The sequence below is a fragment of the Pteropus medius genome, unplaced genomic scaffold (assembly GCF_902729225.1).
Source record: "Pteropus medius unplaced genomic scaffold, Ma_sr-lr_union100, whole genome shotgun sequence".
Classification (NCBI taxonomy): domain Eukaryota; kingdom Metazoa; phylum Chordata; class Mammalia; order Chiroptera; family Pteropodidae; genus Pteropus; species Pteropus medius.
The window spans coordinates 271,695-381,854 of NW_024351729.1; the positions used below are offsets into that span (position 1 = coordinate 271,695).

Genomic DNA, 110,160 nt, shown 5'->3' on the forward strand with positions numbered 1-110,160 from the left:
GAGAATTTCATGGGTTCCACTTGGCCCTTTACCATAATGACTTAGGCTACAGTTTAGGGAATCAATGTGCTAATCATCCACCCTTCTGCTGAGTATCTCCATTCTAATGATCATTTCAGAAACAGAACCATAAGATGTGTCTCTGGGCCCACTGAGATGAATTTGGGTCAGGACTCAATTTATTAGCTGGCATCTATCTGGATGGCAATGATGGAAGTTTCAGATTCTCTAGATCTGTGTCACCTCTGACACTGTATCCAATAGCCTCAAAGGTCTGGGCATTCCTTTTCCCTAGTATCCTACCCTAGTAAACAGCCACAAGACCCTGTGAAGGAATATTTATTGCATATAGTTGTAGTGGAATTGTAAGTTTCTTCCCCAAAGAAACCCATATCTTCCCCTTTAATTGATGATTCTGGATCAGAGAACTAGCTCAGATCTGGAAAGTTGGTGAGGGATTACAGTTTCCCATAGCAACACTGATAACCTTCTCACCAGCTCTTGATCTTTTGTTTGTTTATACAAGTCAAGCATTACCCTGTTGGCCCTCAGTCCTTCCTAGGAACACCAAAAGTTAGCCACTGTCACAGGTTCCTGTGGGTCAAGACAACCCAGTGGCCATTCCAGCCTTGTCGCTCATCATAGTAGCTACTCTAGAAAACAGTCAACCCCATTTACACTAAGGAACTCAGTTCGGTGACAGCATCTCCTATTAATCCTAGCCTACAGAGACAGTCACCACTGAAATTCTCAGCAATACCTGTGTTCTCTGCATTGGTAACCTTACTGTCATAGTGAATGGGGAGTTCTTTGGGTTCTCTCAGTAACATAGTTATTGCGTTCTCTGGTCTCATGTAATAAGTTCACTTTAACATTCATGAGCCTGCTCACCTTTTTCTCGGTGCTCTGCTAATTAGGTCTAGCATCTCTACATCATTTATGTTCAAGTTTTAATGAGCCACCCTAGAGTGTATTGATTGTATTAGTTTACTGTTGTTGCCATAACAAATTACCACAAACTTAGTGGCTTAAAACAACACAACTTAATTATCTGTAGCTTAGAGTTCCAACATGGTTCTCACTGGGCTGCAATCAAGCTCCCCTTTTGGGAGCTCCTGGGAAGAGTTGATTCCTTGCCTTTTCCAGGCTCTAGAGGCTGCCCACCTTCCTTGACTCATAGCCTCCCTTCCTTCGTCTTCAAAGTTAGCAATACTATTCTTACGTAGTCACATTTCCCTCTGACTCTTCTACTTGCCTCTTATACTTCTAAGAACGCTTTTGATTATACTAGGGCCATCTGGATAATTAAGGATAATCTCTCAAGTAGTAAATAAAATAAGCCATAAAGATCTAATGTGCAGATTGAATATAGTCAGTAATAATGTACTATAATGATGTAATCTGATAAATATTGCTTTAATGTAAATCACATTACAATATATAAATGTATCAAAGTAACATGCTGTAAACCTTAAATTTATAAATTGCTACATGTCAAATAAAAAAAAAGGATTATCTCCCCATTTTAAGCTCAGCTGATTAGCAACCTTAATTCCATCTGCAACCTTAGGCACAGAGTCCAGGGCTTAGGATGTAGACATCTTTGGGGACCATTATTCTGCCTATCACAGGCTGTCCCTGGGTGTCTGCCAGGACATTGAAACCTGAGGCATGGGAGAATGCACCTATGTCAATATTCTCTCCCTATCCCAGCTTTATATTCAGCACACCACCACCACTATCCCAAGTTCACTACCTCAAGATCCACTTTCACACATGCTCCTCTGGTTCCTGCAGGTAATTTCATCCAGGTTCTGCAACACTCCCAGCAAGCGAGACATTTTCTCTTGCAGCAGTGACTGTGCTTTTCCACTTGGCTATGCCGAAGCCTGACCACAGCTATTTTGTCTGTATGTATTGGGGGGATAGATTTTGAGGAGGACAAGCATCTCGGAAGGCCCTTGCCTCAGGTGAGATCTTTGCATGGTCTCCAAACAAAAAGAGGTTGCTCTCCTATAGCAAGTGCGAGAGAGATGCTTTTGTTAGGTCGGAGAGTTCAAGAGAATTTCGGTTTTGAGGTACTCAAATACACATACCCAAATGTCCTATATATCAGGATCCTAATCTTTCCCAATTAGGGCCCAGAATTTTAGAATAAATGACTTGGCAAGGCTTTGTACTACCTTTGCAGTCCTGCCACCCTTACAATTCAATACTGTGCCTGATTTTCAGGCCAGGCTGCTTGCTGCAGAAGATGAGGATCCCTTTCACAGCATGCTCTGAATTGGAAGTTGGCTGACCTGCACCTATCATTTTGTTTCTTTAAAAAGAGAGAGAGAAAGTCTACAGTCCTTATTATTGCCACTATCCCAATAATGTTCAAGTTACAGAACTATTGCATAAGCTAATGCTTCCCTTTCTACCTATGCCTCATTGTTTCCACAACTAGTGAGAATCTTAGTAATCACCATACTATAGCATGTCAGAGGTTATCACCACCACGCTTATTACCAGGCTCCTTTTTTTACCATCTGACCAGTGAATGATCTGTTCCAGTATCCCATCCTGAAGATTTGATTTCTAGGGCCACTTCCAGTACCAACTGTCATAGTTTGGATTTCCCCTAAAACAGAGCCTGGGACAAGGGCTAGGGGGCAGATAGTTTATTTAGGAAGGTGACTCGAGGAAGCAGGAGTGAGGGAGCAGGGAGACAGGGCGGGGGGAGGAGGAAAAGGCAATACTGCTGCTTCTGTAGGCAACTATTTCTCCATTCTGCTGGAAACCTTCAGAGACATCATGTAACAAATGGGAGAAACTGGTATATCTTAGCACTGCTCCTTTCATAGTGCCCACCTCCCATGGTTAGGAGGCCAGTGCCCGCTTTGCTCTAAGAGAGTAAGTGAGAACCCCTGGTAGACTGGGAAGGAAACTGTCCCTAGGAACTCTGAGGCTGGCTTCATCTGAAGATGTTTGTAAGCATCCCCCCATATCACACACAGACACACATGCTGATATTCATACATGCACAATGGACCCCTGGGTAGGCTGCCAAAGTTAGCAAATAAAAGCACAAGACTTATAGTTACATTTGGATCCAGATAAACAATATTTGAGAAATACTTATACTAAAAAAAATTATTCCATGTTAATCTGAAATTCTAATTTAACTGGACATCCTGTATCTTATCTGGCAATCCTACCCCCAACATGAGTGGGCAGCAATGCCTCCACGCCTTTGTCTACCCAAACATGATGATTTAATGAAGTGAGGAAACTCAGTTAAGTGACTCCAGTAAAATGTATATTTGCTGATGAAGTGGCACCTTTGTGCATCTCAGGAAATACACTGTGACTTTATGAGTTCTTCTAGAATACCTCAACATGCTAGCCCAGAAATATGAGGATTACAGAGGGCAGCAGCTCTTTCCTTGCAGCCCGCCTCCAGAATTTTCTTCTGTGGGATTGTCAGCTACCAGGAGACAGAAGGGTCTGATCTATCTTGAGATGACAGGAAAGAATGAGAACAGTTGTCTCCACAAGCTGCCTGTATAATGGCTTAATTTCATCCCATCTCATCTATCCACAATGACTTAAAATATAGCTCAAATATACAATTCATCCACGTGATTCTAGATGAATAAACCAATTATGGTCCTATTGTTACTTTTAATAGTATCAGAACAAATATATTTTTACATTTCAATTATTTTTTTCAACTTTTTAAACTGTAAAATACAAATGACATAAAAAATTACCATATCCCTATTTTTTATATCCCTATTTTACACATGTGGAAATGGACTTAGGATATCCAAGCAATTAAGTGGTGGAGCTAGAATTCTCACCGAAGCTTTGTCTGCCTCCAATGCCCAGGCCACCTGCCCATTTACCTGAGAGTCGTATAGATCATTCTAGACATTTTATAGAATGTTCCTTTTCCTAACCACAGAGATTAGTGATATTTGCCTTTCCTATTTATTGTCTTAGACCAAAAGTGGACAACCAAGAATGAGCTGAATACTCCACAATGGGGTGATTGTGAAGCAGCAGGTATGAATAGAAGACTTCATGAGTCTTATAAATCTATGAGCTATTTAGAAACAGAGCAGCAAAATACCACAAGAGATTTCACAGTGTTGAAATTCCTGCAGGTTATGGTCTGGCAGAGCAACAGTCATCCCCAGAAAACTCCATTGCAGAAAAAGCCTATAACCATAAAAGAGTTGACAGAAATGTCAACATTCCACAAGAAGAAAGATCTATAAGAAATGTCGCTTGGGTTGCTCAGCCATTGCTAATTATCGGAAAATCCCCAGAGTAAAGAAATCCTATGTATGTAGCAACTGTAGGAAAATCCAGCCTTATATGTCCCACTTTGTAATGCATATAAGGAAAACATACTGGGGAGAAGCTGTTTAAGTGCAGTGATTGTGGAAAACTCTTCAGGCAGAACTCTCGCCTAACCATACATCAGAGAATTCATTCTAGAGAAAAAATATAAATGTTCTGAGTATAGAAAAGCTTTCAGGACTTGCTCACGGCTTTCTCAACTTATATAAGAGGATGCATACTGGAGAGAAACCTCATCAATGTGACAACTGAGGGGAAACCTATCAGAAATCAAGTCTGATCACACATCAGAGAGTGCACTCAGGGGAGAAACCTCACACATGCATTCATTGTGGGAAAACTTTCTGTCAATGATCAGAGAACCCACACTGGAGAGAAACCTTATTAATGCAATAACTGGGAAAGCTTTCTGCCAAAGTTCAAACCTTATCACACACCAAAACATTCACATCAGAGAGAGGTCCTATGCATATGACTGGTGTGAGAAAACTTTTACCTGAGTAGAGATCTCACCAAACATCAGGCTGTTTACTCTGGAGAGAAGCCTTATTAATGCAAACAGTGTGAGAGAAGTTTTTGTCAAAGCTCAAATCATCTCACCCATTAGTATCCACACTAAAGAGAGACTTTATGACTGTGTCCTTATGACCTTATGAAAGTGTTAGAAGGCATTCTGCCTTAGCAGGAATCTCAGCAGATACCAGAGAGTCCACACCTCAGAGAAACCTTATCAGTGCCATATATGTGAGAAAGCTTTCAGCCAGAGCTGTAGCCTTATCAATCATCAGACTGTCCACACTGGAGAGAGGCCCTATGTACATGGTTAGTGTGAAAGAAACTTCTGTCTCAGGACGGATCTTACCAAGCACTCAAGAGTTCACCTAAAGGGAAACCTTGAAAGCCTTCAAGCACAATTAGGATTTTATCTCATATATAGTATATATGTCATGTCAGGTTATTATAATTCAGGATCTCCACTCCAGAGAGGGGCTCTATAATTGTTATAAAATGGGAGATATCCTACATCAGGCATATACAGTCGCCCACTCATACTTCAGGACAACTTTGTGAGTCTGATGTATCAAAAAGATTCCAACATCATGAATATCCTTAATGCCACTGGATTATATACTTAAAATGTTCAAAAATGGTAAAAATTTATATATATTTTACCATAATTTTAAAAATTAAAAAAGTATATTACACTTAGTGTGTACAATAAAGCCCATTTTTTACACCCACCCCTTAGAAAAGGCTTAAACAGAGTCCATCTTTTGAAGAAATTTAGAGTATGTTAAAGACAAGATGTTTTATGGCAGTTCAAAAGTATATTTAAACTTGATATTACTCTTGTAACAAACATGAGATTAGTCTAAGCTTGTAGATGCTCTTTAAAAATTATTTGAGAGTTATCAATTCAGTCTAGAAAGACACATGGGACCTATATGGCATCTCCCTAAACTGTGAATTGCTCCTGATAGGTCCTACTGATATGAGTGATCAGTAATGTTTCCTGAGCACATACTGTGTGCAGCCTCTATGTAAGCAAAATATTGGCATGCTCTCATTTAAGCCTCACAAAACTGCGAAGTAAATACTGTTCATAGAAGTGAAAAAACAAGGCTTACAGAAGGTAATTTGTCAAAGGGAGGGTCACAGCGAGTCAAGGGGCAAAGCTAAGAACATCTGACTCCAAATCCCACCACATTGGCTCCATACAGATATGGATCATCTCTTCAAAAAAACAAGTTTCAATGACAGTTTAGCCAACCATCAGAGAATCTATTTAGGTTTGTGGTAAGATTGTGTGTTGAAAACAGATTGTGAAATCAAGAGAAGAAGGAAATGACTTGGTAGGTAATGTCCATGAGGTCAAGGATCTGATAGGATCAACCCAACCAGGACTTGATCACATTTAGAGTTCATTATGCTATTCACTGACTCAAAATAATCAAAAACACTGAGTCCCCATTGCCTTTCTAGCCACAGTTAAGTAACAGCCCTTCTTTAGGGCACAGTAATTTCATTCCTGATCTAGACTATTTCTTACTGCTCTCCAATAATGACCCCTTGGCACCAGGGTGGTGAGCCCTTGTCAATAGAAGTCAGACCATGGTCACTAAGCATGGCTCCCAGAACAGATCAAACCCCCAACCATGACTATATTACCTTACGTGACATGTCTCTTAAATCAGTCAGAGCAAAGATATAGACTAAATAATTTATTACAAGAAAGTGGCTCAGCTGATTGTGGAGACAGGCCTTCAGGAAGGGCAGGCTGGATTTCTCTGGCTCATGCCGATTCTGCTGCAAACAGGTGGACTTTCTTCTGAGAAAGTAGCTCTGCTCTTAAGGCCTTTCAACTGATGGACTCAATCCCACCCAGATTACCTAAAATAATCTCACTTACTTAAAGTCAAGTGATCATCACATCGACTAAATACACATTGCAGCTACACCTAGATTAGTGTTTGATTGAATGTCAGGGGACTATAGCCTCAAGACATGAAACCATTACATCCCCTTACCTCTTTGACCTTCTACTGCTTCACCTCTTCCTCTTTGCTTACCTATTATGTTTATCCCCACTTGAACAGAGGCTCCATGGGCTGTTTTGTTCCCTGCCCTGCTGTACCTGCAAGCCTAGAAAAGTACCTAGGCAGCTGCTCAATAAACAGTAATCGAATAAATGAATATGCAGCCTTTCATACGATGCTTGAACACCTGCCCTAACATGCAGCCTCCTAGACTCCTGAGCTCCAGGGCTCGAGATGTGATGGGGATGACCTCTCTGAAGTCATCCCTTTAATTCCAGAGAACCTAATCACTGGACCAAACCACTCTCACCGCAGCTTCCCCTCCCTGGTCCCTAACCCTGTGCAGCCCTCATCATCTCTCTTCTAGTATAGCCTTTCCCAATTTTTCACGAGCACTCTCATTCCTCCGCTGACTCCCAACTCTAGCGCCCTCTGAGTGTGCTGGTCAAACCAAGCATGATTCTCCATATATGTCCCTCCCACATTCTATCTACATAGCCTCAGACCCCAGTTGCTTTGTTGTTAGGCATATTGTATGGTGGGGATCAGCTACAACTATATACCCTCACATTTTTCACTGAATCAACATGCTTGCAAACCTAATTTGACTTCCTGGTACTGTAGGAAAGAGATCAGTCCTTAGCTTGCCATGTAAAGCCTTTCCCAACCTGACCCTAGCCAGGATCTCCCATCTCATCTCCTGGGGACTCTCTCTCCTCTCCTACCTGCCCTCCTTCCCAGACCTGTGCCAGCCACCCTTCTCCAAACTGGGATAAGTGTACCTGATGTTTCTTCACCATGAAACAGACCCTCCCCCACTCTTACCCCTTCAACCCTATATCCTCTGGGGGTTCTCCAGCTTGGTGGGGAGAGTCATTCTTCCTGCTTTGGTAAATTTACTGCAGTGGTTGGAGGTACTAGAAGTCCTGCTACTCTACTAAACAGTGCCCCTATCTGGGGCTGTGCTTCCACACCTGGTCCAGTGCATATGCTTAAGTCAGCTTGTCTAGTGATGAAGTGATAGATTGAAAGAGGGAGCTCCAGGTCGGTGGCCACTGGGGTTCAAGAGGTTCAGGTATGTTTTTAAAAGGCTGCATGTTATAGCCAGCATTGAAACATGACACAAAACGAATGGATCTGTAGACCAAGAAAGTAGAGATTTTCCTACTTCCAACCAGGCACTCACCTTGAGGTTTGCCACCTAACCAGAAAGAGGATTTAAGTCTCAGGTTTCTAAACTTGATTGTGCATCAAAATAGCTGAGAAGCTCACATCACAGGCCCCACTCCCAACTGCTGGACTCTCCCTCGGGCAGTGTTGTGGTCCTTGGTCTCTGGAAACTGGGTCAAGCACCTAGGGAGCGGGTGCCACAGTCTGCAGCACTGCAGGGTTTGGCCGTGGCCAGAGGTGTAGACACTGCAGCTTCCCCCAGCGAATTCCACACTGCCCAGCTCCACAGGGCACCCAGATACAGGATCCCTCCTAAGGGGTCCATCATGGGGTCCTCAGATCGGGTGCAGCAGAGAAATGGGTGCCACAGCACTCACAGGCTCCCCATGAGTCCAGACTCCCACCTGGCAACTCAAGAACTCTGAGCCAGGGTCCCACTATGGGGCCCTCCCAGACCTGCAGTCTCCACGCAGATCTCAAGTCGCACCCTCGCAGGGACAGGAGGGTATTTGTGTGGGTTCCTAGGACCCGTCACCCGCTCCTGCCCTTCTGATCTGCTGCTGCGAGGAGTCCCCAAACCATCTTCCCTGCAGATTCACCAACCCTACCTTTAACATACAATGTTCTCTGAGCCATTGGTCTCCAAACTTTTTGGCATCAGGGACCGGTGCTCCTATGAGAATCTAATGCCTGATGATCTGAGGCGGAGCTGAGGCAGTGATGCTAGTGCTGGGGAACAGGTGCAAATACAGATGAAGCTTTCGTTTGCTCCTTGCTCACCTCCTGCTGTGCGGCCTGGTTCCTAACAGGCCACTGGACCCAAACAGGTCTGCAGCCCAGGAGTTGGGGACCCCTGTTTGAGCCATCATCCACAGTTTCTTCCTGTCTAACCAAATCAACTACTCCAATTAATATCAAATGCTCATCAATTGCACTGTTTCCTGCACTGGACATAGATTATTTTGTCTACTCAACAATCTATGAAGTAGGTATTTAAATTTTTTTTAATTATCATGAAAAGTGAGCTTTCCTTTTGTTTTCCAGTTCTATGAATTTTTAACACATGTATAGATTTGTGGAACCCTCACCCAATCATTATACAAAGTGAGTCCATCAAAAACTCTATCCTGTTAGCCTTTTATCGTCACAGCCTCCCTCCACTCCTTACCCCAGCAACCACTGAACCATCACTATAGTTTTGTCTTTTTTTAATGTCATGAAATAGGATAATATAGTATATAACTTTCTAAGACTGGCTTTTTTCACTCAGCATAATGCTTTTTCAATTTATCCAAGCCGTCGTGAATAACCATAGCATTCCATTTTATTGCCTAATACTATTCTATTGTGCAATGTACCACAATTTGGTAATTCACTCACCACTTGGTCAATTGACTTGTGTCCAGTTTTTGGAGATTATGAATCTTTTTTATGAAAAGCTACTATAATATCAGTGTACAGGTTTTTATGTGATCATAACTTATTTCTCTAGGGTAGATATCTAGGATTGGGACTGATGGGCCACATTGTTTGTGTATGTTCTACTTTATAAGAAACTGCCAAATTGTTTTTCCAGAGTGGCTGTACCATTTTACATTCCTGGCAGCAAAGATTTCTTAGATATGACACTGTGATAGTTAATTTTATGTGTCAATTTGGCTGGATGAAGGGATGACCAGATAGCTGGTGAAACATTATTTCTCGGTGTGTCTGTGAGGGTGTTTCCAGAAGAGATTAGCATTCAAATAGGTAGACCAGGTAAAGAAAATCACCCTCATCAAGGTGGATGGGCATTCCCAATCATTTGAGGGCCCCAAAAGAAAAAGCAGAAAAGGGGGGAAATTCTCTTTCTTCTTCAGCTAATTCATGATCTTCTGCCCTCAGACATCAAAGCTGTCCTCAGTTCTGAGGCTCCAGGAATTACACCCAGTGGTTCTCAGGCCTTTGGTCTCGGACAGAATTATACCAACCACTTTCTTAGTTTTGTAGTTTGCAAGTGGAATATCCTGGCATAGCTCAGCCTCCAAAATCACATGAACCAATTCCCGTAATAAATCTCCTCATATATCTATATATATCCTATTATTCGTTTCTCTGGAGAACCTTAGCTAATACAGATACCAAGAGCACAAGGAACCAAAAGAAAAACAGATAAACTGGACATCATCAAAATTAAAAACTTGTGCATCAAAGGTCACCATCAAGGTAGTAAAAGGACAACTCACGAAATGGTAGAAAATTTTTACAAATCATATATATATAAGGCATTTATACCTAGAATATATCTTACAACTCAATAATAAAAAGTATATAAATAACCAATTAAAAGATGGACAAAGGATCTGAATAGACATGTCTCCAAAAAAGATAAACATATGGACAATAAGCACATGGAAAGATGCTCAACACTATTAGTCATCAGGGAAATGCAAATCAAAACCACAATGAAACCACTTCAAACTCACTAAATGGCTATAATAAAAAAGATAAGAACAAGTGTTATTGAGGATGTAGAAAAATCAGAAGCCTATACACTGCTGATGAGAATGTAAAATAGAACAACCGCTTTGGAAGACAGTCTGGCATTTCTTCAAACAGTTAAAGCATTTGACCCAGAAATTCCTATCCTAGGTATATACCCAAGGTAAATGAAAACATATATCCACACAAAAACTTGTACACTAATGTTCATAGCAATATTATTTAGAATAGCCTGAAGTAAAAACAACCCAAATGTTCATCAGTGGATGAAAAACAAAATGTGGTATATGCATAAAATGGAATCTTATTCAGTCATAAAAAAGGATGAAGTACAGATTTATACTACAAAATATACAGATGAACCTTGACATCACTATGCTAAGTAAAAGAAGCCAGACACAAAAGACCACATATTGCATGATTACGATTCCATTTATGCGAAATGTCCAGAATAGGCAAATCCATAGAGACAGAAAGTATACAGGTAGCTGCCTAGGGCAGTTGGGAGAAAATAGTGAGTGACTACTAAAGGATGAGCATTTCTTCTTAGGGTGATGATAATGTTCTAAAATTGTGCTGGTTGCACAACTCTGTGAATGTTAAAAAACACTGAACTGTACACTTTAAATGGGTGAATCGTATTAGGTATGTCAATGAAATTATTTTAAAAAACGCACACATAAAGAAACTCAAACTCAAGCAAACACAAACAAATACCTTGGGAGCATAAGGCACGCAGAGCCTTTGCCAAGGAGAGCCAGCCTTGGTGGGCAGGATTCATGCTGAGGAGAACCTGGATGTCCACACATGCTGCTTCTTAGTAGGAGAAGCTGGGGGTCAGACATGGCTTGACATGAAGATTTATACTAACAGTTACCCTTACATGTAATAACTGTAGGGAAATTTTCTATCAGAATTTCAACTGGATTAAGGATCACAAATTCCATAGGAGAAAATCTCCTCACATTTGATGATAGGACTTTGAGAATGCAACCCTTCCTAGATGTCAATGCCCCTCGCTATTCCTGGAATGTGGCAAGCACATTCCTCTCCAGAGGCCCTTTGAAGCTTTTGTTCCTTCTGCCTGGAATGCTCCCCACTCTTAATATTAACATACTAGGATTTTAGTATCAGGAAAAGGAGAAAAGGACATTGCAGACAGACATTGCGAGCAGAGGGAACAGCAGGGTGGCAAGCTCAAGAGATGTGGAGGCTGGTGAGCTGACAGGACTTTAACGCCAGGTTGTGGAGTAGCTGATGGAAATCCATGACAGGGCGCCATGACAGTTCCTGAATAGACAGGAGACATGAAGAAGATGGGGCAATAAGATACCCCAGGAAATCAGGTACAGCTACTGTGGTAAGGTTTTTTTTAATGGTATAATCAGAGCAGATAAGTATTACTAAGAAATTACATGTTCAAATCAGGGTTTAAGACAGATAATATAAGTAGCTTTAAAAAGCGATTTTTTTGGTTTTTGTTACTCTTTATAATTCTGATGGTGTATAGCTTCTTCCTACAGAAGAGATATTCTAAACTTTTCTTTCACTGGAACTTTTCATCCTGGCAGCCATACTATGATGATACAGACAGGAACGGGAGGGAGGGCTGACAGTGGTAGTTCATATTTCTGACTAAATAGTTTTGTCTTAAAGATTCTTGCCTGCCCATGGTCTTAAGTATGTGCAGAATGATATGCAGCACATAAAATCCTGTATGTGGGTGTGAAGGTGGCAACAACTGTGTAATGATTGAGATAGTAGTCTGTGGAAGTATCTAGATTAATATAATGGAATCTTGAGGGAAAGAGAAGTCACATGTTTGTGACTATCAGAGAAATGGTTGTCTGTGTTTTGCCTATCCATGTTCTCAGCTTAGCTCTAATGCCATTTCCTCAGTGAAGACTTTTGTGACCTCCATGTGCTGGACCCCTTCCCGAGCAGAACACAAGCAAGCTTTCTTTGAACTCCCCCATTTCATTCATAGGGACAGTACAGTGATATAATTAAGAGTCTAAGCTCTGGAGTTAAGACTGCCTGGATTTGAATCCCTGCTCCACTTACTAGCTCTGTTAACATTGGGCAAGTTACTTAACCACTCTATGCCTCAGTTTTCTCATCTGTAAAATGGAGATAATAGGACTAATTTTACATTTGATTGTTGTTAAGACAATACATCCTGGCACTTAGGTAAGCAGTCAGTAAAGATTAGCTATGAATATTGTACCTCTCCTGGCATCTCATTCTGTCCTGTATTATCAATACAGGCATTATGTCTCCCATTAGACTGGCACCTCCTTCAGTGCAGGAACCATGGTTCATTTATCTTTACTAAGTGAACTGCTGTTGAAGAGCTTCAAGGATCAGTGAATAGGGGCAGGTCTCAGAGGAGGAGGTTGGAGGAGGTCGTCGTCGGAGGGTGTGATAAGGTAGATGAAGACAGGCTTTGAGTCCCAAATGCCTTTGAAACTCACTACACATTTACTGTGTGCCTCCCACCTTTCCTTCCTTCTTTCTTTCCTGAAAGGAACGAAAATGAGGGCAATAATAGAACCTACCTCACAGGAATTGAGAAGATTAAATGAATGAACATATAAAGATCTTAGAAGGATGCCTGACATATACTAAGTGCTCAATGGATGTTACTTCTATTTTTCTTTTTCTTAATTTTTTTTCTAATTATGAAAGCAATACATATTTGTGGTAGAAAAGAGTGAAAATGTAGGAAAACTGCCACCATAGTGAAATGTATGAACAAATAAGAAGTAACAGATGGGGGGATAACTGCAATAATAAAAGTATTACGAGATGCAGAGGCGGCTTGGAGGAAATAATGAAAGCACGGCTGGAAGGTGGCATGCACGATGCCCTGGACAGGCTTCACAGAAAAGGTGAAGCTTATAATGAGGTTTTCAAAGATGAATAGGAGTTTGTTAGGTGGACAAGGAGGGCATTCAGGAAAAACGAACAGCGTGTGCAAACAGCATTAAACAGCATTTGTGCACCTGTAATTGTGGTTCTTCATCACTCCAGTGTATGTGGGAGGGAAGAAAGGTGGGAGTCAGGATGAGGGGTGTTAGGAGGTAGGATGGGAAAGTACGCAAGACTAGGAAATCAAAAGCCCTGCAACATGATAAAGATTTTGGACTTTGACCTAGGGGATGAGGAGGGGCCGCTGAAAGGGTTTGAGGTGCTGTCATCAATTAGCATTTAGAGGGATAACTCATGCATAGGTATAAAGAATGGATTGAAGAAAGACTTTGGAAACAAAAAGACCTGCTGTATGGCTGGTGCCAAAGTCCCAGAACAAGTTAAGAACAGCCTAGGCCCATGCAGGAGTCGCAAGAATGGTTAAGAAAGGATGGGCTAGGATATAGACAGACCAGCTGTAGGGGTAAGGAGATGGAAACGATTCATCCAGAACAATTCCCAGGTTTCTGGCTTGGCTAACTGGGAAGTTGATGATGTCAGCAACCAAAGTAGGGAATACAGAAGGAAAAATATGCTTGTGGAAGAAGAAAAGAAATTATCATTACTGGAGAAACCACTCTGGTGACCATATTTATCTTTGTATATAGAAAATAGTCCATGTAATTTTTGATTCATTTAAAAATCTTCAGTTCATTACTGACATATTTAAATTGGGCTTTCTTTTCTTTTTGAAGTAGAAAAAATTTCAACTGTACAAATAATTTATGAAAAAAAATATTTAGGGGCTTACAAAACTAATCTTTTAATTAAAAAGAAACATTTTGTTAAGATGTCTCCATCATCACTCCATGGTTCACATTCTGTCAGCTGACACATTTAAGTAAAACCAGGTTTTTCCCTTACGTGGACACTTAACACATAATATCCCTTTCCAGAATTATTCGAATTGGATTTCAAAGAACAGGCATGACATGGGATGTGTGAGGGAGGGGGAGTACTAGGAATGAAACTGCTTTTACTATGACTGATAATGTCCTTGAAAATCTTGCCCATCCCTCTCATTTTACAGATGAGAAGGCAAAACTAGAAGCCAACAGTGGAAGGCAGAAGCTAACAAGAAGGCAGAATTCAGGTCAACTTAATTTCTAGCAATCAGAATGCTCCATGTAGAATTGCCTGCTTTTGTCCAGTGCAAAGACCCTCTTGTCCTTGAAGATATTACAATAAAGAATGGATAGTCACCTGTCAGAGGTACCATTGAAAGTTTCTGCACTGAGTGGGAGGCCGAAGGTGGTTTTTAAGGCCTTCTTGGACTGATTTTTATTGATTGGATGTGAGGAGCTGGAGCAGGACACTGGAACACTGTGAGCGAACAAACTCTTAAGTGTGAATGTAGGGTGTGTAGGGGGCTTTGTTATCATCTTGCTATTTGATGTGATAAAGATTCTTTGCTTGACCAAACCTTGCTCAGGTTCCAGAACCTTCTCCTAGGTCCAACTGTGTGATTCCTTATAAAATCTAGTTTTTAGCAAGAACCTTGCTGAGTCACTTTAACAAGAGCCCCCCACCCTCCATGTCTGATCCTCCTCAATACCTAAACTAGTTCATGCTCCACCATCACCCCAGGGTGATGCCTGATCACCCTGGCTTGTCTTCAGCAAGAATCCTGTCAGGTCAGCTTAGCCAAAAACCCTTATCCCTGATGTTTCCTCTTTCAACTTTCCCATCCACTGACCCCATTCTGTTCCTTGCTACAAATTCCCATTAACCATACTGTATTCAGAACTGAGCCCAGCTTTACACTGAGGTCTTTTCCCCTATTGCGGTAGTTCTCAATGTTTTTACCACTCTACTGTTCAGCTCTGGCTTTTCACACACCTGGTTTTCAGATGTGTGAAGAGGAGCAATAAGAGATAAGGCCATACAGATATGTATAGACCAGTTCAAGGAAAACCTTGACTACACAGCTAAGAAGTCTGAATTTTATTCTGTAAGAAGGGAGAAGCCACTGGAACTTTCTGATAACGAAGTGACAAGATAGGTATAGTGCTTTGGGGAGATTAACTTGAAAGAAAATAAAGATATTAATCCATTAGACTATATAATTCAGGGGAGAATAAAGACCTAAATGAACTCTATTTTAGGAGCAAAGGAAATGAAGAGGAACTAGAACTATGAAAGAGATTGTAGAATCAGATTGACAGAACAAGACAATCAAGATAATTGCCTAAAGTTTACTCTTCACATGTGCCTCCCCATTTCACATCCAAGCCACCTAGGCCTCCCACCAAGAGCAACCCAGGGGAGGTCTTCTATTCTCTGATATCGTCATATCTCACTGGGCAAGTTCAATCACATTTCCTCATCTGCAATATGGGATTATACTAACATTTGCCTCACACAGGTTGTGAGAATTAAATGATGTAATATATGAAAAGCACCCAGGCAGAGTAATAGTTGAGGCTATAGAAGTAAATGAGTTCTAAGGATAATGGCACAGAGACAAACTGATACCATGACCGAACATTAAGAAATTTTGTTAGAGATTGATGAGAATAATCAAGAGAATTGGGTGAATGAAATATTATGGAAATAGTTTCAAAGATATTTAAAAAACATTTTTCATGCAATGGTCCCTATCAGTCACATGTCCCACTGAGAAGCCCTAAGTCATGATCTTTTTGGGGCGCAGCTCAGCACCTGGGCAGAGAAGTTGGTCATTCACATGCAATGATTATTCATCACTTAGTAGTTTTACCTGTTCAGGGGTCTTCCCCAGAGCTCCACATAAGTGGCCATGCTCAGGCCTACGGTAACTGTCCTGCCTGGAATCTCCTCTCACTTACTACATATTATGTCTTGTAAGACTTAGCTCATTTACCTCCTAGAAATTTTCTCTATTCCATTACTATTTCTTTCTTCTGTTAAATTTTTAGGCTCTGTCCTCATTAATCATCTTATAAATCTGCTTTTGGGGCTCAGAAAGCTGCATTACATTACTTGAGCAGCCTAGTGATTCTAATATAACTCCATGATCTACACTTTGAGGAACAAAGTCAATCTGCATGTACATGGTGAATGTCAGAGAAGAGCCAAAAAGATGTTTCATTATAACTTTGAAAAATTAAAAACTATTAGGTGGTCAATCACGTGATCCAAAATTTTTCAGAGGCCAGAGTTGCAGACATTTCCTGATATTCTCAGTAACTGTAACATCCTCCCACCAACAGCCAATCTAAGAAATCCAAATATGCCCATTGCTACCCAATATCCAAGTATGTTCTTGTCAGGGATCCCATGCCCAATAACACCTTTCTAGTTTGGGGTATTGATTTTAAGCATCATATCACACAGAATATGCAGCACATAAAATCCTACATGTGAGTATAAACATGAACTGTGTAAATGATTGGTCTATGCAATAGCTAGTAAAATATGAGAGTCTTGACAGAAAGGTCACGTTTGTGACTAAAAGAGAAATCATCTGTAAAATTTTAAAGATTCTACTTACAATCACTGTTTCCTGTACAAAATGAAATAAGTTTAAACAAATTTGGCCCCTGCACAAAAACACACTCAATCTCTCCTTCTGAAAAACTATTCTCTTTAATAGTGCACTTCATTTATGCTACAAGATGAGCAGAATTGAGAAAACATAATGAAAGGTTATCCCTTTAGCAGGGAAAACTCAGGAGCTCCATCCTAACCCTGCCATCAGGCTCAGGCCAAAGCCTTCCTTCCCTGGGATTTGCTCTTTATTTGCATCACACTTTGCTACTGAAGTCAGAGGGGAGGTCAGGCGAGGTCTGGCTGCTAGGGCCAGATGTCACAGGTCACAGGTGACAGAGGGCAGGGCAAGCAGGCTGAATGAGCTTCTTAAAAGTATCCTTAGTAACTAGGGGTTTAGATTAAATCACATATCACAGGAGCAGTGAGAGGCAGAATGTGGTGAGAGGAAATGAAGAGGCCAATGATAAAAACTTTTGATCCATTCCCCACTCCCTCATGTTAGACACACTGATTAGATAGATTTCCCAGTTAGTCTTATCACAAAAGGGAGTGAGGGGGGTTCTCCAACAAAACTGCCAGTCTGCTCTTGGAAACTTGGTCTTGCTACTCCAAGGGCCCCAGAGGATACAGTTACCACAGAAAACCTCCCTCAGTAAAATAACAAATCCCTCAGCATCCAATTTCCATAATTAATGAAGTCATGAAGTAAAATAATACATTCCCTATCAAAACTTAAAGGTGGATTAGAAACAGTGGCTTTCAAATATAGCCTTTTCCCACTCTTAGGAAATAACAGGACCCAGAACATTCCATTGCCTTCTGTGCTGACTATACTGACTCTAACTAGAAGAATCCTTAGAATTTTATTCCCACTGTGCTTCCATCCCCACCTTGGAAAGGCTCCCTTGGTGTGAGAAACAGTCTAGTGCAAACTGCCTTCCAAAATAGAAGGTGATTGGTCCCAGAGATTCCCTCTATTCCCAGTACTTAATCTGCTGCTTGCCTCATAATCTTTCAAAGCTGGTCTATCATTCCTGGGGAAATAGACTAGGTTGCTAATCACTGTGCCAGGATGATTTGCCTAATTTGCCCCATTAAGTGAAAGGTTCGCATCACAAGGGGTGTATCCTAAGTTGTTCATACTTTTATAGTAAGGCAGGAGCTCTTTAGACTCAGAAAAAGTGAGAAAAACGGGGGTACGGCTCTCTTTCATGTCGACTCTCTAATATTTAATTCAGCAGTAACTCTGAGAGAACTTTTGTTCATCCCTGTTACATTCAAAGGCTTCTCTCCAGTGTGAATTCTCTGATGGCGAACAAGAGCTGAACTATACCTAAAGGCTTTCCCACACTCACTACATTCATAGGGATTCTCCCCTGTGTGGATTCTTTGATGCTGAATAAGGCCTGAACTATAAGTAAACTTCCCTCCACATTCCATACATTCATAGGCTTCTCCAGTGTGCTTGGAAAGCTGATAGGGGAAGAGTGTGTGAGTTTCTCTGGGCTTGTGCTGGGCCTTCCACACTCACACATTTATGGGGCTTTCTCCAGTGTGTGGATTCTCTGGTGATGGACACAAGGGTGAGCTCCCAATGGAAGGCCTTCCCACATTCATTACAAGCATATGGTTTCTCTCCAGTGTGGATTCTCTGATGATGAGTAAGGGTGGAGCTCCAACTAAAGGTTTTCCCACACTCGTTACATTCATAAGGTTTCTCCCCGGTATGGATCCTTCGATGCAGAATGAGAGCAGAGCTACAACTGAAGGTCTTCCCGCAATCATTACATTCATAAGGTTTCTCTCCAGTGTGGATTCTCTGATGCTGAATTAGATGTGAGCTCTGGCTGAAGGCTTTCCCACATTCACTACATTCATAGGGTTTTTCCCCAGTGTGGATTCTCTGATGTTGGATAAGGTCTGAAGTTCGATTAAAGCTCTTGCTACATTCATCACACTTATGAGGTCTGTCTCCCACAGGAAGTCTCTGGTGAGAAATAAGGTTAGAACTTACAGTGAAGCTGTTCCCAAAATCATCATATTTCTCACTTCTCTCTCTCATGGGGGTTAGCTTTTCCTCAACTGTCACTTGATCAAAATCTTGTATCTTCCTATTCAGTCTTTCTCCAGAAGAGTTCCCCAGCTGCCTCTTTAGACTGACTTCTTGTTCATAGGCTTCTTCAAATTTAAGATCCTGAGAAATATCCTTCTGGAATCTTCCCAACAGCATCCCATGTGATCCTGTTTCTTCAGAAATGTCTTGATCATGCCCAGTTCTTGTCTCACCATCTGGCACAATACAAAATACAAAAATCACTTGTTCCTTGTGGAAGAAAAAATCAAAACTAGAGGACCAGATAACCACGTGCAGGCCTCTTATCTGCCCAGGCTGTGTGTAGCTAAGGCAGAATAAAAGAACTGGGTCAAAGAAACAGGGAAGGAGAAAGGCAGGAATAAAACTGGGAAAAGAGCTGGAAGTATAAAGAAAATTAGATATTTAAGGAGAGGATGGATCAGGCGAGCCAGAGAACCAAAAACAGAAGGAGGACATTTAATGAAGTGACAAAGTCCTCAGAGAGGTTAGAGACTATAGATAGAATTAGGGAGATGATGACTCTCAAAACTCTCAAAACAGTTTTCCTAAGAAAAGTAGGGAAGGTAAGAAACAGTAGCAGAACAAGAAAGAGCAACAAAGGTGAGGTCACTAGTGACTGCTACAGCCCCAGATTAAAAGAACACTCATGTCTACAGTTGGGCCACATATGCCAAATCTATGGCAGTAGGCAAAAGACAGAGTTAGTCTATCTCTGGGCCTTAGGCCTAGGGGGCTATGCTGATGTGAGGCTATGTAAACAATTTCCATATTTGACTTCTCTATGTTCACTGCCTTGGGGTTTCTAAAAGAAACTTCAGGCACAGAGAATAAGCGTAAAGAGTTAGCATTTTTAGTTTGTCAACATTTTAAAAAGTAAATACAAGGCAATGAGTGTTAGGGACAAAAATGGCCAAACATGTCTACTCCTACATGTCTACTCAAAAATGGCCAAACATGTCTCACCCAAACATGTCTACTCAAGACCTTTATGTTCTCAGTTCCCTTCAAACCCAGGACCCTCAGCTCTTCCTCTTACTCCAGCCCAAAGAGCATGTCGAAATTCTTAACTGGGAATCCTGCTCATGGGACAAGGTTTATCCTGCTCATACCAAGCAGTCCCAGAGCTCAATTCCAGACTCAGAATCTGCAGGAGACAGAAAAAAATCTCAGGGAGGTCTCAAATATGAGTTAGGAAGATCTCCTGGCACTACTCAGGAAAATGTTCTCATTGAAAATAGGTGAGAGATGAGGAATTAACTAAAGTTTAAGAAGCAAACTGTTCCTTATTACAAATTAGAATTTCTATGAGAGCAGCAGTTGAACAAGGTCCTGAACAGAGCAACAAGTCCCTATAGTAGTCCAAAAGAGAAGGGGAAGAGACAGAGTTCCATATTATTCACTTGGGCACAGAGCAGTACCTCACACGTTCAGGGATCCCAATATGTTAAGCTTTTGGAAAAATCTTTGGAATCTTTGTTAAATCCTAAGACTAACATGGAAAAAAAGTACCATATTTGGACTTAAAAAGACCAAGGCTAAAGTTCTGCCACTCACCAGCTATAGAAGTATATGTAAAGCAGTTAAGACCTCTGACCACTCTTTCCTCACCTATAAAATGAGGCTAATTTTAGCTACTTCAATTGCTGTTACTGCAACGATTAAATGAGAGACTACACGAAACCTCTTTATCAACTACAAATTGTATACCAACAAATGGAAGTCATTATTATTGTTAGAATTTTCTGAGACTAAATCTATCCTTAGCTAATTATTTTCAGTGACTCAACTAGTACTAGCAAACGAGAAAGCAAAGAAATGCCAAGGGAATTTTACTGAGAAAGAATAACTCCTTACCCAGTGAGAATACATTTCCATAATTCTCCAGCATCACATCTCTATAGAGGTCCCTCTGAGCAGGTTCCAAACGCTTCCACTCCTTCCGAATGAAGTACACAGCTACATCCTCAAATGTCACCAACTCCTGAAACAACATGTTCCTGCATGCAATTTCAGGGTGAGGGGTGGGGCTGGCAACACCAAAAGAAAAATCTGGGATGGGGTTTAAGAGTGCATATTTGGGAAGTAGGGGAAAGGAGATTAAGCTAGAGAGAGACTAGAGACCAAAAAAGAAAAGTCAATCATTCAGCAGGAAGTGACCACAGTCCTGATGGAGAGAATCAAAGTAAGGGCACTGAATAGGATGCTGCTGCACCAACAACGTCCACGTCCCCAAAATGGTAAAGAAAAAGAGGATAAGGGGAACCACAGCTTACCTGGGACTTGGCCTTTAGGAGTGCAGCTGCTAACATCTCATCCCCTAGACCTCCCTTGTCGGAAAATGCAGGAACTTTTGAGGAAGGAAGAGCTAAAGACAACAATGGGGTCCATGAGAGTCTATCTGTATTCTGGCCTCCTGACCTATAGAAACCTCTTGGGTCCTGTGACAACCTAGGATCCACTCCCTCTGACATTTATAAATTCACTTCCTCTGCAGCTACTAAAGGTGCTTACCATAGGCACATACAGTGTGGGCCTACCCCTGAGGAGAGATGTCTAAAATCCTGTTGATTCTTGCTCTCCAATCTATCCCTGGTCCCTTCTTTTCTCTCTGATCACTCTATTCTCAATGAAATTTACCGAGTCCTACTGTTAGTGATGAGTGTGTTCTTGTCCATTCTCCGAAGCCTGGCCAAAAACACAGGCTGTTTCCTCATGTCCCTCCCATTATTCTCCACATCTCTGAACTCAAACTCTTGCGTGATATTCTCTTAGACCTAAGGAAAACTAGTAACTTCACCCAATCCTGACTGAAAACATAACACCCGTAGTTCTTCTCCATCCAATCTACAAGTCTCAAAACACTACAAATGTTTCCTATTTCTGTGTTTGATTGCTTTTTTCCTAGGTTAACATAGTTATCCTTAAGCGACTCTAAATCCCTAGATCCTAGATTCCACAGAATCACCCAGACAAAAAGGTCTTTAAATGCTTTTCCCAGTAAGTATGGACTGAAACTGGATCCAAAGTCATGAAAGCAATCTATGAAAGCAAAATACAAATACTCTTGTGGCATCTTATCCATTTCACCCTCCTCTAAGCACATGGTCTTAAAGAGCACAAATCAGGACTATGAAGTTGGCTGTTACAAAGAGCCTGGAAAATGGATTTCAGTGACTGCCAGTTTTCTTAATCCTCGACAATGAGCCACAGCCCTTAAAAATGCCTCAGCTGTACATTAATTATTGGCTTCAGTCAGCCTTCTCTACTCAGGTGTGAGTTACTGAATAGCAAAAACTGTGGCTTACCCATTTTGGATTCTAGTGATTAGCCTAGTACCTGGTGAATAAGAGATTTCAATAAACAATTGCTGAATGACTTAATAAAAAAAAAAAATGAATGAATCCTTATTCCTTACCACTCTCAAGCAGGGCTTGAGGTTCCTGAGATACATGATCAGCCTGAGTTTCCATGGATAGGGCCAGAAGCTTCTGTCTCTGGTCTCTATTTGCAGACTTGGCAGGAAGCTGGTTTTGAATGAGAATAAGGAAGTACTGCAGAAGGAAAAGTTCAAGGTTCAAAGATAATAAAAAAAATAAAAATAAAAAAAATTCCCAGATACAGAAAGAGGGGAACTAGCATTTCAGCTAATACCCAGGAACAGCAAGAGGAAATGCAGCAGCTGCGACTAGTCTTCAAGACCCTGGTGAATATATCCATCCCCTCCATGTAATGAGATTACATGAGAATCTGTAAAAAGGTCCACGTTCCTTAACAGTATCCCACCTTTGGCTCCCCTCACACATTGAGGGATATTTGTAACAACAAAAAATGGGGAACACTGGTGTCAAATAATATTAACAGAACTAAATACTAAGTAATCATCAAAAACATGAAAAATATCAGAGTAAAGATAAAAAGAGAGTGTAAATACAGACTGTAAAATGTATATGCACCATACCAACTTTTAAGAATAACTGGGATAACGGATAGAGCTATTTGTTTATAGAAGAGGAAAAAAAAAAAAAACCTCATATACATTAGAATTGCCAGGAGAAAAAGCCTGCTTTATTAGATTTCTAGCTGTTATATTAAATTAAAGTGTTATTCTTAGAGGAAAAGGGGCCATAAGGTAGAACCCAAATAACAAAGGTCAGAGAAACTTTCCATGAGTTCTCTGTCTCATCTTAAAAAACCTAGGGAAACATCACCTGTCTCACAGAACGAGGGCAAATAGCTCAAATCTATTAAATTAAAGAAGATAAATTCTTTCTCCTCTTTCTTTCTAAAACGGTTTTCTGCTTCAAGTCCCAGTCAAAGGTGGAATATTATTAAGGGATTTGGGCCCTTTTTAAGATCCTTGTGAGTCTCATTACATGGAGTGGGTACATATATCTACATGTATCTAAAAGACTAGTCCCAGTTGCTGTGTTTCCTCTAACAGAGAAAACAGCAGCCAACTTTCTTTATTTCCTCTCTTCCTTCCTAATGCATGTCCCTGGGTAATAACATAAGTCCCTAAGCAAACACCAGTAATTTCAAAAACGCAAGATTACTTATTACTCTGTTTTTATCCCTATTAAGAGAACTCTAGTCTTTCGTCAACAAGAGGGTATAAAATGCCCTCCACCAATTCCATTACAGTGAAAAGCACTGAATTAGGCATGAGCCAGGCCTACCAGCTTGAGGTGGGTGACACACCTTCTTGCCACCATCACTCTTCCAGCTGGGTGCCTTTAACTTTTAGAGCCAGCCATCATTTTGTTCTTATCAATCAACTTTACAATTTCCAGGACTGTTTACAAGCAGACACTCTCAACAAATCAGTTCTTAGTCTAAACTCTCCCTAGAAAGGAAAATCAGAGGCTGTGACTTCAGAGAAAAATAGCAATGCTCCCTCCTCACAGCTGGGTTAACCTAAGCTGGAGCTCAAAGGCACATTGTTGAGAACAAGTCCCCAGTGTCTGGATCAGTAAACAATGTTTCTCATAGAAAGAAAAATCTCCATTGTGCTCTCACAGCTTCAGGTGCAGGTAGAGCCCTTCCCCTGCTCCACTGTCAACCCGTCTCCCTGCAGCTGTTTTGGGGGACTGAGAAAGATAAGCTGGTAGTGAAAATGAGACACGGAAAGCTTTACCCGTTAGATTCTTTCCTACCTTCTTTGGAGATATCCCTATAAGGACAGAGTAGCAATTATTGAGAGCCTCTGTTCAAGTTCCTAGGAATTATGACTTTAGTTGGTGCAAATGGCTGTATTAAGGACAAAAGAAGAAAAAAGAATTAAAAATATTCATGTAAACTTCACTTTTACTCTAAATGTTTACAGATAAGGAAAGAAAGATATATGCTAATAAATACCAATTAAGACCACAACTGGTATTTGCGTTGCACTCCTGGAGACAGAAAAGGAAATGAAGGTGCTTTAGGTTAACCTCCCATCCAGTGTTAAGACACACCTCCTAATGTTCTGTCTGCTAACTTATTAGGTACTCTCAATACTTCAGCAAAGAGTCTGTTCCACTGTTGCACGGCTTAGCCATCGAAGAGGTCTTCAGGTGGTAAACTGAAAATCTATCCTCTCGGACCTTCATATCACAGATGCCTAGTGCCCAGAGCTTTAATGGTACAACCTTCTTCCACACAACTGTCCAAAACCAAATGATGCCCACTCTCCACAAACTTCTCTTCTTGGGGGGTAATTTCTCTAATTAACCACAGATTTGAGGTTTATCATTCTGCTTATTCTCCAGTAAACACATGCCCTTTCGACGTAAACACCAATTTGTGTTCAATCTCATTTCAAGAGCGGATCAAATCAGTATTCTAGTACAATTGAAATTGTGAGCCAGACAGTTGTACCACTTCCTGTACAAGACTCGATTTACAAGGTGCCAGCGGATTATTCCCGGAATCTTAGTTTGCACGCCCTCCTGGACCTAGTTCTAACTGCGCACACTTCGGAGAACTCATTCAGTACCCTCAAACCCAGCTAAGTAAACAAACCTCTTCTTCCGCCGCGGGCGCGAATAACTGTGTGAACCTCAAAAGCATCTCGAAGAGCTATCAAGATAGGGTCGCTGACATCAGCTGTTCTGAAGAGAGGGGCTCTTCTACAGTCACAGTGGAACTTTTCAGTGCTCGAGCTAGGAGCTAAGTCACAAAACCTGAACCGGAGGCCCCTTCCTCCCTCCCACGCAGGGTTCCGCTCAGGGGAGGGAGGGTCCCTGGGGAAACAGAGTCGGGGACTCGCAGCAGGTGAGGGAGTAGCGCCTCTCGACACTGTGGCTCTGGGCGGGCCCGGGTACTCCGCGGGCCGCAGCGGCACGGACACCACCCCCTTCCCTAGCGACCACAGCCTCCGTCTCACCGTGAGCCCCGGAGGCGGCCGGACTCACCCTGGGGGCAGGGACAGGAGACTTTTGAGGCGCCGGACAAGCACCAGGCCCCGTTGGACACTGTCACAGACCCACACACCGGGGACAGAACAAAGAACGGAAGCTCCCTCCGTTTCGCTTCCGGGTCGTGGGGGTTTTTTTTGTTTGGTTTTTTTGTTTTTTTTTTGCCATCCATTTCACTCCCCCCAACCTCCCCTCGTGCCTTCACACCCACCTGTTCTTTCTAGGAAAATGGGAGGTCTTCACCTCTCGGTGGTTTGCAACCTCCCGACTTCTATCCAGGATGAGGGCGCAGGACCAAAGCACCGACTGGAATTCAGGCCTTACGCCCCTGCCCGTGGCCCAGCCCCGCCCCTGGTGGCTGGGCCCCAGGGGAGACCGCACACCTCCGCCTCTGGGCGCATGCTCCGCTGCTGGCTGGGGAGAGTGCGGAGCGGGTTTGAAGGGGGCATGATGAGGCGTGATGGGACCTGGGGAAACGGGGTACCCCAGCTCCGACTGCGCACGAGGTCTCCAGAGGGGGAGGCAATGGCCGAGGAGAGTTCCCGGTGCCCAAGCGACGGGAGTCCCCAACGAAGGTACCAACTGGGAGCTCTAAGCTGAAGAATAGCAAACTTTGGAAGGATTCATCATTTTTTAAAAATCACCGTTATTTGAAATTTTCAAATAAACCAACCTTATGCTTCCAAAGTTTTCTGTTTGTATTATACCGGCCCAGGGCACGCTCCCTGCCCCTGATGCAGGACTGGGCAGATTTCCCTGAGTGGGGGGAGGGAGGAACTCAAGCCTTGTACCAAAAGAGAAAAGGGGTCTTGGGGAGCATAAGAAAGAATTCAAACACATAGCAAAGTTAGAGTCAAAAGGAAAGTTTATTACAGAAGTGGTAACACTCCATAGACAGTGTGGTCTCCCCACCAAGGAAGAGAGAGAGCCTGAGAGGGATAGAGACAATAGAGGACAAAGAGAGTAAAGGGACTGAGAAGGACCCCTTTTATTTTGTGTAGAGCATTACTTAAAGACTGTTTTTCCTGTTTTGCATTCATGGTGTAAGGAAATAGGTTGTTAGCAATCCCAGCAGAAATTTTCCTTTGTTCTGTGAGTTTCCTTTTGATTTGGCTGCAGCGCTGATCAGCATATTGTAATCTCTGAATATAGCTTGATTTAACAAATTAACAAAGTTCTCTTGCCTACTTCCTACATTACTGAAGTCAGGTGACATGTACCTTGTTTTAACCTACGAGTCCTATTTTCATCTTATTCTTCCTTCTTGTAATTTATTCATTTAAGAAAAAGGCTGATTTATCTTGCAATTTTCCTACTCCCTGGAGTTTCCTCTCCTGTCTCCCTGCATTGTCCTTAGATCTAGACCAGAGGCTAGAAAAATTTTACTAATTAAATAATTTTGCGAATTTTGAATAATAAGTTTTTAACTTTTGTTTCAGTCAATATTGTCATCTGTAAAGAGAGGTATTACTATCTAGAGAAGACTATCTCAGCATACATGAGTTATATATACTTGGGTTTACGCATTTTGCTGTTGGTATATTATACCTCAAAAAATAATAAAAATTGAGTGTCACCTATAAAGCCTCTCCAATCTTCCCATATAAAATAAAATTTTCTAACCAATTAAAAAATATTTTCCCTTTCAGCCAGAACCACCATCTTCCACTAATTCACCTAAATGACCAACACAAAGAGAAAGAGGAGAGGCACCTGCTATATGTTCTCTAGGCCTTTTAGAAAACATGGAGTTGTCCTCTTGCCACATACATGCAAACCTGTAAGAAAAGTGATATAGTAGACATCGAGGGAATGGGCGCTGTTCAAAGAGAAATGCCCCACAAATGTTACCATGGCAACATTGGAAGAGTCTCCAAGGTTACCCAGCATGCGTTAGCATTCTTGTAAACAAGTTAAGAGCAGGATTCTTGCCAAAACAATTAATGTACATATTTGATATGGGACATCACTTGTAAAATGCTTAATCTTTTAGCAGGAAATGGTACAGACCATCACTTGCAAAATCTTAATCATTTTAGTAAACCTAGTTAAGTCTTTCTTTTCCTCCTTTCTTTGGAGAAAGATCTGCTCCCTGAAACTTAGGTAATTACATTGTAACTAGTGATTCGGGTCCTCTAGCTATTGATAAGGATCATTGAAACTCAGCCTTCTCCTTGGCCCATGATAAGGCAGGAATGGCTTTAGACCAAAACAGGGCCCATAGAGTCCAAGAAGGGAGGGGACATTTAACCCAAGTTTTTTTTCTTTCGTTTGTGAAATATATTAAGCCTGTTTCCCTTTACTCGCTTAATAGGCAAATCAATAATAGAAATTAACAAATATATGATTTAAATAATAAGTTCGTATATTCTTTTCCTTGTCTAGGGATCGAGGTGGCACTTCAGCAGGAAACCCAAGACCCCACCCTAACTAAGGCAGAAAGGGAAAGAACTCCATGAAACCCCAGTAGGCAGGGACAATGACCCTTCTCAGCAAGAAGCAGATACAGAAGAGACCTCGAGTCCCTCAACATCCATACTAATAATAAGGGAGTTCATGGCTCTTAGAAAAGAGATAGGCAAGAAAGGTAGTTAGGGGGCTTCGGGTCTGCCTGCAAAGACACTGAGGTCATCCTATCCTAGAAGGGATCCGTCTTAATCCGCCCACAATTAAGCAAGCCAGAAGGCATTTTTAGGCTAAAAGTAACTAATAGAAACAAGTGAGCAGAGAATTAGGTACCAGTTTAAGCCTGTCACTTGCCCCTGCACAATGAAGACCCAATGACCTTCAATTCACCTGAGCCTCATTATATCATCATTATAATATGATGCACATGCCTGAAGTTCATTAATATCATTATAACAGACTGAATTCTGGGAACAAACATGCACAGAAAGCAAATGATGAATCACTGAGTCCTGTCGATCTTAGTTCTGTCAATCAAGGAAGCCCACCGTGATTGATTGATTACTTGATTACTTGATTGATTGATTGATTGATTACTTAACAAAAGTAACCACCCACAGCAAATAGGGATAAAAACCCCAAAGGCTTTGTTACCAGGCCTTTTGAGCTACGCTTCTCTTGCTCAGGCCCGCTCCCACGTCTGGAAGTGTACTGTTGTTTTACTTGCCCTTCCAATAAAGCTATTCTTTTCTGCTGTACTTCAGTGTCTTACTCAATTCTTTGTTCGAGACATCAAGAACCTGGACAACATGCCAGAAGAGGATCCCCACTCTCCAATAACATATCGAGCATATTAAGCACTCTGAGAGCCAAGATAACTTCCTGAAATGTGTGATGGAAATTGATCAAAAAAAGAAGGAAGCCAAAGAGAAAGGTACCTGGGTTCAACTGAAGCGCCAGCCTGCTCCGCCCAGAGAAGCAAACTTTGTGAGAACCAATGGAAAGAGCCTGAGCTGCTGGAACCCATTTCCTATAAATTCATGGCATGATAAGTGTAAAAAAATAAAAGACCTGTGTATTGTTAAAAAAAATTACAATCTAAGTGCCTGAAATTATTTTGTGTATCCATCTACTTTTTCATTACCAGTATTTTCCCTCCCCCAACAACCACTAGAGTCCCTGAGAGCAGGGGCGTTGTCTTATTTACCACTGTAATCCTCCGGAATCTAGAACACTACCTGACACTTAGCAGGGATTCAATAACAACTGTTCAATGACTGACAAATGAGCAAGTGAATCTTCATGGAATTCTTTATGTCCAATACACCATCATGTGTGTGTATATATGTATGATCTCCTGCCAAACTGGCCCTAAAAGAGATTAAGAAAAAAAAATTTGTCATAGTTTAATTGAGAAAACTTCATAAGGATCACAAAAAAGTAAACATTTACCAAGGTCATGAAAGAAAGACATGGAAATGTTGAGGAAATATGAAAGGTTGGAAGTAACAGGAGATGCCACTCCATACTGCAATGAGGATTCTAGATCAGACATGGAACATAAGTGAAAAACTGGTTAATTTCCAATAAAGTCTGTAGCCCTAACGATCTACTAGACCCACTGATGGTCCACAGCCTATCCACAGCACTGGACCAACGTCCACAGCCTGCTCCTGTGCATGCCTAAGAGAGATTTTTTAAATAATTTTTTATTGAAGTAAAATAGACATAACAAAATTTCCCACTTTATCCATTTTTAAGTGCACAGTCCAGTGGCATTAAGTACATTCACATGGTTATGCAACCATGAGGACCTTCATCTCCAGAACTTTTTCATCTTCCCAACCAGAAACTATTCAAGAAACAATTCCTCATTCATTCCTCCCCACAGCCTCTAACAACCACCATTCTGCTTTCTGTCTCAATTTGACTACTCTTAAATATCTCACAAAAGTAGAATCATATAGTATCTGTCCTTTTGTGACTGGCTTATTTCATTTAGCATAATGTCCTCAAGATTTATCTATGCAGCATATGTCAGAATTTCCTCCTTTTTTAAGGCTGAATAAGATTCCTTTGTATGGATATACCACCTTTTGTTTGTCCATTCATCCTTCAATGGACATTTGAGTTGTCGTTTCTACGTTTTGACTAATGCTAATAATGCTGCTGTGAGCACTGGTGTACAAGTCCCTGCTTTCAATTCTTCAGGGATATTTCCAAAGAAAAAATTTAAAAACTTTGTTATCACTTATTTTTAGCAAGAGAAAATTCTCATGAATTATTGGTCTTTGTTCTATTAAAGGCCCTGGAGTGCTCTCCCTGAGTTGTGTCAATGTGGGCTCCCTTTGTCTGTGGTTTAGCAAAAGCTCCATTGTCCTATGGAGCTAGTCACAGGAGGAAAAAGTGGGTCAGTTTGCATAAGAAGCCCTGAACCCCTATCCTTCCCTGCTTCCTGAGATGGTCCCAAGTTAGGGAGACCTATCAAGGTCTCAGTGGCAAGAAAGGGCACTGGGCCTCTGAAATGAACCTAGAAGGACTGAAGAAAGATAGGACCACTGGAGAAAGGAGGAAGAGGGAACAGGATACTATGAGGTGGCAAACACTAGTCTGATCCTCTCCAGGCCTCCTAACCTCCTAAGCCAGCTTGCCCCTGCGTGTGTGTGTGTGTGTGTGTGTGTGTGTGTGTGTGTGTGTGAAGGGCTGATGCTGAGATTTGGGGCTGGATAATTCTTTGTTATGGAGTGCTGTCCTGTGCATAGTACGTTCTCTGACACCCACATTTTTGTGACAACCAAAAATGTCTTCAGACAGTACTGAATAATCTCTAAAGGATAATTCACCCCCAGATGAGAACCACTGGGTTAGGGCGAAAAGCTCCCTACCTGAACTTAGTTTAGGTTGGCCATCTTCCCTCAAACTGTTGAAGATGGGGAAGGGCACCTTGGCCCCACAGGTAACTGCCGAAGCTAATCACCAGCTTCAACAAACACACTCCACACTGCATGGCTTTGGGAGTAATGTCGTTGTTCATGCAGTTTGCGCCTCCTGTGAAAATGATTCAAACATGTTCCTTAGCCACCCTAGGCCAAGCTGCAGGCCCATGTCTAAGAGACAACTGACATGGAAGCTACCCCATCTCTACCACCCCAGGGCAGTCTAGCACCCTGGATGTAGGGGAAAAAAGAGCTGTCCATTTAAACCCATTTGATTGGGAGCTGCCTTCACTGAATGACACATTGCAGCTGGCCTTAAGAGCTGTAGCCCTGAGGGTGAGACTCTGTGTAGCCCCAAGGCCAGCTCAGAGGCAAGCCTTGTGCTCTGGAACCCCCACCACTAGGCAAGTTTCTTCCCATCACCTGGCCTCTCCTGTCTGACATCCCAATATAGGACCCAAGAGGACATTCATCTAAGTACTCAGAAATCTCCGACTTGTAGAGAGGGAGCAGGCTAAAGTACAGAGAGAGATAGATGGGACATCCAGATGTCCTTCTATTTCAGCTCTGTGTGCGTGAGCATTGCGATCTGGGACACACCTGGATCCAAAACTGAATTAGAGGAACACTCCAGCTTGCTTTAGTTGTTATTGGAAATGGTTGTGTGATTCTATGGTTCTCTTTCATATTCAAACCAAGTGCCCTAAGATTCTGTATGGGGATGGCATTCTCTGAGTGATGTGAATAAAAGGGGCCACTTAATCCTTATCTTTCCGTCAAACCTGCTGTGCTAATTTCTTTGGATCTTCACTTTACAACACACATCCCCATGGTAACAGCTGCTTTGGGGCATCACAGCATAAGTGCTTCTTGCTCAGTAATCTGAGGTTGATGTTTCTGGTGCCCTGGTGTCAAGGAATTAGCTCAGCAATCCAGTGCCTCTCAAGTGCATATAATTTAGTTCCTCCAGACTAAATGGTAGAAAGTGGGGGTGGGGGAGGTGTAGGGCCACAGAGAGCTCATGACTCCAAAGGCTTGATATAAATCAGAGTTTGGGCTCATGGAACTGCAAGGGAAGCAGCTACTCTATAAGTGATCGGACCCAGCTTTCTCTGTGATTCTGATCTGTTCTCCTTACTGTGTACAAGCACCCTCTGCTTACTCAGGAGCATGCACACAGGACCCAGGATACATCTGGAGGTACTGGTAGGGTCTCAGCCACACATTCTAGTCTGAAATGAAGGCTTCCCTGAGGCTAGAAGAAAGGAGAGAATGCACTTTTATATCCAGTAGTTCCCATTGGTGACCACAGGGCAGGAAGGCCTCAGCTGGGATGTGAGTGCTGTGCTCTGGGTGGGCTGGCAGGTGATGGCAACTCACTTGTCAGACAGTTATTTTCAGCTGTAGCCCAAACTCATATGAATATTATGCAAATGAAATTTTCAATTTTGGATAAATAGCTAAAGCCCCTGTGATGGCACGTCCTGTGTATGTGCAGCTGTGGCTGGGCTGAAGCCCAGTCTCTCTCCCACTGCACCTGCACCTGGCAGGTCATCTCCCAGTGGCTACCACTTGGCTTTTGTCCCATCCATATGTCTCCACTGCTACTGCTCATTCTATAGGCATGCCTGTAGCCATTGAGTCATGACTGGCTCCTATAAGCTGTTCCAATGAGACTACAGGTAAGTTTCATCCTCTACTACAGCAAGGTGATAGATATAGATATATATACCTTCCAGGTTAGATTAGGGACAGGAAGTTGAGGTAAATCATACCAGAGAGCCTGGATTTTCTGTTAAAGAGGAAGCAGGGTGAGAGTTAGGGGTCAAGGTTGTGAAGAATGGGGATCCTACCAGGTGCCCCAGCCTGGCTGCTCGATGAGTTACAGGTGAGCAGAGACCTCTGTGGCATTCATGATGGCCTAGCAGTTTTTAGGGTATTGTCAGAAATAGAGAGGGAGAGAATGGTATGGGAGATTTCGTAGAGCTAAACACAAGAGCATTTGGCAACTGATTAAATGCCCAGGATGAGGGACATGGAAGACAAGAAGAGATATTAATTTTTTTACCCTCAGTGAGCTGTAATTGGCTCAGGGTCTACTAGTTCCTACAACAGCCAAACACAACTCTCTTTTTCTAGATTGTAGCTCCTAGGGGAGAGACACATGGACCAATTTACCTTTGTTCCCCGCCTCCCCCCCAGCCTTAATCAATTAGAAAATTAATATTAATTTATGTACAGGTTAAACTCTTCTGGCCACCTCCAGGCCTAAGTGAAGAATGAACACCTTATGACTCTTAGTGCTGTCTCATATGTGCATGCATGCTTATGTACGGGTGGCATGTGTGTGTGCGTGTGCATGAGAGAGAGAGAAGGGAGAGGGGAGATGGTGGTTATGGTGGTGGTTTAGATGGAGAAAGTGCCCACACAAGATGTGGACTGCCCCTAGATGACTAGCCCATTGTGGGTTAGAGGAACTGCGGGAAGCCAGCACCTGGAACAGGGATTCTGTGAGCTGCCTCTGGCCAATACATCCACTCCTCTCACCACATGGGGCACTGCGAAAAGCAACTGACTCAGGAGGCCTATCCAGCCCCACCCCAATAACAAAGCCACTAGTTTTCATTTAGCTGGGTTTGGAAGGAGTAGTCATAGGTGGCTTTATGGGACATCCACCCTCTGTGTAAGGCAAGTGTGTGTCTATACAGTCAGCTTTGGCCAGTGTTGCATAAGCCAGTGGCCTGTGTGTCCTCTGGACTGGGCTGACAACCCAGGGGCTGGGCACGCGGGTGGCCGAGGTGCTAAAAATTGCAGGATTAAATGCAGCAATATGTATCGGTGCAGAAAGAAAGGGTTCCCTGGTCTGGGGCAACTATAAGACATCAAAGGAGGGAGGCGGCAGTACTAAATTGTGGGTGCTAATTCTGGAGTGTGAAGCCAACGAAGGAAAAAGCCTGACAATTAAGTTTTCCCTCTGCTGCCTCCACCAAACCCTGCAGGCTAATTCTCCTTTTTCCCTGTGCTTTCAGGCAGCAGGATGAGGGTGGTCTCCTGATGCTTGTCGTAGCCCCTGACAAACATTTGTTACATTTCTTGGTCTTTGCTCCTATAAGGGAAGACGTGCCCAAATTCAACTGATGCGGTTTGGACAAGGTTTGCACTGGAAAAGTGAAGCTAAAGTGATTTTGTGTGGGGCCCAATGTCTTTGCTGCTTCTACACTTGAAAATGTAGTAGGAATTGATGGGCTATGCGCCTGCACTTTTCCAGTCCTTTAAATATTAGAGGAATTTTCCCATTCAGGGGCTGCTATATGTAGAGGATGAGTGAGACACGCAGATCATTTCCCAACCCCCCTCCCCTTTCCCTCCAGAACAGGCCAGCAGAAACAATAAAGAATGGGGAACGGAAAACAGGAAATCACAGCTTTACTTAAAAACTCAAGCTGCCGGTATTTGCAGAGAAGCCATTTCTCAGTTCAACATTGTCACCTGCCAGACGTAGCCGGCAGGTACACCTGCTGCTGGAGAACTCTAGACCCAGGAGGCTTTGTAATTCTCAGCCCGATAGCCTCCTTTTAAGGGGAATCAAGTTGAACCTCATGATTAACAACATGGTAAGAGCCTAAAAGGCCTCTCTAGTCAAATAGAAATGGCGTTTTAAAGAGTGCAGTCAGCCTGGCCCTAGAGAAGTTTTACATGAAAAGGTGGCAGCTACTACTTTGAGAGAAACTACTTGAAGCAAGGATGTGAATCAGTGGGGTCCTCAAGTCTCAGAGGTTCCTCTAAATGCCTGGGATTGTTTCATTGGTGGCTTAGCTAAGGTGAAACCTGATTGGGTCCATTGGGTGGCTGCTACTGTCATGTTTTAGGCTTTGCAGACCATCAACAATCTGACACTGGTGTGCCCTTTGTCACAAAAGCCACCCAATAATGGACCAAGAGTCAAGGTATTGGATGGATATTTGGTACTCCCTACCACGGGCATCATATGGTTGCCAAGCACTGAAATGGCCTCCTCCCAAATCAGCTCTGCCTCCTTCACTTCCTTCTGATCTATACACATAAGAAGGGCTGCCTGGTTACTGAGTGTGGCCATCCCCCAAAAGCATTCGTCTCCTCTTGGTCAGCCATCTTTTGGGTACTGACAAGGATGAAAGGAGTAGGGAGTTCTCTAGACTTATTTGAAAATGAAAGATTCTGCCCTCACTATTTCTTGGAATGACACTTCTTCGACCCTTACCCCCAATGGCTACCCTAGGCCATCCTTGTTGGTAGACCTTCTGGTTACAGCCAAGTCACAAGGGGGCCTAGGGAATGCCAACTTAATTCTGGTCCAGCCATCAGGATTCTCTTGATAGATTGGTTCTAGATTATTTGATTGAGGACATTGCTCTCCAACTCCCTTACAGTGGCCCACAGATGCTGTGGCAGGCTGAACAATAGCCCCAAAGGTATCTGGGTCTTAATCCTTGAAACTTGTGACTGTTACTTTATATGGCAAAAGGAGTTTTGCAGATATGATTAAGTTAAGAATCTTCAGATGGGAAAATTATCCTGGATTATCACAGTGGGCACTGAATGTAATCTCAAGTGTCTTTGTAAGAGGGTAGCAAGGAGAGTTTTTACTGCAGAAGGCAATGTGATGATGGGAACAGAGGAACAAAGAGAGATATATGAAGATGCTGCTAAAAAGACTGAATTTGAAGATGAAGAAGAGCCTATGAGCCAAGCAATGCAAGAAATATAGCTCCAAAAGCTAGAAATGACAGTAGGAAATGAATACGTGCATCAAGGTGGAGGGTATAATGGGTCTTTGCAAATTTTGTAAAAATGCCCTATTTCACTCCCATCTGACCCTTCCCAAGAAAAGGTCTGGATGCAAATTAGGGAATAATTGGAGAAAAAGAGAAGTTATAGCTACTGGGATGTGACACACCAATTTTGTGGCCATGGAAGGAAAGCAATAACCCAGCACCTGGAGAGAAAACACCTTAGACCAGGAGGTGCAGAGAGGCGGGAGGATCACTTAATGCTCTCTTTGTCATCTAGATCTAGCACCACCCCAGACTGGCAAGCCCATTCCACGGTCTGTCTGAGTTAGACAGCAACTATGGCTGGCAACCTGACCCTCACTGGGTTTGCCAGTCCTGAAACTCCTCAATGTGAAAACCTCTCTCAATTCCATATGCATTCCAACATATAGACCAGCACAACCTTGTTTCAAACTAATATAAATGCATGTGCTTCTCCTGAGGCCCGGATATCCTTGAGTCAGTATATCCTACTGACTCTACTTTCGAAATGTATCCGGGATTCAAACAGGACTTGCAGGTTGTGCCCTGTCCAGGGCAGCTGGGTGAAGGGGCAAGTGGGGACTGAAACCCAGCCTGAGCTCCAGAAGGGACTTTCTTTCCTTTTCTTTTTTTGAGAACTTCTAAAACTTACTCTCTTAGCAACTTTAAAATATGTAATACAGTATTATTTACTATAGTCGCCATGCTAAGGACTCTTTTTCTAATGTGCTATAGGACATATAGATAGCTGTAAGTCTGAGTCCACTCCCACCTCTACCTCTACTGCCCAGATCCAAGCTGTGGTCATCTCTCTTCTGGATTAAGACAGTAGCTCCAGTTTTCCATGATTCTATGCTCCCTATTGCCTAACCTTCATGCATCAGTCTGGGTAACCCTTTACAGCCTTGAGTCAAACCATGCCGTGCCTCTGTTCAGACTGAAAGTCAAAGTCTTTATAATGGCTCATGAAGCCTCACATGGTCTGACCCTGTTACCTCTCTGATTTCATTTCCCTCACTCACTCAGCTCCAGTTATTGACTTTCTCATTATTCCCGGAACACACAAAGCAGTCTCCTGCCCAAAGACCTTTGCACTTGTTCCTTCTGCTTGGAATACTCTTCTTCCAGGTATCCTCATGCTTTGCTTCCTTACTCAATTCAAGCCTTCTCTTCCATGTAAAATACCACCCCTCCAATCTCTCTTAATATCCTGATGTGTGCTTATTGTGTTTCTTATGAGTAGAGTGTAAGCTTCAAGAAATCAGAACTTGGTTTTGTTCAGTGCTGTATCCTCAACATTTGGAAGTGTGCCTGCTGTACAGTAGGCATGCCTAAATATCTGTTAAGTAAATGAATGATGGATAGCTAGCTAACCATTAACCCAAAAGAGTAGAATTTCTTGACAATACCACAGACTCACAGCAATCGGTGACCCAGTCTGGGTTCTTTCTTGGAGTGCTTCACTTCAGTCCTCAATATTTCTTTTTTACACTCTCTGAGCAGATATTCCCCACCAGCCCAGTCACCTCCACCCTGTGGAAGAAAAAGTTAACAAAACAACAAACTGATGCATCATGTTTAGTTTTGTTAGAAGGTAGGAAGAGAATGGTGGGATGGTTGTCTTAACATAATTTCAACTTGAGTTTTTCTTGGTAGTTTTTTCTTTTTTAAAAAAAAATACAATATACTTCAAGGGACTTCTCAGTGAGGAATCATTTGAGATCTCGCTCTTCGGTACATGTCGTCACTTTAGATCAAATAAACTATAAAAAAAAAATCTCAAGAAAAAAAAATGCTCCATGAGTTTATTTCCAAAGCATGTATAATCAACTGATTCAATTTCAAAATTATCCTTGAATTTCACAATAACCACTGCTTTATGAGTTGTATAATTACCTGAGCAGTGTTTCAAAGGCATTTGAAACAACAAAAAGACAAAGGAATACTTTAGTGTGTGAAACAGCAACATGAATTGTCAACTTTATTAACCCCAGAATAATTTTTATCTTGTCTTTATTTTAGCCTTCAATCTGAGAAGCATTATACTCTTTTGAAGCCTCCTATCATGTAAAAGAGATACATTTTTCTCACCTAATTTTTCCTTAAATGGCATACATGCTTTTCTTCCATAACTGTCTCCAGTTAGCTGGGAGGTTTTTTCCACTGGGGATTAGAATGAAATAAACTCTTTCTTTACTTTCCCTTGGCCAGAAGACCTCTCTCCCTACAAGATTTCTCAGGCCCTTTCTTTGAGCTTTGCTGGCCCTTCAATTTCCCTTTATCCAGGTTATTAAATGGAGAAATCACTTAATTCACATAAGTCACCATTATCACTAGAAAACACATCCTGGTACCTGCTAATTCTGGGCATCAGAGTAGGCTCCTCAGGGTCAATAAACAGGTCTCTCTACCTGCTTTCTAGTGCTTACACTAGAAAGTGGTTGGGGTACAGACACATATTCAAAGAGCCAGCTAGACATGCTAGGGCAGCAGGAGAGGGAGTAAAGGCAGTGTACACAACTTGCTTGCGTGTAAAAGTGGGGAGAAGGTTGGAGTGGTTTCTTTGCCAGAGGTGAGACTCATGGAACTCATGGAGTTGGAGAGTACAAGGAGGGTGAAAGGGGTTAGAAAACGCTAGGGATGTTCCTAGAACTGTTGGTAATACCATTATTTGTAAGGAGGAAAGATAGAACGTGCAGACAGAGCCCCTCAAGGCCAAGCTCCACACCAAACTATGCATCCATTTAATCGAAAATTACCTAGTTGCCCAAGTGTCAGATACCGTGTTGGTCAAAGGGGTTACAATGATGAACACAACAGAAAGCCCTTATGTGGAAGTGAGTGAGGCCTGTGAAAGAAAGAGATGAGGACTAGTGTCGCTGAAATATGGGGACAAAGGGGTTTAACAGTAAAAGCCAGGGCCGGCTGATAGGCAGCGGCCAAATCATGCAGGGCCTTGTAGGCCGCAGTCAGCAGCTTGGATTTTATTCTGAGGGTAGTAACATGGCATTTGATTCAGTCTGCAAGACTTGGGAACTAGGCAGTCTTAATCCAATTTTACTGACGAAGATGAAAGGTTGGGGCGGGGCGGAGGTAAGTAATTTCTTCAAGACCAGCCGCAGGCGAGAGACAGGGTCAGGGTCTACGCAAACTTGTCGGCTTCAGGGCCGTGCGGGACTCGGGCTGCCTTCGTCCCGAGGACTGCTAGCCAAAGCCAGGAGGAAAAGGCCGCCGCGGCCCAGCGCCTGCGAGCGCCAGTGAGACACTGCTCATGCGCCGCTGCCGGACGGAAGCCGAGAGGGGGGGCGGGGCCGAGGCCGGCGGGCGCGGGGAAAATGGCGGCGGCGGCGGTTGCGGCGAACGGGACAGGGGGAAGCAGTGGGATGGAGGTGGATGCAGCAGGTAACGGGCCTCGCGGGGGCAGCTTCCACAGGCAGCCTTCGGGGTGTATCAAGGCCGCCTTTCTGAATACTGGGCGAAGTCAGGAGGGCGGCTGCAACGTCGCTCCCTGGGATAACGTGCGGGAGGGATGCATGGCCCAGGCTCTGCCATCTCCCACTCTCATCTCCTGGGAAGGACATGGGGCCCGGACTCTCACCCACTCTCCTTTTCTCCCACATATAGTAGTCCCCAGCGTGATGGCCTCTGGAGTGACTGGGAGTGTTTCAGTTGCTCTTCATCCCCTTGTCATTCTCAACATCTCAGACCATTGGATTCGCATGCGCTCCCAGGAGGGGAGGCCTATGCAGGGTAAGTGTTCGGCCTAATTCTGCAACCTCCTCTTCTTGGTCACTTCCACCAAACAGCGGTCTTTCCTTTCCTGAAGCCAGTTCCCCCTCGGCCCAATCACCGTTTTCCCAGTACCTGGTTCACACTGACCTCAGACCGTCGTGCTGTAATTAGGGAGGTTTCGGGATTCCTTACCCTCACCTCTTGTATGTCTATCTCTTCTCCCAGTGATTGGGGCTCTGATCGGGAAGCAGGAGGGCCGAAATATCGAGGTGATGAACTCCTTTGAGCTGCTGTCACACACCGTGGAAGAGAAGATTATCATTGACAAGGAATATTATTACACCAAGGAGGAGCAGTGTGAGAGGGGAATAGAAGTGGGCGAGAGGAGTGGGAGAAAAAAAGCAAGAGTGGGGGAAGATGGAGAGGGTTAGAAAGAAACAGGCCATGGGATGAGAATGGTGGAAATGTGAAGAGAGAGTTTAGAGATCTCAGAAAAAGAACACATTTAGGTAATCCACCCAAAGAAAGTAAAAGCTGAGAGAGGCAAGAACGATTAATTATTGTAAATTGAGCTGAGATTTGAGGGAGTTAGGGAGAAGCTGGTGAAAATAAACACCAGGTGCTTCAAATTAAGGAAGGATGCTTTAAATAAATACTTTGTGCTCTGGCCTTCTCCTCTCCAGTTAAACAGGTATTCAAGGAGCTCGAGTTTCTGGGTTGGTATACCACAGGGGGGCCGCCTGACCCCTCCGACATCCACGTCCATAAGCAGGTATACATGCTCACACATGCGCATACTGGGACAGAGAATTGAGGATGAGGGGAAGAATATGGGCTTTGACACTCGTGTCCATTGTCCCCCTCTTCCAGGTGTGTGAGATAATTGAGAGCCCCCTCTTTCTTAAGTTGAACCCTATGACCAAGCACACAGATGTGAGTAACACTGACCCCATGCCCATTTGTTATGCTTCTCTATCATGCTTACCTCTCATCCTCATCCCCTGCTTTTACTGTATGACATCTCTACTGAATTGAATCTTCTTTCTGCCACTTACCAGCTATGTGACTTTGAGTTAATCATTTAACCCCTAACCTTCATTTTCCTCATGTGTAAAATGGGGATAATTCCTCCTTCATTGGGTTTATTAGATGAGAAAAGTCTAATGTGATAGGGCCAAGCCCAGTTTCTGGCACATAGTATAGGTTTATGTATTCTTGAAGTTTATAAGAGCTGTTCTCCATCTTTTCTTTACAGCTTCCTGTAAGCGTTTTCGAATCTGTTATCGATATAATCAATGGAGAGGTAATGTCCTACTCTTTAACCCTCAGATCCTGCCCCTGGTATTACCTGCTTTTGACTCTCCCTATGTGCCCCATAGGCCACAATGCTGTTTGCTGAGCTGACCTACACTCTGGCCACAGAGGAAGCGGAACGTATTGGTGTGGACCATGTGGCCCGAATGACAGCAACAGGCAGTGGAGAGAACTCCACTGGTAATGGAAGCTGGAAGAGTGTCCTTGGAAGGGGGCGGGGGTGTGGTGGAAGGTATGGCTACAAGCCTTCTCAACCGTGGCCTGTCCCTGTTCCCCTGCAGTGGCTGAACACCTGATAGCACAGCACAGTGCCATCAAGATGCTGCACAGCCGCGTCAAGCTCATCTTGGAGTATGTCAAAGCCTCTGAAGCAGGTAGGATGGGGTCTCCCTGGCACTTGTATCACTTTTCCTCTCCTTACTGGGGAAGTGACAGCATCTTCATTAATGCAGCCTATTTTTGTGCTTTTAGGAGAGGTTCCCTTTAACCATGAGATCCTGCGGGAGGCCTATGCTCTGTGTCACTGTCTCCCAGTACTCAGTACAGACAAGTTCAAGACAGACTTTTATGATGTGAGTATAAAGCCCAGGATGGGGAGGTGGGGCTTATGCTGTCATTTCTGCATGCAGGAGTGGGACTCAGCTGTTCCCTGGGCATGCTATGAGGTACCCAGATCCCTTGGGGAACTTTTCTTTCTGTTCCCTCCCAGCAATGCAATGATGTGGGGCTCATGGCCTACCTTGGCACCATCACCAAAACGTGCAACACCATGAACCAGTTTGTGAACAAGTTCAACGTCCTCTATGATCGACAAGGCATCGGCAGGCGGATGCGGGGTCTCTTCTTCTGAGAGGGTACTTGAAGAGATGATGCATAGGGGTCAGAACTGTCCCAGATGGGAGGGGTGTTACACTCCCCTTAGAGAAGCCTGTCATTAATAAAAGGGGAGCAGCCCCTCAGCACCCCTTCCAGTGGCTCTGTCCTCTGTTAGGCACCACAGGTTTTTCAGCTTAGATCTTAAAGGAGACCCTTGGTTCCAGCCTTGCTCAGAGGCATGAGTCTCATTGTATCAGCTCTTATGGACACCTTTCAGTGATTTGAAACTCATTGCAGCCTGAAGCAACCCCATTGTCTGGTCAGGCGGACTGTGTATATCGAGCTGGAGACTGTCTGCTTCCACCTAAGCAATCTCTGTTCTGCTCTTCAGTTTTTAAACAGAGAAATGACTACTTTCAACTGTTTTTTACACAAAACCAATGGGAGTTAGAGGGATATTAAGCACAGTTCTGTGAGACAACTGAAAGCCTTGATCATAGGGGTACCGAGATGTTTCTGTTATTGCTAATGTTTAGGTAGTGGTTGCTACACTAACCCATCAGGCACCTCAGTTCTAGGAACTAGTGTCCAGTTTAGCGGCCAGGTGGTGTAAACATGGGGATAATCCTACACAATTTCTTGTACTGGGCGTTACGTTTCCGTGCCTCTCTCCAGGACCTTGATTTTCAAATGGTACCTGGGGACTAGGGAGGTAAGAGTAAGGAGATGTCTGCATGGAGTGTTTTGTACTGGTGACTATCTGCAGAACCTGAGAGGTACACAGTTGTAAACCCAGTATGCGTTTAACTCCAAAGGAAAGTAAAAACAGGCAGAGAATGAGAACGGAGATCCAGTGTAGTCTCTGCATAGTGGAATTCTCATTCCTCACTGCTGTCTGTTTTGGTACTTAACAGGTAAAGTGGATTATTTTATCAGCATGTTTACTGAGTGGATGAAAAAAGATAAGCATAAAGAAAACAAGATATGCATCTAGAAAATGGACAATACCCTGTTTTAATAGAAGGCAGCAATCTACAAACACTTTATTAGCAAAAGGAATAAAACAAGGGCAGATCAGGAAAAAGGGGGCGGTCTTGAAAGATCTTTAAGGGAAGGAAGGGAAGTTTAGCAGTTGACCCCAGTGTCTCAAGTTGGTTGAAATTAGACAAAAGTGATCCGTGTCCGGGCAGTATTGACCTGCCAGACGTTTAATTCCTCATACTCATCTAGAGCTGCCTGGAATTGGGCAGGTGTGAAGCCACGAGATATGCAGCGCTCCTCTGCCTCGGAAAACCGGACACTTCGGCTCTCTGAGACCAACTCACGGACAGTGGCGAATATGACATCTGCTGGTCTCTGGGTCCTGAAGGAAATAAGTGTAGGTGTGTAAAGTCAGAGTACAGACGAAAGTACCTGACACGTCAGAGAACAGTGATCAGTATTAGAATTCTAAGGCCGTTGTCATACATGTGGTTGCAGAAGCCACAAGAATAAGTAGTCTGCTTAAAAAAGTTAGGGTAACTCCTTATTTCTTCTTCCATTAAACCACTCACCTAGTTGTTTGTCCTTTGTCACCCAGAAGTGAGTCCTTTGACATTTCCATTAACCTTATGGCTTCATTCACATCTTCCTTCTCCACTGTGTCTACCATTCGCAGACGTGCCTAAGGGGAAGGTAGGGAGAGATGGGAACGGGAGGAGGGGAGTGGGAGTCAGAGAACCCCTTTTGTTCCAGCTTTAAGGTTGGGCAACCCATGTGTTGTCTACTCTCAAAACCCCCCTACCCTCCCTTGCAAACATCCGCAGTGTGGGGCCGGCACTGTCAGACCGAGACAAGTGCAATGCCCAGGGCAGCGTCCAGCAATTGCCCAAGTCTCCGCCTCTCAACACTGGCCAGTCCCGGTGTTCAGCTGTCCTGTGAGGGAGACCAGAACCTTCTGAACTCCACTGGGCTCCCCACCATGACAGATGGAGCTTGGGGAGCTCAGCCTAGAAGGCAATTGGCAGAGAGGTTGTGTCCCTGGGGCTCGGGAAGTGCTAGCTCAGCAGTAGGTCAGGTAATCACACTACCTGCACGAACAGCACTTTGGAGCCCCCAGGACTAAAGTCCAAGATGTGAGGACAGAAATGAAGGTTTCTAGCACAGGATCTAGGACTTAGGGAGTGAAATTCACCACACCCACCCACCTACCCACGCAGTGAAGTTTGAGAAGCAAGAAGGCCTTTCCCTCCATGGATGCTGTGTGTGCCCTGCTGGAGCAGCAAGTACCCACAGTGCGGTAGCACGGAGAGGATCACTATCTGCACTGTCAGCACTTTAGCCCCAGCAGGGCCTGAGTGGGAGGGAGGAGGCAAGAGAGAATATTTAAGCAGGCTGCCCACTAAGCCAAAACAGACCACCCTCCAGCAGAATAGTCACTGGCCACTCACCAGGGCTGTGGACAGTCGTAGGATAGCCAGCAGCGTCCGGGCAGAAGTATAGGTGGCATCCTTACTAGCCCAAGCCTCTCGCCTCATCTCCACATATGCTGCTGTGATATAGTCGGCCAGAGACTCTGGCACTGTGGGTTGCTTCTCTCGGCACACAGCTATGTAACGTCTGTGAGACGTTAGTGGAAAAGCAAAAAAAAAAAAGGGACATGAGGAGAGTATGTTTTTTCTGCCTGTTTCCCATTTGAGAAAATTCTTGGGGGAGGGGGGAAGCAGGAGGACAATTTTAAGTAAAAAAAAGTGATTAATTACTTGTGTGGCTTGACTATCACTGATAGAATGGTACTTTTCAAATTATTTCCAACTATGTGGAAGATAAATCTGTCACTAGAAATGGTCAAGTCCCCTCCTCTGAATGTTATGAGATGGCTAAAGAGAGCAGAAATGTATTGTTTCCATTGAGATAATTGTTTAAAGAGGACAAATAACAGAAGAAAAACTGGAGGGATCACTGGGAGCCCTCACACAGACTTCTGGAGAAAATGACAAGTACCCACGGAGCAGGACCTAGCTTTGCCTAAAATCTGAACCTGCCTCACCAGACAGGCTGGTGGTATGAAAGGTTGGTTCTGATGCTTGTTACATGGTCAGCCTGGCGGGTATCTAGACCCAAGACATAGAAAGGGGCAGGGCAGTGGTAAAATATACACACCCTAAGACTGAAAGCTTTTCAAGACACACACATGGGCCAAGATGCTGCCCCCATATGGGGACTGGTAGAGCACACCTGTCCTTACCCAGCTCTCTCCTACCTCATAAGCTTCATGTCCAAAGGTTCAAACTGGGCGGGAGGCTGCCGGCTGTGCTGGTGCACGTAGGTGATGTGCTGGGCCAACCTGGGAATAGTGGAGGCAAAGAGGAACACTCTTTTTGGTGCTACGTACCCTGTGCCCCAACTCTATACCTTCTTCCCTCAGCTTCACCATCTCCTCAGCCTGGCAGGGACAAAGTTTTCCAGGAAATCCTCAGTGTTTCAGCCCTGACCCACCATTTCCCTAAGAACTGTGGACCAGTATCCACGAGCAGAGAATCTGAGGGCTTTCCAATTTCTCCTCCCTCCCTCCAGATCATTCCTAAGGGATGTCTCCTTGAGTGTTGAGCTTCATTCACCGTAGGTCATTGTCTCGGTCGGGCCGGTCCTGGATCAGCCAGAGGAGATCAAATCGGGAGAGGAGTGCAGCAGGAAGCTGTATGTTCTGCTCCAGGCTGCGGCGAGGGTTGTAGCGCCCATATGCAGGGTTGGCGGCAGCCAGGATGGAGCAGCGGGCATTAAGTGTAGTTAGAATGCCTGCCTTAGCAATGGAGATGGTCTGCTGCTCCATGACCTCGTGGATGGCTGTGCGGTCGGCCTCAGCCATCTTGTCAAACTCATCAATGCAGCATACACCCTGGTCAGCCAGTACGAGGGCCCCACCCTCTAAGGTCAGTTCTCCAGTCACAGAGTCTCTCAACACAGCTGCTGTAAGCCCCACTCCAGAGGAGCCTCGGCCTGTTGTGTACTGGCCTAAATGGCAGAGTCAGGAAGAGAGAAAATAAGCAGACATATTTAGAAAGAGAAAAGGGAACAAGAAGGAAGAATAAGTCAAAGAATACCAGTAAGGGGTACAGTGAGGTGAGGCTTGCACTGAACTATACCTACCACCCAGGCCTTCCTGTGGGGTGCTGGCACTGGCAACATCTCCCTTCTCCAACCCTTCCCCACCTTCCAAATCTTCAAGAAAGAATAAACATGGTGATCCTATCCCTAGTCTTCTACATTTACCTCTCCCAGGGTCCAAAAATTACTCACTGCGGGGGGCCAGGCGATCAATGTAAGACAGGAGCTGAGACTTAGCCACACCAGGATCCCCCATCAGGCAGATGTTGATGTTGCCTAGAAGGGAAGGAAGCCCGTTTGTGACAGAATATTCTTTCAATGGAAGTTGTTCACAACAAAAAAATATTTTTGAGGTCTGCCCCTGCCCCAATACCCAGCATTATTTCCTCTGATTCCTCCCTGTGCCCATAAATTTAAGATACCAACTCATCTAGTTTGTCACCTAAAGAGACACTAATTCTTGTCATCCCTCTCCCCAAAGGCCTGCCTTTATCCTGAGCCTCTCCTTCCTCTTACCCCTGATTTTCATGCCTCGAGGAGACTGGTCCACACCTCCCACCAACAGGAGCAGCAGTGCCTTCTTTACATCTTCATGCCCATATATCTCTGGGGCGATGGAGGCTGCCAGCTTTTCATAGAAATCCTCCTCTACAGAAAAAGTAAAAATTAGGGAAAAAAGTGCTAGGAAGAAATTCACATTCCTGATCTCCCCCTGGTCCCTTCACCTGCAATATGCCTCAGCTCCTCTCTGCTCAGCTCTCCAGTCCCAGATTCATCATCTTCACTCTTATTCATCTTCACAATCCGATGAGCTTCCAGGTAAGTTTCCGAGAGTAAACCCTTGAACAGGAAAAGACCAAAATGTGAACAAAGTGCCTTTAACTTGCTCATCTATGTAATTCCCTCAGGAGTTTCCAGCAACACCCTTTGTTCTGTTTTGCTTTGCTGCTGATAAGTTTTGTGGGCACAGTGAGAGTGGGCCAACAAGGAGGGAAAGGAAACATTCCTTCCTCATTTCGAACTCCCTTTCTTACCTGTACCACCTGTCGGAACCCAGAGCGCAAGATTGGCAAGAAGATACCAGTGACACTGACATGGTCCCCAGGCTGGGCAATCCGTGTGTTCTCTCCTTCTACCAACACTGTGATGCTACGAGGGATATTTCCCACTGGTACTTGGTCACTCTATAGGGGATAAGAATGCACAGACAAGGAGAAAAGAACATGAGATCCCCTCCCCCCGCCCCAAGGAACTAGGTATCCCACTCTTCTACTTCTCAACCTGCTCAGTCTCAGACAAGCCAACAGGAGAAGGGAAGTGGAGATCTCCTTTACCTCTTCCTAGCTCAATCAGAAAGTTCCAATCAAATCTCCCTCCTGTTCTAAGTGACTTCTCTGCTTCAGTTCTTTCATTTTTTTCCTAATCCATGAGTGACTACAGTATTCAAATAGATTGCCCAAGCTCCAGCTTCCCTGGGCAACATACCCCGAACTTACATGTTCTTGCATCTTCATCTCCTGAAACTTAATGAATTTAGAGCCACGAGTCTGCAGATATAGTCGCCCTCCTGAGCGGTTGGTTTGGCACTCCTGGCTTGGGCACATGATCAGAGGCATGAAAGTGGGAGACTGGATCTAGAATGTGAGAAAGCACCAAAGAAAATCAGAAGGAAATAAGCCCCTTAGAGTCAGTCATTTGAATCACATTTCCTCTCCATTAAGATAGACACCATGGAACTGTCAAGAACATCTTGAGCTATTCTGGGTCAACACTGGTAAGCACCAGCAACACAGATGGATAGAAAGACTACTATGTACCAGAAAAAGGATGAAAAATGAACACATAGATGTATTTTACAACAGACAGAAAACGGCAGATAAACATCAGCAGGAAAAAACCTTACATAAACCACTAAGAGAAGGAAGTGTGTTCCTGTTCCTTGCTCCATACATACCGGCTGGTAGGTCTCTGCCCCACACTGGTCACAAGTGTAAGTGGCCACCACCATTCTGGGTTTGACTTCAGAGACACGAGTGACGATTCCACGCACAGTTACCAACTTCCCCACAGAATCAGCCCGTACTTCCCGGATCACACGAGGCTTGTTACTACTTGGACCTTGAAAGTACAGCTCACTAAGGGAGAAAACAGTCATTAGTAAGGTCCTGGAAAACAAATTCCCATACCTTTCTCCACTGAGACCACTCACAATCTACGCATGAGTTCAGGAGGATACTGGTTCTGGGGGCTTCGGGCTGCACCAGGGTCCCGGCTCCGCTGCTCCATCATCAGCCGGTGCTCAATGTAAACATCCAGAACATCTTTATTTACCACCTAACAGGCAGAGGGAGAAAGATGGAAAAAATGAGTAGCAGGATGGAGCTTAAAGGACATCAGGCAGAAATCATTGCCCTGCTTCCTGCCAGCTCAGAAAACATCGGCATCTGAAAAGCTTCCTGACAGAAATCTAAGTTTCTTGTCCTGCGTTTTCCTGCAAACACTCACCTCTCTCTCCTTGTACTGAGGCAACAGCTCTTGTACAGTATCAGCAAAGAGCTTTGCATAGCGCTTGGTGTTCTCACAAATTGAGTCCACCAACTCAGGGTCCTCCTCGGCCACATCATCTAGGTCTATGTACACTGCCACTTGCTCCCGATGAGCCAGTTGAACCTAGGGTAGGGAAGAGTTAGCAACACCTCAGAGACAAGTTTACTATGCTCACTAGTGTTCACATGTAAGGACCCATTTCTGTGAGCTCAGCATACAGGCTTCCACAGGGGACAAAAAGCAGTGTGAGAGAGAGCAATACTCACTTCTCAGCTCCCAAAAGAAGGCCTCTCAACTCTTAAAAATACCTTAATTATCATAAATGTAAAGTTATATTCACGTAGCAAGTACAACACTAAACATATCACAGATAAATGTACTTGCTGAAATAAGCAAATCCATCTCTTACAGTTCCTTAAGTAACCATCCTATTCCCTCTATCTAATCTTAGACTTACCAATTGGTTCCCATACTTGAACTGCTTCTTGCCAAACTCATCATCCTGATAATACTCTTGTAGGAACTTCTTCACCTTTTCTATAAAATAAATGTAAAACCATGAGAATCAACTTTCTTTTCTTTCAGACACTTTCCTGCAAATTCCTTTGATAAAAAGCTAAGAAAGGCACTTTCATTTAAAACACTTCATTAACTACTTGTGACTATTTAAATAACCCCGCATAATACTATCCAGAATGGGCGAAACTCCTCTTCACAAATCTGTTTTTACCTAGAGAAGAATTAGGAGCTCCTACCAGTTCAGTGTTCCCCACGACCTCCACCCCCGGGGGAATTCCAGACTCTGCTTTAGGTAGAAATCTCAATTCCCTTTCCCAAAGGCCTCCCCCACTCCCAGCATCACACTCAGGTCTCAAAGTTCTCAGCTTTTCTTCCAGGCGTATGATTCCCCTTTTCTTTCGGTCCCCTAAATCTCTGCCACCAGGCCCATCCTTTACCCCACCCCCTCTCCCGCCACTGCTTCCGCTTTTAGTAAACAAAGAAGCACATGGGCCCAGATGCGACCGCCTCACTGCCCAGGATTCCTCCGCCTAGGGCTGGAGCCCGTCCGGCGATTGGCCGGCTCATCTAGAGCCACTTCGTCCCACCCCGCTACCTCGTCTCTCTGCCTCCCACTAAAACCTGCAATTCCCAGGTACACCCCCACCCTCAGTAGCTCTCTCCAAGGCCACCGCGCGGAAGGACACTGTTTACACACGACACTCCCTCCGAAGGCATCGCGCAACTTCCGTCCGCCTTCACTTCCGCTTGAAGGTTGGCCTAAAATGGCCAATCCTCGCGCGCAGCGGCGCGGGCTCCCCGCCCCCAGGGCTTCGGCGCGTCGCAGGACGCGGGCACCCAGAGCTTAAGAGCGCGGAAGGCGGGTCAGGGGGGTACCTGACCCTGAACCTTATACAGGGTTTCCTGCTGGGCGTGACCCTCCCCACTAGAGGCCCCCACTTGGCTACCCGTCCCCACCACCACCACGACACCCACTCCTTTCCCGGACTCGATTACTAGCTCTTCTCAGACCGTGGTGTTCTGCGCACCTCCCAGGCAGTCTGCCTCAGCCCCGCCGCCTCCAGACCTGGGCTCTGGCCTGCGTGCCGGCCACCCCGGGACCCCAGCTCATACCAACAGGTTTTTGCCGGGAAGCTTCCCGCGCAGGACCTCTCCCAGTCTTGCAGACCCTCACCTTTCTCGAGCGCGTAGTCCCTAAGTGCCATTGCTGCCGAGATTCGCGCCGCAGCAGTTGGCGGGCTCAAAGCGCTCACTCGGTAGCAGCGAACGCCCGCGAGGCGGACTGCGGCTGACCAACCGAAATTGGCGCGAAACGTCGCCCAACACGTGACTTACGCCGCTGCGTGCGGGCCAATCAGAGAGGATGTCCTTCGCCCTCCCATTCCCCGCGGGTTTCCGGTCTTAGCCAATCACCGGGCGAGCCTGGGCTGAATGACGGGATAGCAGCGCTTGTGTAGGGAGGAACAGGTTTGGCGAGGCGGGGCGAGCGCCGGGTTTCCCGCGTCCGAGGAAAATCGTTCTTAAAGGGCCAGCCCAGGCGCGTCCTTTTGTTCCAGGCCCGCTGGGAGGGGCACGCCCAATTTTTGCTGTCTCCTTGTCTACCCTCCAGAACGGCCATGATTTCCCAGTTCTTCATTCTGTCCTCCAAGGGAGACCCAATCATCTACAAGGACTGTATCCTTGACCCGCGGGTCCATGGGGTGGGGAGAGGCTGGGTGGAAGTTGTGTCCCAGAGCCAGCCTGTGTTGCCGACTCCTTAGCTGCCCTTCAACCCGATAGTCCGTGGGGACAGTGGCGGCCGGGATGTGGCTGAGCTCTTCTACCGGAAGCTGACAGGACTGCCCGGAGAGGAGTCCCCAGTTGTTATGGTAACCACACGGGGGGTGGGAGTGGTATTCAGGACCATCTCGGGTAGGGGAGCGCCTCCTCCCTCCTCGGGCTGCTTCCTTGAGAGCTTTCCCTTGGGCGGGGCCGGGGGAGGGTGTACATTCCTGCAAATATTAACGAAAGTTTGTTGATTGCTAACAATGTAGCACGCACAGCTCCTCGCATGTCTCAATCCTCAGCACCTCTGGGGTAGCAACTATTATTAATTCCACTTAACACTTTGGGAAGCCGGCCCCGAGGGAGGTTTCTGGTTCGTCGTAAGTCCCACTGCGAGGAAGCAGGGGAATCAAGATACCAGGCCAAGTCTCATGGGCCCTTCAGCACAACTGTCTTCCTGATGCTTTTTCCCTCGCCCTTTGTCTCAGCACCACGATGATCGTCATTTTATTCACATCAGACACAGTGGCCTCTATTTGGTGGCTACAACTTCAGAAAACATTTCTCCTTTCACCCTCCTAGAGCTGCTCAGTCGGTAAGGAGGGCAGGGCTGGGCAGCTGGGCTTGGGGGTTCAGAGAGGAGGAGGAGATGCACAGTCCATTCTTTTTCCTCAGCTTAGCCACTCTCCTGGGCGACTACTGTGGTTCTCTGGGAGAGGCGACCATCTCCCGCAATGTGGCTCTTGTCTATGAACTCCTGGATGAAGTGCTGGTAAGGTCCAAAGATTTTCCTCATTGTCCCTGTTCCTTGTTTGGGAAGCTAAGTCCACTCCTTTTCATCCCTTCCCTCCACTGCCCACCCAAAGACTCCCTTCCTTTGTCCCTAGGACTATGGCTACATACAGACCACATCCACGGAGATGCTGAGGAACTTCATCCAGACTGAGGCCGTGGTCAGCAAGCCCTTCAGCCTCTTTGACCTCAGCAGTGTTGGCTTGGTCAGTGGAGGAAGAGGATTAGGATGGAGAAGGGTGGTAGGGAGTGTCAGACCTGAGGACTGATGGCTTTGGGTGCTTTCCAGTTTGGGGCTGAGACGCAACAGAGCAAAGTGGCCCCCAGCAGTGCAGCCAGCCGCCCAGTCCTGTCCAGCCGCTCTGATCAGGTGAGGGAGAGATCAAGAGGTTCAAACCCTCTGATCTTTTTCTGGGATTCCAGAGTCCAGAGGTGGCATATCTTTCCACCTCCCTTAGACGTGGATAATCCAGTCCCTTCCCCTACCTCATGTCCCCACCCCAGGGTCCTAGCTGCCACTGTCCTGTCCACTTTAGAACGTAGGCTGTTCAGTCTCCAACTACCCAAATCCTCTGTCTTTCTCAGAGCCAAAAGAACGAAGTATTTTTGGACGTAGTCGAGAGACTGTCTGTACTGATAGCATCTAATGTAAGTTTGGGCCCCCAGACTTGGAGCTGAGGACAGACGGTATCTGGGAAATGTTGAGAGGTTGCCTTTGGGCATTATTAACCTTATGGCCACTCTCAGGGATCGCTGCTGAAGGTGGATGTGCAGGGAGAGATCCGACTCAAGAGCTTTCTTCCCAGTGGTTGTGGTGAGAAGTTTGCAGGTCGAGCCCACGGTTGGGTTTGGGACAGGCTCCTTGGTGGTGTAAATGGTGGTATTTGGTGGACTTTTCTGATGTCCTTCCTTCTGACAGAGATGCGCATTGGCTTGACAGAAGAATTTTGTGTGGGGAAGTCAGAACTAAGAGGTGAGGAAAAAGTGGGTTTTCTTCTCCTAGATATAAGTCACTGCCATAGGTTTCATGGAAATTAGAGGTAGATCTTCACGCCACTCCACCCTTGCCCTTTTCTCTTAAAATATGGTTTAGGAGAGTCGTCTTTCTGTTTTTCCAGGTTATGGGCCAGGAATTCGGGTGGATGAGGTCTCATTTCACAGCTCAGTGCACCTGGATGAATTCGAGTCTCATCGAATCCTCCGTTTGCAACCACCTCAGGGCGAGGTCAGGATGGGCTGGCCTAGCATATTCCATTTGCCAGGGGGAAGGGAGGCAGTTCAGGTGTGAGGGGACCAAACTGATCTTCCTCCCTGGTCTTAGCTGACTGTGATGCGGTACCAACTCTCAGATGACCTCTCCTCCCCACTCCCCTTCCGGCTCTTTCCCTCTGTGCAGTGGGACCGAGGCTCTGGCAGGTGAGACCATTTCTCCTGTTCCTGAACTTCCCTGGAACCCAAGCCAATAGATATATGTTCCCAAGACTTACTGTGGAGGGATGGTAGTTATATATAGTTAGAAAAAGGCACCCTCCCCACAAGTGGACTCAGCCTTGTGAATGCTAGTCACTAATGAAATTGGGTAGATTTTCATCCTTTCTCTCTCCTTCCTGGGGCACAACTAACAGCCACTTCTGGGGGCCTTGGGTGGGGATGGTGAGATACCAGTAGGATGTGATCCTAGTAAAGGTATTGTACTTTCTCTTCTAGGCTCCAGGTTTATCTGAAGTTGCGATGTGACCTGCCCCCAAAAAGGTACGAGTGGGGATAGCCAAGACTAGTTCAGCTATAGTGGGTAGGCGACAGACACCTGTTGCTTCTGCTTTTAGATGCAGTCACCAGCCTCGGAATCCAGTTTAGTTAGAGGCTCAAGAGTTTGAGAAGGGGATATGGTGGCACTAGTGCTGCATTCTAGCTGTGACATTAATGAAGAGAGGGAACAAGTCACTACCTTCCTGGGGCTGACTCTGTTCCTTTTGTCTTTACAGCCAGGCTCTCAACGTCAGGCTGCACCTTCCTCTGCCTCGAGGGGTGGTCAGGTTAGTGTGTGTGCACTGTGGGGACTTAGGTGGTTTTAACAGCTTGCCTGGGCAACAGGTGACACTGGGGAGGAGTGTGTGCACTGTGGGGTGGAACTGCCTGCCCCCAAAGCAGGGAGGGGCTGAACCCAGCACATTTCCTCTCCAAACTCCAGCCTGTCTCAGGAGCTCAGCAGCCCAGAGCAGAAGGTAGAGCTCAGGGAAGGAGCCCTTCACTGGGACCTGCCTCGGGTGCAAGGAGGCTCTCAGCTCTCAGGCCTTTTCCAGGTATTGGCTGCTGATTCTCTAAGTTCGTCTCCTCCCACCTCCATTTTCAGCTCCCTGACCTATCTCTCCTAATGCAGTTGCTGCATTATTCCCGCCAGCATGGTCAGCTTTCTGACCCCTTGGCTTCCCTGCCCAACTTCCTCTCTGTGCCTTCAGCACCTCTCCCCCTACTTCTCCCCCTCACAGATGGACATCCCGGGCCTGCCTGGGCCTCCCAGTCAAGGGCACTCCACCTCAGCCCCTCCTCTGGGGCTGGGTCCTGCAAGCCTCTCCTTTGAACTTCCCCGGCACACGTGCTCTGGCCTCCAGGTTCGCTTCCTCAGGCTGGCATTCAGACCCTGCGGCAATGCCAACCCCCACAAGTGGGTACGACACCTAAGCCACAGTGATGCCTATGTCATTCGGATCTGAGGTTCCCCAAGTGAGAATATGGGCACCAAAGGCAGCAGCCTGTGGTTAGGGAGAAGGACGATACTGTCTTTTCTGGCCTTCCAGCCCATGACTATGGATGTAACTGGAAGAGTCTTAAATCCTAGAGATCATAAGGTCTCAACGGGTTAGACCTTCTTAGGGTATTGGACACAGGAAAGACTAAGGTGGATCAGAAATTACAAATCAAACTTTTATTCTGAGGAGCTGGCTGTACAATATCTAAAAAGTTACGGTGAAGGAAGCAGACTACTTCCTTCCACCTAGCATGCGTATACGTGTGTATGTGTGTTGTGTGGAGAAATAGAATCTGGGGGAGAGAAGGTTGGCGGATGTGTGACAGCATCAAGGCGCAGGCTGAGGGGAGCCAGATCCAGGAGGCTGAGAGCCATTAGCCTTTGGAGTCCCTGGAGCTGGAGGGGGACTATCTCCAGCTTCCTGTTTCCCTCCACAGAGGGCACTGCCCCCAAGCGGGGAGGGAGCTGAGGATGGGGGAGGAACAGGAGAAGGATGGGAGGTGGGGCCTCCTTTGCCCTCCCCTGTTGGGGGAAGAGAGACCACTATGTACTTCTGGACACTGCCAGGGCCAGAGGGGGCAGTGCTGGGGGGTGCAGCTGTAGCAGTGGAGACCAGCTTGACAATAGGCTGCACACTGGGGACCGTGGTAGTAACGGGAGAGGTAGTGGTAGAACCTGAGCCAGGGGCTGAGGTGCTGAGGGACAGGACCTGGGAGAAGAAAGAAAGGCAGTACCTGTTGCCTTATATCCTCTACATTCCTTGGGTCTGGGGGAATACTTCAGTTGCTCCAACTGAATAATTTATCCTCTGAGCCTTGCTCAGGAGGAGCATCTGTGGCCTTTTGGGCCCCTGGGAAGTAATCCTTCTAGCTCCTATTTTTGGGTCCAGATGGGACTGGGCTATACTCTAGCCGCCCACCCCAGAGTGCTCTGAAGTAACCTCAGGCCCCTCAGGGCAGCATGATGACATGCTGCCCACCATCCCTGGTCAGTCCCACACAGCTCCGTACCTGTTGGGTGGATGAAGCGCTGGAGGACGATGACATTACAATAAACTTAGTTGGAGGAGGGGAAGGCTGAGGTGGGGCAGCAGCTCGTGCAGACACCAGTGTCTGGACAGGCAGAGCAATAGAGCCAGGAACCTTCAGCAAGCCAGGGGTACGAGGGCCAGGCTGAGGGGCCTGTGAGAGGGTCAGCGTGGGCCGGGGCTATAGGAAAAAGAAGCAAGAAGAAAATTGTCAACATCTAAGAAAAAGGGGCTCCTCTTACTTCTCAGCGGGTCTCATTGGGGTTGGGGGCCTAGCTTCCCCTAAGACTCTGATGCACAGGGCCCTGGGCCTTTTTAAAAAAATTAGTACCTGAGTATAGGTATGTCTATGATTCTTTACCATGATGGAAACCCTGACTATCCCACCCCCATTTTTCTTCATTTTACCTTCCTCTTCCCTGCACTGTCACTGACCTGGGTGATGGTAAGAGTGGTCCTGTTGACCTGCTGAGCCTGCAGAGCAGCTTGGGCCCGGGCCTTGACCACATGGGAACAGAGGAGGGGTCCGAGGGACCCAAATTCTCCCCGATAGGCATCCTGATTGTCAGGTGGTGGGCGCAGCTTTGCCAGTACAGGGGCACAGTGTTTCTGTAGAGAAGGCAAAAAACAAACAAAAAAAGCCAGGTAGAGAGAGGGCTGGAACTCTTAGAAGCGTGAAGGTGAAAAAAGATATTACCTATCATTTTAGCTGCTGTTGGAAGTCAAACTGCTGGGATAGCAGTGTATGTGAGGAATACTGTAGTTTTCTTTATGAGAAAACAAAGGCACCAACTGGTGTGAACAAAACTTGCTGAATACCCTGGTAATAATCTAAGGGGTAGCTGGTCTATAGGGCATTTGCCTTGCATGGAACGGGCAATAAGGATGCAGAAGCATTGGGGGCAGTGCAGTCTAGAAGTCATAGGCTGAGAGTTAAGACCTCTTCTTATTTAACCCCTTTGTGCCTCAGTCTTCCCATCTGCAAGACAATATGGGACTTTGAGATGTGCTCTGAATATATGAGGCAAAGACGGGACAAGTGAATAAAAGACACCACATGCTTGCTAAACATTGTACCCTGGTGTGTGTTGGGGGGAAGGGGTAGTGGGAAGAAGTAAGCGGGGGAGGGCAAGGGGCTCTGGTCACCAGGAGGAGGCTCTGCACATGATCAGCTCCAATGCGGTCAATGTTGCTCAGCACAGGGCCATCCAAGACACTGCGGATCCGCTCCCCCTCCTGCTGCAGCCGTGGCAGAATCAGAGTTTTAATCACCTGTTGGAAAGGAAGAGGAGAAGCCAGAGCCCTGAGGTCACTACAGGGTCTCCCAATTGTGGGACTGTTTCCCGCTATGACCTCGTGATGCCTCCCTCCCCCGGTGCTTCCCCTTGGGGCCTGACATCGTGTCCCAGCTCAGCCAGGCCTGCGATGGAGCCATAACGTGTGGTCCACGGAGTCTTCTCATCCACCCAGCTCTGTAAGGGGATGGAAAATAAACCCAGATAAGGGGCCTGAAAGGCCAATTGGTAAGGACCCAAATCTCTCATAAACACTTTCCTTGTAGATCATTAAGACGTTATAGATACATATAGCTCAAGTCCCAGTCGCCCTGGCCTCTGACCCTTGTTTTCAGTGTCATTCTCCTCAGCCACAATTGACTCACCACTGGTTTAGGTGAAGCTCTCATCCTAGTGACAGCCCTGGGGTAGAGATGGAAAGGACTTACCCTCCTTTTTCTCCTGGCTTACCTTGGTGAAGGTCTTGGTAATCCGGGACTGGATGTTGTTAGTGGTTGTGCTGAAATGCTTGCAGATCTGGGCTACCAGGCGGGCAGCAAAGTCCCGGAGCGCCCAGTGATTGTCCACATCTGGCCGCAGGCAAAGCTGCCTGCTCACGATGCACGTCATCACAGCTGGAATCAACTCATGCACCTAAAGGAGAAGTGCCGAGTCAGTTAATTCTGACAAATGGCTTCCTGTTGGTGGCAGTGAGGTCCTCGAAACCTAGGATGAGAGGTGGGTAGGCAAAGCCACTCACGTATTTTTCTAGATACAGCGTAGGGTTATCCATCAGTGCCTTCACCATGCGCATCAGATAGATGAGCAGGGCCAGGTTGTTCTGCACCACATTCACACGGACCTATGGGAAAGAGAAGTGACAGGGCAGACCCTTTAAATGAGCATTCCCTACTGTCTCCTCACCCCTCTGCCCCAGAACCTCATCCTAGGTCCTAGCCTTCCTGAATCTTCTCACCCCCTCTGAGATGAAGGTGCTGAACCGTGGCAGCATCTGATAGAGCCCAGGGTCTGTTGCAATGCTCTGAAGAGCTTCCTGTGGGAGAAGGAATGAGTGAAGTGGGGAGAGATACCATGGGAGAATTTCGTGGGGCCTCCATAAGAAGGAGTCTCAGGGTAAAGGGAAGGTGGTTGGACCCTACCGCTCTCTTGGCTTCACATGACCCCACACAGGCTTCTGTGATCTCCTTGTAGTACAGCTGCTGCTCCACAGACAACTCATGGATACTTCGGGGCTTTAGTCGCAAAGGGCCTCCCTCCAGCAGGGGTGGTGCTTTCTTTTCTTTTCCTGTGTGAATTGGAAAAACAGGTTTGAAAAAGAAAGCTCAAAAGAGGCCTCAAAGACAAAACTTCACCCTCTACTCCCCTACCCAGGGAGAAGTGGCTTCTCTTAGGCTGCTTGATCCCTTCTGAGGCTCTCTGGCTTGAGCTCTCGCCCCTTACTTACCCTGACCTCACCCACTGTACAAATGACCATTTGGCTTTGGGACAAGAGCCAGGAGAGGCCTAGTCTAGCAGAACTGACCTTTGCCATCGGCTGGAGCAGCCCCTTGACCTTTGCCTTTCAAGGGTCCATCTTCTTCCTGGCCTGGCTTTGCTGACTTCAGGGGTTCTGTGGCCTCAGCCTTCTGTTGCTCTTTGGGAGCTGGTGGCAAACCAGTCACAGCAAGAGTGACGAGAGCAGTAGATGTGAAGGGAGAGTGAGACAGGGGGGGCGGGGGGAGGGGAGGCTCTGGGAATGGCGATTACCTGGTGGTGGATTCTCTGGGATAGCTGGCTGGCAGCCTTCAATACTCAACCAATGAGCTGCAAAGAAGGAACGTATTATTTGAACTGCTAGACACAGACACTAGGGAGTCACTCCACACTAAGGAATGTATGTTTTCATTCCTATTACCACTTCCTACAACTCACCAGGGATCTCACACTGAGGGTTTCTTTGTCGTGAGCTTCCTCAAACCCATATGCATTGTTCCTCCTTTCCCTCCTCCCTACCACCCTGCTCTCCTCTCCCCCAACCTTTGAGGCAGACGTCCAGGGGCACCCGGGGCAGAGGGGTATTGATGATGTCGCTCAGGTCAACCTCCTTCTCCTCATAAAAGTAAAGCTCCCGGCCCCCACCAGAGGCAAACCGGAAAGGAATGAACTCCTGAGCGTGGAAGCCATAGAGTGGCTATATCAGGAGAGAAAGAGACACTGGCATGAGAAGGGATCCCACAAAGGCATGGCTGAAGGCAAATGCAGTGTCTGGGAGGACTGCTCTCACCACCCTGTCCCTGTCTCAGTCCTGTGTGTCCCAATCACCTCAACGTTCTTAAGCTTCAGTGCATAGTCAATGTCACTGGTGGTGAGCTTCTGCCGCTTCCCCATGTGCATGAACTTCAAGGCATCCTGGGAGTGAGAGAAGAGATGTCAGCCCAAGACCCTGAGGAAGAAGTGAGCCTGGGCAGAATCCTCAATACAATGCAGGGCTAGGTAGAGGGGCAGGGTTACCTGTGCAATCTCCTTGATGCGGTAGCTGACCTCATCTGTCAGCAGCTGGCAGGTTTCCTCCTGAATCTGGGCGATGCCCATCGACTCAGCCACCACCTTCATTGACTCTGAGGGCAGCACGGTATTGCTGAGCTTGAGCTTCTTCTCCTCAGCCATTCTGGAGCCCCCTCTTCTCCTCCCTGAGGAATGATGCCCCAGGGTAGAGAGATGGAGACCCTGGCAGGGGGATGGGGCAGGCAAAAGAGAAAAGGAAACATGAGACCCAAAGAATAAAGGCGTTCTGGTCAGGAGAGGACATAACAAATAAACAGTGGGTATGCAAGGAGGGAAGGAACTCAGGGGTGTCTTCTGTCCCCCATGTCAGTACTGGGTGTAAAAAAAGGAGGTAGCAATCAACATAATTGAGCTGTAGTTCTATGCCAGGCACTGCAAGTGAGGTAGAATGATCTTGGCTCTCAATTTAAACCCTAGCCTAGCACTACCTAGCTATGTCACTTGGGCAGAGTAAATTGTCCCAGGTTTGGGTTTCTTCTCGGTAAAACATGGGAAACACCTTTTTCCTAAGGTTGTTTTGCACATACCTTCATCTCTCTTGCCCCTTCTTGCGTCATTATTTGTTCTTGACACAAATACAATATTGGCAAAATACAATTCTCCTGAGCCGATAACATATACCCACACAATTCAAGGTGATGAGAAACACCCCTAATTGTCATGGCCAATTCCCACTTTAAATTCATGGCCATAAACTTTAAATGGGCCCTTAATGCTGCCAGACAATCATACTACATGTAGTACCTTTTCTACTTCCTTGCTTTTGGCTATCATAAGGGACCTCCATAGACTCCCACCACATCTACCACCTGAGCAGCACCAGTGCTCACATACTCTGCCTTCCTACTTGTTATTATAAACTGTTCATGCCTGACACCAGCTCAAGCATTTCTTCCATCTCCCCACATCATCAATTTCTCAACCTATAAGATGGCTCCCATCAGCTTAAAAATGCAGTTATTTCTCCCATCTTAAAACAAAACAAACAAAAGTGGTCTACATACAATGAAATATTCAGCCTTAAAAAGGAAATTCTGACACATGCTACAACCTGGATGAACCCTGAGAATTGAGAACATAATGCTGAGTGAAATAAGTCGGTCACAAAAGGACAAATATGGTATGATTCCATTTGTGTGAGGATCTTAGAGTAGTTAAACTCAGAGTCAGAAAGTAGAATGGTGGTTGCCAGGGACTGGAGGTGGTGGGATAGGGAGTTATTGTTTAATAGGTACGGAATTCCAGTTTTATAAAATGAAGAGTTCTGGAGATGGATGGTGGTGATGGTTGCATAATATTGTAAATATACTTAATGCAATAAACTACACTTAAAAATGGTTGAGATGGTAACTTTTATGTGTATTTCACCAAATATACATTTTAAATAACCTTTTCATTCCACTTTATATGCTATACTCCACTTTTCTGGCTCCTCCTTGTAATAAAACTCCCTAAAGAGCTGTCTTAACTGTTTCTAATTCCTCTCCTCTCCTCTCTTGAACCTACTCCAATCAGGCTTTTGATCTTGCTAGGTCCCTGAAACCACCCATCAAAGTCACTGATGACTCTGCATCGCCAAATCCGAGGCCCACTCTCTGTCCTCATCTTCTTTAACCTCTCAGCAGCACATAGCATAGCTGACTACTCCCTTCTGAAAGCACTTTTACTCCACTGCTGTACTACCTTCTCCTGGTTTTCCTCCTACTTCACTGGCCACTCCCTCTCGGTTCTCTTTATTGGTTCTTCCCATCTGCTTAATGTTGGAATGTCGGGGGCTCAGTTCTTAATCTTCTTCTCTAGCTACTTATTCACTTGGTGACCTCAACCTCTCTCACAGTTTTCAATATCGCTTACAGGCTAAATTTATATCCCTAGCCCAGAGTTCTTCCTAGCTCTAGACTTGTATATCAAACTGTCTACTTAAAACCTCCACTAAAATTGAACTCCTGATCTTCCCCCTTCCCACATGCTACATCCTCAGCTTCCCTTGTCTTCGTAGTAACACCATCTATCCAGGTGAGCCCTCACATCAAATCCACCAGAAGACCCAACCTGAACACTCCATTCACACTGCATGGTCACGTCCCCATCATCCAACACCTGAGTAACTTCAACAGCCTCCTGACATGCTCTTCCTGGTTCCACCCTTGTTCCTTACAACTATTCCTAACATAGCTACCAAAGTGATTCTGTCAAATCATAAATCAGATTAGGTCATTTCTCTGCTCAAACCTGTAATGGATCCACATTTGCCATAGAATAAAATCCAAAATTCTCACTATGGTCTACAAGGCCCTGCCTGATTTGTCCTCTCTGCATATCTCTGATCTCCTTTCCTTCTTCCACCTTGATCCAGTCCCACAGTCCTCCTTGATGTTCAAAACTGACAGGCATGCTCTCGCTTTATGGCCTTTGCCTGTTCTTTCTGCCTGGAATGCTCTTTCTCAGACGTCTGCTTGGCTGCCTATTTCTATCACCCTATTTAATAACACATCCCATTCCCACTCTGCTTTTTTTCCTCCATGGCATTTAACAACTATTAACATACATATTGTATCACTTATTGTTAAACACTACCACATCTCCCCTTCCTGCACCGTGTGGACAGAGATCTTTGTTATATTCACTGATATATTCCAAGACTGCAGACTGTTGCCTGAGACACTGTATTCAATGGATATTTGTTGAGTAAATGAATGGTGAGGCTTAAAGATGTAGGTGCTCAATACATCCTCGGTAACCACTACTATCAAAATGAACAAGATACAGGCCCAAGCTTGGAATCTACTCTGTGACCAAAAGTAAAGTGATTCGCTTGAAGCTGTCATTAGGAAGACTAATGTCAAAAGCGTTTAGGACTGACTGCGGGTTGTAGGTGGGGGCGTGCTGGAGCGGTGCGAAGATGGAGGCGAAAGAGAATTTGGTTCTTCTCAAAGCATCTCAGGTCTCCTCCCTTACTTTTTAAAGTCTTATCTGTAAGAAACACATTTATTCAACACATACTCCATGCCTGGGGCCGGGTATACATGAGGCGGTCGAGTCCCAGTTTCCTAGAGAACACCTACTAATCTTTCAATACCCCGCAGTACCCTCTGTCAGTAAAGGCTCATAAAACACGTGACGACCTCAGGAGCCCCTCAAGTCAGTGGAGTCTGCAAGAAAGCTTCACGGGGAAGGGCTAACTTGAGCTAGATCTTTGCAGTCACCCCAGCGGGGAAGCGGGTCGAAGATCCCCAGGCAATGGGTCGAGCGCGAAAGAAGCAGCAAAGAGCCCACCTCATCGCCCAACATCCCTCCAATGCAAAGAGTCCCCATGCGCACGGACACACAACCAACCGTCCTCCTCCTGGTCCCCACACAGGCCCATCAAAGGGTCTAGTCCCCGGTACTACTCAGACGCACCCCCGCCAGCGGAGCGCCCCGCGCTGGAAAAGACTCTCACCGCAGCCAAAGCGCCGCTCACCCGGCGCTCGGCGCCATGTTGGCCCCGCCCCCTCCCCGGAGCAGGTCCTGGCAGAGTCGGGAGCAAGTCACCGCCCCTTCTCTGAGCCGGAATAAGTCCTCTAGGCTCACAGCCTGAAACCACATAAAAAAACGCTGGTGTCGCTGTCTACGTGTAAGGAGCACATTCCCCTTCTGTAATTACTCCTGTTTATTCCTTCACTACCGGGCGGCCAGGACCTTTGGGAGGCGCTACAAAACCGAGGCGGGGAATCCCAGAACGCGGGAAGGCTCCACCCCCTTTCCGGCCGGCACTGCGCTTGCGCCTCCAGGGCCAGGCTAGATTAAAGTTGCCACCGACTGCCTCGGAAATTAAAGGGCCCGCTGCCTTCCCGAAGTTGGTTTGAAGGCAAGGGGTGGTTGGTTGAGAACAGCACTCTGTCATGGGACCTGTGCGGTTGAGAATGTTGTTTTTCATTTTGACTGTGTACGGTGCTTGGGCTGGGACGCCGAAGGAAGAGGACAATGACACAGAACGCTTGCCCAGCAAATGCGAAGGTATCTGAAGGGAGTAAGCCCTTATTCATATCCCTCTGGCTAGTCTTTCGTCTGGGCCGGACCAAATGGACCGATGTGGGTGGGTCACTCGACCTCCTTGAAGACCAGAGGGAGATTCTGGTGGAGTTTGGCGTAAATCCAATGGAGTCAAGGGAGGAAAACTCATAGCGTTACCCCAAAACTATGGCACTGCAATTCCCATGAGATCCAGAGAATGCCCGCTTTTTCTTACTGGCTTGGGCCCCCAATGATTTGTGGGAATTGTAGTTCAGGGACTATTTGCGCAGGACTTCCCACTCCACTGAGCATCTTCAGTGTGTGTGTGTGTGTCTGTCTGTCTGTCTGTCTGTGTCTGTCTGTGTCTGTGTGTGTCTGTGTGTGTCTGTCTGTGTCTGTGTGTGTGTGTGTTTCCATACCACTGGACCTAAATCTGGAGAGCCTGCAGGAGCGGAGTGTGAGGCTCTTACCTTGTTGACATCCTCTGCTCCACCTCGGCAGAGACGCTCCCAAATTACAGGTCCCACGCTCTCCTGAGGGATTTAGGGATAAGTAAATCAGCCCTTGAAAGCTCATAAATGAAAGAGGCCACACAACTGGGAGAGGTTCCCCATACCTGTGAAGCTTTGCAAAGGGAGAGTACTTATGGATTTCACAGCGAGCAGCATCATCTGAGGCTGCATTAAGAGTGGAGCCCAGCTGGGAGCGGGCACTTCAGAGTTGGGCCATTGAGTACTCTGGTTCCCTAATTTGTTGCCTTCCTAACTTTAGTTTTGTCCCTGAATTCTTTTGCCCTTAATCTGCATTTCAATATCCGTGTTCTTCAAGACTTGGTCCCACTCTTCTCCCCGACCTCTGTCAGTTTTTTTAAACATATACCAGTCTTGTCAGTCCTTGCTTTTTAACATCTATGCAGCCCTCCTGCTGTGATCAGAACACAGCCAGCATTTTTAGGGCAGAGCACATGTCTCTCTGTTGTATGGCCCCACCTTTCTTACATTTCCATGCCCCAACTTCCATCCCCAAATTGCCCATACTTAAGCCACACTGAACTTCTCAGCAGTCACTGAGCCTGCCTTATCTTCCTGAACCTCTGTGCCTTTGCATGCTGTTTTTCCCTTTGCCTGGAATGACTTTCTCCCTTCTGTATGTTCTTAAAGATCCAGTTTAAATGTTACTGCCTTTGCAAGTATTTCTTTTCTGTCATCTCCCATTATAGTGTACACTCTTGGAGGGAAAGAGAGTACCTGTGTCTCCCAGGTCCTAGCATCATGCGTGGCACATTTTGGGCACTTTTGTTACTTGCTCCTGTGTTTAATTCACTTGGCACTTCTGTATAGGCCACTCCCTTTCTTGGGACCTCTTACATGCCAGGCCATATTCTAGGTGCTGGAAAGACAGTGGTGGAATAGATGCAATGCTCACCCTTAAGGAAATTGCAGGCTAGTAGGAAGTCAATGTGACCATTGAATGAGTTTTGAATTTCGTAATGAGTTTAAGGCACTTGGTCTTAACCCTTAGTGTAGGGTCCATTGCACCATATTGTCATCTTTTTATCTGTCCCCAACTACACTGGCAATGTCCATGGATAGGCACTATGGGTCTTATTGCTCTCTGTATTGCTATGTGCATCCAGGAGGAGCTCAATAAATAATTGCCGAACAACAGCAAAAACTTATACAATGCTCACTATGTGCCAGCACTATTCTAAGAGCTCTACGTAGATTGATTTGTTTAATCCTTACCACACCCCTATAAAGAGGTACTATTATTATATGTTTCGGAGGTGAAGAAACCAAGATACAGCAGGAATGTCACACAGCTACTAAGCTGCTGAGTCAGGATTGTAACCCAGCCAGGCTGACTCCAGAGTCTGCACTTGAAACCACCATGCTCTGCTGCCTTTGTTCATCTGCAGAATGAGTTGCTGGCATGTTTATCTCTCAATCCCCTCAAATATCTAGTGTGTAAGCTGCTGAGCCTGGAGCTACAGGAAGAACTGAGTCGTACTGGCCGATCCCGAGAGGTGCTGGAGCTGGGGCAGGTGCTGGACACAGGCAAGAGGAAGAGACATGTCCCCTACAGCGTTTCGTGAGTCCTTGGTGCTCCTCCACCTTCTAACCCCTAAAGGAACCCTGGGAGCTTCTACAGTATTCAGGGAATCTTTGTTTCTCCTCTTCCCACAGAGAGACAAGGCTAGAAGAAGCCCTGGAGAATTTATGTGAGCGGATCCTGGATTACAGTGTTCATGCTGAGCGCAAGGGCTCACTGAGATATGCCAAGGTCAGACTATACCCCAGGGCAGGGTCCCACTTCTCAGACTTGTATCCTCTGAGGCCCACCTCCCCCAGCTCTCAAGTGTCCCCTCCTCATCGTTAGACTCCCTCATCTCACCCTTATGGAACTCACCTCTGAGTCTCCAATAGTTGACAACACTGATATGGCGGATAGGGGAAGAGGTGGGCTGGGCTGATCCCATATTCCCATCTCTCAGGGGCAGAGTCAGACCATGGCAACACTGAAAGGTCTGGTGCAGAAGGGGGTGAAGGTGGATCTGGGGATCCCTCTGGAGCTGTGGGACGAGCCCAGCGTGGAGGTCACATTCCTCAAGAAGCAGGTAGGATAGGATGCTGCACTGCCCAGGGAGGTGAGAAGGGAACCTGAAAGGGGAGCTAGATCCTAGAGAGGCCTACCTCTGAGCAAGAAGTGGCGAGAGTAAAGACTCTGCCATTGATTGAAGTGTGCCCAGGAACATATCAAAGAATAATAATGGAAACTAAAAATATGCACTACCACTTACTGAGCACCTACAATGTGCCAAATTCAGGGCCACATACATTTCAGCTGCTGCCTCATTTTACCTTCACAACTACCTGATTACCATTTCCCATTTTATAGGCAAGGAGCTGAGACTCAGAGTTTAATAACCTACCTGGCAGAGTAGATGCTAGTAAATGTTTGTTAAATGAATAAGGATCACACACCTCGTAAGCCAAGTTTAACCTTCTGGCTACCTGCCTCTCCAAGATGGGGTAGAGAGACAGGGAGTGAAGAGCAAAGAGGAGAGTTTCCAAAGCCCAGCAGAGCAGATAGCCTTCTGACCCTTACTCTTGACCAGTGTGAGACGATGCTGGAGGAATTTGAAGATGTTGTGGGAGACTGGTACTTCCACCATCAGGAACAGCCCCTACAGCATTTTCTCTGTGAAAGTCATGTGCTCCCAGCTGCCGAAACTGGTAAGTGTGTGAGCTGGCCCTTTTCCTGCACAGTCACAACATCCCCTACCCCCAGGACTACAATCTAAATTGTTTTCTATCACCCAACCTAGCGTGTCTACAGGAAACTTGGACTGGAAAGGAGAAGATCACAGATGGGCAACAGAAGACAGAAGGGGAGGAGGAGCAAGAAGAGGAGGTGGAAGAGGAAGAGGAACAAGAGATGCCCAATACATCAGACTACCCCAAGCATAACCCAGAGGATCTTTGACTCCTGCTTTTGAGCCCCCAGGAAGGGCAGGGGTCACAGAGAATGCTCTGAAGTCTGAGCTCTCCCTGCCCCACAGCTTTAAGGGTGTGTGTGTATATTTGAGTGACCCAACTCAGAGCTTGTAGCTGTTCTCTCCCATTTGGTCTCAGGCAGGATCCTGATGGTACAGCACGGCATGGCTATGGGGAGAAAAGTGTGAGCAGTAGGTGGAAGCCCTACCCCAATAGATGAGCCCTTTGCCTGCCATCTAGCCCGTTAATTGTAGGTGTATGTGGTGACTGTATTGAAGGTTTTCCTCTTTAAATATCTACTATTCCCCACCCCACCCAGAGGTCAGCGATGCATAGGAGTGTGGACTTTGGGAAGTTCACTTTGCCCCCTTTATAGACCCTTACAAGGAAGAAGCCAGATGGGCATTCTCTCCATCTACATCGCCTATGTCCAGGAGTCTACTTGCCAAAAAACTGAGGAGGGGACACGGTGATGTTGCTAAGTTAAGTGGGGTAGATACTGATCTACTTCATATTAATTTCACTGAGGGCCCACCACATAATTTCACAGGTGCCAAATTTTCTTTATCACTAGTAAACTTAAAAATACATCAGCTGGGTCCAAAGTTTCACAACTGCAGTGCACACAGCACAGCTGGCCGATGTGGAAGCGCCCAGATGAAGGGGTTGTTAGAACCTAGTGGTACTTTGTAAGGTTGCTGCAGGAGGAGGCTACCAGGCACCACCCACTTGAAGACCATATTTAGGCTTGGGTCTGTGCGGCCTGTCTGCGCATGCCGGAGAATGCGCCGGGATTAAAATTCAGTGCGTGGTGCCACCTCGGCCGCCATACTTGGGATTACGGGCACTCGCAGAGGACAAAATCCTTCAGGCTTTTCCGATTTCTGTTTTTTTTTTTTTTCTCGGAAAGAAGAAGGCAAGACATAAGGAAGACGGTATAACTAGATCCAAGGTAGAGAGCGGCTTCGGTTAGAGTGAGGGAAATAAAAAAGGACATCCTCTGGAAAGTGATTGAGTGTGGGTCTACCACGCGAAAGGAGTGGGGCGGGGGCCGAAAAACGCTGAAGGACACGTGGATTTACTTGGAAGGAAAGGGTGGGCGGTACCATCTTTGGAAGGGTGGGAGGCGATACCACCTTACGGGTGCGAAGGGGTGGCAAAAAACAGATTTGGAGGTGCCATTTGGCGGACACTAGGGGCGTGTGGGAACTCGAAAGGACTGAAGAGTTGCCTACAGCCCCACTTCCTTTCCCCAGGCCTTCCCTCTCCGGCCATGAGCAGGCGACTGCGGACCGAGCCGCTGCGCGGGGAGCTTCCAATGCGGATGCCGGGCAACCCCTACTCTGTGGTGGTTCTTCTGAAGGGCTACGCGGAGCCCGAGAGGGTCGGCGACGCTGTGCGCGCCGACGGCTCTGTGACCCTTGTTCTGCCCCAGGCCTGGGGCCAGGCCTGCAGCCATGGAGAGCTCCCGCCCGAGGGTGGCGAGGCGAAGACGGCCCTGGAAGCGGCGGCCAGCGGCCCCATCCTCGTGGACACTGGGGGCCCCTGGGCTCAGGAAGCGCTCCTGAGAGCCCTGGCCGGGCAGGGCGTGGCTCCCGCAGACGTGACACTGGTGGTGGGGACCCATGGACACTCGGATCACATAGGGAACCTGGGGCTGTTTCCCGGGGCGGCTCTTTTGGTCTCGCATGACTTCTGCCTCCCTGGGGGCCGCTACCTTCCCCATGGGCTTGGTGAGGAACGGCCCCTGAATCTGGGGCCGGGACTCGAGGTGTGGGCCACACCGGGTCATGGCGGCCAGCGGGACGTGAGCGTGGTGGTGGCAGGCACCGCTCTGGGCACCGTAGTGGTGGCGGGCGATGTGTTTGAACGCGATGGGGACAAGGACTCGTGGCAGACGCTGAGTGAAGACCCGGTGGCCCAGGAGAGGAGCCGGAAGAGGGTCTTAGGCACTGCGGACGTAGTCATACCTGGTCACGGAGCCCCTTTCAGGGTAATCAGGGAACCCTGGAATCCAGAGTCAAAGGATCCAGGGAACAACTGGTAGGATCCGTGGTGGAAGACAAGGAGCGCCGGTAGTGCACGGATAAACCCTGGAAGAGACTGGACTTGTCATGGAAACTCCCTTTCCCCCAGTCAAGGAACTGACACCAGGACACGGTGAAGACCAGGTCAGCCAGAGTCAGAAAAGGGGGTCATTTCCAACCTTTCCAGGAGGTAGGTTTTCCTGGGAAGAGTGCTTCTGCCACTGTTGTCACCAGTATCACTATTTTTGCAACCAAACTGGGACCAAGGACTGGATCAGCTGTATTCCACCTCCTGAGGCTTCATTAATAAAATGAGAGAATGTTCTTGGGGTAGTCATCCCAAATAAAAATAGGAAACTACATTGAAAATCATACTGCCCTAATATAAATATGAAGCATTAATGTTGATAATCGTGCAATTGTAATAAGCAGCTGCAACAAGGGGGCACTTTGGCCAATTGCCTATGTCTCATGGGATGCAGGTTGCTGAAAGAAGGTGCAGAGCATAAAACATCTTAGTTATCTGACTTTATTCATTCGTTCATTCAATGAGTACTTATTTAACACCTACAATGTCTCAAGCACTGCTCTAGGTCACTGGAATGAATACAACAGTGAGTAAGCTAGACAAACCCTTCTCATGTAGAATACATTTCTATTGAGACAGACAACAACAATAATAGGAAACCAAATAATCACAAGTTGTGGTTAGTGATTTGAGAAAAAAGCCCGAGAAGGGGATAGAATGCTGGGGTGTGAGAGTGGTCAGAGAAAGCTTCTGAGGAGAAGATATTTGATCAGAGAGCTAAGAAGAAAGCCATCCATATGAGGATCAGGGAGAGGGGCATTCTAGGCACAGGAACAGCATACATGAAGGCCCCGAGACCAGACAGCTTGACCTGCTTGAGCAGCAAGAGTCCATGGGGTTGGAAGAGTGGCAATAAATGAGGCTGTAGAGTTAGGCAGGACCATTATACAGGACCTCAGACCATGGTAAGGGGCTTGGATTTTTACTTGAGAAGCCTTTGGCTGTTGAGCAAGCTAATGACCTGGTCTCATTTTTGTTTTAAAGTAATCACACTTGTTCTGAGTGGAGAAGAGGTTGGAGTGGAGCAAGAATAGAATCGGCTGTAGTTAGGAAGCTATTGCAGTCTTCTAGGCGAGAAAAATTTATGGCACCTGCCCATATCTCAGAACTCCTATTATGACTGTGATCCTCTTCACAACAGTCCTCAGGCCCTCTATCCACACAGCCTCAGGACTGGCAGAAGCACTCAGGTGGGGCAGATAAAGGAAAGGAGGAAATCTGCCTTGTTTTGGATGGTGAGCCTATCTAGGTGGATGTTTTTGAGCAGGACCAAGCTAGAGTCATTTCCCAGGTGTCCACAAAGGCCATGTGGAGGTCAGCAAAGGCAGCTATGAGGAGTGGGTTCACCTGGAGGGTGAACCAGTTGCTTCCATACACTGGACTTGTAGGTATACACAAGAGGGCAACCACAGCTGCCCTTTTCTCTGCCAGTCATCAGATAAAGGTGGATGCAAGTAAAGTAATAAAGTGGGTCCCAGCACCACCACGGTGTGGGGGGCCCCTAGTCAGCTCCCACCCTCTCCTTGGACCATAGAATGCAGGGAAGTCACTGATATGCAAAGGGAGCTCAGGGACCATCTGTGGAGCAGAGGGTGGAGCCACAGCACAGAGATGACACAGGAGTTCACCTTCTTTGAAGAGAGTTCTGTGCCCTTGTGATTTCTCACCCGCCTTTACCAGGAGCAGGAGAAAGAGCCTCTCACAGGTTCCTATAAAGCTAGTAAGCTGGTAAGACATTTAACTCTACAAGTTAAATGGCTAAAGTTGGAGTTGTTCAGTTTATGTGTTAATTAAACAGGTTACTGGTTTTCTTGGTTTGATCATCTGTAATCACATGCTTCCTTTTGGCTTCTCACCCTCCTCCATATCACTGATATTACTGTCTTTAGTGAGAGGCCATACACAGTATAGAAATCTGGAAAGGCAATGACACCTGAGTCCTGGGAAAAGGACATCGAGAAGAGCAGGTCTGGGTTCAAATACTGGCTCACCACTTGTAGCTTTGAGAAAAGCACTGTAACCATTCTGGTTCTTTTCATGCTTCAAATGAAAACATCCAATACCATATTCAGGGTCGTTCATGATATTTAAATGAGGCGATAGAGGTAAAGGCTTAACACGATCCTTGCCAGTTATTATCATAAGGGAAATACAATGGTTGATTGCAGGGCAGACCTTGGGATCTGAGCTGCCTACCACTGTTTGGGGACTTAGTGTTTCCAGGCCTGAGGCAGTCACTGAACAAAAGTACTAGAGGAAGAATCTTGGGTATAAGCTATCTATTACAATTCATTTTTGGAAAGAAGGACAGAAGTTAAAAGCAACATCAGTTTTCTCCTTGGATGCATCAGATAATCCTACAGGTACTTTTATTTTCATGGGCAAGGGAAGGAGGTTGAAGAGGGATTTGGAGCAGATAATTCTTTCTCTCAGGTCCTTGATGGCTTTTAACCTCTGCTGGCTTCTGAGTCATCTGTGTCTGGCTGGGGTTATTATGGGTTTATTAAGTGGTGACCCCTCTGTGCAGCTTACTCTAAGGAGGTCATCATTCAGTCCCACTCCTTAAGCCTTTAGGATCGAATAAAGGGTCTCTTCCTGGGGGCTGTCATGGGAAGGGTGGCAGGGAGATGCTGACACTGAGGTTGAGCTGGAGAGGGCAAGGGAGGCATAGAGGATGCCATCATCCTGGGTCAGAACAGAAAGAGAAGGGAGTTAGAGAGAGGAGGGGGAGCAGACCCCATCTCAGAGCAGTGATCCTACACGTGGGTGCGCCACTGATACCACAGTCCTTCAGTTCTACCCCACCTTCTCCAAACTTCCCTTTAGTTCTTTCAGGCCCTACTCTGAGCTGCTTATTTTATGATCCAGCTTGGGGTCTCTATGTTGTCCTAGGAAAAAAGTCAAGATATGCTAGGTCAGGTAGCATGGCAGTCAAGGTAGAGAAATGGGCAGTGGGCTCAGTGGTGAAGTCATCTGCTGTGTTGGGACTAGGGTCACATGGAAGGGATGGGTGAGGCCTGAGAAAGAGGAAAATGCTTAGAGGCACATGTGTGGGGAGGGAGTGTGGGGAAGAAGGACGGGCCAAGCTGGAGAGTGGGGAGTGACAGTAGGACTGACCTTTATTCCCAGTGTTCTCACACTTCTCCTCAGTGTTTTGGAAGGATCCCCTGCATGGGAACAAAAGGGTGGGAAATGCATTCGAGGCTGGGCAGAAAAGAGTTAAAACCTGCATCAGGCTGGTTCTCTTGTGGGGGTCTCTGCAAACTGCTTGGACATAGAAGACGTAGGCAATAGTTTGAGGGTCTCAGAAGGAGGCTGCCTTGGAGTGGATTGAGAGGCAATTTGCAGTGTAGCCCAGGAGAGGTCCCTAAGTGCCAGCTGAAGGTGGCTTGTTCTAGACAAGCAGCTTTTGTTGGAAGGAGGCGCAGGGAGGAGACAGCAGAAGGGTGAGCTCCTGTCCTCTCTACTGGCACTGACTTGGTTAAAACTGGAGACGGAAAACCAGAGAAACTAATGCCACATCTTCTGGGTGGGTGCTCAGGCTTTGGTCTCCAGGAGATACATCCTGGGAGGTGACCCGAGGAAGGCAGCTGGCAAAAGTCAGAGAGTTAGAGAAGTGAAGAAGAGGGGCTGTGGGAAGGGTAGGAGTGGAAATGGGAAGAAGGATGGAGGAAATGAAAGCTGTGGGAGGGTGAGGAGGACCAGCGCTCAGGAAAGGAAGGGAGGCAGGGTGTGCGCAGAGGAGAGGAGGCCAGGCTGGGAGCTGAGGAGGGAAGGCGCTCTGAGGAAAGGCAGCTGGTAGAGGAGCTGAGGACAGAGGTTTCTTCTGACCCCTTTTGGGTATGTCACCCAAAAAGGTGAAAAGGCAGTTTGGATGATGAGCAAGAAAGAGGAGAAAATGTGGAAGAGGTAGATCTGTTTGGGAAGGATGATGTTCAAGGTGGAGAGAAAACAGGATGAGCAGAGGGAACACTTAGCAATGGCGACAAAAAGAGGATAAAGGAAATACCAGAGAAAGACAAAGGAAGACTTTCTGGGAAAGAATCGGAGAAAGTGCTGGAACCCTTAGGTCCACTCTTCTCATTGATTTTGTTTGTTAGTTAGTTTGTTAGTTTGTTTTAAGGAACCAGAGCCTCAGGAAGTGAAGAGCCGGGCCTGTTAGGGACATGAGGATGCGGATGGGAAAGTCAAGGATGAGAGCAGCTGTGAAAAGCTACCTAGTACAGTTCTCATAAGGACACTTTCCCAAAATAGCACCCCCCTCCCCCACAAATGTCCCCCCTTGGAGGATGGACACTCACCCGGCTGGGGCTCTGGCTTTAGTCCGCAGTCCTATAGAGGGACCAACAGCATGTCAGTGTGCCATCCACTGATGGCATCTCTCCTCCCTGCCTTCTCTGCTCATCCTACTCTGAGGCCACCCTTGGAGAAACCAGGGCAGCAAGGCAGCTCTGCTGAAACCCATCTGAGAAGGGCCTGGGACTCAGATTCCGTACCTAGTGACATCCTGAGGACGTCCACACCTGTCTCGCCATTGTCCTCAACACCAAATCAGGGAACACCTTTTCTCTGTACCCTGTGCCCCTTCATTCTACTCTCTCTCCCCACCTTTCTTTCTGCGTCCTTCCTTCCTTGAACTCTCCATAATCCCCCAACCTGCTCCTGCTGCTGAGCCCTGGCCCACCAACCCTCTCCCTCCCGACTCTTGTCATAGGCACCAGTGCTCCTTCCTTCTCTGACAAACCAGCTTCTTGTGCTTTCCTTTACATCGCCTCTGGGGTCGGAGGCTCCTGGGTGTGATTTACAAGATTCTCTTCTCCCATCTCCTGCCTCTTCCATAGCAGTGAGCTGCTTATAGTTCCCAAAATGGGTTCTTCTGCTTGGAAGAACAGGGACCTCTATACCACCCTCACCACTTCCCTGGCTAACTCTTTCATTCTTTGAGAATTTTTGCAGGTGTCACTTCCTCCTGGGAGTCCTCCCTGATTCCCCTTTCTCCCAACCTACCAGAGCTCTTTCCAAATGAGGCAGCTAGTGCTTGAGGCACCCCCCGCCCACACTGAGTCCCTTGAAAGCAGGGCCCCTGCTTTATGTACTTGTATTTCCAATCACAAGGCAGGTCCTGGAAAATGGGCACCCTTCCAATGCTGCTGAGTTGAGCCAACTTCCTGTCCCTTCTGCTCTCTCCTTACTTTTCTCAGGGCAGACTTGCTTCTCCCCATGAGCCAAAAGGTGAGGACTGAAGAGCATGATTAAGTCGAGAGACAAGAACTAGAAAATGATCAGATTTGTGGAGAGGAGTTGGTCTGGAGCGGTGGTTCTCAAACTTGATCACTCACAGACACCACTTGAGGAGACTGTTAATGATGCAGATTCCCATGTCTAGACCCTACCCCAACAGGAATCTGCATTTTTAACGCACCTCTGGTCATTCTGATGCAGGTGGTTCTGAGAAACACCCTGCTGGGGAGTTTGGGGAGAGCATGAGGTCCTAGACCACTCACCTTTCTTTCTCTTCCACTTGAAGTAGACCATCAGTCCCAAAATCACCGTTAGGAGCACTGTCCCAGCCAGTGCCACGCCAACTGTAGCTCCTAGATCCAGGGGCCAAGACCCTGAGCTCCTTTTGCCGCTTGAGCCACTGAGACCATCTGTGGTGCTGGTGACAGTGCTGGCGGCAGTGCTGGTGGGAACCTGGGTGGTTTTCTTGGTGGCTGAGAAGACATGAGAACTAAGCAAATTCTCCCCTGGAGGACTGGAGGTATCTGGGTGAAACTGTCACACTCTATCCCCTGGTTTGGGAAACATTGGAGATGGGGAACAACCCTCTGAAGCTCTCACACAGAAAGGGGAGGAACAAGGTGAAATGCTAAGGATTAAGAATCCACATCACTCAGTTTAAATCCTGACTCTACTGGTGATCAGTGGTGGGACCTCAGAACCTCATTTCAAAAATAAAACATTTTTGTTGTGGTAGGACACATAACATGAAATTTACCATTTTAACCATATTTAAATGAATAGTTCAGTGGCATTAAGTACATTTACATGGTATGCAACTCTCACCACTATCCATCTCCAGAACTCTCATCTTTCCAAACTGAAACTATGTTTCCATTAAACAACTCCCCATTCCCTTGACCCCAGTCCCAGGCACCCACCATTCTACTTCCATCTCTATGAATTTGACTACTCTAGATACCTCATATTAGTGGAAGCAAACAATATTTGTCCTTTTACAGGATTGTTTTAATAAGTGAGAAATCATCTGTAAAGAACCTAGTTTATGTTGGAAATATGTTTTTAAGGTTAAATTAATATGTATTGAACTTTAGTCCCTACAAACAGATTGTAGATGTTTAATGCACCACTGAAAAACTGATATAATACTAAGCCACAGGAAAGCATTTAACTCCAATAAAATCTTCGGGTTGGTGTGGACCAAGTTCTCTGTCCGCTCTTGTTAGAAATTAATAATAAAACTGTAAATAACATCTCTCAATTGAGATAAATAATTTAAAATTCTTAGTCAAAGAAATATATATGTATATATATATTAACAGGCCCTAAACATCCATTGCCTCAATTTCAGCTTTCCAATATTCTGTGGTGAGCGTATTGTTATCTCCATTTTACCCATGGGGAAACTGAGGCACAGAGACTTGATGTAATGGAGTCCTCTGGGCTCTGAAAGATGCTTGGGAGAATTGGTGACAGCTGGACAGGTGGGCAGAAGAGAGGACAAGGGACCCACTTGGCTTCTCAGCAGGACCTCCAGAGGGTGGTCTAACCAGTCTGCAGGGTGACACCTGGATTCCATTCCTGCCTTTCCCAGTAGCTATGGGACCTGGCTGGACAGTCTCCTCTTTGCTGAACTGCCCGAGGAGGGGGTGGACCCCACCAGGGGGCACCTCTGCTCATTCCATTGGGAAACAAAGACTGTTTACAAAACAGCCTCTGTGTCACATTCACAGAGTACCTGCTGCCTTAGGCCCTGCTGCTCCCATGTATGATCTTCCTAGATGCAATGCTGGCTGTTTTGTGTCAAATTTTGTGGTATGCATGTAATAATGTGGACTTTAAGCATGTGAAAGAAAAATGGTCTAAATTATAAGAAGTGAAAAATCTATCATTGTATGGGTTCAGCTGTGAATTACAGAATAATAATAATTTAAAAAAAAATACCCAGAAACTTAACAAATTAGAGAAAAATTATTTTTTCTCACATAAAGACAAGTCTGGAAGTAGGCAGCCAAGGGCTGGCACAGCAGATCTGTGACACCAGTAGAGACCATGACCTTCTGTATCCTTCCTTTCAACCAACCGTAGTATGTGTTTGGTTTCCTGTGGTCACAAGATACCCGCCCCCTCCCAGTGCTGCATCTGCCTCTCAAGAGGTGAAAAAGAGAAAGAGAAGAACAAAAGACATTCGCCAGCTAAGTCTCTCTGCCTGTTAAAGAACTTTCCTAAAGCCCAACTCAGAAATGTCAGCTTATACAGGTCATTGGCTAGAACTGCGTCACATGGCAATCCCTAGTTGCAAGAAAGTCTGGGAAATGTGGCTTTTTCACCAAACAAAACAATCTGGGGCGGGGGTGGGGGGGGAGTGGAGAATCAAGATTTTGTTATTAAGGAGGAAGGGAAGAATGGATTTGGGTGGGAAACTTAGTGTCTGCCCTGTCACCCCTTTCATTAAAATTTTATTTAAAAATTCATTTGGAAAAACTTGATATTACTTTGCATTTCTTTTTTTAATCAGGAAATATAATTCAGCCACATGGGGACTATGGCAGCCATGAGAAAGTGGCTCATAGACCTCCAACTACAGAGAGCGTAATTGACCAAGAGTTCACTGTTATGCTCTGAAAGGGCCAGTGGTTCATCCTCACCGATTGGGATATCTTGTCCAGGTACGGGTTTCCTGCCTGCAGAGCCTGAGCCAGCACTACTGTCCTCGGTCTTGTTAATTGTAGTCCATTTTGGGATCCATGGAGTCCCACACAGGTTAGCCTCCAACTAGGGGACCCACTTCACAGAGAAAGAGGAGTGGGATGAGACCCTGACCTTGGAATCCATGGTTCCTACCACATACTACATCACTCAGAGGCAGCCAGCCTCACAGAACCCTGGAATGGCCTTCTGAAGGTGCAGCAAAAGCCCCAACCTGGAAGAAACACTCTAATAAGATGGCCTTCAGTGTATTTGTTAGATCAGAGACCCTACATGGGGCTGTGTCTCTGATAGGAATCAAGGGTTGGAAGCATCGTACCCAGTGACTCACTGGAGATTCTGTGCTTCCTATCCTTGCAACTCTGGGCTTTGCAGGATTAGAGGTCTTGACCCCCAAAGGGGGCACACTCTTGCTCCGGGATACAGCAAGGATGCCATTGAACTAAAGTTACTGCCACTACCAGGGCGCTTTGGACTCCTGTGTAAGATGAGTCACCAACTTGGCAGGGTAAGTGATCCTGATCAGCAGGAGGAAATAGGGCTACTTGCATGTGGTGAGAGCAGGAAGGAACCTTTGTGGAACGTGGATGACCCCGTTGGCCACCTCCTGTTACTCTCCACACCATTGTAACTGTAAACAGACATGTACAGCAAATCCAGACTGAGAAGGGCATGGTTATTAATGATAAATGTCCCTGAGGAACAAAGCTTTGGGCCAACCACCAGGCAAGCCACCAAGATTTGCCAAAGGGAGAGCTCGGGATGAGGGAATGTAGACTAAAGAGTGGAAGAAAGAGAGGATGAGCACCAGTTGCAGCCCTGAGACCCACGGCAGCAGCAGGGAATGTATGTCATATGTACCTTAACAGTGATTATCTCCCAGTCACAGAATTCTAGGTGATTTTTATTTTGTTTGCTAATTGTTTGATACTTTTTCAAATTTTCTGCTGAAAGCACGTATTACTTCTTACAACTAGGAGAAATATTTTACCAATCAGTCCATTTGTCTTTATATATACATTATCAGGTTTTCCACTAGGGGGCTCTGGTAAACGGAAATGGAATCCATCTCTTAGCTTTTGAAAGGCTCATTCAAATTCTACACAGAGAATCTAACATATAAAATGACAATCCTCATATAATCCTGGTGTAATAGATGGAGCCGGCTTTGTCTCCACCCTCATCCACTCAGCTCTGCTTTTCCATGTGGGAACTAAACCTCTCAGGATGCACTGGACAATGAGCAGTGTGTCCTCCTCTGTCGCCATCCACATCCCAATTCTTGCTGGCTGTTTTATGGTCTGTGCATTAGAAGAAGTCAGAGAAGAGGTACAGTCAGATGACGGGGAGGGCTTGCAGGCTTGATGATCACATCGGCTTCTCCATCCACACAGCACTAGAACCCACAGAAGCGCTCAGGTCGGACAGATGAAGGAGAGGAGAAAGTCCATCTTATTGCTGCCTAAGGTGGATGTTGTCAGGCAGCGCCAGGCTGGAGGTCATTTCCCAGGCATCCACGCGGAGGTCAGCAAAGGCAGCTCGGAGGAGCCGGTTCATTTGGAGGGTGAACCAGTCACTGCCATACACGGACTTGTAGCCGGTGTTGGCCAGCTTGATGACCACAAGAGTGCGGGGCTCCCAGGCCAGCAGCGCAGCCACAGCTGCCCGGATCCCTGCCAGTCTTCGCACAAAGATGGATGGAGGGAAGGTGGTGAAGTGGGCGCCGAGCCTCAGCACCATCACGGTTTGGGGGCCCCCGGCCAGGCCCCTCAGCTCCTGGACCACAGAGTGCAGGGAGGCCACTGGTGTGCGGAGAGAGAGCAGGGGCCAGCTGTGGGCCCGCCAGTTCAGCGCTATGCCCTGATTTGTCTCCACGGCCATCAGAAGCCCTGTCTGATATGGGACATGTAGATCCACCGGCTTCAGGGCTGAAGGGAGAGAGAGGAGGCTTAGAGTTGATATAGGACTGTACTTCCTCATTTAAAAATACAGAATATCTAGCATCACTTTCCTCTTAGGACACAATCATTCTATGGCCCAATCACCTAATTTTGCTCTCCCTAATCTATAATATTGCCAGTGACCTCCTAGTTATCAAGTTTGAAGATCTATTTTCAGTCATCCTCCTCCCTGGCTCCTTGTAGCATTTTGTCTCAATTTTTCTCTGGAATCTCTCTCCTTTATTAACAGTATGTTGTCACTCTCTGCAGCCTCCTTTCTGACCAGGCACTCCAACTCAGATTCATCCACTGGCTCCTTTCAGCTACTCCGAGATGAAGACTTGCCCCAAGCTAAAGGTTCATTTATGTTCTTGTACAATGAAGGCCAGCCTAGGGGACCAGAGGCTCCTGAGATATAGTTTGTTCACTTGGTCATGTGCCATGATAGAGAGCTAGACACACTTTCTGGAAAAGGCCCTTCCTTTTTTTGCACAAAATTCCCACCTGCTTGCCCCACCATATGCTCCAGGGCTGTGTAGACACAGAGAGGCACCTTTCTTTAGTCCACAGAAAGCTGCCAGATCAGCTAGCAGAGGCTCTGTTTTTCCCAACCTTTGGTCAAGAGCTTCCACTAATCTTTAGAAACATCTTTTGCTTAGGAAACTCACCAACTTCACCCTGCCATGAGCAGAATTATCCCAAAGTAACCCAGGGAGGTCATTTGAGGTTGCTGAAACGTTGAATTAGTTGGGACCGGAGCTCCCTTTTTTTTTCCCCAAAGGGAGGAACTGCACCCAGACTATCCTCAGAGGAATAAATACCCAAACTATCTGAAGTTTAGACACCTCGATTCAATTCCAGTCCCATGTCTTCAAATGCCTCATCCATTTGCTCTCCAGAAGGCCCCCTCCCCCACCACCCTTTTAACCTAATACGAAAGGGTAGAAAATAAATATGCTGTTTTCTCTCACTCCTGTCCCTTGCTCCCACATCCAGTAAGCAGCCCAGTGACTTTCATTCTGGGCTCATTTTCTGGTTATCTATAGTTATCTGGTCATCTCCCTTCATTCTAGAACCAATCAGTCAAACAGACTGTCAGTTCCTCTAGCATAATATTTCCTTTATTGCTGACTCTATTTCTTTACCAATTTAGCCTCTCATCACCTTGCATGCTGACCATACAATTGTCTTATACATTGTCTTCCATCTTTCTTTTGTACTCCAATTAGTCCAACAATCTGAAAACTGCTTAAAAACATTGTATCTCCCAAATGCCACACAATAAACCCCTGGTTTCTCTATAATTATTTTCCTAAATTTCAACTCTATTCCTCTAGTATCCTCTAGTATCCTCCAAACTCCTCAATTCTAACCATCTATTTATGGTTCATCAAACACACCTACTCTCAGGTTAGAGCTCCTGATCATCTACTTAATTGCTGAGATTACACATAATCTGGGCATCCTGTTTCCCATCCCTTTCCCCAGCCCAAACCCAGATGTCCTGTCCTTCTACATCACTCTCCTGAAATCCAGACATTTTGCCTCATTGACAAGATAGATGTTTTCTGTCTTCTCAAAGCCCTGTTTCTTCCTGTTTTTTTTTCTTAGGAGTCCAGCCCTCTCCCCCTTACCACCACTCACAGGGCACAGTGTCCCGCAGATACTCCCACCACTGCCAAAGTATGGAGTCCTCCATCATGTGGATGATGTGGCCAGCCAGGCAGCTCAAGATGCTGTCCACAGTAGAGAAGGAGCAGCTGGAGCAGGACAGCGAGTGCCACATGTCTCTGTGGTAGAAGCCAGAGGGCTTTGGGCCTGGGATCCCAGGATGGCATGGTTGTTGGGGGGACAACACTATAAGAAATTGCTTGTAAGCAAAACAATCAGTGGGTACAAAAGAGGCTAAAGCTACAGGCATGGAATAAGTGCTGTCTTTTCTGCAGGCCCCACTGTCACTTACCCAGACTCTTGTTTCTGTGCTCAGCCACCCAGATTGAAGAAATACCCTGAGTGAGGACCTTGTCTTCCACATTCCTGAAGAGAAACCAATTAGCAAGAGGGGAACCATTAATGAAAATGTGCGATAGGAAGGAATTCTGGGCTAAGGTGAAATGTGGGTTCTTGGAGGAAAGGTAGTTCTCAAAGTCAAGGGCATCTGTCCAGTGTTAGGGCTCCTGGGAGTTAGGGCTTGGGGGCAGGAGAGCAGTTGGAAGCTGGAGTTCAGGGATCCAGGTCCTTTGAATTTTTTGGCCTCGGGGATTTCTTCAATGCAGAAAGTAAATTGTTTTAAAATGTACCAAGGATTTTGGTTTTATTTAGATATGGTAAGGCCAGCAGACTAGGAGATGATTGCCATGGAAAAGACAGTGTGTGATTCACAGTTTCTGAGAGGTGGCGGCACAATTCACCATGCAGGGCCACATGGGGAAACACCAAGGTCAGTCAAGAGGCATTAGGAGCAGGAGGAAATATAGGCAAAAGCCTTTATTGTGTTTTTTGTAGAAAGAAATTTAAAGGAAAGGTAAGAAGCTGAGCAGATTTAGGGTTGGACAATTTGAATAATTTCAGTGGGCTCTGGGCCATAGAGGTGGTTTCTAGTTGTCCTGTACCTGGCCCTGGGATAATTTCAGGCAGGCAGATCAAGTCTTGGCTGCGAGAGTCTGATAAAAGGAGGCGGGGTGGCAGTACGGACTCAGGAGTGGGTGGGTTGCATATCAAAAGTATGCTCGAGGCAAATGGTTTGCTATTTCTACGAGTTAGCTAACCCTAGGAGGGGCAGTCCCACAAGGCCCCAAGATGTCAAAGCATCACAAAATACAGAGAATTAAAGACATGATTTATATGAGAAGGTGACTGGAGCCTTTTTCAAGAAGTCTTAACTTTCCTGTTGATTTACTGAGCCCATTCCAATTGGACTCTCACTCCCACCACTCTCAGAAATGGCAAAGTCCAATGTTAATTTGTCAGCTCAGCAGCAGCTCCCCCATCCCTGAGATGTGCTGGTCCCCTGGTTGCTAGGACGCCTCCTTCTCCTAGTAGCCCCTTTTGCAACCCTCCCCACTTCTCCACAACCTCTTTATATTGGAGCATCCAGGCCCAGTCCTCCCTCCTCTTTTCCAATCACACTCCCTCCCTTGGTGGTCTCACTCAGCCTCCTGACTTTAACTTTCAGTTAGATCTCCAGCCCAGACGTCTCTGCCAAATTCTAGGTTTGTGTATCTGACCATCTGCTCAACATCTCTGTGTGACATCTAATGCACGTGATCAAACTCCCAATCCGCACCCTCACCTGCCTCACCTAGAGCTGTTCTCACTTCAGCTGATGGCAACTCTGTTCTTCTAGGTGAGTGGGCCCCAAACCCTGAAGCCATCCACAAGTTCCCACTTTTTGGCAGATTATGCCACTCAGGAAATCCTATGGGCGCTACTTTCAGAATATATCCAGAAAAGAATCACTTTAGACAGTTCTACCACTGTAACCTCAAGCCAAGGCCTTGGCCTCTTAACTTGCAGTTTCCCTACTTTTCCCTTAACCTTCTGCAGTCCATTCTCAACACAGTGGGCCAAGAGATACTTTAAAAATGTAAATTACATCAAGTCCAACTTCTACTCAAAATCCTGCAATGGATCCCTTTTCTCTTACGGCAAAAACCAATATACTTACAGAGCCCTTCCTGGACATGCCACACCCTTCCCTTAACCTCACTGGTCTCTTTATCCGCCACCTCCTTGTCCTTCACTCCACTTAGCTGTTTGGTTTCCTTGCTGTTCCTCAGACACACCAGGCACACTACCATACTCCTTATTCCTGGAACCCTCTCCTCCCTGGTATATCCTTGGCCAACTCTCTCACCCACCTTGAAGTCTTTGCTCGGATGTCATCTTCTTAATGAGGTCTACCCTGACACCCTATTTAACATTGCAACCTGCCCCTGCCATACTCCTAATCTTTATTTCCTCCATATTTTAAATTTCCCATAGCATGTATCTTCTTCTAACATCCTGTACAATTTACTTATTGTTATGTTTATTCGTTTATTGTCTCCTTCTCCTGTCCATGTATGCTTTATCAAGTCAGGGTCCTTGTCTGTTTGTTCACTGCTGCTTTCCCACTGTCTATAGCAGGGCCATGCTTGTAACAGGGGCTCAGGAAGCATTTGCTGAATGAAGGAATGAACTGATTGAAGAGGTTGTGTCCTCAGAGGAGAGGGGACTTTGCTTTCAGAAAGGAGGAGGAGAGCAAGAAAATATTCCTGCAATCTGGAAAGATGGCTTAGCGTGGCCTGCCCTAAGAGTGCCAGGGCCCTAGTGCCCCATAGAGGTTTTGGAGCTTCAGGAAACAGGTGTAGGATGATCCCAGGAACTTTGGATCCAGGTGGAGATGCCTGTCTTCCCAGTAGAGCCCAAGACCACACAGACTTGGACAATAGGCACTTTGGGGTGACCAGAGTGGACAGATAACTAAGGGAAGATTTCTGATGATCAAGGTGTCAGTTCCTTGGCAGGACCCTAGGCGAGGGGAGCCCTCCTCACCAGCCCAGAGGTAGAGGTCCTCAGAATAGGACTAAAGTTGATGTCAAGCAAACACTGGACCTTGGGGTTGCAAATTCATATCCACCACACATTTGCCATCACATATGTGGTTATCTGTTTAATGCCTGTCTTCCATCAGTACCTTGTTAGCTTCCTCAGGGAGGGGGCATTCTGCCTTCCTCCATTCAAAGGATCTCCAGGACTTTGAACAGTGTCTGGCTCAGAGTTGGGGGGTGGGGTGAGGCTCAACAGAAGCAAACACTTGAGATTAGATGATAAGAGCTGACAGAGCCCACTGAGTGCTGTCCTTATTCTAAGCCCTTGACATACATTAAAGTATTTGTTCCTCACCACAAGTCTATGAGGGTGGTATTATTATTATTATCCCCTTTACACATGAGAGAACAGAGGTGCAGAGAGGATAAGTAACTTGCCAGAGATCACACAAATAGAAGCTGGCAAATAGTAACAAGTGGAGCAGGGATCTGAATCCATACAGTCATGCTGCAGAGACTCTTGCACTTTATCTCCGAGTGACATCCTAAGACAGGACATCTGTATTGAATCTTAGATTTATTCCCAGTTGACCAATGCCTAAAGGGTTTGTGGTTCTTTTCTGACCAAAGGGAGCATAAAAAATGGTCCTGGTGTTAAATTCTCATTTTGGGAGGTAAATGGTAGTGGGAATTCCCCAGACATGAAGAGTGGCTGAGAGCCTCCAGAGATGGGCATCTGGTAGAGCTGGCACCTCTGCCTCCATGCTTCGGGCCAGCCAGCTCCTCTATTCCTCATAGCTGCCAGTGATAACATTCATGCTCTTTGGGGCCACAGAGCAGCAGTCATCTCGGCTGCCAGCTCACCCCCGCCCCCGCCCCCACCTCTACCTCTTGCCACAGCCTCTCCTCTCCCTTCCCCCTCAGTGGGGGTATCCCTCTACCTCTTCTCTGCCTCCTCTAGCCATCTTCTGGGACCCTATTTTTGTCTCTTTTCCCTACTGTTTCTCTACTGGAGACCAGATGCCTGGGTTTCCCATCTTAAAAAAAAAATGCTTCCCTCACCCCTGGGGCCTCTCCTGAGCCAGCCCTGCCTCGGATCTCAGAGTCAGTAGGGCTCACTGTGAGCTAGTTTGTTTTCACAGTTTTTTCTCCCCCATTCTCGTTCTCTGCCCACCCAGGAGGCTTGCTCCCTGAGACTGAGGACAATTTTTAACCTTTATTTTTCTTGGTTTCCAGGCTACAGTACCTGCTCCTATCTCACTCAGTGGGGTCACATCCATCCTCCCTACCACCTGACCACACACACTGGTGATTTCTAAATTGACATCTCTCCTTGTAGGGGCTGTCAGTAGAGAGGACTGGGACACTTCTTTTTCTAGAGTGCAGGAATCCTCTTCATACTTTAGATAAATTGTTACCTGACCTGATCATCATAGACCAGAAGGGATATCCTCTCTCCATGCCCTCAAATCACTCAGTGCATTTAGTTAAGCACATATCACACTGTGTATTTAAAAAAGTCATGTGTCTCCTTACTGAAAAGGTATAGAAGGCAGGAATGCTGATTATTATGTATAAGTAGTCAGCACTTGGCATAAGCATATAGTAGGTGCTCAGGAGGTGTGTATAATAAAAGCGAGTAGATGAATGATAAGGGCAGGGTCTCAGGTAGAAGAATCACAGGGACCAGAATTCAGGGGTTGGGGCACACATCCCAGATGATGTTGGGTTTCTTACCACACCAGCAGGGCCTCCTCATGTGGTGTGGTCACATTCCAGTAATGTTCACTTGAATGTCCCTCCAGTGAGTCACAGGGCAGGGTAGGGGGTCAAATGCAAAACCAGAGCTCCCCCAGATCTTCATCCCTATAGTGACAGGTAGATTCTTCCTCCCCAGTTAACAGGGGATTAATATTGCAAGTAACAATTTCTTTATATCCTGCAGGTCCCCGAAAATAGCCCATGAAATTGACTGTGGCCCATTGGTCTCTCCGGATTTTTCGCAGAACCCCAACAGCCTCACTGGAGTGGATCAGCCGCACTTGCACCTGGGCCTGCCCAGCTCAAAGCAGGTGGAAGGACAGCAGGTATGTGCCATTCTCCAGATCCTGGACATCCCCAGAGACCCCTGCCTTCGAGTCAGGACCCAGCAGCTGTGCCCAAAACAGATCCCTGCCATAGGTCTTGGGCTTGCCCCGATGGTCTCTGGCCACAAGGATGGCCTCCAGGTAGCCTCCTAGGGCATAACTTGCCTGGGCAGGACCCCTCAGGTGGTAGTTGGAGGTCTGGGGGCTGGTAGAGGCCAAAAGGTTCTCCTCATCTCCTGAGGTCAGAGGCCAGTGCGAAAAATGGGTCAGGTCCCAGAGGTCCTGGGGATGAGAGCCAGAGGACTTGCGGGCAAGGCAGGGCCTTGGGGGCAGAAGGACAGTACTGTCAGGCCAGGAAACCCCGCTGTACAAGATCTGTGGGAAGAGAAAGAGAAACCTGTCAGCACTTTGTGCCTCTTCATTACTTTTCTGGGAAGAAGTTCTCAGTTCACTAAACTTAGTCTTCTTCTACCTGGTGGGTCTTAGGCAGGAATCCTACCTGCCCTGCCTCATGCTGCTTCTGTCCCAAAACTGGTGTCTTGGGAGCCACCACCACATACATCTGCAGATACTGTCTTGTGTTTAAAACCATGTTTGTGGATTTTGCTAAATCCCACAGAAAATAAGTAGAATCTCTGTTCCCTGGCCCCTACTGGCTTTTACTTCACCCTTGCTCACATTTTACAAACACACTCCCACTGCCACCAGAGATGCTGCAGGCTTGGACACTCCCCGCTCCCTTCCCCAGTCTCTAGCTGTCTCCACACTTTACAAATCCTTCTCCTCTCTCTGGATTCTAAAACTTGGGGTAAATCTCACTTCCCCTCTTATTTCCTCTTTTCATAACCTGGCCTCTACCATCTCCATCTTGGATTTAGATGGAGGATTTCCTTTACACACAGAAGGAGGAGGAGTTGATAGAACTGGATACAGTGGGTCCTAGGGCTTCCTTGAACAAGATGTAAAAAGGAGAGTGATGTGCAGAAAGAAGGGAATATTGGGGAGGAAGTGGGCTCTGGCTTCAAAATGTTGTAAGAGACACCTGCAGTCCTGGCGGGATGCCTGGTGCTTGGAGCAACAAGGACATCAGAAGCAGATGTGGACTTGCACACAAGGACACATTGCAGGGAGGGCACACACGCCAAACCGATTCTGGGACTTCTTGCTCTAGGGACTAAAAAAAGATACTTAGAAAGAAATGGCTGAGAACACGGGGGTGGCCTTGAGGCTGAATCTGGGAGTTGGCTATAGCTTGTATTTACTAACCTGATAGTAACTATTTATAAATTACAAAGCCAGCATTGTGGGAAACGGAATAAAAGCCATGGAGACAGGGGTGGGGGATGCTAGCATTGCCATTCCTCCTCTCCCTTATCCATGTTAGTTGAATATTTCTAGACTCCGACTCTTCTTCCAAACTGTCTCCACAACACAAAACTCTTTAGTCCCCAACAAAAATCCAAGTCTCAGGTAAACACAAGCCTAAGTTTGCCTTGCCTCATGGGAAATAGCCATAAAGTTCGAAATCACAGTACAAATGTGAGCATTTCTGAGAGAAAAATCACCCCCAGCAATTCCTCCTAGGGAAAGAAGTTAATCCAGTTTGATGGTCCATCAGCATTCTATGGTCTCTAGCATTAATCTGCCCTGCATCTGATTTGTTCTCTGACTACACCTTAGCATCAAGGATCTTGACCCCCTCACTCAGTCTTTCCTCATAGCACAGACATTAGGTGACTCCCAGCCAGTTGATTCTCCCAGGTCTCATAAGGGACAGGGCATTAGAGATGCCCAGATGCCTCTCCTTGCATATCTCCTGGGTAAAATTAACATAAGCAGAAAGAAAGATTGGGGAGGTCCACCAGAAAGGAAGAACTGGTACAGAGGAGCAGGGGCAGAAGGAGATATTTCCTTCATATAGATCACTGAGACCTGTCCCAGAGGCACTTAGTTAAACCCCTGGGAATTTAAATTTTTCTTATATTATATTATATTATATTATATTATATTATATTATATTATATTATATCATATTATATTATATTATAGGAGTTGCTAGCATAGTTTATGACTGGGAATTGGGGAGGCCACAGTCTTACCAGGGACCCATGTACCAAGGGGCCAAAAGACATATACAGTTGAGGAATGAAACATGATACAGTAGAGTCCCACAAAAGACCACCAGTGGCTCTGGGAGTGGCTTAGGATTGAGCCCTTCATCCACAGGGCCTACTGGAGCTGCGATCACCAATAGTCAATGAGCTGGTCTGTACTGTGATCAATCAACAGGAAGGGATGTCTACCTCTCAGGTTAGTGATAGGGAGGAGCCTGTCAATTTTTCCTTCTCTTGGTTTCCTTTCTCAATATCAAAGGGGAAACTGAGGAAAGAAGAATGAGGAAGGTATGTGTGAACAGAGCATGTGACTTACTCCCCAACTCAAATCACCTGGAGCCTTAGCTAAACTTGGCAAGAGAGGATGGAAGGGGAAGGGAAGGAGCAGAGGAGGAGAGCTTTGATTCTGACATGAAGTTTCAAATGAATAGAACTGAGTCTTAGAGAAACAAAACTGACTGATACAATAATTAAAATTGACTTAACAGTTATGAAGTTAGACTGAGATGTGGTTAAAGAAGCCCAGGGAAAATATAGCATTCAACAGACACAGTTGATAGCAACAGTTGAAAGAATTAAAATTGTTTCAAGTTTATACTCCATCTAGATACTCCCCATACCGGTTATAAGTTCTTTAGTAAGTACTGGTCTTTGATCTCTGCAGGCTGCAGATACCCACATCGGCAGTTTATTTATACCTGCAATATTGAAGCTGTATTTTAACTGCATGGCTTCAGAAAACAAAAACTGGGCATTTGCTGTTGACTTTTATCTAAGTAAGAATCTGCTCCTAAAACTGGAGTAGATTACCATGACAAGAGAGTATATGATTTTGTTTGTTTTGTATTTCAAAGAATATCACCTTCACTCAGAGTCAGCTTGAGAGGGGTTCATCTCTCTAGGGGGAGCTTAGGGTTTGTTGAAAAAGAATGCAAAAAAAAAAAAATAGATGACATATAAAACCCATATGAAGGAGAGGAAAATGGACTAATTTAAAAAGCATGTTAAAATATTAAAAGCATAGTTGAAGCTTTCTGAAATGACTAGGGAATAATGGAGAGAAATATAACATCAGAAACAAATTATCTTTTACCAAAAAAGTTGTGACACAGAAAAATATTTTTACTGACATCAAAGTAAAACAAGTTACTCAAATACTGGAAAATGCAAAAGCAGAAGAAAGGCAAATGTGGTAGGGATTGCTTTCGACTAGTAGTAACAGCCACTAACTTCAGTGGCATAAACAAAGAAAGGTTTATTTTTCTCACAATAAATGTTTGGAAGTAGATAATTGGTGGCCTTGGTTCAGTTCCTTAAGGAAGTCAGACTAAGGTATCTGTGATTTCTTGACATTTTTCTCATGAAGACTGCTTGAGCTCCAGCCATATTATTTATTCACTTTTGGGGCAGCAGGAAGGAGGAAAGACAGAGCACCAAAATAGTATTAGAAGTCTCACCTAACTACTTTTGTTTATGTATCACTGAGCATTCTTGCCTGTAATGGAGCCTGGACATAGTCTTCCCCGCTTTCCTTACTGGGGACATTTCCCAGGTTTGGGTTAGTAGGGAAGAATGGGAGAATTTTCCAAAATGAGGCAAAAGGCTTGGAGCCACCAGATTTAGTTCAGGAATTTGATGAAGGTGAAACCAACATAGGACTGAGAGAGAAACTGCCCCCAGGAGGCATGTTTCATAGGACAAAGCAATTCCTGTGCAAGAAGCAGTGACCACAGCTTTTGGATAGAGCACAGAAGATACCTTACACAGAATATATGGTGATAGATTTTGTTCCATGGTGCCATCTGCAAAACCCACAATTTATACAGCAGTTGGGTATCAGGACCATGGAACTTAATGGGGAACAGGAAATTAAAATGTTTTAAATATACATGATAGGGGGAAGGTGAGCCCTTCAAGTAAGGTCTGATGATAGGGATTTTGTTATTGCACATTTACACATTTTTAAAAGGAAAGTAATGTCCCACATTTCATACTATGGAAGAGAAGCAGCATGCAGAGGTGAATTTCTCCTATTGCTATAGTACACACAGGACACAATCATTCTCAGTGAGGAAAATTTCCCAATGAAATTTAAGTTCATAGGTTGTGAACTTTAGACAACCAGTGCAGAACAACTGGTGATCTGGTGAGGCTGACACCAAGAAGCTTTTCTCTTCTTTGCCTATTGACCTGCCTTCTGATACCTCTGAAGTCAGCTTTGGTATTTGGCAAAACCAGAGACTGGATTGTATTAAGTAGTGGTCTCAGAACGGTTTTCTGGTTAACTGCTCAGAGGGGCGAGAATTTGCTATGAATTTCTAAATTTGGTGGGTATGGGTCTGGTGTGGTGATAATATCAGAGTCTTGTTAACCTGGAGGCCCTTCTTGCTTTTTCTTTCTCTTCCTCCATCTCTGAACTCTTAGGACCTGCGTATGTGAGACAGTGATCCTGCATATGTGTCTCTTGTGCAGATCAGGGTCTCCTAGGGCAGTTTCCCACGGTCTAGGCTTGGGGAGGGTATTTGTGACCAACACTGTTGATTGCCCTCCCAATATCCCATTTTTATTTGGGGCAGAATATAGCCAAATATGATTCATTACTATCATGCAGTACATTATTATTGGTCTGGGCCAGTCATAAAATTCACATTCCACACTTTCCCAAACTTCTTGAAAATTTCCTAGTTCTGGCTAATAAAACATGAGGAAAGGTCTGATGAGAGACATTGGGGATAGCTTTCACGCACCTAATAAGAGAGACCAATGAAGCTGGTGCTGTCCTCATTTTATTTTCACTTGGGATGTGAATTCAGTGCCTGCAGACACACCAACCATCTTGTGATAAGAAGGGAAAGGCCATTTCAAACCTTGTTTTTCCTTCACTACCACATACTTCTGGTTCTGGGTATTGTAGGAAACATTCATATCATGATATGACCTCCGGCTCTTTCTTTGTGTCATAATGCTAGGTTGGCACAGATAAGAGTATTCCTGGAAACCCTTTCTATACCAAGACATTTAGCTATAACTTAACTATACACAGGAATGACTGCAAACCACATTAAATAAAAACTAAATATTCCTTAATTCGAACTTCTCTTATGGGGCTCTATAAAAGTGTCTGTGACCATTCCAACATCACCTGAAGGAGGAAGTTGTAATAGAAAGACCTTAACAGATTGAGGTTAAAATGTTTCACTATTGTAAATTTTGGAAGGGATCTGTGCAAGTGAAGAACTGTGAAATTTAAGTCTCATTGGCTTCCTAGCAAAATCTCAGTTTCAGAGATATTCAAACATGCATAAACAAACATCTTAGAACTGACAAAAGATGGTATTTGCAACATATATAATAGACAAAGGGTTAATACCCAGAAAACAGGAGGAATGACAACAAATCAAGATAAAAAGATAAATAGTTCAACAGAAAAATAGACAAAGTATATTAAAAGGTAATTTACAGAAAGGGAACTTTGAAAAGAAAATAAATGTCAGAAAAAAATGCTCAACTAATTTAGTGATATGAGCTAGGAATGGTTTAGCTGCAAATTACAGAAAAACCCAACATACGTTGATTTAAGAATGATGGTCTTATTTTTCTCATATGACAAGATATCAGGAGTAGCCACATCAAGGGCTGGTTAGTGGCTCAACAATGTTATCAAGAATCCAGACTCTATCTGCTGTCTTCATCCTGTTACTCATTGCCCCAGGGTGCAAGATGGTTGCATCTCTGATGCATATGTCCATTTACCAGCAAGAAAATGGGTAATGGCATATTGTGCTTTGTGAATTTTCCCTTTTTAATTAGGAGAGTAAATGTTTTCCCAAAAGTTCCACCCAGAAGACTTCTGTTTATATTTTGCTCATGGGAGGAGGTGAGTTCAGTGTCCTCCTATGTCGCTGCCATCTTGTACTTCCCCCTTCTGCTTATATTTCATTAGCAGGTGTCAGCTGGCCATCAGAGCTAGGAGAATGACATGATGATTGCTTGAGACTAGTTATAATTCAGACCCCCAGGGATTGAGTAAATGCCTATTTTTCTTGAAATTCAGGGATCTTTGAGGTAATATGCTAGCAAACTAGCTTAGAAAAACACAAAAGCCTGGTTTAGAGGTCCTCTTTTTAAGTAAAGACATTTAATAGATAATTGATGGGTTTTTTGTTACACTAGATCACTTCTTAGGTGTCCATTTCAGATGCCACCAAGGATAATGGGTAAGGAGGAATTCCCAGAGGATAGAGCCAAGGACCATGGAAAACAATGTCTGTGGAGCCCTTTCCAGGGAGCAGAATGTTTACATACCGAATGCTTAGATTTTTCTCTCCCTTCCCAAACCTCATGCCCAGCCTTCTACCCGGATTCAACTCCTAGGAGACTGACAGCTTAGGCATAGGCCACCAATCTCAAAGTAGAATTTGGGGAAATTCTTCTCTGAGGAAAATGATCTGTCCAAGAGGAAAGACCTAAAGGTATTAACATATGGGTTCTCCAATAAATCTGCTAGCCTAATCACCGTACAATGAAGTCCACTGTTGACAAACACCACTCATATGCTTAGTGCTTCCAATGAGTTTTTAGGTCCTCTTAGAAATGAATAGACAACCATGTATTATCATACATCTGAATAAAGCCTAATATGAAAAAACAGAATCAAAGCAAATGTACAGAGACTATGTCAGAAGATAAAAACTTCAAATATCTATCATTATTATCCTCAAAAAGATCAGAAGGGTTTTGTCCATAAAACTGGCATCTGTCAAATCTTTTGTTTATTTTTTATTGGATTGTTTGTTTTCTTATTATTGCATTTGAACATTCTTTGTGTATCCTGGATACAATTCCTCTATCGGATATATGATTTAGAAGTATTTTACTCCAGTCTGTGGTTTGTCTTTTCATTCTTTTAACATCAATTTCCATTTTCTTTTATTCATTGCTAGTATATAGAAATTCAGTTGATTTTTACATATTTATCTGGTGTCTTTCAATAGTGCTAAATGCACCTTTGACTTAGTGTTTTCTTCTTAGATGATATTTCCCCCCCATAAGTGACATATTTACAATATTGAATCTCTACTTCATTTATATGGTATATCTCTTAATTTGTTTAGATATTCTATGATTTCTTTCATAAATGTTTTGTAGTTTTCAGTGTACAGATCTTACACATATTTTATCACATTTATATCTAAGTATTTCAAATTTTTGGAAATGGTGCTTTTAACTTTTTAATTTCCAATTGTTGCTCATATATAGAAACAAAATTCATTTGTATACATTGATATTTTATCCTGTGACCTCACTAAACTTATAGGAGTGTTTTTTAGATTCCTTAGAGTTTTCTATGTAGAACATATCTTTTGTGAATAGAAAGTTTTATGACTTCCCTTTCAATTTGTATACCTTTTTTTCTTGTCTTATTGCTCTAAGACTTCCAGGACAAATGTTGAAGAGAAGTACTGAGAGCAGACAGCCTTGCCATATTTCTGATCTGTGCAGAAAGCATTTAGTCTTTTACCATTATATATGATTAAGTATATTCCCTCTAGCAGATTTTGTAAGCTCTCCTCTATTCCCAGTTTTCTAAGACTTTTAATCATGAAGAGATGTTGAATTTCACCAAGTACTTTTCCTGCGTATATTGAGATGATGATGTTTTTTCTTCTTTTAGGCTTTTATTTGTTTGTTTGTTTTAAGGATTATAGTTTTAATTAATTTACTTTTTATGGTGACATTGGTTAACGAAATCCAATAAGTTTCAGCTGTACATTTTAACAGTAAGGCATATATATGTTTACATTGTGTGTTCATCTTGCATAGATTTCTTTCTGTCACCACATATTTGACCCCTTTTACCCCGTCCCTCTGCTAACCACTAGTCTATTGTCCATGTTCATGAGTCTCCGTTTGTTTGTCTTGTTTCTCTTAGGCTTTTAAAGTGTTGAATTATATTTATTGATGTTGAATCAGCCTTGTACAGCTGGGATAACCCCACTTGGTAATATGTGTTCTTGCAATATTTTTAAACTACAAATGCAACTTCCACAATAGGTATAAAACTATGTAGGTTATATATTTATTTTTGAGCCATATTTTATTGTTTTTGCCTTTCAAGTATCTTGTCAATTATAAAGTTGTAGAATTTATTGGCTTAAATTTGTAGTATCTCATTATTTTAATATCTGTAGAATATGTATCGATGACACTTTTTGCATTTCTGGTATTGATAATTTGTGTCTTTACTCTTTCTTCCTGATTAGTTTGACTAGAAGCTAATCAGTTTTATTGATCTCATAGAACCAGCTTTCAATTAACTGATTTCTATATTGTTTCTCTGTTTTCTATTTTATTTATTTCTGCTCTGATATTTATTTTCTTTCTTCTGCTTACATAGGGTTTGATTTGCTCTTCTTTTCTTAGTTTCTTGAGATAGAAACTGAGACATTGATTAGAGATCTAACTTCTTTCCCAACAAACACATTTAATGCTATAAATTTTCCTCAGAGTATCTTTTATAGGCCTGCTTTCATCCCCCTTCCATTCAAAATACTTTCTAATTTCCTTTCAGATTTCTCTTTTGACCCATCGGGCTATTAAGTAGTGTGTTATTTAGTTTCCAAATATTCAGGTATTTTCAAGAAATCTTTCTTTTATTGATTTCTAATATATTTTCATAGTCGTTGGAAAATAAGACTTTGTATTATTTGAAACATTTGAGGTGAGGGAAGAAGAGAGAGAGATCTAGAATCCAACAGTTAAGAGAGTAGATGAAGAAACTAAATTTCATCTTAGCAAGTAACTACCTGGTTGATGGGAAGAAAGTGAAGAGGTCCTGAGATACAACAGGATTTACAGGAACCAGAGTGATATAGTAAAATATACGTTAAGAGCAGGATGGCCTAAGGTCTTATTGCTCTACAGTCATATCAGAAAAAGTCATCTCTTGGAGTAATCTTTTGCTCTGCCAGGATCATGTCCCTAAAATATACACTCTATTCTGATATAGCACTTCTTAATTGAATTCCTATTTCCTGTTCCTTAATAGAGAACTGAGTTGGGCTAGAAAACAAGAAAGTACGTTCAAAAAGATTCCTAGTTTCACCACTACTACTGACAGCAAGAACATAAACTCATCCCAGGCTAAGTGGTGAAAAGTTTGAACTAATGTTCACAAAAAGGAGTTGTGGAAGCTTCTCAGTTTGAAGACAATTGTTATATAGCTTAACATAAGTAGTTTGTCCTTTGTAATACATAGATTTATATCTTTGAGGGCTTTTTTTTTTTGCTTTTCTCACTTATTTATTCCTTATAAAGCTTCTTTTTGAAGAATTCATTTTTTTCCAGCAGAACCAAGAGGAAAAGGAAACTTGTACATATGTACCAGGTAGGGAAGGAGAACAGCATAGCCTTAGAGACAAGGTATGGAGGTAACAGTGGCCTTCTCAGTTTTAAGAACTAGAAAGGAGCTAGGCAAGCTGGAGCAGAAATAGAACAGCTTAGAGAAAGAGAAAGAATGGAAAGTTTAGGTTTCTCCTTTCCCCTCAAACAAACTCTTTTCGGCTAGTGTTTTGGATATACTTACAGCTAAGTCTACCTGTTACAATGTGCTCATTCTTTCTAAGAACTTCTGTTCCTGCATTAGAAACAGGAAAATAGAATGACAAAATGGAGAGTTTTTCCCAGCCTCCTTTTCCTAGATGAAAGTAACTGGTTCAAGCTCTATGGATGGATAGAGATAAGTAGAAAGAGGTATACTTACCCAAATTGCAAAGACTGATCTCACAATCACAATCTTATGCCACTTGAACTGTCTGATGTATAGGTCTGTGGAAGTCTGAAGTTGTTTACTAGACATCTGGTATGTTACCAAGACCCTAGCTAGATAAAAGTATAACATCAGTAAAAGTGACATCCTAAATACAATGAAATAAGAATTTTCTACCATCTACCTTGCCCTAAAGAACTGAGAAGGCCACTGTTACCTCTGACAATCACCGGTGGATGAGAGGACTTTTGTAGAAGTTTAGATAACCAGTGGAGAAATTCACAACTTTGGAGTAATTATGATTCAGCAATTCTAGTCATGTTCACAAAAAAAACTTATGTAAGAATGTTCTTAACAGCCTTATTCATAATATTCCTAAATTGAGAAAGAAAACATATATTCACCAATGGAAAAATAGATAAGCAAGTTTTGGTATAAAATTGAATATCACTCCACAATAAAATAGAACAATGATTGATAAATGCAACAACATGAATGAATCTCAAAACATCAGGTTGAGTGAAGAAAGCCAAAACACAAGGTACATGTTACATGATTCTTTTAAAACAAAATTCTGGAAGAGACAAATTAATCTATAGTGATAGAAATCAGAACAGCAGTTGTCTCTGGTGGAAGGGGTGGACTGGAAGGGGGCATGAAGAAAACTTACGGGGTTCTGGAATGTCCTTTATCTTAAATTGAGTGATGGTTATATGAATATATACATCTGTCCAATTAATTTTACACTTAAGATCTGATTTTGACTGTGTATAAATTATATCTCAATAGAAAGGAGGGAAAATGGGGATGAGAGAAAACAAAAGAAAAATATGTGTATTCATATAACTTATAACTAAATTCCGGATAATATCAACATGATGGAGGTGATGCATGGGGTAAGATTAAGGAATGTGAGAGTATACTAAAGTACTTGTATTGTTCAGGGGAATATATATAGGTATCAATAAACTTAAGAAAACAGGTAAGTAAACATAAGTATAAGTAACCAATATGACTAAAAATAAAATGTAAAATGTTTAAATCATCAGAAAAAAATTGATTCATCTATTGGAAAGTAAAAAAAAGCAAGTACAATAAATGGAAAATTTGAAATAAGTTGGAAGAAACAAGTCCTAATTTATTCAATGCCATTGAAATAAATGTAAATAGGTTAAAACTCGCCAATTAAATGACAGTGGAGTGCAATATATTCTATCAGTGGACATCTCACTATACTAGAAAACATGAAAGAGAGGGGACTGGGCATACCACACCCATTCTCTCCCAAACTAAAATGTGTGCTTTCATGGAGGAATTATGTTTCTTCTCCTTTGAGACTGTACCCCAGAGAAAGCCATGATTAAGTGAGGCAAAAACAGGCATACTCCTAGGTACTGCTTTGGTGGCTGGTGCCATCTTTAAGTAGGACAGGGGCTAAAGAAGGACTAGGTGGCCCAAGAGCAAAGCTGAGAGAGGGCTCAGAGGACTTCTTATATGGGGCCATGGGCTTGGGAGTTCTTTCAGGTTGTCAAGAGTCATAGAGAGATGTATCCTCTGGAAACCTGACCTGGAGCTTGAGAAGCAGGACTTTCACTGTCCATCATGAGTCCTGGGAATGTCAAAGAGCTAATACTGCCTGACTCAGTGGCAACCTGGCTGTTGGTGAAGATGGGGGACTATGAAGCTGAGGATAAACTGAAACTCCTCTCGACCTTCTGCATTAACTTCTGCCTATTCTCTAATCCAGAGCATCAAAGAGCCCTTGGCCAGATATCAGTATAGCAAATGAACGGTGTCAATAATCTCGTTGTAATTTTCCATATTATTGTCTCCAACTGTGTCCATGTAGGAATCGAGTAAGTATATGATATGCAAGTGTAATTAAAATGATAAGGCACCATAAAAACATGAAGCAATAACAATTTCAGGAATGCAGTAATAGCAACACAGGACACCTGGGCAAATTTTTAGCTTCCACCTAGATGAGGATGGGAGACAGGGAGAAGTGTGTGAAAGAGATTCAGTCACCCAACTGATATTAGTAAACTCTGGATACACTCCTATTTTATCCCTTTCCTTGAAATGCAGAAATCTTAACCCTCCTCATTCTACTCACCTCACCTCTTTCAAGCACCTATAAATTCCACCCTGTTTCTTTGTACCTATTCCTTGTACCTGTTCCTTGGACAGACTTTCTTAAAATCTAAAAGCCACCAACACTGCTATAATAAATTCAGCCATCCTACACTGTCAGGCATTTGCTTCCAACATAATTACCACATCATGCTTATTCAACATCTTAAACCTAAGGCAAGTAATAATAAGAATTTGGGACAGAGCCAGTGATCTCTTCTCTGACTTCATAAAGCAGCTGTTGCCTACTTTCTTATTCTTCCCCCACCAGTCCCTCCTTTAGTATGGAACTTATGTCCTCCTCAGCACTTACTTCTTGGGGCTGATAGAAGACCCAATAGTCCAAACCATTCTCCCTTAGAAATTCAGACATCCTACTACTCAGTTGACCTTTTTCCACCTGGCTCTTGCCAGGACCTAGGCAGATATGTTCAGCTAGAGCAGAGCAAGAAGAGGAAGCAATCTATCTAATTACAAATGATGGCCAGGTCAGAGTCAAGTTGACATCACAACTCAAACCCCAAAAAGGTGCCAGCAAAGCCATCTCAGAGAAGCTTGTTCAGCTGATGGATGAACAAGTCACTACTACACACAGACCTGAACTTACTGTTGAAGTTCGGATAGTAATCAGTGTACATGGTTCTCCGGCCAGCAATGTATTCAGGACTATCTAGATGACTGCCTTACATCAGGAAGTGGTCAATAGAGGCAAAAAGAGAAGTGGGAACCATAGTGGCTGGGTGCCCTGCCATCACTCAATGTTCCTCCTTCTCCCCTTTAGCCCAGTTTATGAATAAAAATGAATATGCAGGGAAACCACAAAGTGGGCTCCAGGACTACTTTAGCTATCATCCTGGCTCTGTTCAGTTGGACACTGGTTACCAGCTTTTGGGAGGTGAACATGCAGTATCCTATCCTAGAGATAGTCTGCATCTTCTAGAAATAAAAGATTCATTTCACTCCTCTCTCAACTATAAATCTACTCCCAGTTCTACTCCAAGGTTACCAGTGCTAATTGTCGTCTTCGAGGTTTCTTTCTCCATTATCTTTCTTAAGTTCTCAGCAGTATTTTAAACTATTGGTCACTTTATCCTCCCTGAAACTCTATCTAATCCTGGCTGTTTTGACTACCTGAGTCTCTTGTCATCCTGACCACTCAGACACTGACTCATACCCTCGTCTGTGGACATTACCTAATGTCTTATTAGTTAAGCCCTGCACACATCCCTTTCTCAAAATCAAGCACAATACCTGTGCCCTTCTTTGTATTCTACACAACATTAAGGACAGTAATTTGCTCAGATTGTTATTTTAATCCATACTAGTTGCTTGACAAATAAACTAAATGCCCTGTTCCCTAAACCTGAGCTCACCCATGTTTACAGTCCCCTGTTCTCATTTCCTTTCTGAAACTTATGCCTTCTTACCTCATAGCAAGATACCTCTCAATTCTTCTTGTTCTTTCTCTCCTTTCTCTATAAAGTCCCCAAAGTCTTGTTTCCTGTCTCATAGCAACTCACTGGGCAACATCCTGCTGATGCTTCAACTACTGCCAAAGTACAGCATCTGCAAACACGTGGATGACATGGCCAGTCAGATACCCAGAATGAGGTCCAGTGTGGGGAAAAGGCAGCTGCAGTAAGAGAGAATCACTTTTCTAAGCAGAATAAATGTAGAGGCAGAGAACACAATGACAAAGAAGAAATGGAATAAAGCTGTAGACAAGAGGAGGTTAATCTCTGTAGAACAGTATGGTCTAAACCCCCAGACAAAGACTAATAACTTCCTCTTTCCACTCACTAGAAAACCTTTTCTACTGACATCTGTAGAACAAAGCAATGTCCTGGAGAAAGGGCCATGTGTATCCCCTTTCTGGAGAACGAGGCTTGAAGTCCATACCTAAGCAGATGAGGGAAATGAGTAGGGAATGGTATATTGCATTCTTGCTTGAAGACTGAGTGATTTTTTTTCCTGAGTCTGAATTGTCATTGTCTTCTTCATAGCACTGAGCACTAAGAGAAGACAGGAGGCTCAAGCTGGGGGCTGGGAGAAGAATTCCAAATGGCATGACTGTAGGAAATAAGTGAAAGGTTGGGGAAAAGAGAAAATTTGAAACCCAGAGTTTACATAGGAAAACATTATTTCTATTCTATTTCCAAAATATATTATACATTTTTTAAAATTTATTTATTTTTATGGTGACATTGGTTAATGAAATCCAGTAAGTTTCAGCTGTACATTTTAACTGTAAGACATATATATATCTACATTGTGTGGTTCACCTCCCATAGTTAGATTTCTTTCTGTCACCACATATTTGACCCCTTTTACCCCATCTACCTCCTCCCTCCCCCCTCCCCCATGCCCTCTAGTAACCACTAGTCTGTAGTCCATATCCATGAGTCTCTGTTTGTTTGTCCTGTTCATTTGTTGCTTTTAGGTTTATATCCCACATATAAGTGATATCGTGTGGTTTTCAACTTTTTCTGTTTGGCTTATTTCACTTGGTATGATTATCTCAAAGTCCATCCATGTTGCTGCAAATAGTAGTATTTCATCTCTTCTTATGGCTGAGTAATATTCCATTGTATATATGTACCACAACTTCTTTAGCCAGTCATCTATTGTAGGATACTTTGGTTGCTTCCATATCCTGGCCACTGTGAATAATGCTGCTATGAACATCGGTGTGCAAATATCTTTTCGAATATGAATTTTCAAGTCTTTGGGGTAAATACCCAGTAGAGGGATTGCTGGATCATATGGTAGATCAATTCTTAGTTTTTTGAGACACCTCCATTCTGTTTTCCATAGTGGCTGTACCAATTTGCAGTCCCACCAGCAGTATATGAGGGTTCCTTTTTCTCCGCATCCTCTTCAATATTTGTTATTACTTGACCTGTTGATTACAGCTATTTTATCAGGTGTGTGGTTTTGATTTGTGTTTCCCTAATAGCTAAGTGATGTTGAGCAGCTTTTCATATGTTTGTTGGCCGTTTGCGTGTCTTCTTGGGAGAAGTGTCTGTTTCAGTCCTCTGCCCATTTTTTGATTGGATTGTTTGTTTGTTTGTTGTTATTGAGTTGTATGAGTTCTTTGTATATTTTGGATATTAGGTCCTTATTGGAGGTGTTGCTTGCACATATATACAATTTTTTTATTAGACAAGACAAGAAAGATAAATTTACAAAAAGAAACTCAGAAAGTAGAGAAGATAATGTATCAGTCAGAGTCTGGAAAGAAGACCGAAGTCACACCAGATTTTAACAGAGAAAATTTAACATAAAGAACTGTTAACTGAGTATAGAGAGTTGTTCATAGATAACTTAAAAACACGAAGAGAACACTAAGGCGTCATGTAGATTGCAACTGTTAAAAGCAGCTACCATACTTGGGTCAGAGGGAGTAAAATGAAGGTGTTAGAATGATGAAAATTTAGAGGAATCCATGGAGATAAAATCTCAGGGAGGGGCACTGCTTGGCTGATTCTGCAAGTGTTGGAATACCAACTGGATTCAGGTTCTGCTCCTGGAAGGAACGGATGCTGCCAGTGTGAAGATTGCTGATGCTCATAGGAACAGGACACAAACGGCAATCTCATAAAAAGTAGACAGGATAGCGAGTCCCTTGTATTTCCTCCAGCCTTGCAGACCCCCTTCTAGCATCCTCTGTTGGACAATTCTAATAGGGAACCAGCAGGTAGGGCAGAAATGTTTGCAGAGTCCCAGCCCCAGACTAATAAAGTAGAGCATAGTAGGATATGTTTGGAGCTGACGATTTGCTTAATTACTGGCAAAGGTAGATAAAACAGTAATTAAACTCAATGCTTAGAAGTTGCTTAATGTGAGCAATGAATTTAGCCTTAAGTTTTCTAGCAGCAAGGTCAATGCTAAAGGATATAAAATGTTTTCTTTCCCAGTAAAGTAAGACACAACTTGAAAGAAGTACTCCCTGTTAACTAAGCTGTAGAAGACACAGAGAAGGAAGTCAAGTTGTTTTAGGGAGAACTTGAGATAACAAGGCCCTAAGGGGAATGGAGTTTGGCTAGATAGAGTCATAGTTGCAAGGACTAAGGGGAGGGGGTCATGCTCAGGGAATTGCAAGGTGAGGGTCCAGCATGCTAGTTTCTTGCCAGGTGAGCAGGTTTCATCACAGGCTGTAGGCACTTTCAACTAACTGTTCCTTGAGTGTTCAGGCAAGGCTGGGTGCTGAATACAAAATAAGTACTTGCTTAAAACCATATCCAGGGCATCTACCTTTTTCTGGAGTATACATTGCAAGGCCTGGGCTCTAGCCCTGCTACTAGTCCAGGAAACGACTTTGAGCATGGTATGTAAAATCCTCAGAGATCTTCTTGTTCAATTCTGCTATCTCACCTCTTGCCTCACTCCAACTCAAAAATGTTCTATGGTTTTGATTGTCACTGTTTCTCATCCTGGAATGCCCTTCTGATACTCTGAGCCTAGTTAATCCATAATCCTCTTTCCAAGCTCAGCTCAGTTTCGTGGAATTTTTCCCTAGACCCCAAATGCTGGGTTACATGCCTGTCCTATGTATTCTTATAGCTCTTATCATAGCTCTTAACCTCTATAATAGCACTTATCATAGGAACCTGTAATTGCCAATTACCAGCGGCACGTAATCACATGCTCTGATTAATGTGAGTTTTTACTTTCAAGAAATGGAGGCTAATCTGGCTGATTAAAGAGTAACGGGTATTAATAAAAGGATCCTGGGTAGCCCACATACTGCTGGAAGATTGGAGAAGCAGGCCTGAATGCTAAGCTTCCAGGAACTATATATCATTATATCATCATTACCACTGCTGCCTAATTGAGCAGTATGAGAAATTCCTGCTGTGGTTTACACTGTACCAACTATGCCATTTGTGTGCCAGAAGCCTGATCTTGCAACCACCGCCACTATCGAAAGCCAGGTGCCTCTGTTACCAGTCTCAGCAGCAAAATGGATTCTGTGTGGACCTCATTTTTCAAGTTACTCACGTCTGAACTGAAGGATCTGATATTATGGAAGCCAAGAGAAGAGAAAGTTTCAACAAGGAAGGAGTGACCCATGACGCAGAAAAAAATCAAAAGGCAAGGACTGAAAATTGTTCATGGGATTTATCCTCAGAGGCTCTTAGTTACCTTGGTGAGAATAATTTTGGTTGATTAGAGGGTAAGTGGACTGAGAAGTGAAAGAGAGGGGGAAAAGGGCATGAGGAGACAACTTTTTTCTTTTCTTTTCAATTATAGTTGACATTCAATATTATTTTATATTAATTTCAGGTGTACAGCATAAAGGTTAGACATTTATATAATTTACGAAGTGATCCCACCGATAAGTCTAGTACCCACTAGCACCATATACAGTTATTACAATATTATTGACTATATTCCCTATGCTATACTTTACATCCCCGTGACTATATTGTAACTACCAATTATACTTCTTACTCCTTTCACCTCTTTCATCCTCTTCTCCCATCTGGCAACCATCAATTTGTTCTCTGTATCTATGAGTCTGTTTTTGTTTTGTTTGTTTGTTTATTTTGTTCTTTAGATTCCATATATGAGTGAAATCACATGGTATTTGTCTTTCTCTGACCTATTTCACTTAGCATAATATCCTCTAGGCCCATCTATGTTGTCACAAATGGAAAGATTTCATTCTTTTTTTAAGGCCAAGTAATATTCCATTGTATATATTACCACATCTTTTTATCCAATAGTCTATTGATGGGCAATTTGGTTTCTTCTATATCTTGTCTATTGTAAATAACACTGCAGTGAACACAGAGGTGCATATAATCTTTTCGAATTAGTGTTTTGGTTTTCTTTGGATAAATACCCAGAAGTGTAATTGCCGGGTCATAAGGTAGTTCTATTTTTAATTTTTTGAGGAACTTCCATATTGTTTTCAATAGCAGCTGCACCAATTTGCAATTTCACAAATGCACAAGGGTTGAGGAGGCAACTCTTTCGATAATAGTGAAGGAGTTCTTACTGGCCAAATCTGGAGAATCAAAATAAATAATTATGACAATCGATTGTAGACCATTGAATAATAATGAATTCATATTGATGTAAATAAATAAAGAAATTAAAGCGAGAAAGGGAAAGCTCTTCCTTGCAGCAGAATGCCAACGAATAAATACATGTAAAAGGAAAGATGGATTGAGAAGAATCACCACTTGAAACTATCAAAGTAATAATGGTTTTAGGCAAGAAACATCCATGTGTGCTAAAACTAGTAGATGGAATCTTGGTGAGGACCATGGTGTTTACATACTCTCAAATATCCCCCCATGAATTACTTATTAATTGCAAAAGGAAAATAGTACCCTTATAATGAAAAAACCTAGTGGACACCACTTTAGCTAAGCAATAAAAGTAACATTATTGATACTGGGACAAACCGACATTGTGTGCTTCCTGGAGAGATGAACTGAGAACACTACATTGCTCCTCTGGTATACATGCCAAAAAATGCATAACCCGAAATAAATCATTAGGAACATCAGACAAACCCAAATTAGGGACATTCTATAAAGTAATTAGCTTGTATTCTTCAAAAAATTCAATTTCATGAAAAATAAAGGCTGAGGAACAGATGAAAAGAGACTAAAGACACATGGCATCTAAATACAATGCATGACCTTGGCTTGGATCCTGAGCCAGGAAAAACTATGTCTATAAAGAACACTATTGGAACAATTTTTAAAATTTTAATATGGACTGTGGACAATAAATTTCTTGATTTTGATTTTGATAATCATACTCTGGCTATATAAAAAAGTATTTTTGTTCTTGAGAAATTCATACCAAAGTATTTAAGGGAAAAGAAGCATGATGGATATAACTTCATCTCATATAATTTAGGGAAAAAATGTAACATTAAAAAGATTAACTCTCTCCTCCTACCACCCAAGATGCCAAAAGAAAAGAAGGCTAAGGGGAAGAAGATGGCACAGGTCCTGGCTGTCGTGAAGAAGCAGGAGGTCAAGAAGGTGGTAAATTCTCTGTTTGAGAAAAGGCCCAAGAATTTCGGCATTGGACAGGACATCCAGCCCAAAAGGGACCTCACTTGCTCTGTCAGCTTGCCCAGCTACATTTGGCTGCAGTGGCAAAGGGCTATTCTCTATAAACACCTCAAAGTGCCTCTTGTGATTAACCAGTTCACCCAAGCCTTGGACTGCCAGACAGTTACTCAACTGCTTAAGCTGGTCCACAAGTCCAGGCCAGAGAGAGACAAAGCAAGAGAAGAAGCAGAGATTGTTTCCTTGGCCTGAGAAAAAAGCTGCCGGCAAAGGGGATGTCCCCACCAAGAGGCTATTCATCCTTCAAGCTGGAGGTAATTCTGTCACCACTTTGGTGAAGAACAAAAAGGCTCAGCTGGCAATGATTGCACATAATGTAGATCCCACTGAGCTGGTTGTTTTCCTGCCTTCTCTGTGCCACAAGATATGAGTTCCCTATTGCATTATCATGGGGAAGGCTGGGCTGGGGCGTCTTAGTCCATAGGAAAACCTGCACCACCATCACCGTCACACAGGTTAACTCAGGAGACAAGAGAGTGCTGGCTAAGCTGGTGGAAGCTATCTAAACCAATTACAATGATAAATATGATGAGATCCACTGTCACTGGGGAGGCAATGTCCTGGGCCCAAAATTGGTGGCTCACATTGCCAAGCTGGAAAAGGCAAAGGCCAAAGAATTGGCCACCAAGCTGGGCTGAGTGTACACTGTTGAGTTTTCTGTACATACAAGTAGTAAAAATTCTCCTTTAGCCAGTGTTGATGGGGCGTCTGAGGTTGAAGGTGGTGTGCCTTACTAAAAAAAAAGATTGGAAGTTCTGGGTGTGAGGGCAAGGATTTTCTGAGTAGGTTGATCAAGTAGGGAATCAGTCTTATCACAGGAGAATGCTTTAATATCAACATTTAACTTGTTTTTTTTACTCCTACAATTTTTTTTTTACATAAGCAGATATGTACTTTAGTTTTTAATTTCTTTATTGAGATAACATTGGTTCACAACATTATAAGTTTCAGCTATATGTTATAATTTGACATCTGTATACACTACAGCATGATCAACACCAAAAATCTAGTTTCCAGCCGTCACCATACAGGTGGCCCCCTTTACACATTTGCCCTCCCCCACCTCCTTTCCCTTTGGTAATCACCATTTTGTTTTCTGGATATATAAGTTTTGTTTTGTTTTGCTTGTTTATATTTTTAAATATTCTACATATTATTGAAATCATATGATATTTGTCTTTCTCCATCTGACTTATTTCACTTGGCATAATATCCTTATTATTATTTTATATGGTTCTTTAAAATTTATCACACATTTTTACCACCAACTTGATTTTTATTTATTCTTGTACATTTGTTTTTCCAACTGAAGTCATATTACTTCTGACTGAAATATATTCTTTAAAATGTCTCTTTAGTAAAACTTCCTGGTAAAGCCACTTTCGGTTTATGTTTGTCTGAAATGTTTTAATTTTACCTCTTGCTATGAACTAAACTGTGTCCTCTTAAAATTCATTTTGAAGCACTAAATCCAATGTGACTATATTTGAAGACAGAACCTTTAAGGAGGTAATTAAGCTTAAATGTGTCCATAAGGGTGGGGCCCTGATCTGGTAGGACTTCTTTTAAGAAGAGGAAGAGACACCAGAGTTCTCTCTCTACACATGTGCACAAAGAAAAGACCATGTGAGGACACATTGAGAATATGGCTGTCTGCAAGCCAGGAAGTGAGGCCTCAACAGAAACCAACACTGCTGGCACCTTGGTTTGGACCTTAGTTTCCAGAACTGTGAGAAAATAAATTCTGTTGTTTAAGCCACCCAGTCTGTGGTATTTCATTATAGCAACCCAAACAGACTCATACACCTTTGTTCTATAAGAATATTTTTTCTGGTTATGGAATTCTACATTGAAGATGTCATTCTATTATCTTCTAACTTCTCTTTTTGCTGTTATTCCTTTGAAGGAAATTTGACTTTTTCATTAGTTGGTTTTTAAGATCATTTCTTAATGATATGTTTAGATGGCAATTTATCTTTTTATAAATTTTTCTTGGACTGAATTGTGTTTTTTGAATCTGAGAACTGGTGTCTTTCATAAGTTCTGGAATGTTCTTAGATATTATTTTTTCACATGTAGCCTGTGCCTCATTCTCTCTTTCCTCTTCTTCTAGTGAAACTCCAATCATATCTAACATCTATTTTATATTTTCCATCTATTTTTTTTGTGTGTGGGTTGAAATGGAATAATTTCCTCAGTTCTTGCTTTCAATTCATAACTTTCTCCAGTTATGTCCATTCTGCTTTTAAATCTCCACTTATTTTTATTTATAATTTTTTTTTTAGTTTAGGAGTTCTGTTTGGTTCTTTTTAAAACATTCTTGCTTTTATCCACATTTTAAAGCACTTTTTAAAAAATTAAGGCAGGTTAAACATACTTATTTTTTTTTTTCCTAGTGATTTCAATATCTGAAACTTTGTAGGCCTGATTAACTTTTTCCTGCTATAGCTCACTCTTGGTGTCTTGTTTCTGGTGTCTTTCATAATTTCTAAATGTGAGCAGCTCTTGTATTATTATCTTGGAAGTATATCCTTGTAGTATTATTGTTCTGCATGTTTGGGGTACCGAAGCTTGGGGTATGCGGTTCTGGCAGCTGGAAGAATATGTGAAGAGCCCTGGGCAGATGCAACATAGCTTTATTCCGGCATAGCAGAACATAGCAAGGCACAGGTACAGCTCCAGCTCCCCAGCCTGCACAGAGAGGGCTGTTCTTATAACAAAGTGCACAACAGTGGCTTAAGGCCAGGTACTATAATCAATCTCAATTAATCACAGTGCACATACGTTCTACAGATTGTATAGGATGCTGTATCTAAGGCTCATAGAATGTTGTATCTAAGGTCACCTGGGACACTGTAGCTAAAGCCTTCTGGAAACCACACAGCTTGCTGGGAGGGAGCCTGGCTACACCAATTTTGTTTGTCAGTTCCCTCACCTAACAATTATCCATGGAAAATTCTTTGAGATCTGAAATGAATATAGGTTTCTCCAGAAATCATATGTATTTTCTTCTGTCAGATGCCTGGAGGTAACATAAATCTAGAACCACTTAAGTTAACTTTGATCTAGAGACTTTTTGAGCCACCCAAGTGGTGTTAATTTAAGCTAAAACCATCATGAGGATGAGCTTATGGCTATAAAATATTAGTGGACACTCCCCCTCACCCTTCTACATATCATGTTTTTCAAAGTAGTTTTCTTTATGCTCCCTGGGGCTGAGGTTCTATTTCTGTATTATCTTTCCCCTCAGGGTAGAGTCCCTTGAGACTCTTGTTTATCCAGGAGTTACCTATTAGACTTGCCATTTTGAATAAACCCTTGACCTTGTCTTCTTTTCCTATACAAGGCTACAAAACAAATGCTAAAGAATAAGACACAAACCAATACCCATGACAAACTTGCATAAAACTAAAAACATACACATACAAATGAGTACAATAAAACTAGGAAAATGTCTATAAGGTTGGAGGATTGTATCAATGTTAATTGATCCTGGGTGGGATAATATGCTGTTTTGCAAGATGTTCTCATTGAGAGTGTGATAGCCTGCTGAAATGTGAAAAGGTTAAAGTATAATTAAAACCTGAAACTGGACAAAGGAAGTAGTACCTTAGGCCTAGTTTCTGGAACCCCTAACCACATTCTGTTAATCATGAAACTTGTAACAATGAGCTCATACGCTAACTGCCAATTTTAGCCTGTGTAACCCTGCTTGCTTGCGTAGCATGAAAAATAATCAATTGTATATAAGCTGAAAATTACTGTTTGGCCATTGCCCATGAGAATACTGGCTATTGCCCATGGGAACATAGGCAATCACCCATAGGAACATAACATTCTAACAACAAGTTTTCTGCTTCTGTACTCCCCGCTTGCACACCTGACCAGTGGGTTGACAGGTAGTGAGTAAGAGAAAAATAGACCTTTGTGTTTAAGATAGAATGAAGAATGGGATTTAGGGCTTAAAAACCTTGTATCTTGGCATTTCGGGGCTGCTTCTTTGTACAGGACAGCCGCCGGCTAATAAACAGCCTTTGAGAACATACTTGGTTTGGTCTATTCTATACAGGCCACAACAGGAGGAACTGAGTAAAGGGTATGAGAGATCTATGTATTATAACTTACAACTGCACAAGCTACAATTACATCAATAAAAATTTCCCAAAAAGAGGATTAAAAAGAAGCCATGCAGGCTGTGCCAGAGAGAAGACAAAATGGCATAGATGATATAGAGGCTTTGTTCATCCCTCTTGCAACCAAATCAAAGTTGTGATGAAAACATGGAGCAAACAGCAAGCATTGTCGCCTGGGGTCTAGATGAACAAGCCCTGCAACGAGGGAGAGAAATAAATCACCCTGCCTATGGAGGTAGGACAGGGCAAGGATGCAAGGCTGCCCAGTCCTGAGCAACTGAATGGGACAGAGGCTATGGCAGCAGCAGCTGAAAGCTGCAGATGCCTTTTGAAGAGGCTGTACCTGTGAGCAGACTTTCACAGTGATGGACCTGCTCACTCAGAGCACCAGCACCCAGTAGGCTGCTTGGGGGGCACCAGGGACTTACAGAGGGATGCTGAGTTGCAGAGCAAGGGCCAGAGGCTTTCTTCCAGGCAGAAAGGCTGGCAGTGATATGGCCCATTACTTGCAAAATTCTTAATCTTTTTAGTAAACCTAGTTAAGTCTTTTCTTTCCCTCTTTCTTTGGAGAAATACCTCCACTCTTAAAATTAGATAATTTTCTTGAAACTGGTGACTCAGATTCTCTGGCTATCGAGAAGGAACATTGAAACTCAGCCTTCTCCTTGGCCCATTATAAAGCAGGAATGGCTTTAGGCCAAAACAGGGCCTTTAGAGTCCGAGAAGAGAAGAGACCTTTGACCACTTTTTCTTTTTTCTTTTTTACAAAATATATTAATAAGTTTGTTTTCCTTTACCCACTTGATAGGCAAATCAATAATAGAAACTTAAATAGATATATGATTCAAGTAACAAGTTTGTATCTTTGTTTTTCCTTGTCTAGGGACAGAGGCAGCACTAGAGCAGGAAACCAAAGACCCTATCCTGACTAAAACAGAGAGAGAAAGAGCTCTATGAAACCCCAACAGGCAGGGACTACAACCCTCCTCAGCAGGAAGCAGATACAGAAGAAGAGATCTCCCGTCCCTCAACATCCATACTAAGAAAAAGGGGTTCATGGCTCTTAGGAAAAGGTTAGGCAGGAAAGTTAGATAAGGGGTTTTGGGTCCACCTGCAAAGATACTGAGGCCATCTTAGTCTAGAAAGGGTACCCCTTTTCTGCCCACAATTAAGCAAGCCAGAAGGCATTTTTGGGCTAAAAGTAACTCATACAAGGAAAGAGACAAGCAAATAATTGGGTACAAGTTTCAGCCAGTCACTCACACCTGTGCAATGAAGACCCCAATGACCTTCAATTCAACTGAGCCTCATTATACCATCATTATAATGACACATATGTCTGGAAGTTAATTGATATCAGTATAACAGACTAAACTCATCACTTGCACAGAAAGCAAGTGAAAAATAACCACTCACAGCAAATAGGGATAAAAACCCCAAAGACTTTGTAACCAGGCCTTTGAGCCATTCTTCTCTTGCTCAGACCTGCTTCCACATCTAGAAATGTACTATTCCTTCTAATAAAGTTATTCTTTTCTGCTATATTTCGATGTCTTGCTCAATTCTTTGTTCAAGACATCAAGAACCTGGACAACATGTCAAGAGAGGAACCCCACTCTCCAGTAACAGCAGTATCCATCCTTCCTCTGTGGACCCCACCCCCCACCCCAGTGTGCAGATGCAGCACCATCATAGCTGAGACGTCATCAAACTAGATAACAGAGGTCGCTCTGCCCAGAAGATTCCTTGAAACCCCGCTTCCCCCAATTTACGGCCCTACCCAAACCACATTGTGTCCTTGGCAAGTCCTATGCAACTTGCAGAGTAAGCTCCAAGACCCACACTAGTGGCAGCTAACTTCAGTTTCTGGTGTGATTTCTTGAGGCAACTATAAGAACAGCATCTGTGGATTGCTTGCTGAATCTTAACAGGTGGCCCTAGAGGGACACAGGCTGGGGCTAAAATTGGCCTACAGCTGAACCCCTCTCGAGACTGTGCTGCTGGACACC

The 110,160-nt window shown here is 44.5% G+C and overlaps 8 protein-coding genes, 2 long non-coding RNA genes and 1 pseudogene across 16 annotated transcripts; 6 read left to right on the plus strand and 5 right to left on the minus strand.

The window, feature by feature from the left end:
• Positions 1 to 17,056: 17,056 nt before the first annotated feature.
• On the minus strand, positions 17,057 to 25,821 carry ZNF3 (zinc finger protein 3). Of its 2 annotated transcripts, XM_039844179.1 has the most exons (7): positions 25,681 to 25,821; positions 24,228 to 24,321; positions 22,490 to 22,625; positions 21,348 to 21,439; positions 20,929 to 21,055; positions 18,777 to 19,268; positions 17,057 to 18,430 (listed from the first exon to the last, which is right to left on the minus strand). In XM_039844179.1, exons 3-7 carry the CDS (start codon positions 22,542 to 22,544, stop codon positions 18,189 to 18,191), a joined length of 1,008 nt encoding a protein of 335 aa, XP_039700113.1. In that variant the 5' UTR covers positions 22,545 to 22,625; positions 24,228 to 24,321; positions 25,681 to 25,821; the 3' UTR covers positions 17,057 to 18,188. The 2 variants fall into 2 exon arrangements, with proteins under 2 accessions (XP_039700113.1, XP_039700112.1); XM_039844178.1 differs by having other exon boundaries at positions 18,189 to 19,268.
• A 28-nt stretch (positions 25,822 to 25,849) lies between these two features.
• Positions 25,850 to 28,972, plus strand: LOC120587440 (uncharacterized). The gene is made up of 2 exons (XR_005648965.1): positions 25,850 to 26,044; positions 28,640 to 28,972. It is a non-coding gene; the product is annotated as an uncharacterized LOC120587440 (long non-coding RNA).
• A 9,940-nt stretch (positions 28,973 to 38,912) lies between these two features.
• Positions 38,913 to 41,624, plus strand: COPS6 (COP9 signalosome subunit 6). The gene is made up of 10 exons (XM_039844188.1): positions 38,913 to 39,006; positions 39,229 to 39,354; positions 39,562 to 39,693; positions 40,020 to 40,108; positions 40,207 to 40,269; positions 40,592 to 40,639; positions 40,716 to 40,830; positions 40,932 to 41,024; positions 41,122 to 41,222; positions 41,360 to 41,624. The coding sequence occupies exons 1-10, from the start codon at positions 38,940 to 38,942 to the stop codon at positions 41,498 to 41,500; spliced, it is 975 nt and encodes a 324-aa protein (XP_039700122.1). The 5' UTR covers positions 38,913 to 38,939; the 3' UTR covers positions 41,501 to 41,624.
• An 836-nt stretch (positions 41,625 to 42,460) lies between these two features.
• On the minus strand, positions 42,461 to 49,961 carry MCM7 (minichromosome maintenance complex component 7). Its single transcript, XM_039844180.1, has 15 exons — positions 49,793 to 49,961; positions 48,557 to 48,636; positions 48,058 to 48,222; positions 47,762 to 47,886; positions 47,507 to 47,687; positions 47,049 to 47,186; positions 46,587 to 46,736; positions 46,278 to 46,392; positions 46,069 to 46,200; positions 45,745 to 45,828; positions 45,066 to 45,459; positions 44,708 to 44,791; positions 43,896 to 44,064; positions 43,020 to 43,129; positions 42,461 to 42,829 (listed from the first exon to the last, which is right to left on the minus strand). The coding sequence occupies exons 1-15, from the start codon at positions 49,821 to 49,823 to the stop codon at positions 42,628 to 42,630; spliced, it is 2,160 nt and encodes a 719-aa protein (XP_039700114.1). The 5' UTR covers positions 49,824 to 49,961; the 3' UTR covers positions 42,461 to 42,627.
• A 152-nt stretch (positions 49,962 to 50,113) lies between these two features.
• Positions 50,114 to 56,019, plus strand: AP4M1 (adaptor related protein complex 4 subunit mu 1). Of its 2 annotated transcripts, none has more exons than XM_039844186.1 (15): positions 50,114 to 50,292; positions 50,398 to 50,486; positions 50,871 to 50,977; positions 51,058 to 51,154; positions 51,270 to 51,380; positions 51,464 to 51,544; positions 51,760 to 51,822; positions 51,922 to 52,003; positions 52,094 to 52,147; positions 52,293 to 52,399; positions 52,496 to 52,590; positions 52,882 to 52,926; positions 53,160 to 53,210; positions 53,366 to 53,477; positions 53,664 to 56,019. In XM_039844186.1, the coding sequence occupies exons 1-15, from the start codon at positions 50,235 to 50,237 to the stop codon at positions 53,886 to 53,888; spliced, it is 1,377 nt and encodes a 458-aa protein (XP_039700120.1). In that variant the 5' UTR covers positions 50,114 to 50,234; the 3' UTR covers positions 53,889 to 56,019. The 2 variants fall into 2 exon arrangements, with proteins under 2 accessions (XP_039700120.1, XP_039700121.1); XM_039844187.1 differs by having other exon boundaries at positions 50,118 to 50,292; positions 51,922 to 51,988.
• TAF6 (TATA-box binding protein associated factor 6) lies at positions 54,079 to 62,384 on the minus strand. Of its 4 annotated transcripts, none has more exons than XM_039844182.1 (15): positions 62,126 to 62,282; positions 58,736 to 58,951; positions 58,547 to 58,633; positions 58,262 to 58,415; positions 57,992 to 58,048; positions 57,768 to 57,887; positions 57,385 to 57,530; positions 57,201 to 57,278; positions 56,985 to 57,086; positions 56,696 to 56,878; positions 56,348 to 56,422; positions 56,097 to 56,222; positions 55,386 to 55,559; positions 54,934 to 55,131; positions 54,079 to 54,632 (listed from the first exon to the last, which is right to left on the minus strand). In XM_039844182.1, exons 2-15 carry the CDS (start codon positions 58,889 to 58,891, stop codon positions 54,252 to 54,254), a joined length of 2,037 nt encoding a protein of 678 aa, XP_039700116.1. In that variant the 5' UTR covers positions 58,892 to 58,951; positions 62,126 to 62,282; the 3' UTR covers positions 54,079 to 54,251. The 4 variants fall into 4 exon arrangements, with proteins under 4 accessions (XP_039700116.1, XP_039700117.1, XP_039700118.1 ...); XM_039844183.1 differs by having other exon boundaries at positions 54,082 to 54,632; positions 62,232 to 62,384; XM_039844184.1 differs by having other exon boundaries at positions 54,082 to 54,632; positions 62,192 to 62,260.
• Positions 62,385 to 62,531: 147 nt separating this feature from the next.
• Positions 62,532 to 66,875, plus strand: CNPY4 (canopy FGF signaling regulator 4). 2 transcript variants are annotated; one of them, XM_039844191.1, is made up of 6 exons: positions 62,533 to 62,788; positions 64,750 to 64,876; positions 64,972 to 65,068; positions 65,280 to 65,402; positions 65,904 to 66,021; positions 66,114 to 66,875. In XM_039844191.1, exons 1-6 carry the CDS (start codon positions 62,674 to 62,676, stop codon positions 66,269 to 66,271), a joined length of 738 nt encoding a protein of 245 aa, XP_039700125.1. In that variant the 5' UTR covers positions 62,533 to 62,673; the 3' UTR covers positions 66,272 to 66,875. The 2 variants fall into 2 exon arrangements, with proteins under 2 accessions (XP_039700126.1, XP_039700125.1); XM_039844192.1 differs by lacking the exon at positions 65,280 to 65,402 and having other exon boundaries at positions 62,532 to 62,788.
• Positions 66,876 to 67,095: 220 nt separating this feature from the next.
• On the plus strand, positions 67,096 to 68,841 carry MBLAC1 (metallo-beta-lactamase domain containing 1). The gene is made up of 2 exons (XM_039844189.1): positions 67,096 to 67,234; positions 67,539 to 68,841. The coding sequence occupies exon 2, from the start codon at positions 67,556 to 67,558 to the stop codon at positions 68,327 to 68,329; it is 774 nt and encodes a 257-aa protein (XP_039700123.1). The 5' UTR covers positions 67,096 to 67,234; positions 67,539 to 67,555; the 3' UTR covers positions 68,330 to 68,841.
• A 742-nt stretch (positions 68,842 to 69,583) lies between these two features.
• On the minus strand, positions 69,584 to 98,431 carry LOC120587713 (NXPE family member 3-like). The gene is given in 7 exon segments (XM_039844905.1): positions 69,584 to 69,638; positions 77,807 to 78,275; positions 79,932 to 80,144; positions 80,251 to 80,324; positions 84,557 to 85,281; positions 94,783 to 94,897; positions 98,349 to 98,431. Coding segments are annotated over 7 exon segments (1,734 nt in total).
• Positions 71,276 to 74,435, minus strand: LOC120587447 (uncharacterized). Its single transcript, XR_005648966.1, has 4 exons — positions 73,902 to 74,435; positions 72,699 to 72,729; positions 71,515 to 71,564; positions 71,276 to 71,285 (listed from the first exon to the last, which is right to left on the minus strand). It is a non-coding gene; the product is annotated as an uncharacterized LOC120587447 (long non-coding RNA).
• A 5,419-nt stretch (positions 98,432 to 103,850) lies between the features above and the next one.
• On the plus strand, positions 103,851 to 104,656 carry LOC120587410 (60S ribosomal protein L7a-like; annotated as a pseudogene).
• Positions 104,657 to 110,160: the final 5,504 nt, after the last annotated feature.

Excerpts from the sequence above, each read along its gene's own strand:
- MCM7 (XM_039844180.1), bottom strand. The coding sequence starts at position 49,823 with ATGGCACTTAGGGACTACGCGCTCGAGAAAG. Across the intron at positions 48,223-48,556 it reads TCAAGTATGGGAACCAATTG|GTTCAACTGGCTCATCGGGA; the intron begins GTAAGTCTAAGA and ends TCCCTACCCTAG. Across the intron at positions 44,792-45,065 it reads GACCGAGACAATGACCTACG|GTTGGCCCAGCACATCACCT; the intron begins GTGAATGAAGCT and ends CACTATTCCCAG.
- AP4M1 (XM_039844186.1), top strand. The coding sequence starts at position 50,235 with ATGATTTCCCAGTTCTTCATTCTGTCCTCCAAGGGAGACCCAATCATC. Across the intron at positions 52,004-52,093 it reads TTGTGGTGAGAAGTTTGCAG|AGATGCGCATTGGCTTGACA; the intron begins GTCGAGCCCACG and ends TCCTTCTGACAG. Across the intron at positions 52,927-53,159 it reads TGTGACCTGCCCCCAAAAAG|CCAGGCTCTCAACGTCAGGC; the intron begins GTACGAGTGGGG and ends TTGTCTTTACAG.
- TAF6 (XM_039844182.1), bottom strand. The coding sequence starts at position 58,891 with ATGGCTGAGGAGAAGAAGCTCAAGCTCAGCAATACCGTGCTGCCCTCA. Across the intron at positions 58,416-58,546 it reads TGAAGCTTAAGAACGTTGAG|CCACTCTATGGCTTCCACGC; the intron begins GTGATTGGGACA and ends CTCCTGATATAG. Across the intron at positions 55,132-55,385 it reads CCACTCTTACCATCACCCAG|CCCCGGCCCACGCTGACCCT; the intron begins GTCAGTGACAGT and ends TTTTTCCTATAG.
- COPS6 (XM_039844188.1), top strand. The coding sequence starts at position 38,940 with ATGGCGGCGGCGGCGGTTGCGGCGAACGGGACAGGGGGAAGCAGTGGG. Across the intron at positions 39,355-39,561 it reads GGAGGGGAGGCCTATGCAGG|TGATTGGGGCTCTGATCGGG; the intron begins GTAAGTGTTCGG and ends CTCTTCTCCCAG. Across the intron at positions 40,270-40,591 it reads CTATGACCAAGCACACAGAT|CTTCCTGTAAGCGTTTTCGA; the intron begins GTGAGTAACACT and ends TTTTCTTTACAG.
- ZNF3 (XM_039844178.1), bottom strand. The coding sequence starts at position 22,544 with ATGGAAACTCAGGCTGATCATGTATCTCAGGAACCTCAAGCCCTGCTT. Across the intron at positions 21,440-22,489 it reads TCAAGCCCTGCTTGAGAGTG|CTCTTCCTTCCTCAAAAGTT; the intron begins GTAAGGAATAAG and ends TGTTGTCTTTAG. Across the intron at positions 21,056-21,347 it reads TCCTAAAGGCCAAGTCCCAG|GAGTTGGTGACATTTGAGGA; the intron begins GTAAGCTGTGGT and ends ATGTTGTTTCAG.
- MBLAC1 (XM_039844189.1), top strand. The coding sequence starts at position 67,556 with ATGAGCAGGCGACTGCGGACCGAGCCGCTGCGCGGGGAGCTTCCAATG.
- CNPY4 (XM_039844191.1), top strand. The coding sequence starts at position 62,674 with ATGGGACCTGTGCGGTTGAGAATGTTGTTTTTCATTTTGACTGTGTAC. Across the intron at positions 65,069-65,279 it reads GCTCACTGAGATATGCCAAG|GGGCAGAGTCAGACCATGGC; the intron begins GTCAGACTATAC and ends CCCATCTCTCAG. Across the intron at positions 65,403-65,903 it reads TCACATTCCTCAAGAAGCAG|TGTGAGACGATGCTGGAGGA; the intron begins GTAGGATAGGAT and ends ACTCTTGACCAG.